The 140277-nt window shown below is 35.1% G+C and overlaps 4 protein-coding genes and 1 pseudogene across 26 annotated transcripts; 4 read left to right on the forward strand and 1 right to left on the reverse strand.

Annotated features, from left to right (window-relative positions):
- Nucleotides 1–19096: 19096 nt before the first annotated feature.
- Nucleotides 19097–53409, forward strand: LOC18439340 (C18orf8). Of its 2 annotated transcripts, none has more exons than XM_088864383.1 (11): nt 19097–19133; nt 19558–19653; nt 44704–44857; nt 45954–46063; nt 46202–46289; nt 48457–48804; nt 49205–49279; nt 50838–51490; nt 52099–52207; nt 52541–52720; nt 53059–53409. In XM_088864383.1, the coding sequence occupies exons 3-11, from the start codon at nt 44714–44716 to the stop codon at nt 53251–53253; spliced, it is 1902 nt and encodes a 633-aa protein (XP_088720509.1). In that variant the 5' UTR covers nt 19097–19133; nt 19558–19653; nt 44704–44713; the 3' UTR covers nt 53254–53409. The 2 variants fall into 2 exon arrangements, with proteins under 2 accessions (XP_088720509.1, XP_011625281.1); XM_011626979.3 differs by lacking the exons at nt 19097–19133; nt 19558–19653 and adding exons at nt 26693–26874; nt 27184–27437.
- A 3307-nt stretch (nt 53410–56716) lies between these two features.
- On the reverse strand, nt 56717–67414 carry LOC18439339 (uncharacterized). Of its 4 annotated transcripts, XM_020670500.2 has the most exons (8): nt 67190–67414; nt 65414–65617; nt 63398–63534; nt 62807–62857; nt 62604–62655; nt 62038–62096; nt 61419–61464; nt 56717–57001 (listed from the first exon to the last, which is right to left on the reverse strand). In XM_020670500.2, the coding sequence occupies exons 3-8, from the start codon at nt 63521–63523 to the stop codon at nt 56886–56888; spliced, it is 450 nt and encodes a 149-aa protein (XP_020526159.1). In that variant the 5' UTR covers nt 63524–63534; nt 65414–65617; nt 67190–67414; the 3' UTR covers nt 56717–56885. The 4 variants fall into 4 exon arrangements, 3 of the variants coding, with proteins under 3 accessions (XP_020526159.1, XP_006849569.1, XP_088720510.1); XR_016053822.1 differs by lacking the exon at nt 65414–65617 and having other exon boundaries at nt 61419–61534; XM_006849506.4 differs by lacking the exon at nt 65414–65617.
- Nucleotides 67415–69833: 2419 nt separating this feature from the next.
- On the forward strand, nt 69834–95157 carry LOC18439337 (Pentatricopeptide repeat (PPR) superfamily protein). 19 transcript variants are annotated; one of them, XM_088864404.1, is made up of 6 exons: nt 69834–69943; nt 70035–71997; nt 73905–74027; nt 81373–81432; nt 93670–94595; nt 94880–95157. In XM_088864404.1, exon 2 carries the CDS (start codon nt 70212–70214, stop codon nt 71904–71906), a length of 1695 nt encoding a protein of 564 aa, XP_088720530.1. In that variant the 5' UTR covers nt 69834–69943; nt 70035–70211; the 3' UTR covers nt 71907–71997; nt 73905–74027; nt 81373–81432; nt 93670–94595; nt 94880–95157. The 19 variants fall into 19 exon arrangements, with proteins under 19 accessions (XP_088720530.1, XP_088720513.1, XP_088720511.1 ...); XM_088864398.1 differs by adding an exon at nt 91885–91973 and having other exon boundaries at nt 69891–72009; nt 94471–94595; XM_088864391.1 differs by adding an exon at nt 73660–73747 and having other exon boundaries at nt 69891–71997.
- Nucleotides 95158–101357: 6200 nt separating this feature from the next.
- LOC18439336 (uncharacterized) lies at nt 101358–102254 on the forward strand (annotated as a pseudogene).
- Nucleotides 102255–119403: 17149 nt separating this feature from the next.
- Nucleotides 119404–121238, forward strand: LOC18439335 (uncharacterized). Its single transcript, XM_006849502.3, has one exon. The coding sequence runs from the start codon at nt 119914–119916 to the stop codon at nt 120823–120825; it is 912 nt and encodes a 303-aa protein (XP_006849565.1). The 5' UTR covers nt 119404–119913; the 3' UTR covers nt 120826–121238.
- Nucleotides 121239–140277: the final 19039 nt, after the last annotated feature.

The raw sequence follows: 140277 nt of genomic DNA on the forward strand, positions 1-140277 counted from the left end.
CCCTATTAATATATCAAAAAAGAAATAAAAATTAACAAGTGGTTTCACGGGATTACATAAATGAAGTAACCAACAGAAAGGGAGTATGTACTCTTCCTTTGATAAGAACATCAGTATCTTCATTTGCCTCTCTATAACAATGTTGAACTGTTGCCATAGAGGTTAACAAAATATCCCAAATTTAATGAAAAATAGTCATTAATCTCCAAAAATTATGGGAGTTTATCTTATTCCAGGCCATGGCATTTACCGAGTCTCTTTTGATAATCCTGCCCCCTTCTAAAGTGCATAGAAATTTCAAACCTTCTAATAAACCGCATGCTTCCACCTCATTTGCTATTGTGATACCACAAGGACCCGAATAATAAAATATAATGTGACCCAAATTATTTTTGATGAGTCCATCATAGCCAGCTGGCTCTGGATTGCCAAGTAAACTTCCATCAAAATTAAGTTTGACGGAATTCATTGGTGGTGATATCCAAACAACCTCACTACGAGTGTTAACACCCATAGTCGCTACTGCCAACGGATTAGTAATGATAAGACTTTTGGGAATAGAGCCACTATCCTTATGTGCAAGGAACCAATCAGTTGCAAATTGTCAAAATATTTGATTTTAATGTAAACAAATATGTACTTATACTATCAAAGACTCTTCTATTTCTTTCCTTTCACACACTCCAAAGAAGGCTAACCCAAATAGATCTCCACAGAATCATTTTCATCTTTAAAATATCGGGTGTGATCCATTGGTCAATAAGAGCTCTGATATTTTGAGGCAAATGAAATGATAAATTGAGGCACTATCGAGCTCAATTCTAAAGATATATAACAAAAGGGCATGAGAGAAAAGATACTGCGAAGTTTCATCACTGCCTTTGCATAGGATACATACATTGTTGATAATAAATCCCCTCTTTCTCAAGTTATCAACAATTAATTTATCTTGGCATAGGATTTATAAGAATAGCTACAGTTTAAGAGGCACATACAATTTTTTAATCTTGAATAAACCAGCATCCAATTCTCTCCAACGATCAGAAAATAATAGATTATATGTTGACTTAACCGAAAACTCTCCCAAATGGGTAAGATCCCAAATAAAGCTATCATCTATATTTGGAGTCAAATATGTATCATTCAATAATTCCAACAATATCAGATACTCCTCAATGAATCTGTTTGTACCTCTCCTGTACTTGTAAGGAATGAACCAAACAATATTAGTATAAACACCCCCACTAGCCTTCTTGACAAATGCTAGCGAGTTTAAAGCTTTTGAAAAAACCTCAGGGAAAAGGTATCTCAACGGGTCATCTCTAATCTATTTGTCGAACCAAAAGAGAGTGGATTCTCCATTCTGCACTAATTTTCGAATTTGTCGTAGATACACAGATCTCACATAGTCAATACCTCTCCAAACATGGGACAAACTTGTCTTATTTTTTGGATTTTTAATGATACCAAAGTTCAAATCCATTTCATATTTATCTCTCAGAATAAACACCTAGAAAGACTCAGGTTGTGTATGGATCCTCCACCACCATTTTATTAAAAGTAATGAATTCATATGTTTCAATCTCTTAACACCTAATCCTCCCTCCTTTATTGTTCTACAAACTTTTTCCTAACTCACCAGATGAAATCTTTTCCATCTTATGTCATCTCCCCATAAGAAATTTTTCATGATTCTCCCTAGTTGCTTTTCAACTTTTTTTGGCATCTTAAATAAGGGCATAAAATTTACTGGGAAGTTGGATAAAGTGGATTTAATCAACATATATCTTCCCCCCATATAAAGAGTTTTAGCTTTTTAAGTGTCAAGTTTCTTGTCAAATATCTCTACTAATAGATCCCAAATTAATCTTGAAGGCTTCGAATCCACTAAAGGAATTATCGAATAAGTACAAGGTAAGGACTCAACCCCAAGACCTAATAAATATATCATTATTGATACTGCCATTTGCGGACAACCAATACCAATGAGCTTAGTTTTACTCAAATTAATTTTAAGTCCAATTGAAGTTTCCACACTTTTCAAGAAAATCCATAGGCAAGTGATTTCCTTAATCGTAGGATCACATAATATAATGGTAATATCAGCATATTGTAAATGTGATATTATATGACCATTACCAATATTAACACATGATATGATCCTTTGCATTGTCAATCCATTAAGTATGACATTAAAGCTTTCAGCTACCAACGTATATACAAATGGTGAAAGACAGTCCCCTTGTCTCAATCATCTTGATCTTTTGAAAAAATCGATTACTTTGCCATTAACAAGAACTGAAAAATGGGTAGAAGATAGACAACCATCAAACCACAATCTCCACCTTGAATGAAAACCCACTTTAGCCATGATACCCCCAATCAACTTTATCATATGCCTTATCAAAGTCTAGCTTACAAATAAGGTCTAGTTCGTCATCCTTGATTTTTGAGTATATATATTCTTGTGCAACCAAAATACTATTCATAATTTATCTATTCTTCAATAATGTTGATTGTGGTCCTTTAATAACCACGTGAATCACCAGGCACATTCTATTGGCTAAAATCTTTGCTATGATTTTATAGAGTAATGATCCTATGAGACCCTCCCACACTCTAAAGGATCACCATTAAATTTGACACGAATCTCTAGAAAAGTTATCACATGGGTGTAGGACTTGACTTTTTTAGAGATATGTGCCAAATTTAACGGTGATCATTTAGAGTCCTACACACATGGTTGTGGGAGGGTCTCATAGGATCATTACTCGATGTTATATAGACTACCAAAAAGACTAATAGACCGAATATCTTTGATCTCCGCAATTATATTTTTCTTTGGAATTAAAGCAATAAAATTGGAATTCATGGCAATATTAATTTTAACCCTCCAATAAAATTCTTCTATAATTAACCAATATCATCTTTCAAAATATCCCAAAAAGATTGAAAAAAAGTCATTGGGTATCCATCTATGCTAGGAGTCTTGTCTCTGCCTAAGCCAAAGATTGCATTTCTAATTTTTGTTCTTCAAATTTTCTCTCCAACCATTCAGCTTGTTCTAACAGCAACCTAATAAAAGGTAGATCTTGAATGGATAGTTGAATCCCACTATCAGTCTCATAAGAATTATTGAAATCATCAATCAGGGCCCTTTCAACCTCTGACATGTTGTCACAATCTATTCCTTCAATACGAAGGCTCTGAATTGAGTTACTCTTTTTCGTTGCATTAGAAATAGCATGAAAAAATCTCGTTTTTTTATCTTCCTCCTTGAGCAATTTCACACGAGATCTTTGTCTCCAATGAATTTCTTCCAAATTAAGTGACTGTTTATACATAGCCACCCAAAGTTTCTGTCTCTGAATTGATCATGTATTAGAGCACCTTCCATAAATTGAACATTATATAACTTCACTATATGAGACTTTGCTGCCCTAATTTTGGATTGTAAATCTCCCCAAACATTCATCTTTCATGGAATAATCTTTTGTTTCAATATATTCAAATCTAAATAGGGATGGTCCAGACAAGAAACCATCAGACTTAAGGAGAAGAGGGACATGATCAAAAGAAATTTTGGTAGGGCTTTCACACTTAATTTTGGGAAACGAGTAACAAACTCAGAAGAGACAAAAAACATGTCTAACATTATCAAAATAAGATCGTGTAAATTATGATTGAACCAACTATAGTTTGCCCTAATAGAAGGAAGATCAATCAATTTATGGTGTTGTATAAAACCTTCAAACAATCTTATACAAGAAGACATAGAAGGAAAAGATGTAGATTCACTTGGCCATCTAATAATATTAAAGTCACCACAAACCAACCAATGCACATTCAAATTCAATTGAATATTTACTAATTACTCAAAAAATCAGCAGCTCTGTTAGGTCCATATACCACAGATAAACACCAAAAAAAATTACCTAAAGGCCCCTAGAAAACTATGAAAATATGTCTACTTTAAAAAATGTTTTGTGAAGCACTCAAAACCAAAAAGTCCCAAAGGACCCAAATACCACCAGAAGAACCACAAGCATCTACTTCCAAAAAAAATCTAGGGAGCTATTTCTCCAAATTAATCTGGCAGTATGAAGAGTCTGGGCCTCCAATTTAGTTTCCTGGAGAAACAAGAGATCAGGCTTTTCCTTTCTGCAAAAAGAAAGAACAACTCTCTTCCATTAAGCACTATTGAGGCCCCTGATATTCCAACATAACACTTTCATACAAATCGGTAACCATCTTTATGTTTGGTGACCCTTGAAAGACCAGCAAACATAAGCAGCAAATGTTCAGAATGTGCGTGAGGTCAAGCACTTACTTCACCGTGATTATAGTAAATATGGCATACCAAATTGTCAAGTTCTCTTTGAAGCCTTCATTTCTTTTTAGATTTTTGAATTTTGCTCCAAACAAGCCTTTCATCTAGTTCCTTTCTATGCTCCTCCTTCAGGGTATCTGTAATGGCATCAAGAGAGTCACCATAATGCAATTAATTGCATCCAAAACTATACCAACTTTTAAAGGTCGGATCATTAAGGACATGCCATCATCGACATTGTTATAATCATCTTATCCCTCAAAATTATCTATTATAGGTACTTCATCATCACCCGGTGATCTCATAGCAATCGTAAGAATTATAAGAGGTTCTTCCAGCTCGTGTTCTTTGAGGCTTCGACAAATGTTATCACGAACAACACTTTCAAGATTTTCCAAAGCATATCACTATATGTAGATAGAACAGACCTTCCTTCTTTATCTTGTTCCTCACTCTTGATATTACAAACTATCATTGATTTTTCAACAAACTTCCCCTTCTTTTGCGTCTTTAACCACTTGGAAGCAACTCTCCCAAATATACTCATCTGCTACATCTTTTCTTCTTCAGATTGCATCTCTTTACTTGCATCAGAGAAAGAGCAAGATTGAAGCTTAACAATAGTGTTCTTTTGGGTTACCTGTTGGATGAGAGCTTCTTTTGGAAGCTGCAGAATATTCTCATCCTTGATGGAAGTTTGTGGGAAGGAATTAATTGGCCACTCGGCCAAACTTCCAAATAGAAACTTTCCAAAAGTTCAAACCGGTTATGGCAAGGAATAACATTGCTTTCCAAAACTGATTTTTGGCAAGGAATTTCCATAGCAGATTTTTTTGGAATGTTTCCATCAAATTTAACAACTCATTTTTAATGATACGTTTCCCTTTAAGGGATGGCGTGGCAGTGTAAGAATGACCTAAATTTGCCCTCCCATGAAATATCCGACGATAATATCGGTTGTCAATTTTTGAAACTCCATTGTTGCAACTTGAGACCGACGATAGCTTATGGGAACCATCATCCTTATTAACATTCTGCTCACCATTCAAGCTATGTTTTACATCTTCAGAAGAGACTTCAATGAAACCTCCCTTTTCAATTCAAATCCCTTTAAATACAAGTTTAAAATCAAAACCTCTTATCTTTAGGGTACCCTCCTTAGGATGATTTATACTTTTAGTTTCTACTAAGAAACAAGGGCATGATAGCTAGTTAAATTCCAATCAATCTTGATTAGCTGACCACATAGATTTGTTAAATCTTTAAAGACTTTAGATTACTAAGCAATGATTGGAATACCAGAAACAACAAGCCATGATGATTTTGGTTTGATCATGGAGGCTTCTAAGTCACTCATCTTTCTGCAACCAAATTAGCCCTCGGGAAGCGCCAAAATCTCTGATCAATTGCTTTAATAACTTCCTTACAAGAACCCAAAAAACAGATAAATTTACCAGTTGGGATCGAGCGACACATGCTCGGGTCTTAGTCCAACTCTTATCAACCCATTCCTGAAACATCTGTACTTCAAAAAATCTCTTCTTGAAAGTCACGATCATTGTTGATTAAATTCTCTTTTCTCGTTCTTTAGTGATGTCATCTTGAACCAAAATAGTGGGGTTCCTATGGATTTGAGAATTCGCAGGAGAATGTAAAGCCACAACATAACAAACACTGCCTTTCTCTGTCTTTTTCTCATAATGTACCTTTCTCAACTCTTCATCATTCTACCACCCAATTGCCACCATCACCACGCCACTACTTCCTAGCCACTATTACTGTATCACCCGCTTGTCCTCTCTAAAGAACTTAAGCTAAAAACTTTTTGTAACACTTTTTAGTTCCACATTTCATCCTTAAATTAAAACTTTAGAAGTTTAAGAACCCAAAAAATTATAGCATAATCCATCAATGCGACAAAGATCCATCTTAAAAAAGGTATAACAGAGCACTGAATTCAGTGACAAGGATCACAAAGCAAAACAAAACCCATAGTGATCCAGCAAATTCTAGCAGACAACCATTATAAGACCATAAATATTCCAAAACCAAGAAAAAAAACCACAAAATTCCTCAGAAAAAACACATATCCACCATGAAACAAGCAAATTTAAAAATCAAATTCATCAACCAACTGGAACTGAGCCAAAGCACCAAACTAACTAATCCAGATTCAAATAGAAATTGAATCAAGCTAGGGCTTCAGAGCTAAAAAAATGAAGTTTCAAAGCGAAAAAGCACACTAACCTGTAAGAAGGAGGAGGCCAGAAGCTCGACTTACAATCAACACCCCTTCTTCTTTGTATTTCTCACCGCTCTATCTCTCCCATTCCATGTTTTTCTAATGGCACTTCTCTGATGCCTTTGAAGACCCCTTCACGTCTCTCTACCCTTTAATGCCCAAGACTAACCCATTCATCAAAACCCTTGCAAAAGCTTTCCCTTTCTATCTGAGTAATTTTTTAGTCTCACTACCGTATTCCACATACCAGAATCATCTATCAAAAAAAATCTCTCTCTAAATTTCAACAGGGGAACTCTCTTTGTGAAAACCTTCTTCCCCTTGCATCCTAAAGCAAATCTCTACAGTATCAAATCCTTACACAAGCAAATCTCTACAACATCAAACCCTTGAATGCTAAAACCTTGTACAAGTAACAAACCCTTGCAGAGGCGTGAAACCCTGAGGGCCTTTTCCACCATCAAACGCTTGCATCAAACCCTTGCACAAACCCTTGTAGAAAGATTTGTAAGCATCTCTTACTGAATAGAGCATTCATCCATCGTATTTTACTCCTGTAAGCAACCCTTGCTACCTTGCTGAACCCACTGCCCGAGAGAGAAACCTTCTTCAATGAATCGTTCTCTTTCTCAATCAATGAGGCCTCTTCATGAGAGAGAGCATTGCACCACAGTGCATGAGAGAATTTTCTTTTAATAAAAAGAAAGCTTTTTATGTTCCTCATACAATATAGAAGTTCTATCCTCCCCCTTATCCAACCGTCCATTTTTTTAATGGAGGGCTAAGATTGCTCCAATCACAATGTCATGTTTCTCTACTCTTTTATTTTTAATTTTTTTCTATAAACTATTTTGACACCAAATTTTGGATATCCACTCCTCTATTAAACTTGCACTAACGAAAAATATAAAAAAAAATATTTTCAATAAAATAAAATGATCAAAATACCCCTAAAAGTTTCAAGGGTCATTTTGATCATTATTTTTTATCGAAAAATTATTGTTAAGATTTTTTATAGGTGCGCCCCAATGTGAAGATGGCACGTACCAAATTTCATATTCAGAAATTTTGTATTAAAAAAATTAAAATAAAATACTTTGAGACGTTGGATCTAAGATCAAACGGTGAGTGGCTCTCTTGATAAAAAATGAACGGCTAGATGGTAGGGGGAGGATAGAACTTCTATGTTACAAGGGGGACATAAAAAGCTTTCCCTTAATAAAAATATTTATCTAGAATAAAAAACTTCCCAATATTCAAAGCATTAATAACCATGGTTTTCAAAATCGGACTAGAGTGGACTGACCAATGTGACTATCAAACTATCAACCAGTGCCTTGGTTGGTTTCATCTGAAGCAAAAATTGAGTCTGGTAAAAAATCAATCAAAATCAAAGTTGGTCGGTTATAACCAGTTGGACGTTCTGGTTGTGACCAGTTAACAAGTTAAACAAATTTGGGTGAACTTTTTAGAGCATGTTGTATTTTTTTAAAATTATTATTTATTTATTTATTAAAAATCCAATAAATTAGACTGATTTTGACTAGACCAAACCCATCACTCTTATCCTTTAGGCGGGAGAGTCTCCTCTCTTTTTTTCAGATATGTTAACTGTGTGAATGGAGGGTGGGATATTATATTGAGGCATATGTCCCTTGACCCCCAATTCCTCAAGCCCATTTATTGTTGGAGACTCTCCTCCTTTCATTGCTAGAAAACCCGAGCGATCTAACCGTTAACACCCGGTTCGATCGGAACTGGCCAGTAGCCGGTTCCGGTTTTGGGCGGTTTTGGTGATCGACCGGTATTTAAATTTTTTTTAAAAGATGTATATAAATTCTTAAAAATGAAGAATTTTATCTATAATATATTTTTTAATATTCTTTACATTATGGTAAAGATTAAAATTTGTTTTTGCCAGTAGTACTCACTTTAATTCAAAAATCAATTTTTTTCATTATCTTTCAACTTCATTTGAATGTGTTTTGTTTTAATTATTCTTTATATGCTTTCTATATTTTAGGAGCTTTTTTTTTTTTTGCATCTTTTTTATTTTTTCAACACTTTTTTTTACCGCCCAAGACTTACCCGGTTAGAATAGTTGAATCCGTCGGTTTACCGGTTAGGTCGGTTAAACCTCTTTTGGGCCGATGTCCAGTTAACCATTCTGGTCCAATTTTACGAACATTGCCCTTTTTTACTATCCAAAGCATGGGTAGGGACTAGTTTCCTTTATTGGGTAATGATAAAACCATATTGAAATAATATTGAAGTGTTAGGTTTTATGTAAGGACGCGCACATGTAGAAATGCGGCCTTTTAATAAATCTATTTTTGAGATGGACTTTTTGTTTCATTTTTAAGGATATGTAGACTCTAATATGGAGATCGTTAATATAAATAAATTTTAAAAACTAAACATAATAATTCTATTAAGAAAACATTTGAACCGTTAGTATCAATTGTTTTTAGATGGACTACATATTGGCATGCATCTTTACAATTGATGCTTTATACTTCTAAACCGCATAAGTAAAAATGCGGTCCAGCCCGCATGAAACAATTTTCCTTTATTGTAATAATTGCAACCATCTCACATTAACAACATAGTGAGGAATATTTAGAAGTTTTAATGGAAAAACAGTAGAACTTTGAAGCACAGTTCTTTGGGAGAGACTAATAAATACTTTATGAAAAGTTTATCTTTTGGAGTAAGGGAAAATTTACAAGGGAAAACTATGGGTAAAATTATGCATCTTTACATTCTGTTTTTTTGCTTACCATTACTCAGATAGCTTTGACCTAGACTGGCCTGGCAATGGGCCTAGCTGGCCTTGGCCGAGGGCTTGTCTGAGTCCCTATGGGGCCGGCCCTAGCCTGGCCGGGCCAAAGGGGGATCTAATTAAAATAAAATAATTTAAACAATAAAAAATACTACAGGTAGAACTTGGGAGCCACGTGCTTCCAGAGAGATGTAGGAATGCTTTTTTGAAAGTATTTTTTTTAAGTGACTTAGACAAATTTTCCCTCTCCTTGCTGAAAGGAAAACCATGCGTATAGTTTTGCTCCTTACAATGCTATCTTCTTCTCATTATTTTTTTGAATGTCTCCTTGACCTAGGGCTGAGAATTTATCCAGTTTGGATCCGAAATGCGAATTTCAAACCCTATCCGGGTCAGGGTATGATCCAAATTTGGATTTTACGGGGTGGGTCCGAATCTAAAATTTGGTTCCAAATACAATTTAGATCAGATCTAGGTACAGTTGGATCCGATCTAGATCCGACCTAGTTAATAAAATATTATATATTATTTTATAAATTTATTTATATGTTGTATAATATTTTTCTATTACATGTTATTTTATAGAGATAAAATAATATATAAAATAATTTTTTGGATCCGATCCAATCTAGATCTAGATCTAAATCCCATGTATACTTTTCAGATCCAGATCTAAATCCAAATATTCTAGATTTAATTGGATCCAAATCCAGATCCAGATCTTGATGGATCCAAACCCGATCCGACCCATTCTCAGCCCTACCTTGACCTAGCCCTCAGGGCATCAACACATGCCTTTGTGGTTTGGGACTTCCAAATTCTGTGCTTTAATTTAGGTAAATGAAGTTGAACAAATTGGGGCTCTGATGAGGCTATATTTATGCTTACAAATACATACATTACTGGGGGAAGTAGCATCAAAATCATTAAAAGGTCACAATTTGGAGATTTGGAGAATCAATAACAAATACCAGATGAAAGAGACCTTATGTAATATAGATCCTTCCAGAATTATGATTTGGCTACTGATTAACTTATTTATGTATATGTATACTGGGTACTAGCAAATACTTTGTTATTTGGAACAAGAAAACCTCTAAGTCTCAGTACATTAATTTATACAAGACCAGATTGAAGAAAATAAAAAAAGATTTAAATCAACATAAATATCTTGTTTGTTGCTTGATAAAAGTTTCTTTCTTCAAATTCTCTTGTATGCTCTTAATTCAGTAGCCTATGCTCTTAATTCATTAGCCCATGTACAATAAGGATACCCCTCTTCCCCTCTCATACAATGCCCAGCTTCGGTATGGGTTACCCTTTTATTTGAAGTTTATAATGTTAAGATAAATTAAGTTCAATTTCTCTTACAAAGGAATTAATTGCATTTGTATAACTCAAAATTAGAGTCCCCCATATATCTCCGAAAGGATAGATGCTTGGTCAATTACGATTCAACTAAACATTATTAGACATGAGATAATGCACAGATATTTTAATTAGATGGCCACACTTGACATATCAAATATACGTGAAACTTAGAAAGTGCAAACTTTACTTGATATAGCATAAGATAATAGGATGTAATTTACAATATTAACTATTTATTATTTTATCTATATTTTTTTAATTCAATTTCAAAATACCCATAGAATAAGATATGATTTTGAGTTGAAATATTTTCAAAAGGTTAAATTGTTGAATAGTTCATCTCTTATGGGTATTGTGATAAATTCCCAACAATAGAGATAATGACCTTGGCAACCAAATCCTATTAGCCTCTTTTCTTTGATATCAAGGACACTACTATACAACTTAAGTGTAATTTCCTTGTAAAATACTTATTTTGTCAATTCCAAAAAAAAAAAAACTAAATATGTGCCTAAAAGAAAAAGAAAAACAAAATCATCTTTGATGTCCTCTGTAATTCTAATACCAATTTTGAAAGGACTCGTGTGATCTAGCCGGTAGTGTATAATAACTTTTTTTTTTCAATTTTTTTTCTTTTCTTCACAGCCTAGATCACTCACAAGTAGTCTTTTTTCAACATAATAACTTCAAATAAAATAAAATAAAATAAAATAATACAATAAGATATCAAGAACTTGAAGCCATTCAAAAATATTTCTTTCAATAACAAAGAAAATACACAATCTATGATAGAGAATAAAGAACACAATAAGCAAATAAGCAAGAAACAAAAGAGGGTGTCGGAGATTACCTCAATCAAGCTTCTTACACCCCACACCGAGTCACTACCTTCCGATGGCACGAGATCTAATGCTCAACCTTTAATATCAACCAGGAAAGCAAGTTTGGACAAGTCACACCAATGGAACATGAAACCCTTTGATCACTAAACTCAAGCACTAGGTCCCCTTAGCAACCTAGTTTGAGAGAAATGCTTCTCTTTTGCTACACCTTAAAACCTTTAGCTATAAATCTAAAGTTAAGATATGGGAGAGAGAAGAAGTCAAGAGGCTACGAGAGGTGTGTGCCCCCCTTTGGGCTTTCATGGGAGATAGGAAGTTTTCCAAATAAGAGAGACAATTCCTTAAGTGGGGCGTGCTCCTTTAATTGGACAAGAGAGAGATAGAAATATAAGGTGCAGAGATTTGGGTAGGGATCAACCCATTTTTATAATGCTTGAACAAAATTAGGATTTTATTTGGATTGCTACTCATGTGAGATTGACTATGCATCATTGATCTTGGGTGACTTGTGAGGTGAGAGATATGAGCTCTCCATTTCACAGATGGACCATCAACATCCTATGGAAGGTGCTAACCATTATCCCCCACTTTTTAAGTTATTTTCCCATAAATAATTCAAACAATAAATTAATATATTATAATATTATCATTTCTTATTTTATGCACAAGCCTTCTCATACATTCCAAAATTTCATTCAAATTTTTCTCAATGCTTAAACTTTGTAAAATACCACAAACTTATCACTCAAGCTTTTAGAGCTTGATCTTTTAAAATAGAAACTCCATAGGTGGGGCATGCCACCCATTGGGGCACATAAAGGGCCCCACCCAATATGGCCCAAAAGATTTATTGGGCGTTCCATTCAATTATATTATTTTTATAATTTAAAAAAAAACATAAAACCATTATTTGAATAATTAAATCATTATAAAATCAATATATATGTTTTCATAAATCTAAATTTGTTAAATAAAATATCCAGAGATTCAAAAAACATTCAAATAATAATTTTAAAAATAATATATTATTAAATAAACAAATATTAAATACTTTGATAGGACAATGATCCATATGATCTAGGAATAAATATCCACTGGGGCACTCCATGTCCAACGTGAACTACAAACCACACATGTTTTCTGAAACCGACCCAACGTTGCCTATAACCCACAGTCTATGCAGAGGATCATTAGTGGGTCACCAAAGTCTAGCCAATGGATAAGGGGTCATAGTCCCGGCATATGGATATCATGACCCCTAGAGACAAAACCAAGGTCATCCTGACCTAATGCAATCCATAGCTTGATGGGGCACATGGGGCATCTCTCTCACATGCACATGCACATGATTTACCCTGAAAAGTGGTACGCTTTCTTAAAAATGGCTATCGATGTGCATGTTGTTTGATGGTATAAATGATGAAGTTTTGGCCCGTCTCTGAAAGCCTCCATTACATACAAGGGTCACAGAGTCTCTCGACTCACTCATCTGGACATACGCCAACCTCATCAAGGGATAACCCATGTAACCCTTATCAGTTTGATTCTCTGAGCTCAGGTAACATGGGTTTTTCTCAACCATACCGGTTTAACAAGTCAAGTATAGTCTAATATTAGGAAACATTGTTTGCTTAGAATGATCCACAATGGACTACACATTGAGTTCATGTTCCACTATATCATTTCATTTTATAAACACTTATAAGTCCTTTAATGGCCACACACACCCAATAAATTTCCCCAAAATATTGGCTCAATCATCCCAAAACATGATTTGTCCAAGAATCACTAGAAAAAGATTCAATCAACAAAAAGCTTTGATTAAGAGACCGGTAGAGAAATAGAAAAAAACTCAAAAATTCCAAATCCCAAGATGGCCTTAGCAAGTTTTGACATGCAAATTTTGTCAGATTTCAGCTAATATTTAACCAAAAGTTTCCAAAATTTGGCATCGATTTATTCTTCAATCTTCGACATCTTTCTCTACCACTTTGTCCCTCAAAAAGACTTAAAAAGAAAATTAATTTCATCCCCCTCACCCCTTCCCTCTCACTCTCAAGTGGCTTCTCTATCTTTACCTTTGCTATAAGTTTCTCGATTCTAAAACACACACACACTCTCTCTCTCTCTCTTTCAAAAACAAGTCAACCATTTGTAAATATGAGTGTTTTTACTTCTTGCAAACCTCTCCCATGGTGAGGCAAAGGGCCTTTTCCATAGAAAAAGATCCATAATAGAAATTTGTGCTTTTCCAAATGCAATCTATTGGAATGACCTTTCACATATCTAGACATGCCACTGTTTCAAGGGAGACTCACTCTCAAAGTTTGAGGAAACCATATCTAAACTTAAGGTTATGATCTTGAAGCTCCAGGAAATTTGCTTATCACCACATATCTCAACCCAATTTCAAATCTTTTTTTTTTTTGAACAAGAACCCAATTTCAAATCATCGATGCTCAGTTTTTAAACTACTTTCAACCACAATACATACCCTACAGAAACCCTAAAGGAACTTCCTTTGATGCAATCATTAAAACCAAATATAGCCAAACCTTGTCAAATAGAGCATCATATACAAACAAAATCTTTCTTTTTGTTAATTCTTACATTATATTTGGCACCGGCAGGGGCATATTATACACTTGCTCTCTCGGGCATTTTTTTTTTTTTTTTTGAAATTTTGATAGATTTTTAAATGATCATTTTCATAGAGTAAAAATTGAAATTTTAAATTAAAATAAATATTTTATTTGATGGACTAAGTTTAAAATGTGTTCCAATAAAAGTGCACTTTACTCCCTCTTTTTGAAGGGGTTTGGTAGTGAGGACCTAGTCTTCTGCTAAACAACTCACTAAGTGAGTTGGTTTGGAATTTGAAGTTTGATTACTCAATGGTCAAAACTGAAAATACAAGTAATCTAGTACGAAACTTCATGTTTTGAACCCATATATTACAAAAAAAAAAAAAAAATGCGAGTAGTCAGGTTGGCAACTTATTATCTTTTATAGAGAATAAAAACCATGGTTCATAACTTAAAGTTTTAAACTAAGTGTATTTGGAAAAAAAATATAAAAACAATCTAAAAATATATATAAGCAAAAAATGAAAAAAACAATATGACTTTTTAAAAACATCATAAATTAAAGGGTGCGGTTTGTATAGAGCCTAGGCTCTAAACTATCAAATTAGAGCCTACCTTCAAATAGTATCAAAAAATGTGGTTTAAATACTAGAAATATTTTTTTATAGTTTTAAAATATATTTTCATCGTTATTTATAAAGGTTAAAGTTACAAAAATAGTGTAGATCGAGATATCTATGAAAACTTGAAATCTTGAAAATTAACGTTCTAAAAATGCGTTACAGAATACACTATTTCCAAACCTTAAAATCTATTTTTTTTTCATGTCCATGCATCTTGATGCTGAGATGATCAATTTGAGGATATTTAGGCATCAAAACAATCTATTCTAGTGAAATTTCTAAGGTAGTTTAGAGCCCTCGGCTTTATATAAACTTTTCCCTAAATTAAAAGGGTCGTTTATGAAAATCTCCTATATATAAATTGACAATGAGCTTTTCCTCAGGTTGGTAATGAAAAAGGGGCTAAGTGGCCTTTGATAGGGAGGAGCGCATGTGGTCATTTTCCTAATGGTTAAAAAATTGAGGTTCATAATTTTTGGCACAAAGAAGTTTCAATTATCTTTAGCAGTCAGATGTCAAATCTAATAATTTGAGATTAAGGCTAACAACATATGAGATTTGAGCCAAGGCAACTTAGAATTGAGCTAAAATCATAAATGAGAGGCCTGTGATTGAAAATATAATTTGGCTCTAGCGAAATCTAGTGTTTTGAGTCTTAATCTGAGTCTACCCTAAAATATTTTGTGCCAGGCTAGATTGGGGCTATGTATCTAAAATATAATTTAATATATTAAAGAAAAAATACATATTATAGGACTAGCCTGAGGGCCTTACAATGTACCCAAATGTGGCTAAAAATGGCCTCAGCCAGAAAGCCCATAGGTTGGCCCAATGCCTCAATTGGGGTATCTCACAAAATTTGAAAAAAACATTTTAAACTTTGTGTATGATCAATGATAGAACTCAAACTACTTGATTTTAAATCCTACCATCAAGAGTAATTATGAGTTTTTTGTACCAAAATAAATATATACTATCAATATTTTAAAATTTAGAAAATTTATTAAATGTACCTAAAAGATGAACTATTTAAAATTTTACTCATTTAATAAAAAATCTCATCAAAATAGATGCGATCATGAATTGGAACAATAAAAAGAGATAAAAGGTTAAATGGTTGATAAATCAAGTATATTTTGATCAATTTTCCTAAATGGTTGATAAGCTTGAGAGAGTGATGTGGACAAAAATCTATGATTCCATCCTATGATTTACAATTCGCTGATCTAGATTAGAAATCACCAATTTGGACTCGACCTACCAATCAAGTGCCTTGTGAGAACTATGATCGGTCCAACTCGAAGATTTGCTTGGTTTTATCAGGATTCGGTCCTACTCGAAGATTTGCTTGGTTTTATCAGGATTCGGTCCAACTCGAAGATTTGCTTGGTTTTTCTATTTTTATTCCTATGATTTACAATTCGTTGATCTATATTTGGAATCACCTATTTGGACTCGACCTACCAATCAAGTTCCTTGTGAGAACTATAATCGGTCCAACTCGAAGATTTGCTTGGTTTTATCAGGATTCGGTCCAACTCGAAGATTTGCTTGGTTTTTCTATTTTTATTTTTAAAATTTGAAAATTTTTATAAACCGTTCCATCCACATATGCAGGCAGTCTAGAAAGTGTTCTTGAAACTTCCAACCAATGTTTTAAAAAATGGTGAGTCAAACCGGACTCGCCCGGTTCGACTTGGAAACACGTGTGCTCGTGCCCGTTCCAACAAAAAACCGGGAACCGCCCGGTTCTAGAGTGGAACCGCCGGTTCCCATCTGGTTTTATCCGGTTCAGCCTAGTTCACACACATAACGCATGACACGCACATGCGAGCGTGCCCCACGCACACTCACACGTGCACACGTGTGTGTCCAAGCACATGTGCGATCGTGCCCCCCCATACACTCACGCGTGTACATGTGCACACTCACGCATGTACACGTGTGTCAAGCGCACGTGCGAGCGTGCCCCACGCACACTCACCCATGCACACGTGTATCCAAACACACGTGTGAAGTTGCCCTAATATTTTTACACACATTTTATAATTCATATTGCATCGGTATTTATATACCAAAGTTGAATACCCATCTTTTGATGTGGGATAATTCCCAAACATCATTAAATGAAAACGAAATTTAAATATAATCTATTAATCAGTAATTTATAATCACATGTAGTTAGATGGCTTGATGGTTATATCTTTGATTTTTTTACTTGAGGTCCCAAGGTCGAATCCCCTTGGGCATGTGTTGCATTTTTGTTGTGTATATAGTGGTTGGTACAAATATAAATATTTTTGTTGTATTCGAATCCCCTTGAGCATGTGTTGCATTTTTGTTGTATATATAGTGGTTGGTTAAATATAAATATTTTTGTTATGTATGTAGTGGTTGGTATAAATATAAATATTTTTGTAAATAATATAAAAGACATAAAAATATGAAAAATAAAAAATTTAATTTTTTATATAACAGTTAATTTTTGTTGTATATAATGGTATAATTATTTTTGTAAATAATATGAAAGGTATAAAAAAAATAAAAATAAAAAGTTTATTCTATTTGAAATCTCCATCTTTCTACTAACGATCTCTTTTACTAAATTTATTATAAAAACCTAAAAAAATAAATTTTTGAAAAATTGAAGTGTTATTTCCAAAATTTGTATGCATTTTATTAATTTTTACATTGATAACCAAATCTTTTATTTTATTTATGAATTTTTACATTATAAATCATGTAATGTACTATTTTTCTTACAGTTGTCAATAATACATTTTAAATTAGATAATATTATAAAATATTTTTAATTTATTATTATTTGTCCAATAAAATAATTATAAAATGTAAGCTAATAATTATAAAATGTAAAATAATAATTATAATTTCAGTATATAATATTATAATTAGTGATGTTGTAATAATTTTGTATTATAGTTAGTTAGGCTGTAATAGTTTGGGTTTTTTTAGCGGGTTACGGTTTTTCGCCATAACGAGATTTTAATGGCCATTCTTTTATTGATTAGTCTACTCTTTATAATAGTCCATATATAATTATATATTTTATCCGTGATAATTCTATGATTTTTCTTTTATGTGATGCAAATTTAATAGTTAAAATAAGTTTATGCAGGGAAAGAACATCTCAATATTCACAAATTGATAAAAAAAATGAAAGTTAATAATGTAGTACCCTCATTTTTTATTGGATTCCTAAAAAACAACATTTAGAATGAATTTTAATAAATTTTTCGGATTTTTTTGAAGCTTTAATCCAACCGATTCAGCTGATTTCCGATCCGGATCGCCGATTCACCGATCAATATCGATTTTTGAAGTGCCCGATCCGGGTCACCAATCCGCTTTTTAAACCATTGTTTGCAACCCTTCTCGTCCCTTGATCCAAGCGGATACGTACGCCCAGCGTCTACGGCAAGCAAAAGCTTTTATGCTCCCAAGGGAGTATACTGACCATTTACTCCCCCCTACACAACCCAATCGAGAAAAGTTTATATAGAGCTGAGGCTCTAAACAATCAAATTAGATCCTACCTCAAAATTTTTACTAAAAGAGATTGTTTTGATGCCCAAATATCTTCAAATTGATCATCTCGATATCAAGATGCATGAACATGAAAAAAAAATGGATTTCAAGTCTTGAAAGTAGTGTATTTTAATCGTCAATTTTCATGATTTTCAAGTTTTCATAAATATCTCGATCTACACTATTTTTGAAGCTTTAAACTTTATAAATAAAGGCGAAAATATATTTTAAACCTATTAAAAAGATTTTCAATATTGAAACCACATTTCTTGATACTATTTGATGATAAGCTTTAATTTTATTGTTTAGAGCCTAGGCTCTATAAAAACTGCAGCCATCTATAAATGTTTTCGACATGGTAAATACTGATTTAAGATTGAATAGAAACTGTTCAATTTTTCAAAGGTAACATTTAAATCAAAATTCAAAATTTTAAATATGTTTCAAAAAGTTAAATCAATAAATTCTTTTTAAGTTAGTTTTCTTTCCAAACGAGCAAACTAACAGTATACTCCCGTGGGAGCAAGTTTCCAAAATTTTAAATTAAATGATTTTTTTGAAGCTAGTTTTCTGCCCAAGATAGGAATCTCACAGCTACTCCCGAGAGAGCATGGTATATGCGCTCACCATAAAGGCTTTGTCTGTTCATTTGCTCCATTTAAAACGAGACTGGTTGTTGAAGACACACCAGTAATGGTAGCCACGCTTACCAGTCAATATGGAAAGCAGAGTGCTCTTTCATTTATAAATTATTCCTTCTTCTCTTCTTCTGAAAGTTTTTAGGGTTTCCATTGAAGGCGATCTGATAAGAGGTAGGTTTCTTTCCTTGAACTAGCGCTAGGGATTGTTGATCGTTTGTCGTAAAAAATCTTTCATAAGTGAGATGCAAAAGTCTGAAACTTTCTAAGAAACGAAAATTTTGGGATTAGGTTTATTTCATTTGAGTTTTATTTTGAGTGTTAGGATCTACAATCCTAAAGCTCTGTACTAGTGAGGGCCATTGCTCTGTGTTCTGTAGATTCCTGCTTCAGAAACTCTCTCTCTCTCCTCTCTTTCTCTCTCTCTCTCTCTCTCTCTCTATATATATATATATATATATATATATATATATATATATATATATATATATATATATATATATACCTATGTTTGTGAAAATTGGCCAATTGTTTATTTTTGGATTGCAGGCTTGATTTTTTTTTTTTAATTTGTGATCACGGTTTCTCTATTTTTCAGTGGATTGATACTTGAAATACAATTGTAATTTAGATGAAAGGCCGGGAAGCTGCTCCGTCTCCAATTAAGAGAATTTTGGTGAATTGTTCAGTCCAGGTTAGTGATAGAGTAATTGTTGTTTGCTACTTCTAAGTTATTAGTGATTATTGCGTCCCAAGTTTGAATGCTTCGGCTGAATTGGCCCAATATATATATATATATATATATATATATATATATATATATATATATATATATATAAGAGTAATGATATTACGAGACCCTCACACCTTGTGTATAGGACCTAAAGGATCACTATTAAATTTAACACAGATCTCTAAAAAAAGTCAAGTCTCGCACCCATTCGATAACTTTTCTAAAGATCTCTACCAAATTTAATGGTGATCCTTTGGGTCCTATACACATGGAGGGTCTCATAGGATCCTTTCTCTCTCTCTATATATATATATAGAGAGAGAGTGTATGTAATTATTGTTGTGGACTTGTGGTCTATGGTGGGATCACACTTTAAAAGATTACAGCATGCATGTGGATTTCTCTTGCTGCAGTGGTTGCACTCTTCTTGGTGGCGTTGGTAAAAACTCTCTTTCTTTGTCATAAGCAAACAGTCAAGTTTATTTCGTGTAAATTTTTTTGATAAGTAACATGTTCAATAACTAGTCCCGCGCCGCCCCCACCCCCCCGCCCCCCCCCCCCCCCCTCCCGTCCCTCCCTCCCTCCCTTCCTTCCTTCCTTCCTCCCTCCAAAAACAAAAACAAAAAAGCAAAAAGAAAAAGGGATCAGTGACATGTTCACTAAATGGAATAGAAATGAAATTATAGAGAATGAACGGAATCGGCTGTCTACAATTTGATTGTGCTTTCTATATATATGGTATTGCTATGGGCCTTAATTGTTTAAAATTACATTGACACTTGGTTTTGGAACTCATGAGAAACCTATATAGATCACCAAGATTGGATATCTGGCTCCCTTGGCCAGTTAATTGGATTTGAGATTTTGCTTTTTTGAAGAGCAAAGAGGCCTGGACTGGAATGGGCTAACCAGGGAAAAAGCCGCTGCCCCTCAAGAGTTTTGCCTCACCTAAATGCATTAATTAACACTTAATAAGAATGAATCACTTGCAGGCTTTGAGATTAGAATAGAGAAGAATGAACTGCAGTATTATAGGAGAACACATCATGACTTTATGTAATCTACTATGAAGGAAAGAAATCTTTAAGATGCCTCTCATGAAGACTATAGAAATGCACTTTATAAATTCCCACAAATCACAAGCTACATACTCAGAGCAGAGAAGTACGTATTGCGTTAGTGGAGAACAACACAATGACACATCCTGGCTTTAGATTACAATGAATGAAAGAAAGTGAGATGCTCCTCATGATGATCTTAAGTAGGGAAACCTCTTTCTCCGTTTCTTTTAATTCCCAAAGCTTAAGCCTTCTAGGAGACTGTTTGATGTAGGATCAAGGGGCATGGCTCCTACGCAAGTGTGACATGGATGAGCTTTAAAAGAACATGAGGGAGCAGTGGAGATATCGACATCTCCTAGTTCAAGTAGGATTGGAAAATGTAAGGTCTACATAGGGTAGGATTTAATGTAAGGAGTTAGGGAAGGGTTTAGATATGATCAGGTCCATAATTTGGTTTTTAAAGGGTTTTAGGGTAGTAATACCTTGCTGTAAATTAAGAGTCCAGCGAGCTACAATTTTCTCTCTCATCTAAAGGTCGCCTCTCTCCGCAATTGATATCTAAAATTTTATTTTTCAAGAATTATTATTATTATTATTATTTTAACCATAGTCCTGCATTGAAATTATAGGGTTCCCATTTCTATTTTTCCCATGCTTGGACTCTTGAAAGCATAGGAAACAAACTTCTTCCAAGTTCTATTTTTCCCATGCTTGGACTTTTGAAAGCATAGGAAACAAACTTCTAAGGACCAGGAAAATATCTGACTCAAAGGTTTCTAATCCTATTAGGATTGGAACCTAATAACTTAAGAAAACTAAAATTAAAACTCAATTAGAATTAGGATTCAAAGGTTTCTAATCCTAGTAGGATTGGAACCTAATAAATTAAGAAAACTAAAATTAAAACTCAATTGGAATTAGGACTCAATAATGAAAAGGAGGAAACCTAACACACTATGCAAAATAAAATTCAGCGCTAATTTGTCCAGCAAAGTTTCAACCACGATTTGTAGCTTGAAACATTTAAATTATAAAAAATCCGGAGGGGTAACGTTATAGATCTTGAAAAAATCTTCGATTTAAGCTTTGGAGCACCCAAATGGACATTCGGTGGAGAATTGTGCCACCAGGAGGGGGTTTGCATCATTTTCCCGTGGTTGGAGAAAACTCGTCCTCGAGTTTGAAATGAGCTTGAATGGGTCCGTCATTTTATCCGTTGTCTTCTCCAATTATTTACTTTAGTGCTCCTAAAAGGTTGGATGGTGTCAAATCCAAATCTTTGAATGGTACCTCATTTGACAAACATATTATCTCTTATGAGGACTCAAGACAAAAAATCAATGTATGTCGATTGAGGAATCAAGACAAACACATCCACTTGATTATGTTTTCCATCATTAATGTTTATGCGCTCACGTCACATATTGTCTTTATTGGGCTGGAGGAGGGCATGTACTACACATCTACATGTGCTCAACGAATGAACCCTTTGGCCATTAGCTCTTCAATGTGCCAACAAAAGCTTGCATCCTTTGTAGGAATCATATGGTGTGCACGCAGGTTGAGAAGAGTAGCTCCAAGAACATGATCTATGGCATGTTGAATATGTCATGGGTGGCAACTCGTTAGGGATCTCATCTAGGACAAAATTTTAGAAGTTTGAGAGAATCTTTTGGACCTCTGAGCCTGAGGGATATTTGGCCTGCTGCTGGTCAAGCTTGACATCTGTTTCAACAAGCGCTTTAAATACCACGTTGTCTTGACTTTCTTCCAAAAAAGTATCTAAGAGTCAAAGAATTGGCTAGCATGGTTATCTTTGTCTCCTAAGGAGTCTCTGTCCCTCTCAAAGGTTCAATGATAATGCTTTTATTATTGACCTTGAAATAGTAGGTATTGGCCTCGCCATCATGCTTGACCTTGTTATTCAACAACCATGGCTGTCCTAATGTGATATGGCTAATGGTCATGGGAGTAAAATGCACCAAACCTGATCTTGAGTGTGAATGGTTCATCCAAAATGCTTTAAGACACCATGTGTTAACATGAGTGATATCATTTACCAAGGCAACCTTATGTGGTTGTGGGTGTCTCTTTATTTACTTGTTAACTGGCTCTTGAGGAGGCAATTTTGTTTAGGCTTCCTCCAAAAATAATGAGGTTGTATATCTTTCCTTCATATTTGCCTTGTGTCAAAAGATGTTAGTCCTTTTGTAATCCTCAGGCTCATCTTTCTGAAGAAACACTAAGGTTGGAGTACAAGGGCTTCATGGGCCCAATGATTCATTATCTCTTATGTGATTATCTTTGTCCTTGCATGCATGATCCACCAAGTTTAAAGCCTTGATTGGACAATGAAAGGCAATATGACCCAGCTCTCAAGCACTTTATGGGGTTGCTTCCCATTTTAGTGTGGTCACTGACAGGGCCTCTTCCTTTCGTGTCATGTCCCTCGAAAGTGATATGAGCTTTTTACTTGGACCGGTTAAGGATTCAGCTACATTTAAAGAGCTCTCTATGTCGTGAAGTGGCTGGTGTGGGTGTAGAGCACTCCTATTGCCGCATACTTGAATATGTCCATCTCTCGGACTGATTGTATTTGTCACACTGGAAGTTGAGTTAGTAGACTCTATAGGACTGAATTAGTCCACTCATACGTTGGAGAGGAGGAGAAACAAGAATATGCTCTTTATGCAACCCCATTCTCGGCGTTTTTTCCAGTTCCATGAAGATAGGTTGTTGATGGTCGAATGCTGGTTATCTTCCCAATTAAGGTAGTTAGGAATCAATGCCTGCCATTCATTTTGTCTCCCAATTACAACATAAGCTCATCTCCTTGTGTTTTGGAGAGATGAGAGCCATAAGTTCGACCAATTTTGCTTGATATGCTTGAACCCGAAGTAAGCTCCCAAGCAACAACTTTCTATAATACCAAAACTGATGTAGGACCAAGCAGCCTGGCTCCTACACAATTGTGACATATGATGTGGGCTTAAAGAAATTGGGACAACAGAGTTTTAGGGTACCGAGGTCTCCTAGTTCAAATAGGATTTGCAAAATGTAAGGTCTAGATGCAGAAGGGATATGATTGAGGTTATGGTGATAGGGAAGGGTTAGATATGATCAGGTCAACAATTAGAGTTTGATTTAGGGTCTTAGGTAGGAATAATTTGGTATAAAATCATAAATTAACTGTCCAGCAAGATGTAATGATGGTTGAAAAGGAAATCTAGGTTTTAAACTTAAGTTTGGATGCTTCAGAGAGTAGGTATATGGTTAGGGTAACTTTTAATCTATTATACCAAGGGTTTGGAGAGGTTGTCTTCGTTTATAGAATGGTTTCTATGGTTTACGAATTTGGTTTTGGGGAACTCTGATGGTGTTGTGCCACACAAGATAGGAAAGAATACGTAGGGAGTGTCTTCAATCCACAAATTAGAGTTTTGAGGAATATCTCCACCAAAATATGAAGTGGCGCTCTAAATATTGGGGAGACTTCTAAATATGGGATAGGTTTGTGGCATCACTCTTGCTATAGAAAAAGTTAAGAGGTCTCTCTCTCATCTTAAGGTGGCCTCCCACCGCCATTGAAAAACTCAACTTCATTTCTCAAGAACTCATCTTTTGAGCCATAGGCCTGCATGGGTATCTACAGAGAGTTCTGTGTTCTATTTGTCAGTATTCAGAATTTTGAAAGCGTAGAAAAAAAAAACTCCAAGCAATATTTGTAACGGAATATTTGTAATATTTTTGAAAGCATAGAAAAAAAAACTCCAAGAAAAAACTCTAACTAAAATATTTGTAATCCAACTACCTAATAACTTAAGAAAACTAAAATTAAAACGGAATTACAATAGGCATTCCAAGCAAATAATTGGGGCTTCATTTATTCTTGGGGGACCGAATAAAAGATTGTGCAATGCAATGATGGAAAAGTGTCGAATGGAATCTTGCCTTTGTGGATGAGTTCTTATGATCGTTCTTATGATCTTATGTTTTATTGGGAAGAATTCCCTAGTTATGGGTGGCTTGGTGGGAGAGAGGCATAGATATCCCCATTTCATTGAAACCCAATAGATGGGAATCAATGTTGTTCTGTGTGCTTTTGAGTTTATTACAATAGTTTTTTATCCTAATTTGGGTTTGGACCGTTTTTTATCAAATCTTTTTCAAGAGATCAATTTTCATATGGAGGGTAGTCACTGGCGAGATTAGTTTGGGTTGCAGTTACCCTGCCAAAGGTTGTATGTTTTTGTCTTCTAGGTTTCATTTCATAAAGCTCTCGTTGGGGATCCCCCACCACATCGAGGCATCTCCAATGATAAACTTAGTTGTTTCCAAGAAAATGTGGGAAAAGTTTATCTGATGGGTTTCCATTTCAATTTGCTGGGAATTGAACCATTACATTTGCGGGAAACACTGATATATTGGGTTTGGCTGAATTGGTATGTTGGCAAGTTAAATATGTTCTTTTTTTAATCAATAGCTTTGTATTAATGAAAGGCATACATTAAGTTGCACTTAAAGTGCATACAAACAGAGAAATGCCTCAGAAGGAGAAGGAGATGGGGGGGATGGTTGGGTTGGAGGGGGACAAAATCAACAGATGTGTGCAGTAAGTGTACAGGTGGTAATAATCTACATGTCCAATCCTTCTTTGGCTACCCAGTCTGTTGAATCATTAGCTTTTCTGTAGGTTTAGCATAGGAGCATCCAATTTAATCACTTAACAATACTACCTCGTCCATGATGTTATTGGGCTCCAGGGGATTGGACTTTCTGGATGCCCGTCGAATGACATTGAGAAAGTCAGCTGCAACGAGGTGTTGGTCAGAGCTGTCCAAAGATATGGGCACTAGCACTAGCCTTAATTATAGTAGAATCCTTGATCGTAATGGGACCTAAAAAGGATCACAAAACTCTGTCCATACAATCTGTGAGAAGTCCCCCAAACATCAAGCAGGCCTTGTTGCCCAGCAAGCTCAAATAAAAATTGGGCTTTGTAGCTAAGTTAAAGATTATGGTAACTTACCGAGACATTGAAGAAAGAGGAAGTAAGAAGAAAACCTTTTATCTTTTTTTTTTTATTCTGACATAGCTGATAACCTCCTTTAAGTATCGATGAACTCTAGATAACTGGTATTAGCCAACTTGCCTTTCCTTTTTCTTTTCTTTTTTTTGTTTTTTGTTTTTTTTCCATATAAACGAAGTGTCAGATAGCATTCATATGCTCGAGAGATCACCATGTATAACATATATTCTCTTCTCCAATACCTTCCTTTTGATTCTCTCCCTCTGTCATTACACCTTGAGAAGTAGAAAGAATTACAATCCCCATTCCACCAGATGAATAGACTGTCGACCTATGATTAAGTAAAAAATATCGGAATACATACCTGTGATAATTAGTATAAAAAGGTCATTTTTGTGATTTGACAAAAGGGGAAAAGCTAAAGCACAGGCAAAGATCTGTATTTGACATACATGTGGATTTGTGTGTTGGTGTGGGAAGAACCTGGAATTGAATATTTGATGGATAAAAATTGGTTTTCACCAAACCAGTGATTTTCTGCATGGATTTTCTCATGAATATGATTTTAAATGAACATCGTTGTTGTAGGCAAGAGCATATGGCCAATGCATTGCTGAAAAGGTTCCTCAGATTGAGCGTGATATGTGTGCAAAGGAGTTTCTTGCACTGAAGGCTTGCATGCAGAATACGGTATGTTTGAGTTATGGCTAGCCTTATACTTCTTAATTACTTTATTCAAGTAAACACGGTTATGATCTTTATTGCTTCCTTTTATGCAGCTCAAGTATAAGGTTTAAAGTCGGTTGCAATATAAAGGAAATATTTAAAGATTATCAAATTCCTTCGCTCTTGTAGTTCGTTTGGAATTGGAGCCCACACTTGTAGTTTTATTTGTTTGTTTCGTCTCATGTGGAGGGTCATAATATGTTTGGAAAACCATCAAGTTCTCAGCCAAGGATTGGCCTGGGTGGATCAGGTGCTCTATCCCATGTTTATATTCAATACCCACCTTTAAGATGCAGCATTCCTGGAGCTAGAGGTTTTTTTTATGATGATGGGAATAAGTTACTCATCTCCCCAACAACTGATCAGGTAAGACGTAATCTATCTACACATGAACACTAAACATGTTTATGGGACATATGTTATTACATTTTTATTCAATGGGCTACAAAGAAAACCATAATTCATTGGGTAATCACCAATGTGGACCTTGAGATCCTTGGGTTCATGTCATATTTTGGTGGTCCCACTCACTCTCCATCACCATCCATGATTTAAAGCATGATGATGAACCACTGATCTTTGTGTTTTACATGGTCTATTGGATTATGGTTTGCTTTACCAGTGTCTTGTTTCCCAAGCAATGAGATCAATGGTTCCAATTGATCTTGCTTGCAGGTATTTTCATGGCAAGTTAGTCGTTACGCATCTTGCGATGCTCCATCTTCAGATTCTGTCAGTGAAGGACCTGTTTTGTCCATCCGGTACTCCCTTGATGGGAATATTATTGCAATCCAAAGATCAAATAACGAGATTGAGTTCAGAAATCAAGGAACAGGTTCAACATTTAATCACAGATGTAGATCAGATCACATATTAGGATTCTTCTGGACAGACTGCCCAACCTGTGACATTGTGATTATAAAGTCGAGGTGGGTACCTTAGCTATTACTTGTAAAGAACATAAGAAACCTGGGCAGGTGGATAGTTTAGAGATGATACTTTGAAATACATTGCATATAGATGTACATTCACCCATGCGTTAGCATGCTTACCTTATTCCATCCAAAGTAAATATTTATGGTGATCTACTCCTTTTATATTGTTTGCTTTGCTGTGAAAACTTTAAATTGTAAGGCATTCTTTTTTAGGATTAAAAGAAGAACTGTCTAATGTCTATCAAAAGAAAAAAAGAAGAAGGCCTTCTCGTTTGCTTGTTTGTGCTTGGCTTAAAATTACCTTTTACTGGTGTCTTATTGATAGTTTTTGTTCTATTTATAAACTGCATTATTTAACTTCATACCTTTAGGGGGGTGTACAATGCATTCCTTTTGCATATAACTCCTGTTCTTTGTTTAATTATAGGTGAGATCTGGAGAAGTTTTGACTTGATTAAATAGCATTATTCATTCCTTTATTTGATGAATTTTTCCTCGATTACAGTTTTTATCCTGATGTATTTATTCTTTTTGAGATGGTTAAACAGGTTTTGTACCCTATAGGTCTTATTATGTTGCATCTTCATTATTACATGCATATATATGATACTAAATATGTGCATAGCATACACATACACGCACATGCACATGCACACACACATATCACACGCACTTCAGCGGTATGATTTGGACTTGGGACACATTGTTGTACTCAACTCCTCACCAATCAAGTCCAAGCTTGAATCTTTTATATTTAATAGTCTATGTATTGAAGTTTACAAATAGCCTCTAATTTTCACCCCAAAAAAAAAAAGGCCTATAATTTTCAGTCCTTTGCCTCGGCAACCTTGGGCATTGTAACCCTATCTCACTTGGTTTACTAAAAGCTTTTAATTGCTATGGTTAGTTTGATTGTCACAATAGATCAAGCATAATAGTGGCTGACCACATGATACTAGTCATGCACATACTTTTGGCAACTTCATCTGATTTCTGATTATCATTTAAACTCTTCAATCATCTGCAAAGCATTTTTTTTCGAAACAGCGCAATGGCCTATATGTGCAACTTCATCTGACTTCTGATTGTCATTTGAAACTTTTCAATCATCTGCAAAGCATACTTTTTTTGAAACAGCGCAATGGCCTTATAACTTTTCTAAACTTCAGTATCAATGAAGTATCTCAACCTTCCCAAGGTCTTTCATATTGAAACTCATTTTTTGTTGCTGATTAAAAAGGACTAGTCACTTACATGACAAGTCTCTTTACAAAGGAGTGTTATGCATCTCTTCTTTTGTATGCTTGAGCATAAAAATGTGCTTCCCTGGCTCAGTCAGGACCCCTATCGAGCTTCAGGTATAACTAAGTTCTCCTTGAGATCGCCCACTATTTTAAAAAGCAGACCGCCCAGCGCCTGGGCGCCCTCCTAGGCAGATATCCATAGTCGCCTGTCTGAACCTGCTAGGCGGCCACCTAGTGCTTGCGCCCTACCCAGGGACAGAAACCCTCCTTGAGGGTATTTTTGGGTCATTTATTTAATACTAAAAGGGCAAAATTGTGGGTTTTAGGTTCATTTGAAACCTAAAATCCATTAGAGGCTACTTTAGAGAGAGAAAATCCAAAAAAAAAAAAAATTCTACTGGGCCGTCCAAGTTCTGGGCGCCCGCCTAGGCGTTGGGCGGCTTGGACCCCCCGACTGCCTAGGTGGCACCTAGCGCTTTTTGAAACACTGAGATTGCTATTTGTGAAGGAATTTTCAACAATGAGTTTGTAGATTTTCCAATGTCTTGTGGCAAGTATTATCCTATTGTTTATCACATGAGAGTTGTCTGTGTGGCATTAGTAAATAAAGAAATATGGGTATCTATGCAAAAGATATGGCCACAGAGTGGCAGGTGGTGGCACGAAGTTGGATGCCTATCAGTAAAGCCCGTGCATCATGGAGGGGCCTCCCTGAAGGGTCCCTAGAGCCCAACTTAGATGAATGCTCTTTTGTTAATCTGGGGACAGTTCAGGTGCTACCGAGGTTGCATTTGTAGGTTGAGCAGGTTAGGGCATGGTGACGTCAGTGCTGCTGAGGCAACTGCCCTACTTGGCTCAAGTTCTTCTTCCAATTTTTCTGGCTGCCCCTTGTAGTCGAAGGTGACTTTCTAAATGTTTTTTGATGGGCCTGGGGTGGAGGCACACCCCATTCAAGCTTGCCAATGTGTTGAAGGAGCTCCTACTTCACCTTTCACACCCATTTAGACCATGGTTATCAGATGTGACTGCAAAATGCATCATCCAGTTGCATCAAAGCAGTGCACATTAATACAATTCAAATCTGCACCTGAATCTACTAAAGCTAATGTTTGAAAATTATATTCTTCTTCGATGACAATTTTTACTAATATAAATCATTTTTGGAAAATAATTTTATTTACTAAGTTTACCGATATATTTTCTTCAACTTCTTTGGTTCTGAAGGATTCTGGTTCTTTATCACTAGGATCTGCTAGTTGGTCGAATTCGATCTCGTCTGTATCAGTTACAGTTCCTGATATGTCATTCTGTAATTCTAATATTTTGATTCTAGTTTTTAATTGTCCTATTTCTGTTTTTATTTCATTTATTTCTTTTTTTAATTCAGATATTGTGGGTTCTCTTTGAAGTATATCTTTTTTATTAATTCGTTTGAGTATCTCAGCAAAATTGTAATCATCTGGTGGTTTGAGTAATGGAATTGGTTTATTTTTTGCTTTTGTTAATGTGATAAATTGGGTAATAATTTCTCTCTTTTCCTCTGGATCGTTTATTTTTTCTATGAGGTCTAATATTAATGTATCTTCTTTGGATAGCATATTACAGGAACATTCTTCTATATTCTGTTCAGATTCAGATTGTTCTGTTGAGGACATGAAATAATCTTCATCTTCTATTTGTCCTATCATTGTAGTATCAGTGGAAGATTCAGAAGAATCATCATCATATATTTGTATTATATCATATAGTTTATTTCTAATGGATTCTTCTAAGATTATAGTAGCTATTTTCTTTTTTATTTTACATTGGCTTTTATAATGGCCAACTTTTCTGCATTTATAACATACAGGTAATTTTCTTTTACCCTTATGGTACTTGTATTTTGGAGAGAATCTTTTTATGAATTTTTCTTTGTTATGTTTTTTATAAGATTTCTTTTCTTTTCTTTCTGTCTTATATCTTTTCTTTTTATGAAATTTATCTCTAGATTTTTCTATATGATATCCAAATTGTTCACAGAAGTCTCCTAATTCTTTTTTACCAGTCATTTTTTGCTTATCTAATTGTTTCTTTAATTTCATGTCGGTACATAGGGCTAATCCTTCTGCACATATTTCTGCAGATAATTCTCCTAATGTATAAATAGAATATGGTATTATTCCTCCATTTTTATTTTTTAATCTAGTTTTTACCTTTTCTGCAAATAAATACGGTAATCCAGCAATAAATTTTTCTTTCGAATGATCCTGCTGGCTATTTTCTCTGCTTAATAGTCTGAAAAAGAAAACATCTTTGTACCATTTATAATGGGATAGGGTTGGACATCTTAAATATTAGAATTACAGAATGACATATCAGGAACTATAACTGATACAGACGAGATCAAATTCGACCAACTAGCAGATCCTAGTGATAAAGAACCAGAATCCTTCAGAACCAAAGAAGTTGAAGAAAATATATCGGTAAACTTTGTAAATAAAATTATTTCCCAAAAATGGTTTATATTAGTAAAAATTGTCATCGAAGAAGAATATAATTTTCAAACATTAGCTTTAGTAGATTCAGGTGCAGATTTCAATTGTATTAATGAAGGTTTAGTGCCATCAAAATATTTTGATAAAACTACTCAAATACTTAATACTGCTGATGGTAGTAGATTATTTATTAAATACAAATTATCAAATGCCATGGTATGTAATAATGGACACTGTTTTCCAACACCTTTTATTATGGTAAAAAACTTAAGTCAGGCAGTCATACTTGGAATTCCATTCCTAACCTTACTGTATCCCATAAAAATTAATAATACAGGATTAGAAACATTTAAAGTAGGACAGACAATTAAGTTTGAATTCTTAGAAAAACCAAAACTTAAAGAAATCAATAGAGTTAAAGACAAAATGGATAATAAAGAAAAGTTTCTATGTTCCCTTAAAATAGAAATAAAATATAAACAAATCGAAGAAGACTTAGAAAACCCTGAGATAATAAAAAAAATTAATAATCTTCGAACTCAAATAGAAACAGAAATTTGTAGTAACCTTCCTAATGCCTTTTGGACAAGAAAGAAACATATAGTAGGATTACCTTACGAAAAGGGGTTTTGATGAATCAAAAATTCTTACCAAGGCTAGACCAGTACAAATGAATACAACCTTATTAGAATTTGTAAAAAAGAAATTGATGAATTACAAAGCAAAAATCTAATAAGAATAAGTGCATATCCTTGGAGCTGTGCTGCTTTTTATGTCAATAAAAATGCGGAAAAAGAAAGAGGCGTACCAAGATTAGTAATAAATTATAAACCTTTAAATAAAGTTTTACAATGGATTAGGTATCCAATACCAAATAAAAAAGACTTACTAGATAGACTTGCTACTGCTACAATCTTTTCTAAATTTGATTTAAAATCTGGTTATTGGCAAATACAAATAAAAGAAGAAGATAAATATAAAACTGCATTCAATGTTCCATTTGGACAATATGAATGGAATGTAATGCCATTCGGATTAAAAAATGCTCCATCAGAATTTCAAAAAATAATGAATGAAGTATTTAACCCATATTATAAATTTATGATAGTATATATTGATGATGTTTTAGTCTTCTCAGATACTATAGAACAACATTTTAAACATATTCATACATTCGTACAAGCAATCAAACATGCAGGTTTAGTAGTATCTATTAAAAAGATAAATCTTTTCCAAACAAAAATAAGATTTTTAGGCCATCATATTCATTATGGTACAATTATACCAATCGAAAGATCTATTCAATTTGCTGATAAATTTCTTGATATTATTTTAGACAAAACCGAATTACAAAGATTTTTAGGATATTTAAATTATATAGTAGACTTTTATGAAAATTTGGCTATAGATGCTAAACCATTATATGAACGGCTTAAAAAGAATCCTCCTAAATGGACAGAGGAACATACTCAAGCTATAAAGAAAATAAAAATTAAAGCTAAAGAATTACCTTGTTTAAATCTAGCTAATCCTAATGCTTTCAAAATAATAGAATGTGATGCTTCTGAATTAGGATTAGGAGGTATTTTAAAACAACGAATAAACTCTAATGAACAATTAGTCCGCTATACTTCGAAAGCTTGGAACTCTACTCAACAAAATTATTCTACCGTGAAAAAAGAAATACTTTCCATCGTTCATTGTGTTATTAAATTTCAAAGTGATATACTTAATACACATTTTCTTATTAGAACAGATTGCAAAGCCGCCACTGATATTCTTACTAAGGATGTGCAAAACTTTGTCTCTAAGCAAATCTTTGCTCGATGGCAGGCAATATTATCATCCTTTGATTTTTCTATCGAACACTTAAAGGTACTACTAACCATTTTCCTGATTTTCTTACTCGTGAATTTTTGCAAGGAGGGCAACACTGATTATTTTGATCCACCAGCTTTATCTTTTCCACTAACTTTGTTTTATGCAAATATGAATAAAAATAATAATACTTCCACTCCTGAGCAAAGGGGCAAAGCCCCTATGGAAACCTCACTGGATATCATTCCAGTAAATATTACTCGGTCACCAATAAGAATAGAACCTGCTTTATCACCCAGTAGTAGTGCTATTTCCTATTCCCCAAATATCAATTATCCAGCTTATTCAAGCCAACCTTCAGCTTCTCCTCCAGCTCCAGTTTTTCAAACCTCTACACCAAAGAAACCAACTTTACCTAGCACAACTCCATATCTCGAAACCTATTTTGTTGCTGATGCAATCATAGAATCCAGACATGTGAATGACAACCCAAATAGTGTTGCTAAGTATTACTTATGCAATAATCTTTGTCCATCTGTAGGTACTAAAACAAGAGAATGGTACGAAATGATTCTGCTAGAAACAGAGTCTATTTCCTTGGTACATTATAATCAAAAGAATTTAAAAATAGTAGCATATTCAAAATTACAAATAAGGAAAGTATTATCTTTTGAAGATTGGGGATCAGACCTTTCCAAAGCCAAGAGAATATATTCCCCAGATTTTCCAAATAAATACTACAGACATGCTGATTACATAGATGCTTGGCATAGGATACTGACACTTCAAAACCCATATAATTCTCACACTTGGTTCTTACAGTTTAAAATGCCTATAAACACTCCATTTCCAAACTGGCTTCGTAACTGGTTTGCAACATGGGGGTCTTTAACCCAAATACTTCCTGAGCCTTTGCAACTCTTTCAAAACCGTTTTATTGAATTCAATGGGAGTGATCCCAATATAGATTACCACTTATATTTTATTGCTATGTATCAAATACCATGGATCGTTAAATGGAATTTTGTGATATCCTCAAATAATACAAATAATTTTGAATATATGTCATGCTTAGGCAAACAAATTGCCATAAAACGGTGGGACGTCTTTGTCTACCATAATATTGAACCAGACAATATACAACTCAAACGAATCCCATTAGCATATGGCTCTCATTCATACTCCAACCCAAATAGTCTAGCAGAATATATTACCATAATGAAAAAGCAAAATCCCAGAGCCACCAAAGAAGAGCTAGAAAAACAACTACTGAAAATATTTGAAGAAGAGGCAGAAACTGCCAGCACACCAAGCACTCCCGAAATAGAAATACCACTTGATACACCAAACCCATCAGGACATGGAATGTCCCAAAAACATACCTTGTATTAACCCAATATGGATACCATAATATTTATGATATGACATAAATATTTATGATATGACCCAAAGCAAAGATGTGACCCAAAGCAAAGCTGATGTGACCCAAAGCAAAGCTGATGTGACCCAAAGCAAAACTGATGTGACCCAAAGCAAAGCTGATGTGACCTAAAGCAAAGCTGATGTGACCTAAAGCAAAGCTGATGTGACCTAAAGCAAAAGCAAAATAGATGTGACCCAGATATGACCCAAATAAAGATGCTCGAGCCACCGACAAAGCCACCTGTCATCAGAAATTCCACCTGTCTCCACAAAAGATGCTCCAACCATCTCATCAACCGGTCTTTTACAACTAAAGCAAGATTCCCGAAGATAAGGATGAATGATCTTCTACAACCATGACCAACCACGTGGCACCCACATACATCTCTTACTTCTCTATAAATAGGGGAGGAAGAGAAACATTCAGTACAACTTCTCCTCTCAGAGAACAGCCTCGCTTCTCATCTCTTTCCATTTCTCTTCTCTTTTAAACCATCTATGTGTGACTGTAACGTAAAAGCCTTACCAGAATATTACCCAGACGAGTGAAAATTATTATGCAGTTACTGTATCTGCACTCTGTAAGTTTTATGAGTCGCTTTGATTTTTAGCTGTTAAGTTTGAGTCTGTAACAGTTTGTTATTACTGTATCTGCACTCTGTAAGTTTTATGAGTCGCTTTGATTTTTAGTTGTTAAGTTTGAGTCTGTAACAGTTTGTTATTTTCAAGTTTACTTCAGTCTGTAACAAGTTTGCTTCAATTTGCTTCACGTTTGTAATAGTTTACAGTTGTTATGATAATACGTGTTGTTTGTAGCATAAAGATATATCAAACTACTTATAATACATGGGTTACTATTGATATTACTCCTGTATCTCTCAACATTATTATAGTATTAAGTCTCTATTTCGGTTATCTAAGACTGATAGTATAGAATCTTTATTAAATATGTTAGAATTGTTTTATGGTTAGAATTGGGTAGATTATTTGTAGATTGGTAGATCTTGGTTAGAATTGGTATCAGAGCCACACCATAGTCTCCAAATATCCTTAAGGTATTAACCCTAAACCTGAAAACCCAAGGGTTCGATATGATCCCAGGATCTCAGAATTTAGCCATAGTATATAGAATATATTACAAAGTTATGACCACATTATGCCCTAATGTTTTACAACATGATACAAGAGGAAAAACAATACTTTTCCAAACCAATATTGAAAAATCTAATACTATTATACCAAAAACCATAGAATGGTCAGAAATTACTCTACCAGAATCATGGTCAATCTACAATGAAAATCATCAGTACCAAGCCCCAAGAATAAATAATATTCCAGAAAGAATATTAGAAAATCCTAATGGTAAAATAGAAATCCAATTCACCAACAATAGAAGAAATAACAGTAAAGATGATTCTGAAATAAAATCATCTACAAAACCTATAATAGAATTACCAAGAAGTTCTACTTCGTCTATAAATCCAAACTTAGAAAGTCTATATAGAACAAGAGAAAATATTATCATCTCACAATAAAGGTCCATACAAAAATCTGAACCAGAAATAACTGACTCAGAAATGGATTTTCAAGTCTTAACTCTAATAGAAGAAAAAAGACTTAACAAAATAGTTTCCACTCGTCTGGGTAATAATCTGGTATTGCTTTTACGTTACAGTCACACATAGATGGTTTAAAAGAGAAGAGAAATGGGAAGAGATGAGAAGCGAGGCTGTTCTCTGAGATGTATGTGGGTGGCTTTGTCGGTGGCTCGAGCATCTTTATTTGGGTCATATCTGGGTCACATCTATTTTGCTTTTGCTTTAGATCACATCAGCTTTGTTTTAGATCACATCAGCTTTGCTTTAGGTCACATCAGCTGTGCTTTAGGTCACATCAGCTTTGCTTTGGGTCACATCAGTTTTGCTTTGGGTCACATCAGCTTTGCTTTGGGTCACATCAACTTTGCTTTGGGTCACATCTTTGCTTTGGGTCATATCATAAATATTTATGTCATATCATAAATATTATGGTATCCATATTGGGTTAATACAAGGTATGTTTTTGGGACATTCCATGTCCTGATGGGTCTGGTGTATCAAGTGGTATTTCTATTTCGAGAGTGCTTGGTGTGCTCGAAGTTTTTGCCTCTTCTTCAAATATTTTCAGTAGTTGTTTTTCTAGCTCTTCTTTGGTGGCTCTGGGATTTTGCTTTTTCATTATGGTAATATATTATGCTTAGACTATTTGGGTTGGAGTATGAATGAGAGCCATATGCTAATGGGATTCGTTTGAGCTCTATATTGTCTGGTTCAATATTATGGTAGACAAAGACGTCCCACCATTTTATGGCAATGTGTTTGCCTAAGCATGGCATATATTCAAAATTATTTGTATTATTTGGGGATATCACAAAATTCCATTTAACGATCCATGGTACTTGATACATAGCAATAAAATATAAGTGGTAATCTATATAATAACACCCTAATGGATCAATTAATATCTAAATTAGAAATTAAAGAGAAAACTTTAAACATTCAAGACAAAGGAAAAGAGAAAATTTTTACAGAAATCCCTGAATCATCTACATTAACCTTACAAGAAGAGACACCCATAATTGCTAACACAATAGAAAATATGGAAGAAGCCTTTACGGAAAATAGTCATGAACAAGATAATAATAATATTCAAAGAATAGTATATGGAAAATCATGGAAACCTTTAACAGCTAGGCCCTATCATCATAGACCTACCCCTGTTGATATACAATTCGAAGAAGATTTGGTAGCCCAGAATATTTCCTATTCAGGAAGATCAATAGTAAATTGGAAGATAGATGGATTATCTGAACAACAAATATTAGACACTATGAAACATATGACCATGTATGCCTCTGCGTGCAAAATGGTAGGCAACCATGATCAAGAGGTCGCCAAAGCCATTGTTTGTGGTTTCACATGATGGCTTCGAGGTTGGTGGGATTTTCACTTACCTGAAAATACAAAACAACAAATTTTGAATAATACTTGCCAATAGACTGTTAAAAATGAAAATAATCAAGACGTCCTATATTCCGAAAGTGATGCTGTTAATACTCTCATTTACACCATCACACTTCATTTTGTGGGGAGTACAGCCTTACTTGAAGCCAGATCTGAAGATTTGTTATCTAATTTAAGATGTCCAACCCTATCCCATTATAAATGGTACAAAGATGTTTTCTTTTCCAGACTATTAAGCAGAGAAGATAGCCAGCAGGATCATTGGAAAGAAAAATTTATTGCTGAATTACCATATTTATTTGCAGAAAAGGTAAAAACTAGATTAAAAAATAAAAATGGAGGAATAATACCATATTCTGTTTATACATTAGGAGAATTATCTGCAGAAATATGTGCAAAAGGATTAGCCCTATGTACCGACATGAAATTAAAGAAACAATTAGATAAACAAAAAATGACTGGTAAAAAAGAATTAGGAGACTTCTGTGAACAATTTGGATATCATATAGAAAAATCTAGAGATAAATTTCATAAAAAGAAAAGATATAAGACAGAAAGAAAAGAAAAGAAATCTTATAAAAAACATAACAAAGAAAAATTCATAAAAAGATTCTCTCCAAAATACAAGTACCTTAAGGGTAAAAGAAAATTACCTGTATGTTATAAATGCGGAAAAATTGGCCATTATAAAAGCCAATGTAAAATAAAAAAGAAAATAGATACTATAATCTTAGAAGAATCCATTAGAAATAAACTATATGATATAATACAAATATATGATGATGATTCTTCTGAATCTTCCACTGATACTACAATGATAGGACAAATAGAAGATGAAGATTATTTCATGTCCTCAACAGAACAATTTGAATCTGAACAGAATATAGAAGAATGTTTCTGTAATATGCTATCCAAAGAAGATACATTAATATTAGACCTCATAGAAAAAATAAATGATCCAGAGGAAAAGAGAGAAATTATTACCCAATTTATCACATTAACAAAAGCAAAAAATAAACCAATTCCATTACTCAAACCACTAGAGGATTACAATTTTGCTGAGATACTCAAACGAATTAATAAAAAAGATATACTTCAAAGAGAACCCACAATATCTGAATTAAAAAAAAGAAGTAAATGAAATAAAAACAGAAATAAGACAATTAAAAACTAGAATCAAAATATTAGAATTACAGAATGACATATCAGGAACTGTAACTGATACAGACGAGATCGAATTCGACCAACTAGCAGATCCTAGTGATAAAGAACCAGAATCCTTCAGAACCAAAGAAGTTGAAGAAAATATATCGGTAAACTTAGTAAATAAAATTATTTCCCAAAAATGGTTTATATTAGTAAAAATTGTCATCGAAGAAGAATATAATTTTCAAACATTAGCTTTGGTAGATTCAGGTGCAGATTTGAATTGTATTAATGAAGGTTTAGTGCCATCAAAATATTTTGATAAAACTACTCAAATACTTAATACTGCTGATGGTAGGAGATTATTTATTAAATACAAATTATCAAATGCCATGGTATGTAATAATGGACACTGTTTTTCAACACCTTTTATTATGGTAAAAAACTTAAGTCAGGTAGTCATACTTGGAATTCCATTCCTAACCTTACTGTATCCCATAACAATTAATAATACAGGATTAGAAACATCTAGAGTAAGACAGACAATTAAGTTTGAATTCTTAGAAAAACCAAAACTTAAAGAAATCAATAGAGTTAAAGACAAAATGGATAATAAAGAAAAGTTTCTATGTTCCCTTAAGTATTTAGGGTTAATACCTTAAGTATTACATATAGCTGCCTAGGCAGCGCATAGCCCACATATGCAGGCACATCACACCATTTAAGTTCCTACATATGTGGATCCTGATCATGGGCAGGAGTAATACTCACAAGCAGGTAGGGCTTCCAATAGGCCAGGCCGACCTGTGGGCTCTTGGGCCTGGCCTTGTAATGGATGCTTGATAAGGGTCGCGTGCCCAGGTTGGGCCTAGTAGGCCTGAAATGTTTTGGGGTAGGGCCTGGGCCAGCTGGCCAGGCTCGAGTCTGCATGAAGAATTTTAAATATATATTTCAGATGTTAAATGAGTTTACATATGATATTTTATATGATTTTATACTCATGTGTCATGTCTTTTTTAGGCCAACCTTGCTCGGGCCACAATGCCATGAATCCAGTTAGGTCCAAGGCTACCCTATTTTCTTTTGGGACGGCCTTAGGCCAGGTCCATTGGCAGCCCTACAAGCAAGCATAAGAAAGTCCTCCCTTACTATATATGCAAGGATTGATTGTTTCTTTCAATATCAAAGCTTGCAACAAAATTTGTGGATTTTCTTGGCATATCGAATTGATTGTATGTTATCATTTGAAGGACAAGGGGCAAGGCCATAAACCAAGAAATCGAGATTTCTTTAGACTCCTTAGTATTTGGCTAAATGCTACATTGTACTTGGCTGCTAAATGCTAATGGTTTTCGAGTGGTATGATACTTACCCTCTGTGTTTTCTTAAATTCATTGAATACATTGGATAATTCTGTCTTACGTACCAGGTATATTCAATATTAGAGACAGTTTGTTACTCTTGGTATGGTGATGATGAAAGTTTGTTAATTTTGGTACGGTGTATATCATCATCATCATCATCATCATCGAATCCTTTTCCCAACTAATTGAGGTCGGCTACACAAATCCTGACTCGCCTTTCTACTATATTAAGGGTCATACCTTTAATGTGGCCATAAGTCTCCCGTATCTTTTCTCACTACTTCCAACTATGTTCTTTTGGGTCTACCCTTTGCCCTTTTTTAGAGTTGTACTGAAACTAATTCACACCTCCTAATCGGTGTTGTATTGGGTTTGTGCCACACATGGGGGGGAGAGAGAGAAGAGCGTGCTCCTCGCCACACATGGCCAGCCACTTATGTCTACTTTCACCCATCTTATTACTTATTGGTGCCACATCTAAGTTCACCTGAATGTATGTATTTCAATTTCTATCCTTTCTTGTCTTTCCACCCATCCATCTCAATATCCTCATTTGAGCTATACTCATTCTATGAATATGTTGTTCTTTGACCGCCCAACATTCTGCCCCATAAAGTAATGTTGGTCTCACAACTATCCTATAGAACTTGCCCTTCAGCTTCATTAGTATGTGACGATTACATAAAACTTTGGTTGCACATCTCCACTTCGTCCACCCAGCTCTAATTCTATGTAAGACATATTCCTCAATCTCTCATTTTTCTGATTTATCGACCCAAGTTATCGAAAATGCGTTCTTTTAGGTATCTCTTGACCATCAATCTTAACTACTTCCTTGTCTCTACTGTTATTATTATTAAATTTGCATTCCATATACTCTGTCTTAGTCCGGCTAAGTTTAAAACTTTTGGATTCTAGAGCATCCCTCCAAAGTTCTTTGTGTGGATTCCAATTCGAGTCTCATCGATCAAAACTATGTCATCTGCGAACAACATGCACCATGGTAACTCATCTTGTAGGTGTCTAGTCTAGTCGTCCGTAATTAAAACAAAGAGGTATGTGCTCAATGTTGACCCTGATATAGACATATTGTCAATGAAAACTCGCTTATCTCTCCATTAGTTGTTTATACACTAGTTTTTGCTCCCTCATACATATCTCTCGCCAAGTCGATATAGTGTAAGACTCCTTTCTTTTCTAACACCCACCAAATCAGATCTTTAGGTACTTTATTGTAAGCTTTCTCTAGATCAATAAAGATCATGTGGAGGTCTTTTTCCTTCGCCCTAAACTTCTCAATCAGTTGCTTAAGTAGGAAAATTGCCTCGGTTGTTGACCTTCCTGGCATAAAACCGAATTGGTTTTTTGATGCACTCGTTTCATGCCTTAGTCATTGCTTTGTTACTTTCTCCCACAGCTTCATAGTGTAGCTCATAAGTTTGATCCCTCGATAGTTCGCACAATTCTGTATGTCTCATTTATTTTTGTAAATAGGTACCACAATGCTTTTCCTCAATTCGTAAGGCATTTTCTTTATGCTGAACACATAGTTGAGCAACTTGGTCAGCGAGTCAATGTCAATGTCCCTATGCACTTCCAAACCTCTATCGGAATACCATCTGGTCCTAAAGCCTTTTCTATCTTCATCCTCTTTAAATCTTCTTTTACAAATGTATTTATGACCCCCACCCTCATTTATGTCAATGCTTTCTTCTATCGCCATGTTCCCATTGTGTTCAACATTTAATAATTTGTAAAATAAAACTCTCCACCTTTTGATGACCTCTTCATCCTTCACCATGACTCTTTGATCCTCACTCTTAATGCATTTAATATGATTTAAATCCCTACACTTTTTTCTCTCATTTTTGCTAAATTGAAGACATCTTTTTCACCTTTTCTTGTACCCAGTTTACTGTATAGATTATGAGATGCCTTAAGTTTAGCCTTACTAATTGTTTAACATTTTTCTTAGCCTTTCTATATTCTTCTAAGTTTTAATCATTTCGCTTATGTTGCTAAGTTTGATAACATGATCGTTTTTCGCTAATGGCACTCTAAACCTCATCACTCCACCATAAAGTTTCCTTATCGAAATTTCTCTTCCTTCTACATTTCCTAAACCTTCTTTTGCCACTTTCTTAATACAGTCAGCCATTTCATTCCACATAACATTGATCTCATGTTCAGAGTTTCATTTTCCTTCTTTTCTAATGTCCCTAAATAAGTTTATTTTCTCATTTTTTAAATTCTACTACCTAGTTCTTGGACACCTATTAATTTCACCCCTTCTATTCCATGTATTTATATAAACGTCCATAACCATGAGCTTATGTTGGGTAGTCAAACTCTCTCCTGGGATAACCTTACAGTTTTTACGTGAGAGTCGATCTATCTTCTTAGCTAGGAAGAAGTCTATCTGTCTTTTATTTGATCACTATCATGTAAATCATTTATTAATGATATTCTCTGTATTCTTATAAATCTAATAACTTTTTATGTTTATTGTCCACTTTTGAAGTGAGATGCTGCATCGAGGCACATAGTGTATCAAAACCCCCAGCCTCTAGTCCGCATTCTCATTTGATAACCTTGATCTAGATCCAGGATTTTTTTTTCTTTTGGCTGGTGAGTATTGGTTTCCTGTAGAGCTTTTATTTCGTCCACCACTGCTGCAGTCCATTTAAATTTGCCATTAAACAATCATAGGATCTCGGACCAAGTTTCTTATATTTCATTAAGATACACATGCTCAAGAGAGATTAATGGGTATCAAATGAAGCAGTGTATGGCATGACATGAACTGTAGTGCTTCATTTGTGAGCCATTCAGGCTACAACATAGCTAGTAATATCATTGTTAGTATTGGCCTTTTGCCAACATATTTGAGTAATGCTTATTTGAAAGGAAGATGTAGCTGTGGGAGAGCAGTGTGGATAGCTGAGCTGAAAATCCTAAGGATCAGGAATGATAAAGTGGGATTCCTATGCTTGCGAGCGCTATATATACCTCACGATGGGACCCAAGCAAGAAACAAAGGTTTTCCAATGTGTCCTTGAAGAAGAAGCTTTCATCAAAGAATATGATCAGATGACCATGAGTGATTTGTTGAGCTTTCTCTCACATATCCAAGAAACTGTAACTGACTGATTTTGGGCATGCTTATGGCATAAAAATGTAATATTATCAACATAATACATGGTCAAGTAAAAATCTTAAATCCTGAGGGTGAGTACAAATAAAGGTTCAAATATGGAGAACAACCATGAGTTTTGGGTGTAGATAGTTGATCAATAATTACAGATTTTTATCTTCATCCCATAAACAAAAAAAAGAAAAAAGAACAAAGAAATGACATTCAAACAAGGGGGCACCTACGAGGATTGTTATCAAGTGAAAATTTGATGGAGTAGCCTAAGGAAATCCTGGTCCTTGTAGGTTATGGTAGAGCCATTAGAAACACAGCTGGAATCATACAAATTGTTGTTCAGACCCATTAGGAGTCAGAGATTCAAATCAGGCTGAGGCTTACATGCACCTAGATTGCGTGCACATCATGGCTAATAAGTTTAAAAGACAAGTTGTTATAGAATGATGGTCCCAAGATATTATCAGGTTAGCTTGAAGGAATTTGTCAGGGGCCATGGAATTCCTTTTTAGGGACTAATGGTATAGTGGCAAGTACAGCATTGTAGATATCACTCGTATTCTTAGGAAAGCAAACACTGGCAGTTATTAGGTAAATATAAAGGACATTAATCATAATATGGGTTTTTATTGGATTTCTATCACCATGGATTTTGTGCCTTCAATTTTTGTATAAGGTTGGCAACAGGCCGGACCAACCCTGGCCCTACTCCCTATAGAACCGGCGGGCCAGGCAGAATATAATAGAAGTAAAAAAGGGGGGAAAAAGGGGCAGCTCCAGCCCTGTTGCGGCCCCAGACTACGCCTGAGCTGGCCCTCGGGCTATAAAATGTGCCCAGGCCCTAGTTTTTTAGGGCCAAGCTGACCGGGCTGGCCGAGCCAACCGGACCATTACCAGCCGTATTCTTGTGCTTATTTTTTGTTTAGTTCAATGAATTTTATTAATAATGATAAAATACAAATTAAACAATTGGCTAGGAAGTTACTTTTTATTCATTGATTTCCATCATCATGGAATTTTCATTCTCAAATCTTCCATATTCCAAAAGGTTTTTGCACTATACAGTGGCATATTCTGCTGTTATTAATGCTGTCCTGAATCACAGTACAAATGTAATTTCTAGCATCATTTGATAAAAATTTGCACTTTTCGTAGATTTTATATTGGAAAACTTTCCTATAATAATGTGGCCCTAAGCAATCAAATTAAGGTGCACCTCAAAAAATCACTAGAATAGGTGGTTTTAATACCCAAAAATCCTCATACCGATCATCTCGGCCTCAAGATGTATGGACATGAGAAAAAATAAATTTCTAGTCTTAGAAATAGTGCATCTTGTAATGCATTTTCTGTCCTGTCAATTTTCAAGATTTTCAAGTGTTGGTAGATCTGCTCGATGTACACTATTTTTAAGACTTTAAATTTTATAATTAGAGATGAAAAAAAAAATTTAGGCCATTACAAAGATTTCCAGTATTGAAACAAATCTTTCGACACTATATGAAGGTGTGCCACACTTTAATTATTTAGGGCCTCAGCTTTATGCAAACCACACCTTTTTAAATATTGAGGTCCTTCCTTGCTGCTGATTGATTGAGATTGCTGCTATTCTAAGTTTGTTTGCATTTATATTTAATGCCAGTGGAGTAGACATGTGTTCCTATGAACCTCAGCTAAATGCATTACGATTGGTGGATAGCAAACGACTCAACGTGAGTTGGTATGTCCATACACATGAAAGTCGGCTGGTTCTTCTTGCATCTGGAATGCAATGCAAGAGTTTGACTGGATTTCAGGTATGCACAGCCTTGTTCTTTATTAATGAGCAGATATATGCTCACACACACATGCATGCACGTACGCATGAGAACATTCACCATTATTTCATAGGTTGCATTTTAAACACCCTGATGTCCATACAAAGCATTCTTTAAGCTTCGGGCAAATATTTAAATTGCCATGGGGATTTTGAAATCGAATTCTAGAATATTCTTTCACATAGTTGTATCAACATGACTTGTGGAGTAATATTGTTTGAAGGAGAAATATTATAGCCTAATTACAGGAAAGAATATTTAAGTTCATTTTCAAAATTTCAGTGCCAATTTGCATATTAGGTTCTTGATTCTATGCCTTCTCAAGTAAAGGACCCATTTGGCAGGATTTTCTCGATAATCCACTTTAAAATTACTAGATGAGTCATTTCAAAAGAAAAAAAAAAAAAAAACATTGGAGTTTGAGTTCTTATACACCTACGTCTGAGCTTCATAAATTGGGCAGTCTTTTTCCAATCCTAGGATGTATTTTCCCCTTTTCTTTTTTTCTTTTTGAGGGGATTTGCTAGGTTGAGTGGGTGGCATCCCCAATATTTGGGGTCCTAAAGTCTCCTAGCTAGGGTTTTTCCCAAGGGAACGATTGTATATTTTGATCCAGCGGGAGAATTTAATATTTTCAGGTAGTTCTTGAAATAGATGTTAAAGAATACATAATGCTATTTTGTGTGTTCTGGGTGTGTGCCTTTCATATGGAGGACGCTCAAAGCATTTTTTTCCTTTTGAGTTTACCTCTTTTGAAAATTTATTACAAGATAATATGGAAAATCTAGCAGTATAGATCAAAAGAGAACTCGAGTTCACAAAAACATGAGGTCATTGAGAAAAATAATTATATCTGCACAACTTAACAATAATTGCGATTTGCAAATATCTGCGACTTCTAGGGAAGCTGCAGTTGGGAATTAAAATTTTGATCCAAATAGTTTGGCTTTGGAGCTTCATTCCTTTTTTTCCCTAAAAAAAATTGTTTGCTAAAGTATTGGCATAATTGAGTCATTTTCTTTTTTCTTTCGTATTATTGTTTTTCTCAGACAAATATATATATATATAATTTCAGTTCTCATCTGGAGGAATTATCCGCTTACCAAGGTTTGACATCACGATGGCTAGAGCTGAAGCAAACCAAAAACCTGTTCTACTTGCAGAAGATGTACATATAGCTACGATGTATGATTTGCTGACCAAGTTTCACAGTAACTTATTTCCTTTACTTTGTATTTTCTAGCTTTGTACTTTTGTTTTTTCTTTTTTTTTAATGGCTTATTTAAGATAATCTTTACAAATAAACTTTCTCGCTATGGATAGCTATGGAAGGATCTATTGTATTCAAGTTGATCAAGTTGGAATGCTGCTCCACTTCTATAGGTTTTATCGGGATGCAGTTGTCCACCAGGTATATTTTTGTGCGTCTGATCTCAATTGCCTGATTTCCCATTCAACTTCAGCGCAATCTTTTGCCAAATCTACACTTGCTAATGGTACTAAACTGCCAAATTGTAAAAGACAAAATTATGCCACATATGTATGATATTTTAAGTCCAAAAGCAAATGGCACATCTGTTAGTTTAAAAATGGGTATCATAAAGGGGTAACTTTCTATATGTTGGAGCATATAGATAATTTATATATGCCCCGACGCTCCCAGCGTTCCCATCGAAACAGATGGCAGGGAGCTGTCCTTTGCTGTTGTAACAAAATAAAATATAAAAATGAAAATAAAACAATAAAGAGTCCATTTCTGTTTCTCTCACTAAAACAATAAGAAGTCAGCTACGGGCTACCCACATCTTTTCTCTCTCTTGCAATGCACCACTCTCTCTCTGAGCCCGTTTCTGTCTCAAAGTCTCTCTCTCTCAATAACTAATCTAACACCACTCTCCATATCTTTCTCCCTCTAGCAATTTCGGTACTTTTCAGGCCACAGAAATTTTATCAAATATTCAACAAGCGGTTTCCAGACCCCATTTTATGTAATCAAATTAAGCTTACTTGTGCTATAGCTAATATAATCATTGGCCCATTTGCCACAGTCTCTTCTTTCCAACTTAGAACAAAGTCGATAGTAAAGCCGCCATGGTTTTGTGATGAGGAAGACTTCCATAATCATCTCTAATAATTTTTCCAAACAATTGAAACGCTTCCTCTGGTTTATTGATCTGTGCATAACTCATGACCGTAGTGTTCTAAGAAATTATCTTTGTTATTACAAAGGTCAAACAATTTCCAAGAACTACCCAAATCACCATTAAGGCACTAACAGAGTACATATTCATCAGAGAATTATGGACAAAAGTGTCAAATGTTGCCGAGTTTTTGTAATAGAGGCATTTATTTGGACCTCCACTTTGAGAAGACAAAGTACGGAGCATGATTTGAATTGAAATTGGAAGGTGAAATTGTTGGTTTGAGGTTCCTTGATAGCATGGTGTTTTGTGGGTTGTCACTGTTGGTGTAAGCTCTAAGATGGTGTTGCAGTTGAGGACCATGTCTTACCAGGAGGTCAGGAAGTTCCGGCCTGCAGATATTGGGAACTATCCGGCCAGCAGATATTTGGAACTAAGTGATTTCCTCTATGTATCGGAGCATGGGCCTGCAGAAAAATAAGATGATCCGGCCAAAAGGCATCCCCATTTCTTTCAGAGGTTGATTTCCAGAAAGATTATGGGCTTTTGATGAGTTTGATGGCCACGATTTCTGATTTCCTGGTAAAGATAAGAGAAGGGGAGGGTTTTTGGGGCTAAGGGAAGAAGGGGGAAAGAGGGTGGGGGGGGGGGGGGAAGGGGGGGGGGTGTTCAATTTCAGGCAAGATTTTGTCTTTTTACCTGACGAGTTGGATGGCCAGAATTTGGAATATACTGGTGAGGATAAGAGAGGGGGAGGCATTTCAGGGGCACAAGAATTAGGGAGAGAGATGGACAAAGGGTTGGATTTCGAGTTCTTATAGAATGTTTGACATCTTTGACCATTGGGGCATTTATAACTCACCTGTAAGCCCCGATATGCAATAACTTTCTCTATCATAAAGAAGTATTGATTATATTTGAACTTTTGTGATATTGATGGACTATCAGATATTAAGATGATAGGTTGACTAAGCTGTTTTCATCGATGGACTAGCAGATATTTAGGATGATAGGTTGACTAAGCTGTTTTCATCTGAGATTTAGTTGTGGATATTTGTAAGTTCTCTAGGTGGTGCTTATTATGTTGACATGTACATACCACATTGTTTTCATGTTTTACTTTCTTGGCTTTTGGGTTTCTTTGCATTTTTGGTCTGCACAAACAGTGAACATGTAAAGATCATGTAACATATAAATCTTCATGTTCGGCAGTTCATAGGATGTAACCCTTGCTTCCTTCATTCAGGTTTATACTTCTGAAATTCACATTCGAAATTATCCGTTTATGCTGCATTTGTTTGAATGTGTGTGCGTGAGTAAAAAAACGGTGCATATGCTATTGTGGTACCAATATATCAATATTGCTTTTCTTATGGACTTTCTATAATGGGTCTCCTTCCATTCTGGTTTTCTTACTTTTTCTGTTAGACATTGTAGGGTTCTTTGCCTATTTATTCTATCAAGGTGGCGGTTAGTGTTGTTGATAATGTGCTTCTTGTTCATCAAGTGGATGCCAAAGTTGTTTTGCTATATGACATATTTACGGATTCCAGAGCACCGATATCTGCACCACTTCCTCTTCTGGTTAGGGGCTCTCCTGGAGTATGCAGTTCTCCTACTCGAGCTATTACTGGGCAAACGACAAATGTGCTGCAATCAACTAAGACAGATAAACTAAATGAAGATGATGTTGTAGTTTATGGAGATGGGTGGGTCTTTCTCGCTCCTGACCTTATATGTGATGCTTCACATGGAACCTTGTGGAGGATTTGTTTGGATTTGGAGGTGAGTTTCACTGGTTTCTCAAATTCTTCAAGAAGTTAACTGGAATGTTTTTTGTTTTTTGTTTCTTGTTTTTTTTGTGGTTAAAGGGAACTTGCGTACTCTAGGAAAATCTCAAAACAATGCCTCTTAATGACTATTTTACAATTGGTGCATTCAACTCATCTCACAGTGATGCTTGCATTTGTCATTGCCTAAGTATTGGACTCGGATAAATAATTTTAGAAAATATATGGTTCAGTTACTGTTTTGAGATTCCATATTTCTGGAGCACTTGCTGGATTTATGTTTGTATTCTAGGCCCAGTTTTTTGTATTCCTGTTTTCTGAAGTAAGACTATGGTTTTTTTTTCATGATAACGATGACAAACTGGATACATAAACACATCCTACTTGGTTCTCAGGCTATTGCTGCTAGCAGCTCAGACACACCTTCTCTTCTTGAATTTTTACAGCAGCGAAGGTTGGATTCTTTGAAGGTATTATCATTATACTTGCGTTAGCTAGAGTCTTATTTATTATCTGATGCAGTGTTTGCAAAACCGGCCGATCTAACTGCTAACCGCCCGGTTAGATCGGAACCGGCCAGTGGCCGGTTCCGGTTTTGGGCAGTTTTGGTGATCAACCGATATCTTAAAGTTTAAATAGAATGCTACTTCACATTTATAGCAAATATTTTAGAATGGCATATTGGTTAGCGCTGGGAATTATACTTTATACGAACCCCAGTTCGAATCCCACCATCAGCAGTTTTCTTTTACATTGGTGTGGTTCATTTTAACAAGGGTGCAGTTTCCCTCCGTAGGTGTAGAGGTACGGTGCACTTCAAATTTTATCATGGTATATAATTTTGATGTAAAATGTTATTAGGATTATCTCAAAATCTATTTTTATATCTAATTATAAAATTTTAAATTTCAAATTTCAAAAATGGTTAAAATCAAGTAGATCTATAAACATATGAAAATCTTGAAAATGGACGGTGTAGATAATATGTTGAAAAATGCACTATTTCTGAGACTTAAAATCTTTTTATTTTTCATAATCATACATCTCGATGTCGAGATGATCAATCAAAGGGTTTTTCAACATTAAAACTACCTTTTCCAATGGATTTTTGAGGGCATCCGTAGTTCTACATTATAAGGTAGCATCTTTATATAAACTTTTTCCTTTTAACAGTTCTAAGAATTCATTACATTGGTAAGAAGTTCAAAAAATTTACTTGCTCACATAAATGGAACTTGAAAGTTCTTGTAAAGAAATAATTTGTTATTAAACCCACTAACCAATGCACCATATACTATTTAGTTGCCTATTAGATCTACAAACGAACTTGAAAGTTTTTGTAAAGAAATAATTTGTTATTAAACCCACTAACCAATGCACCATATACGATTTAGTTGCCTGTTAGATCTATTAACCATTATGTCATTTACTATGTATTTACAAAAAGAATGGTCTATATTTTATATAACTTAATTTTTTTTTATTTCTTTTAAAAAAAGAGTTGGTCAAGTTGATTTTTTAACGCTATTTTAATATTATTTACATTATGGTAAAGATTAAAAAAAATTGTGGTCATTGATACTCACTTTTATATTTTTCCATCTTTTTCAAAAAAATTAAAAATAGCCCTAGACACAATCGATTCGTTAAAATCCATTTTTTTCAATAATTTTGAACTTCATTTGAGTGTGTTTTGTTTTAATCACATTCTTTATATGCTTTTCATATTTTAGTAGATTTTTTTTTGTCTCTTTTTTATTTTTTTCAACACTTTTTGATCGTTCGGGACTTGCCCGGTTCGAGCGGTTGAATCGGCCGGTTTGCCGGTTAGACCGGTTAAATCGCTTTCGGGCCCATGTCATGTTAACCGTTCCGGTTCAATTTTGCGAACACTGATCTGATGTACGCTCTTATTGATTTCGCATTCTATTTTGTTAGCTAATTACTTAGTGGCAGTTATTGGAGCACTTATGCATTGTCTTCTCCTATTTGATTTGGATGCAAATCGCATTTGATTAATCCTTTCAGGCAAAGCGGTTATGTTTAGTAATTATGCGCACGGCAATCCTTGAGAGGAGATCCCTACCTATGATTGCCAAGGCAATGGGTGTGTTATCTTCTTCATACTCGCACTCTTTGAAATTAGGAAGCTCTTTACAGAGGGGATCCAGATTTACTTCTCAACGAAGTGCTTTTTATACTGGGGCAACTAGTTCTAGTCTGCAACATATTTCTAGCACTGAGGTAACAAGTTCGGGTATCAAGCAAGAAGCTACAACTAGAGAAGTGGAACGCCATCCTATGCATCTCAATAGAACCTCATCAGTTTCTGACTCTGAGGACAGTGTAAACTTAGAACATGTTAGTTCCAACTTGGAAGAACCTCATGCTATTTCTAATCCTCGTGATCCTTCAGTTTCTAAATTAAAAGGGCCGAGGAAGAACTACTCAGAGGCTGAAACTTCGAATCCAGACAATGAGAAGGCATCCATAAAGTCTGACAGTGGTGAAACCAATGGTGATTCTTTGGATTCTGGTGTTTCTGACCCACAAAGTTTTGAAGCTCCTAGTGTGACAGTATCACCAAATGAGATGTACATTTCTGTCTTCGCGCTTGTTGAGGAAGAGATGGCTGGGGACCCTGCCTATTTGGTTGCAGTTATTGTAGAATACTTTCGGAGGTAAAGCATATGGAAAATGTGTTATTTTATGTTGAAGTCAAAGTATAGTATGGTCTAGTGGACTCTGGAAATATGTAGTCTGTTGGAGGCATTTCAGAGGCAGCGTGACCCACTAGAGTAGAATATCATCATTATTATCATCAGCATCATCATCATCATCAGCATCATCTGTGCTTTATCCCAACTAAAATAGAATATACAAAGAAAAAACAAGACCACTAGAATAGGTCATGACACAGGTCAGGTGGTGGGACATACTCTCTTTACATTACTGTGCAAGTCACTGAATGGTGGTGACCCCAATGAACCATGGTTTCTGTAGTCCATTTCTGGAACTAGGCAAGCCTTGATGATCAAGTGGAATGCATATAATAGGAAATATTTCTGCAGAGGCATTTTGAAATTGCAGTTTCCAAACTTTCCTTCGTATGGCTGAGATTTATTGCATGTGGATTCATTGCATGTGGGAGGATGCATTCAGTTCACTTCAGCTCATAAAAATGATATTTTACCCAAGAAAAAAGAAACTAATCACTACATTATAAGCAGGATAATCTCCTCTGATCAAAACAATCATCTTATTTCTCCTTTGTTCTTCTGTTTTGCAGTGCAGCTCTGGAAAAGCTCAAAGTTCACCCAAGTCTTAACATATTGATTATACAACTTCTGGCCCGCAATGACCGTTATGCTGAAATCCAACTGTTTGTTGTTAACAAGGTGAAGTGACCCATATGTCATCCTGCTGGGAATTGCATTCCTTTTTATTTTAAATTTATCTGTAGGCTTGGTAAGTTTTCCAGTTGTTGTATCTACTAGTATTGGAAAATGTATCTCTGATAGCAAATGCATCAATGGCTCTGTTTGTGAAAAGTTGGTGTTATATGTGCTTAAAATTATTGTAACCCCATCAACTCGAGTGCCTCACATGCGCTTGGGGTTTCTAATTTCTTCTTTAATTGGCCTTCCATTGGGGAAGAAAACTATGTCACCATAATTTAAGGCAAGAGTCAGTCAGAGCAGATATTATGTTGCGGTTTGGTTTTCATACAGATCCTAGAGCCTTCAAAGGAAGTTGCTTTGCAACTCTTGGAGTCAGGTCGCCATAATTTACCTACAAGGAAGTTGGGTATGGATATGCTGAGGCAGCTCTTGCTCCATAACGACTATGTACTGATGCTACTCCAAGATGGATATTATCTGGAAGCCATACGCTATGTGCGGAGAAATAAGGTGTGGATTCAGATTCCTTTCCTTTCTTCTCATGCTTCATTTATTTATTTATTTTTTACTTTTTTGTCTTTTGATGGATCACAAAATTTAAAGAATTGGGTCAAAATTAATTCTTCGATCTCTCTCATGTCTTTGGTTATTTATTATCTTGGGGGCCTTCTCTCTAGTATAATTTAGTTCTCAAATCCCAATTAACCACATGGGAATCTAGTAATGTGCTTGCATCTCTGTTACAATGTCAAAACTAACTATAAAAATGATAAAAGGTTTTATGACATTTGTCCCTTCATATCATCAGAGAATTTAGCCAAGATTAAGAGAACCTTTACATTGTGCAGGTTAATACCATCCGGCCTTCATTGTTTCTTGAGGCAGCAATGGCTTCCAATGACCCACAACACTTGGCATCAGTTCTCCGCTTTTTCTCAGAGTTTCTGCCTGATTTTAGGAACACCTCTGATCATAGTACATTTCGCAGCATATTGAATGAGATGAGTCGAAATTCAGCAGCTTGTGTGCAATCTGAAGGTTAGGATCAGTTTCATCAAGTTGTTAAGGCCTGCATTTATTTTTTTGGCTAAGCTTATTTAAACCTTTATTTCGTTATGTGGTGTATGTATTATAGCACATGAGAAGGCAACTTCTATTATTCTTTAATTTAGAGAACATACAAGTTCCTTATCCTTTCATTTACTGCCATTTCTCTCTCCCTTTGAAGTTTGAAATTGATCTGTGGGTACATCTCAGCTGTGTTACGTGGATACTACAAGTGATGTTGTTTAGTAGTTTAATTTAAAAATTGATATGGCTAGACATATTTGTATAATTATTATTTAATAATAAAATTATATATATATATATATATATATATATATATATATATGTTATATTATATATTTTGTCACATGACCTGGATGGAGAGGTAGTAGAATATAGAATTCTATGTTGAGGAATATTCAAAAAAAAAAAAAAAAAAAAGCCAAAAGGGGTGAAGTTTACATCCCACAATGGATATTTGCATAATATTGTATTATTTGATATGCTAAATATGTTCTTGAGGGTACATTTCGTTTGTCGGAAATCTCTATCTAGGAAAGATTTGTTTTTAACCAAGATGATTTTCCGTGTTTGGTTCATGTCTTTTTACGAAATTACGGTTATTCATGTTGCTATGCAAAATGTGGGAAATATCTATTATTTCATGAAAGGCGGCTTTATTCTTGAGGTATGAAGCCAACTTTTTGGAATTCTCACTTGTGCAGAGATTTCTAATGAACTAAATGTATATAAGTGTGACATACAATAGCAGCTCACTATCATTTATCTCAATCTCTTTTTTTCTCCTATGGGTTATCTCTCAATACATAAAAAGTCCAATAGGCCTGGGGAGTTTAACATACTGTAGCAGATTTCTGTGATGAACGACAAAAAAAATCCATGAGGTGTTATAGGCAAAACAAGCTTGCGTCCTTGATATCTTGAGGATATACTTATTCATTTTTCTTACCATTTTAGTGAAAGATGAGATTGAGGTTCAAAATAACAATACTTAATGTGAATTTGACAAGCGTTATTGCTAGTAATTGTTGTTTTTAAAAGGAAAAGTATACGATAAAAGACCATTTGTTTTTAGTACAAAGAAAGTCATAACCATCCTTAGTCCCTTGGTGCGAGTTTGAGCTGCTTAGGGTGTGCTTCTGACTTTTCAAGACGTATTTGTATTAAATATGAAAGGGCTTATAAATATTGGGAAAATATCTCCATATCTTTCATTTTTAGGTTTTATTTTTTGATAAGTCCAGGGTTTCAAAAAATATCTTCTAATACCTTGACTACTTTAAACTTATTTTTTAACTTAAACAAATGTGAGAAATATATGGTTTTTTTAAATTCAATCTTTTTTCTTTTTATTTATATACCTTAAACTTCTCTCTCTTCTTGCGTCTCTCACTCTCTCTCCTTTCGTATTTTTTCAAATGTCTCTCTCTCGTCTCGGTAATCTCTTACCTCCATGAAGCTCTTATCTCTCTCTAAAAGTTTGGGAGATAGTTTTTAGAAATGGCATGAGTTTTTAGAAATGGCATGTCTTTTAAAATCTACAAATTTACAAAATCTACAAATTTTATGTCTTAAAATGTCTTTTAAAACTTTAAGTCTACTGTGAAATGAAACTTAAAAATAAAAAGTATGGAGATATTTTTTCTATAATTAATATACAATCCTTTTTAAAAAAAGATGAGGTTTCGATGCTTGTATGGTCATTGCTTTACGAGATTTCATAAAACCACTCAAAAACCCAAGGGAAAAACTGCTTTATGAGATTTCTAAAGCCACTCAAAAACCCAATGGAAAAACTTGATATGGCAGTTGCATACTTTGTGATGGCCCGCAAATCTATTTCCCATGTCATGGTGGAATCTGAAGCTCTAAAGTTAGTGACATATCTTTGAACACACTTGAAACGGATGGCCCAAAAATATTGTTCCAACATGCAAGATAGAGCTTTTTGGGGCTTGAAATCCCTTCTTGTTCTTTTTCTATGGTATCAATGCATATGATCTGTCTAGGTTTTTTGAGATCAGAACAACATTTTCCCAATTAGATTTCAAATGCAGATATTTCGTGATGCTTACACAATAGTTTTCCTTTCCAACGAGTTCTCTCTCTCTCTTCCTTCTTTATTCTCTTAAGCAATGCATAGCATGGGATTGGAGTATCGAGTAACAGTGCATTGCCTTATGGACAGCAAACCAACTGTTATCTTGCATTTAGAGAGCATTGCCATGTTCATCCATATGGAAAGCAATTAAAACACAAATTGCAATGACATGAAAAAGCAAAATGATCCTCTGTATGTAAATATACAGTATTAACTTGCACGTTCATCCATATGCCTTAAAGCAATTAAAAAACAAATTGCAATGAAATGAAAAAGCAAAATGATCCTCTATATGTAAATATGCAGTATTAACTTACACAATTATATATATATATATATATAGTGCATATGAGTCCTTTTACCCTTTCTTGTTGGAAATCTCTTTCATTTAACGGATTTGTTTTCAGAGCTCACTCTCTCTAGTCTACTGCAAGACCTCCCACTCTCTCCCTTCACAAGCCCCTGTCCCTCTCTGTAAATTCTAGGGTTTGTGCCATAATTCGCCACGCCTCTTGTTCCTTGAAACCCTAATTTCTGCAATTCCTCGTTCTAAGCAATATTGATAATATTGAGAATCTTTGGCCAAAGAGAGCAGAATCTAGGACAGGATAGGAAGCTCCATATACTTTCCCCATGGCATCTCCTCCATTCAAGTGGATTATCAAATGGATGAGGATTTCACTCCCCCCAAAAAAATCTTCATAGAGAAAGATGAAGATGATACTAATATTCAAGAGCTTGAGGATGCATATGGAGGGGCTTCTGCAACTACTCCCTCTTCAATGCATGAGGGACCAGGGTCATTTAGGAGTTTTTAGTGGCGAAAATGATGATGGGGAAAGTGGTGGAAGCCTTTCAACACGACGTCAAGTGGCTAGACTCCAATTTGCTGCTCAGCTTGGTGAGTTTTGAAACTTCAAGATCTTCATGATAGACAGACAAAACCAGAGACTCAGCTCAAAAAGATCAATCAATTGTTGGATGGGACACCCTAATTGGAAAGATGGGTAATGAAGCTGTTGGGTCAGGACATTCCAAGTAGAGTCCCCAATAAATGGTCTGGGGCTTCAATTTCTTAGCCATGTCTTTGGATTCTTGTCAAAGGCAGCACACAAAAGAGGTGCAATGTGAAGGAGGTACAATGGGGTAGATTCTAAGCTGGAGGGGTGAAAATGGTGGAGATAAAGAGGGAGGGTTTTATCCATTGATGGGCTAATCAAGTTAATCAGTTTTGATCTTTAAAATGGACAATCCAAAAGTCTTATACACTACAACAAGGTGTATTTAACATACACCTCATCATTCGTCGATAACAAAACATGGATAAGCACTGAATCTTAATTAAAAACCTTTCCATATATGAAAAAATATCGCATACAGCTCGTTCTCATTAAATTACAAAAAAAAGAAAAAAAAAGAAACATCAAAGGAAAAAGTACATCATAATCATTTGGATAATAATTTTAACTTTGTGAATCCTCAAGCCCTGTTTTCATGTTGGTTTCGTTACGAATCTACTCGCTCTATCCGCCTCGTAATCTGAGATATTGCATAATGCGAAGCCCCCGATGCTGCATAATATGAAGTCACATACAGCTGTGCAAATTTTGGTGTAGCAAACCCTGCAAATAATGGTGAAAAGTTACAAAGCAACTAGAAATAATATGAAAATCGAGATAAAATAAAACATAAATTCCATGTGATTGTTTATATGCAAAAAGACAAGCACACTAGCTACCACTAAAATGGGCAGACCTTAATTGGGAGAAGGCTACAATGATGATGATCAATAAAATGGGCAGACCACCTCAAAAAATCAATGAGGTGGCTGAATAAACTAATATACCAACAAAGTGGTTAATTTCCAAGTATCATTTCATTTACATTTTCTAAACGGCGTTTTCGAGTCCACTGACTCATATGTAGATGTGTCCTTCATAATCCATTTTTTAGATGGATTTTAGACCTAGTTTTTTTAGGAAAATATAATTTTAACATGGAGATTATTGATATGTAAAAAAAAAATGCTCAAGACTAAACATGATATTTTTTAAATAATATTTTCAGGCCCTTGGTTTTGTTTTTTTTGGAGGGACCACCACTACATCCATCTTTGAGATGGATGTTTGATGCATCAAGCAATGCAATGATAGGATTGTGGCCCCCAATGCATAATACACTTTTCCTTCAGATTTAGGTACCTCCTCAACATTATGTTGAAAAATTTCCCCTATCTGGCTTTAAAAACCTAAACAAGTAAGGGTATTTATATCCTTTTGTCTCAAGACACTTTAAGGACAAATTACTAAAATGCCCCTACTTGTTTTAGACCACAACTATTTAATGAAAAAGGCACTTTTCAAGTTTGGAACTTAGAACAAGCAGCAGGATTTAGACCATTTAGCTCTAGTAACTTAAGTAGGTCAAATTATGAAAAATGCCTTCACTTTATTTAGCATTAAAAACCTGAATAAGCAAGGATATTTACAAATATGAACAAGAAAGGGTATTTACATCTTTGTTTCAAGACATTTAATTCAGGCTAAAATACCAAAATGCCCCCACATGTTCCGGAATAGAACTTTGTAATGAAAAACATGTTTCAAGTTTGAAACCTAGAACAAGCAGCCATATTGATAACATTTAGCTCTAGTGACTTAAGAGAGTCAAATTACCAAAATGCCCTAATTTTATTGAGCATTAAAAATCATGAACAACGAGAATTTGGGCGTTTATAACCAAATTCTTGTAGAGGTGCCTAAATGAATGGATTGTGAAAAAATAATCAATTTGTTAGTAAATTTGTTTATGTAACTCCCTAATTGATTTTTTTAGGTGGTTTGACCATATTAATGATATTTTCCCAAAACTTATTCAATAAAACAAGATGATACTTTGCATTTAGGTTGAAGTGGTAAAGTGATCAAATCTTTTGATAAAGTACCTCACCAATAAACACCCAAGAATGATATTTGTCTCTATCTTGAATAAGAGCAATTGTTTATTTTCATTTTAATTTGAAAATTAGAAAATCCTTGATATTTCTTTCTGAGGCTATACTAAACACAAAGAAACATTCCACTTTCTGCGTATCCCCAGAGAAAGGGGAAAGACAATTACACAAGGCAAAGCAAACTAAGATCCATATGACCACACAAAATCTTTGGCATGAATGTCATTGACATCCAATCAATGGATGAACAATGATGACGAGATAGCAGGGCCCACCAGAAAATGACATGACCTAAGTGGAAGTAAGTCTCTCCACCTAAGTCAATTATTTAAGGGAGCATCATATAGGTCGAGCCAATGGTTCCAAATCTCTCCCTTCTCATAAATACACCGCCTAAAACCAGACTTTCGAAGAGTTGGAGCCCAGACATGACCAATAAAAAGGCTCATCCTAGGAAACTCTCTTAATAGAAAGCCAATCAATTCAAACTTGAATCACTAAACCATGGCATGAAATTAATCATGCACTTGTGCAGGCAATCCCATAATTCACTAACTGATGCTGAATAAAAAAGAAAGAAACAAAAACATAGAAACCCTTAATACTGAAGCTTTCGGAGTTCTCAATCAAGAAAACCATCTTCCATTTTTCACTAAGCAAGCAAGAGTGGTTATTAGTAGTAAACAAAAGAACTTCCATTAAACTAAAAGTATATACCTCTGAGCCTTTCTACTTATTCTCTGTGCAACTTTTCCAAAAACTTCAACACCATTGATGGCAATTGGAAAATGGAAAGTTGGGCAAGGAACCTCAACTAGGGTGATTATTGACCCAATCATAGCAGCATATTACAATTTATAATCCCAGGTTAGTTGATTAGGATGGCCTTGTACTTACTCATATCTGTAAAAAAATAATGATGTGAATCGTCCTTAACTATTCCTTCAGTCAAGTCATATTTCTCCTTTATCTGACTGCAATTATTACTCATATTTTCTTGAAATATATAATTACCATCCACAGCAAGTAAACCCAAATAAATTTAGTTGTATAGCTGCCACACATTTCAAGACACTGATGATTGTAGACGTAAAACACACCAAACTTCCAACAACCAACGACCATTAGAAAATTGAGAAGATTACATTTAACAAAACTTATGATCTAGGATGTCACTCGAGTATATGCCAACCCATATATCTCATAAAAACATTGCACTTCTATTTTAACAGAAAATATGCTGTCCAAGAAAAAGACAATGAATTGCAATTCATGGCTTAGATGTTCAAGTACGATCTTAAGAATAGTCCGAGTGTGCAAACATATATATATATATATAGGGAAAAGATGGGATTAGCCCACTAGCTCATATGAACATATGAGCCCAACGTCCAAGAATGAATCTGGGCCGATCTGACGATCATGGATGTCCGGTAGTGTTTGAATTTTAGTTTTTTTTTCTACAAATCCAAATCACTTGAAATTTTAGGCGTGTGTTTATCAAAAATAGGTGAATCTTCGAAAAATATCAAAAAAATATTTTACATGAAATAAATTGACCAAAATACCCTCGAAATGTTTCGGGGGGTATTTTGGTCATTTTTTTCACGAATAATTTTTTTTATATTTTTATTAGGTGCGCCTTGAGGAGAAGAGCACACACCTAAAACTTCAAGTGATTTGGATCTGTAGAAAAAAAAGTTAAAGTTCAAACACTACAGGACATCCGTGATCGTCAAATCGGCCCAGATTCAATTTGGGGCCGTTGGGCTCATATGTTCATATGAGCTAGTGGGCTAATCCCATCTTTTCCTATATATATATATATATATATATATATATATATATATATATATATATATATTATATGTATAGGAAAAAAATTTCCTAACTTACTAGCTATAATGAATTGTATAAGCTACTAGCTCCCAGCTGTCAGATCTTCATCAGGTGATTCAAAATTCATATCACTATTTGAATTTTAATCAATGTTTTAAAAAACAGTACGCCAGGCACCTAGGTGGCTTGGACCAAAATACCGCACGCCAGACCCAGGCGGCCCTACACGGGAAGATGTTCCTGGGAGGGCGCCGAGGCGGGCTAGGTATCGCGGGCGCCTAGGGACGTGGCTTTTTGTTTTTTTTTTTTTAATACCCAAAAGGGAAAATGGGGTAATTTTGAGGTTTAAATAGGTTAGGGGGGCTATTTTTAACCCCCAAAGTTAAAAGAAAAATTCCATAAACCCTCAATCTCTATCTCTTATCTATACTTGTTTCTGAGAATCAAAAGTATTGTTTGTGGTTTGAAGAACCTTCCTAAACCTTTTCACTTATTATGAAATATGGCGAGTTGGAGACTATTACTAATACATATCCTATTAGACTTTTAAATTTTATATGGTTTGAATTTTGAAATTTTAAACAAATTTATTCTCAACATGCAATATGTCATATTTTTGTGCATAAAAAAATATATGTTACAATATTTTCAAATGTAATAAATTCTAAAATTGACACAAATATATGTATATATACGACATATCTATATAACTTGTATAACAAGGTGCCTAAGGTTCTGGGTGTCAGCCTAAGTAAGTGTCAGGCCGGCCACCTACTTTTTGAAACCTTGATTTTAATCTTTTTTCTAGAAATCAAATCGAAATGATATTTTGGACATGTGTACTAAAACATAGGGCGCACAATAAAAAAAAATATAAAAATATTTTCTGAAATATAAAATGACTATAATACCCCTGAAAAATGACGGGGGTAGTTTGGTTATTTAAAATTATTGAAAGTAATTGTAGTATATTTTTATATGGTGCACAATAGTGTTAGGTATACACAACCAAAATTTCATCTCAATCTGATTTATAGAAAAAATATTAAAATTAAAATAGTGATATAAATTTTGAACTACCCGATGAAGATCTGACGGCTGCAAGCTAGTAACTTATACAATTTATTATAACTGGTAGCTTAGGATATATATATATATATATATATATATATATATATATATATATATATAACCACAAGGAAAGGGCATTTCACTATATCATCCTCATTATATGAACCGAATATTACCTCCTAATGCAGCACCAGCAGCAGACCAACAAAGGATAGGAGGGAGCTGCATACCATGACGACATACATTAAACAAAATCAGTATACGAATTGGGTAAACAAAGGATAGGAGGGAGCTGCATACCATGACGACATACATTAAACAAAATCAGTATACGAATTGGGTACTAAAAGCTTCCCTTTTCATGAGGACAAATAAATAAATAAAGCTTCCCTTTCATGAGCAAAATATAGAAACTTCCAAACACAAAGGATACTAAATCTTTAACATGTTCAAAACAATCTCAACATACATATAGGTACTAAAAGCTTCCCTTTCATGAGCAATATATATAAACTTTAATTTTCCCAAAAAATATATATAAACTTTTTTTTTTTTGATAACTAAAAATATATATAAACTTTCATACACAAAGCAACTAAATCTTCAATTTACTCTCAAAGAAATAATGAATGAAAAGGAAAACAATAAACTAACTGAAAGTGAAACGAAATATCAAGCGGTTTCCAAAATTAAAAATAAGTGGCAACCATTGATTTAAAGAGAAACACCAAGAAGCTGTACTCTATATTGTAATTCAAGAAATTAAAGTCCCAACACAGGTGCAGAATTATATACCCCAATGAGTAAATGTAGCCACATGGGTCCCTTAACATGATTCCGTATAAATCTCAAACCTACAAATGGGTATATAAGTTGTGTTAGTGCATAATAAATATATTTGATTAATCAAAGTATTTGATGACTTGTATCAAGGATTGGAAAATCAATTGTAGCAATGGGAAAAAATTGATCATTCACCATGTTGACAGCTGCCAGTATAACTCAATACTCTAAATTCTGCCTACAAAGGCACCATGAGCAAAGATAAAGTATTGGTACATTCTGAAGAACTATGGAAAACCATACCATTGGGGTTTTCTCCATCCAATAAATAACCAATGATAACGGATAGAGAAAATAGAACCCGCCAAAACCAAACATCTTCCCAACAGCCAGTTCCACTCTCCATCGCTATCCGCCATTTCATTGATGACACAAATGGACCACAGTTTTCCATAATCCTAAATTCCAATATACTTCCCCCTGCAACACCCTCCCCCCAACCCCCCACCCCACCAAAACAAAAAAAGAAAGAAAAAATAAAGTACTAATATTTCTTGAATTGGAAAGGCAAAGCAAACCTGTATTGAAACCGTGAACAGCACTTAGCAGTCCTCCAGCTCCTGAACCAGCCTGCTTAAATAAATAAATAAATAAATGGTATTCTTTTTTGGGGGGGAGGGGGTGATGGAAGTTCTAAATATAAGATGGAGAAGAAAAGAAGGTTGGTTTTGAGCTAACACAGCCTCATCTCAGCTATGAAAATTGTAATCACTAGACATACCACTGCTGCTACATCATCCAAAACAGTTGTTATGGCCCATTCAGCATTTGCCTGCCAGATTTAAGCATTAAAAAAAACTCACCACACAAAAGAAAAAGACAAATTCCACATATGAATTTTGAAGCACGTCAACTATTTAATGGTGCAAAGGTTGAATTGTCTAATGTTCCAACTACAAAAATGTAACCTTTATGCTGGAGAAAAGGTGAATAAACCTCACAACATAAAATATGATTTTTTTTACATAAAAATAAAATTAGAAAACATGTAAGAAGGGGAGTGATTAGAGAATTAGCGCTGATGATGAACATTTGTTGATATTTATGGCAAGCACTAAGCACTACATTAAGTACACAAGTTCGATAAGTTCAGGGAACACAAAGTTTAGAGTTTATGAGTGCGAAACAGATCACAGCCTAAGAATATACAGAAACAGAGCATACAGAGAGAGTGAGAAGAAGAAGAAGAAATGTTGGAGAATTTCACAGAGAGTGAGAAGAAGAAGAAGAAGAAATATTGGAGAATTTCACAGAGTAAATTACAGTGAGAGAGCAGAAATAGGGTGAAATAGGGTTTAAGAGAGAGAATTACAGAATTAGGGTTTATGAGAGACAAACAGCGGGGGCAACGAGCAGAGCCAAGGCCTGGATTAATGGTAGGCTGATGATACAAATTCCCCGATCGAAGCTTCTCCTCGTAAACCTCTCTCGTCCCCATTGATCAAAACCCTAACAAATTTTAGAGGTGTAGTGCATACGAATGAGTAAAAACTAAAGGAAATAAACTCAAACAAAAATTGAGAATTTATATCAACTAGAAAATTTCAATGCATTTTCTATGAGGCCTCATCTTGAATCCAAGTTAGAAAGCACTTCGATCCTTGAAAATCTCTACAATGCTCTAAAATCAATTTCTAACATGGACAATGAAATTTGAAGCTAAAAAATTTGTAGAAATCTTTAGACATGGGAATACTTATTTTTTGGAAAATTATCACAAATATCTTTAATTTTTGTCTATTTCGAAAAAATCGTTGGGAAAATATCTCCTTATCTCCTATTTTTAACTTCTATTTATCATGAGATCCAATAATTGAAAACAATGGTTTAAAAAGGGGATCGGTGACCCGGATTGAGCACCTCAAAAACCGATTCGGATCGACGAATCGACGATCCGGATCGGGAATCGGCTCGAATTAAAGCCTTAAAAAAATCCGAAAAAATTATTAAAATTCATTATAAATGTTGTTTTTTAGGAATCCAATAAAAAATGAGGGTACTACATTATTAACTTTCATTTTTTTCATCAATTTGTGAATATTGAGATGCTCTTTCCTTGTATAAACTTAAGTATTAAATGTGCAAAAAAAAATCATAGCATTATCATGGATAAAATATATAATTATACATGGACTATAATAAAGAGTAGACTAAATCAATGAAAGAATGGCCATTAAAATCTCGTTTTGGTGAAAAACCCTAATCCGCTAAAAAAACCCAAATTATTACAACCTAACTAACTATAATCCAAAATTATTACAACCTAACTAAGTATAATATTATATACTGAAATTATAATTATTAATTTACATTTTATAATTATTTTATTAAATAAATAATAACAAATTAAAAATATTTTATAATATTATTTAATTTAAAATGTATTATTGACAACTATAAGAAAAATAATACATTACATGATTTATAATGTAAAAATTAATAAATGAAATAAAAGATTTGGTTATCAATGTAAAAATTAATAAAATGCGTACAAATTTTGGAAAAAACACTTTAATTTATTATATGCCTAAGGGGGTACAAAAACACTGTAATTTATTATATGCCTAAGGGGAAACAAAAACACTTTAATTTATTATATGCCCAAGGGGGATCAAAAATTAACTCAAGAAGGGATAACTATTATATGGCCCAAGAGGGGATAACTATTATATGGCCCAAGAGGGGATTCGAACTTGAGATGTCAAAACAAATAACATTAGTGATAACCATCATGCCTCCTTAGCATATATGTTTAAAATTGCCTATTAATAGAATATATTTACAATAAAAAGTGTAAAGCATTCTATCTTAAAGATGGATGGAAGTAGGTGTTCCATCTAAAAACAATAAAAACCAGTGGTCCAAATGTTTTTGAATTAGAATGGTTGCTTCTAGTTTTTTAAATTTATTTATCTTTTCTTATTCATGATATCCATGTTAGAGATTACGTGTACTTAAAAATTAGCTTGGCCGCATAAAACCCTGATCTTAAAAATATATCCTAAAATTTTAGAGAGATAAAGAACCTCTAATTACTCCCGTGGGAGTAAAAAATATATAACGCCAATCATACTAAAGGTAGAAATATCTTTTAGATCCAATATTTAGATATGTGATATCTAGAACTAACCAACCAACCTCACCTAAAAATAGCATCCTAAGATGGCAATCCAATTTTTGCAGGAAATGATCTAGATATTCAAAACTCAAAATCTACTAGTTTCCTTGAAAATAATCATCTAATGATAATTAAATGGATCCCAAAATTTCAAATAAAAAAAGATTCTATCAAGTAAGTATTTTGCTCCCGAAGGAGCATATAGCATACACGCTCAAAACATTTCCTTCTTGTTATGGGGGCTCATTGATTGTATTCAATCCCACGAGGAATTATTAGACAGAATAGCCAGTTCCCAATTTATCATGGGGCATCTGCCTTTCTTCTCAAACAATGGACGGTGGAGATTCGTCAGTCTTTCTCCAACAATATGAGCCACTTCCTCACCTCTTTTGTTATTTTCAAAAGAACGGCCTGGATACAATATCAAGAGAAAAGTTAGTCCAAGCCATCGGCTATCATTTAAAAGGTGAAGTAAACCCTAATTCTTTGCTCACTACTTGCTCTTATCTGAGCAGCTACGCTTGCCGGTCTCTCTGTCAGAGCTGCCTGAGATGCTGCCCTTCCAGAAATGAACGGCTTAGATTCATTGATGGGGTTGGTGGCGTCCAACATGGCTGCCCGAGATGCTGCCCTTCCATAAATGAACGGCTTAGATTCATTGATGGGGTTGGTGGCGTCCGCCATGGCTGCCCGAGAGAAGGTCTGGGCAGGGGATCCTGTTGCTATGAAGACTGCCCGAGGTTTGAGCCGTCATGACGATGATACTTGCCTGGGCTAAACCCCCGAAACCCTAGAATCTCTCTCTCTTCTTTTCAAAGAAATATGTTGTTTTTGCTCTCTCTCTAAAAAAAAATTGGCTAGAACCGGCTGGGAACCGCTAGAACTGCGTGGGAACCGGCGGTTCTGTTCTAGAACAGGGCGGTTCCCGATTTTGTGCTGGAACCGGCACAGCCTGTGCCGATTCCCGAGTCGAACCGGGCAAGTACGGTTCGACTCGCCGATTTTTTAAACACTGATTGAAAATATTACTTGTAGCATAGGGTCTTCATCTTTTCTATCTTACAACGTGAACCCCTTCAACCATGAATTTTTTATCCAAACAAAGATTGACACCTATCTGTCAAAGCACCATCTCTCTCAAATCATCGTCTCTCTCTCAACACTCGAGGGAGAAAAGGGAAAAAGAAACAAAATAAAAACACTGAAAAATAGTTGAGGTTGTGATAAGGGCAAAAGAAAAAAAAGAAAAACACTGAAAAATATAGAAAAGTGATTGCAACTTTAGCTGCAATATGGAAGTTTTCTCAAAGAAAAAACGCAAATATAATATTTCCGTTGATGATTTGGGGAGGTATCTGATCGTCTTCGCATAGAGATGGCACTTTTGTCGAGAATATGAGGCGCTAATAAGGGGGAAAGAGAGTAAAGCAGTTTTATAAGAGAATTGCAGATGATAGAAGTTAGTAAAGAAATGTGCAGAGAGAGAGAGAGAGATTAGGTGAGAGAGAACTGGGTAGAGAAAAAGAACGAGAAATAATTGCTCGCTACAAATTGGGAGAGAAAAAAAAAAAAACCAAAATCCTAATAATATCACCACGAATGCATCTCTGTATAAAAATTCTCAAGATATCTTTTTACAAAACCCACGAGTACCAGCATAAAGCCACTATAAAACATTAAAGTAATCCATTCTCCATCTAAAATCTCAAAACTTCATATAAATAAACATTTGAATACATTCATCAGGTCATCCATTTGCCTTGAAATATATCAAAATTCATCCCCAGAAATTCCAAATAATTCCCAAACAAAATTAAGCATAATTTCGAAACACTACACAGTCAAGTGCTATCACAGATATATCTTTGATAACCCATCAAAATTTCAAATTTATATCGCCGCATTGATATTAGAGATGCTTTATTCTCTTCAAAATTCCTTAAAAACGATACTAAGCTATCACCAAGTTTCGAATTAACTCACCGTCACTGTAGGAAAGCTCAGACCTAAGAAAATTCCAATTCTCCCAGACTCACCAGCAAAAGTAGTAAAGGAGAAAAACCTGAATTTCAGGGAAGGTCTTAAAACCCTGAATAATGGAGAAGAGGGGAGATTTCGAAAAATTCATGGGCTTTTACTCCAACACTCTGAGCTTGAGAAATGCTGCAGAGAACCGAATACAAGAGAGAATGCTACTCGAACATGCGAAAGAGAGAGATGGAGACCTTATGAGAGCCGAATTCACGAGAGAGGTGTCCTTTTAGTATTTGTTTGGGCAAAAAAATCATAATCAAACGTCTGTAGAGTTCTGTAAGAAAGACAAAAATTGAGGTTAATAAGAAATAAAAGATGGAGACTTACGCTACAATCAATATTTTCAAGTTTTCAACACTTCGGTGGTCAAACATAGGGGATAAAGAGATATTTTTTTAAAAAAAATTAATTTTTATAAACTTCATCTATATTTTTTTTTTTTCAATTTGTAAAGATCTTTTAAAAAAAATTATCACAAATATCTTTAATTTTCATCTATTTAAAAAAAAAAATTTAACTTTTATAAACCTTGTCCACTGTTTTTTTCAATTCCCTTCAATTACAAGCAACTGTTTTTTTCAATTCTCTTCAATTACAAGCAAGTGAATGATAAAAACTAACCACACCCTCTTTTTTCAATTTTTTTCAATTTTGGAAATGTAAAGGTTAAAAACTAACTGATGTTATACACGATTTTATATATCGTGTAAAGTTAAAGTATTATTACAGCACTTGAAGTAGCGTAAACCTTTTTCTCCTAGTTGCGTCTATATTTATCTATTTTATCTCTCTAATTCTTTTTATGACCATCTCTTTTTTTTTTTCTAATTCTTTTTAATATTTATCTTTTATTTTTTTTCTAATTTTTTTATCTCTTTTTTCTCTCTCTAGTTCTTTCTAATATTTATTTCTTCTTTCTCTCTCTAATTATTATTTTTATCTTTTTTTTTCTGTCTCTAATTCTCTTTCCCTCTCTACTTACTTCATCAATTCTCTAATTCTTTTTAACATTTATCTCTTCTTGTTCTCTCTTTTTTTTTTTTTATCTCTTATTTATCTTTAACTCTCCTTTTCTCTCTACTTACTTCATCAACTCAACAAACGTGATTCTAATCCGATACAAATCTGACTCCGTCTAATTTTCATAAGGGATGGGGTTTAAGAAAGTTTTTATAGATGAGGGTAAGGTATGCATAGGTTATTATACAAAAATCATGGAGAGAGAAAGAAGATATAAACATAAAAAGAATTAGAGAATGAGAAAAGGATTTGGGGTATTTTAAATGCGGTAATAATACTTTAATTATAAAATGTGGTATAATATGGGTCAGTTTTTACTGTACTTCACAATATAATTTTCATATTTTTTAGGTGCAATTGACCATTTAAATAATATATTTCATAATATATACTATTTTTAAGGTTGAGGGTTTTTTTTTTAATTGAAGGTTTTCAAAAATATAATTTTTGGTGAGTTTTTAAGGGAGGCTTTACTTATTTTAATAGGATCGTAACCTTATATAAAAAAAGCTAAATGGCCACGAGTATGAAAATTCAAAAAAGGTGCCCTTACCTTATCAATGAGTAATGGGTCTAAAGTTTCTAAATTATATACAAAGGTTTTATTTTGAATACTCAATATCAATTTGGTACAACTTCAAAAAAGTTAAAATTTTCTAAATTATCCTTATTTGAAATTGGGAAACCCAAACAAGTAAAAGTACTTTAAAAAGAAACAATCAATATTTCAAAAAAATATAATTTATAATATTTCTACCTCCTTGTCAAAAAAAATAAAAAAATTTTCTATCCTTTCGTGACATTGTTAAAAGGTTTCAACTCCATTTTATAATTTTCCTAAAAAATAAAAAATAAAGGGAAATGGACAAGAACTGCCTTCTCCCTAATTAAGCGGCGAAAACCGCCTCATCATTGGGTGATTCAATGGAGTAGACAAATCCCTATCCCGTTTTCTCAAATAGATTAGGAGTTAGTTTTTTGAAAGGTATTAGTAAAGAGGTTTTAGTAAGGGGAATGAAACCATTCTTACACATAATTACATGAATGAATTTATCAAGTGAGAATTATTTTCACACGAACCAAATATGCCTTATGTAAGAGTCGTCAAAAAAGAAAAAGAGGAATCAATTATCCCAACTCTTCTCTCCCAATAGGAAGGGCTTGGGGTCGTAGCTATAGTACCTCACACCTTAATCACCATGTTTCGGTTTCTATCCCTACCATTAACACCACTCCACCAACACTTTAAAAAAGTTAACTCCTAATTTACTGGAAAAATAGTACCTGACACCTTAATCACCATGTTTCGGTTTCTATTCCTTACCATTAACACCACTCCACCAACACTTTAAAAAAGCTAACTCCTAATTTATTGGAAAAAAAAAAAATAGTAAGCGCTTATCTTCCTCGCTTAATTATGTTAAAACAAAAAACTCTTCTCTCTCCAGCACAAGTAAACCAAATTTTGTTCAGTTTATCATATTGGGCACTCCGGATCTTCCTGTTAGCTAGTTTATTCAATCTCCGCCGTCGATCATGTCCCCTTCAGTTTCCCTCTCATCTCCACCGTTCAAGCATACATACCGAAGGTAGATGAAGGGTATTCGTTCTAATATTCACCTACATGGGTTCCCATCTCTTTAAAGAGTTATTCAGTACTGTGCAGTTCGTCCAGAAATACAGGTTACATTCAAAACCCTAAAAAAGCCCATGCCCCTTAAACCCTTGGCTGTCTAAAACGACTATGAAAATCCTAAAAACCTTTTATTTTCAGGAACTCAAGTCTTGCAGAATCATCGATCTCTTATTCAACGGCGGATCTCCAGGGTGTTTAGGTGAGTCGCGCTTTCTCTCTACTTCGAATTTAGAAATTGCACAAAATGTATCTGGAACCTTGGAGAAAGCCATTTTGAAATCTCAATGGACTTCACTTGAGCGTATATCTCGAGTGATGACTATGGACCTGATCGCTGATACAATGGTTAAGCTTCGTTCTAGACCTCATAAAATTCTAGGGTTTGTCAAGCACTTAGAATCGGATTTAGTGTTTCATCTCGATCTCAGATGCTTATGCATCGCAATTCACATCATTGCTGGTCTTGAAAATCCCCAACCAGCTTTGCAACTCCTTCAAAGAATCGTTAATGGTGGCTTTGGCCCTAATACTTTGATTTTTGATGCTTTAATGAAAGCCAAAGAAGTTTGTGAAACCAAGAATACACTGGTTTTCAATTTGTTAATTAAGGCCTGTTGTCATTTGCAAAAGAGTGATGAAGCTGTGCAAATTTTCTATTTGATGAAAGGGCATAAATTAAGTCCTAGCATTGAGTCCTGTAATTTCCTTTTAAGCACTCTTTCGAAGCAAAACAAGACCGAGACTGCTTGGGTTATCTATGCTGAGATTTTTAGGCTAAAAATCCCTTCAAGTATTGTTACCTTCAATATAATGATCAATATTTTGTGTAAAGAAGGGAAATTAAATAAGGCAAAAGAGTTCCTCAGTTACATGGAGGGGCTTGGATTTAAGCCCACTGTTGTGACATATAACACAGTTTTAAATGGATACTGTAATAAAGGCAAGGTTCAAATTGCCCTAGAAATCTTTGACACTATGAAGAATAGGGGGGTGTCTCCTGATTCTTTCACATATGCATCTTTGATAAGTGGGCTTTGTAAAGAAGGAAGACTTGAGGAATCAGCTCAATTTTTGGCAAAAATGGAGGAGAGCGGCCTGGTTCCCACTGTCGTGGCTTATAACGCAATGATAGATGGGTTTTGTAACAATGGGCGATTGGAAATGGCCTTTAAATATAGAAATGAGATGATTAAGAGAGGAATAGAACCCACTATTTGCACTTATAATCCTCTTATTCATGGGCTTTTTATGGCTGGGAAAAATAAGGAAGTGGATGATATGATCAAGGAAATGGTATCAAGAAATGTGGGTCCTGATGTTTTTACATATAATATATTGATTAATGGGTATTGTAAAGAGGGCAATGCTTCTAAGGCATTTGAACTCCATGCTGAGATGCTTCACAAAGGGATTGAGCCCACTAAGGTTACTTATACCTCGCTTATATATGGTCTATGTAAGCAAAATAAGATGGAAGAGGCTGATCGCTTATTTAAAGAGGTTATGACTAAGGGCATTAGCCCAGATGTGGTATTGTATAATGCCTTAATTGATGGACATTGTGCAATTGGGAATGTAGACGATGCTTTTATGCTCCTTAAAGAGATGGATGATAAGAAGCTTTTTCCAGATGAAATTACATATAATACATTGATGCGCGGATTGTGTATAGTTGGGAAAGCCGATGAGGCTCGGGGGCTCATTGACAAGATGAAGGAAAGAGGAATCAAGCCTGATTATATTAGTTATAATACTCTTATCAGTGGGTATAGCCGGAAGGGTGAAATGAATAATGCTTTTAAGATCCGCGATGAGATGTTAAGTACAGGTTTCAATCCCACTATTCTCACTTACAATGCCCTTATTAAAGGGCTTTGCAAGGCGAGAGAAGGGGGTCAAGCTGAGGAGCTCCTCAAAGAGATGGTGAGCAGGGGCCTAATGCCTGATGATGGCACGTATATCTCGATGATCGAGGGGCTTTCTGAGAAGGTGGAAAAGAGCAAGCTTTGAAATAGCAAGGGCGTGTGTTATGATTGAAGTGATTCTTTTTGTCTTAAAAATACACCAAGGGAATCACTTGGCTGGTCTTATCTCTTGAGTGGTACGGACAAGGGTATATTAGTTGCTTTTCTATTGCAACAACTGGAATTGACTTGATTAACTATTTGTCGAATGTATGTAATATAAAGGAAAATGTCTATATAAGGTTGCAACTTCAAATTGTAGAATTAAGGTGCACCTCAAAAATCCATCGGAAAAGGTTGTTTTGATGTTGGAAAAGCCTATAATTTATCATCTCGACATCAAGATGTATAGAAAAAAACATAAAAACAAATCTTGAGCCCCAAAAATAGTGCATCTTACAACACATTATGGGGACCATCCATTTTCATGATTTTCATGTGTTTATAGATCTACTTGATTTGAGCCATTTTTGGGGTTTAAAATTTTATAATTAGAGATGCAAATAGATTAGGCCACTTAAGAATTTTTGACACCAAAATTACATCTTATAATAAAATTTAGAGGCGCACCTTACTTTAATTGTTTAAGGTTGCAACCTTATGCAAACCAACCAAATATAAAAGGGCACACTTACCATACTTCCTCACCCATTTATATTTTTCCTACATCCCCTATCTCTCAACCATTCGATCTGAATGGATGGCTAGGATGCCTTCAGCCATAATGTCACAATGAGGCACTGAACGTAAGATATGGATATGATGTCTCAGACTATTTTATTTTTATTTTTTTTCTACTAATCATATGAAGATGAAATTTGGTACGTGTCATCATCTTAATGGCGCACACTAAAAGAAAATATTAGAAAAATATTTTTTAAAAATAAAATAACCAATATAACCCTGAAACTTTTAGGGGTATTTTGGTCATTTATTTTATTGGGAATATTGTCTTTTTATTTTTGCAGTTGTGAGTTTAAGAGATGAGTGGACGCCCCCAAATTTGGTGGCCAAATCTTTTATAGAAAAAAATTATTAATAAAACATTTTATGGGTGTGACAATGTGATCAAGGCCATCTTAGCCATCCATTCAGGTCGGACGGTTGGGAGATGGGGGAACTAGGAAAAATATATATGGGTGGGGAAGTGTAGTAGTTTTTCCCAATATAAAATGAGGTCTCTATGCTATGAGTTGGGTTTTTAAATTTTAATATTAATATAAGGCAAGCTTTCTATGCTTCCCCTATTGCATAAAACTTATATACTTCCCCAATCTAATTGTCCATTCTGAATGGACGTTTGAGATGGCCCCAATCACAATGTCACGTCTTTGTACTATTTTATTTTTAATTTTTTTATGAACTATTTTGACACCAAATTTTAGGCGTCTACTCGTCATTGAAATTTGCGCCTGTACAAAATATATAAAGAATATTCTCAATAAAATAAAATGATCAAAATACCCTTGAAAGTTTTAAGGGGTATTTTGGTCATTATATTTTATCATAAAATTGTTTTGAATATTTTTTTTAGGTGCGCGTCATTGAGATGATGGCACATACCCAATTTCATATTCATATAATGTGTAAATAAAAACTAAAAATAAAATACTTTGAGGTGTCAGATCTAGATCAAACGGTTAATGGCTTACTGGATCTTAATTGGACGGCTGGATGGGGGAAGAATATATCTTCTATGCAGTAGGGGAAGTATAAACTTTCCCATGACATAAATGATGTTGAGGCTAGGATTCTAACCATTTCAAGAATTTAAATTAGCTTGCAAATTCTCCTGCTAGGAAGTGAAGTTAACATTTCCATGTTGATGAGGGCACAATTTTTGCCAAAATGCAAGGACCTGCTCACCAATGGGTGATCAAATGATAGGTGCTATTTTACAGTGGCATTTGTACTTCCAAATTTGGATGGATTGCTTTTTAGAACTTGCATGATTAGGGCTATTCTATAGTGAGATTCTGTTGATGCAAATATGGGGGTGGCTTCATGTAACTTTCTCTTCCTTCCTTGTTGAGATTCCATGAAGGCTGCCATTCTATGTCGTGCACCTACAAAGTCAAGGGTTGCAGATATGATTTGATCACGGCTGACACAATCTTGATGATTAAAGTTGGAAAAGCATAAGATGCAGGGGATTGGTGCTTGCAAGGTATTTATGGGCCATCTTCCCTTGTGGAGTTTTTGTTTTCTACAAATATTTTTGATGAGTATAGTAGTAGTTTTTGTCGTTGTACTTTTTATTCGTTGAGAATCTCCTGCATGTGGCGAAATTTGGAACTCGTGATAGGACTATAAAGCTTCGGTTTATTTGTTTATGTCATGCATTTCATTTCTACTATCTGATTTATTTAAAATTCCATAATTTTAATCCATCTTTTGTTACGAGTGATGCCAAACTCATTTATTTATGTTATCCACTACATTTGAGGTGTAGTTGCTTTCTTCCCTCTTATACTCTTCCATAAGACCATGATCAGCACTCCATGTCCTCAAACTGCAGATAACCTATGTTCGAAAAAGTGACCTGGGGGCGAAACTCGACCCCTGACTGGTGCGAGCTACTTAGACAAGTCGAGTTAGCGTGCCCTGTGTGGCCCAACATTCCTAAAAGATATGAAAAATCATAAAAATTATTAAACTCATTATAAGTACATGTAACATAGATAATGATATAAATTTGAATTGAATTTGTAAAAAATAAGTCAATTATATAGTTTTAAATAAAAATTAAAATTTACCCAAATTTGGAGTTTGATCCTCCAATCTTCGCTCGTGGTCTGAAATTATTAAAATATTATAAGTACATAGAATAGGGCGGATCTTTCAGTTTCACCCATAGACACTGCTATTATCTTGCATTGAGTTCTTCACGTTGAAGAAGGTGGAAAACAATGCCAAGTTATGGCAAAGTATCGTCATTGAGAACATTTACCCTAATTGTTTCATATTCTGCATTAACTCCCCCCAAACGATCAAAAATCTTTGTTCCAGTCTCTCTCTCTTAGTTCTTTGGTACAACAAGAACATTGTATGGACTGATGCTGGCTTAATTCAATCCCAAAGACTACGTAGACGAGCATAATAGTTTCTCAAGGACAAGTCACGCTGTTTAAAATCTTTGATTTGCTTCCCCAATTCATAAACCCGTGCAATATTTTTCTTTTGGGAATAGGACTCATAGATTGCCTCCCATAATTCTTTAGAGTTATTGTCGTTCATAAAAGATCAACTCATATTAGGCTGCATAGGAAATAATATCCAATTCATAATATCCATAACTTCAGCCTCCCAATATGCATATTTAGCATCCTTCAGGTCAGGTTTTTCCACACGACGGTCAATGTATCCTAGTTTTGCCTTTCTAACCAAAAATTATCTAACCGACCTGGCCCATTCTAAATAGTTGGTTCCATCAAACCTGATTGTGGTGATTTGGGGTCCAGATGACTCCATATGTGATGCCTGTAGAGATGTTCTTTACTGTAGTTATGGTCCGATTACACCCTCAGATCTTAATCAACTATTGAGATCAAGTTAAACCCTTTGATCTCTTCAAATAAAAGGTTTTACGGATCTGGTTACACCCGCAAATTTGACCAGATTCTTTTTTTTCAAGAAAAACATCAAAAAGCAGCATTAACAATTTTGAGTGGTGAGTCTAACAAGGTTTGGTGGTTTTGGATGGATGTAAATAATGGGTTTCAGATGGGTAATAGTGACCCGTTGGAGCTTATTGGGTTTGGTGTACTTAAGTGGGCTCAGAAATGAGTTAAGCCTAGGTTTGATGGGTTGAACCTGGGTTCACTGGGTCGATGGGCTCAAAGTTAGAGTTTAGGGGGTCTAAGTGCGGCTAGTGGGCTCAAGGTTGGGCTTAGAGGGTTACCCACTAAGGGTTAGTGTGTGCTAGAGGGTTCAAAAGGTGGAAGCCCTTTATACCCCTTGCGAGGGAGGTGAGAGTGTGTGTGTTGAGCTCACAGCTAAGCAGGGGGCTTGTGTGAGTGGTGAGAGATGAGAGAAAGAGAGGGTGCCGGGTGAGAGAGAATGTGATTGGGGCATACAAACCAATCTTGTCAGATTTGCTACGGTCGCTACGGGGTCTTCTTCGGTTTGGTGATGAAAATGAAGCAATTCGGTGCTTCGGCCGATTTGGGGGAAGACTTTGGATTTTTTTAATTTAATATAAATAAATTAGATATTTATATATAAAAATAATGAAAAAATTTAAAATAAAATTTCAAAAAATAAAAAAATAATTTTTTTATAAATATTTCTTTGCTTGGGCCAAAGAGGCCGAAACTTCAGCCCCAAAGCAGACTTGAATTTGACCAAAGCGGCCCGAAACAGACTGTAGCAGCAACATCAATATATAGAAATAATAAAAAAATTTAAAATAAAATTTCAAAAAAAGAAAAGTACTTTTATATAGATATTTCTTTGCTTGGGCCGAAGAGGCCGAAGCTTCAGCGAATCTGCCCAAAGAAGAGCCGAATCTACAAGTGGCTTGAATCTGCCCGAAGCGGCAACACCAAGCTTCGTTTCGGTCTAGGCCTAAAATTCGAAGGCTTCGGTCTCTTTGACCGAAGCGAAGCGAAAGCGAATTTGACAAAACTGACACAAACCCTAATCCATCCAAAAACTACGTTTTCAGAATAAATACTTAATCGGCATCCAGAATCATTAAAAAAAAAAAAAGGACCTCCAATGGCACCAAAAAAAAAATCAAGTGTTGGGCAGGAAAAATATAGAGATTAAGGATTGATTGTGGGTCTTATGAAAAGATATTTTGGGATGGACTCCCTTGAGACCAAGAGAGATGGCATATACTCTCTGACCCTTTGTTTAATTTTATTTTTTTGATTTGCAATTTATTTTCTTTCCCCCTCTCTCTACATTAATTGGTATCAGAGATTCATAAGATCCATCCATCACAGTATTGTCAGAACCCGCTCTTTGTCTCTTACAATTGGGGATATTATGACAGTTGTTAATGAGAGCATAACTAAAGCCATGAAGATATTCAAGTCGAGATTCACGAAAATCAAGGAGAGATTGACGAAATAAATCAGTGGTTGCAACAATCAGAAAATACGATTTTCGAGAAAAGAACACTCATAATCCAGTATATCTTATGCGAAATCTCAACTTCGAGATGATTGAGCTCTACTATTGACTCAAGTAGCTGATCCCATACGTAATGAGTAAATTTTGGAGACAAGAACCACGATTTACAGAGTGTCCATGACATTTCAATATCTCCTCGATTTTCATGGTACACTCCACAAAGTGTTTATTACTTGGTTGAGTGTGGTAGAAATTCTTTTGAATGAAATGAATTGTTAGAAGAACGTATAGTTAAACTTGTTGCAACCACGCTCCATGGGTTTGCTATGGCTTGGTGGGAACAAGTTCGATAATATTGACTCTGGATACATAGCAATTTTTTTTGGGCAAAAGATGAAAAAGAAGTTGAATTTTTTTTCCTTTCTACGTATAATGAGCAAAGTTTCTTTCAAGACCTCCAAAATCTTCTACTGTATGAGAAAAAGTGGAGGACTATGCAGGGAAATTTTATAAACTTGCGGTTCGAAACAACCTCCCAGAGATGGAAGGACAAAAGGTTGCTTCTATGTTAATGGGCTTCAACAAACCGTGTGTTTCTATATGGGCCATTGACCTTAAGTGAAGTTTTTCAAATTACTTTACCAGTGGGGACCAAATTACAATTAACCATTGGTAAGAAATTCCTTACATAAAAAGAGGCTCCCGACACCCAAAATTTAATGAAGAAAAGAAGGAACGGGATCAAGTAGGTTCCTCCAACATTATTTTTTATCAGTGTAATGAACGTGGACATTATGCAAATGAATTCCCAAAAAGGAAGAAGGAGAAACACTTGGCTAAAGAAACCAATTAAATCATGACAAAGATGACCATCTAGGTGTACACCTAGATGGTGACGAAGGAGATAGTCTTTGATTCAACTTTTAAGTCTTCAAGCTTGAAATCGACCATCTCCTAACCCCGAGAGAATGATGTAGCTTGGGCTTTTATTTTTTTATTTATTATTCTTTAAGACATTGAACTTTGCTTTAGGTCATATTGTGTTTTATTTATTTGAGGTATTTGTGTCTTTTTTCATTGTAGATAATTAAGGGATATAATTGAAGTTTTGTGAATAATGAAGGGTTAGGATTCATTGTAGCTAGAGTTTCTTAAGAAGCAAGTTAGGCTTTAGAGTTTTTATTTCTATACATATGTAAGTGTTGAACAAGAAAATAAAGAAAAGGAGAATTGATTTTGGGTCTTGGCGAAAAGATCTTTTTGGGTGGACTTTGTTACAGAACTAGAGAGGGTCAAATCTCTCGACCTTTTGAGGCAAACTCTTGTGTGGATCTAAAGAGAGGGCATATTGTCTCACCCCTTTTATTTTTTATTTATTTGTTTATTTTGTTTCTCTTCCCTCCTCCATGCATCAATTTTTGTCTCTTTATATTTCTTGTTCAACACTTAACATATTTAGGAATAAAAACCCTAAGACCTAAGCTTGAGCTTAGTGGTAGCCATATCAATTTGGGTGAGGAAAATTAGGGTTCAAATCCTTGAAGTTTGTCTAAGGACAAAAAAAACTAAACAAAGTTGAGTGACCCCTTTTTAAGAATAGGCTCATGGCGGCTAGTGGTCAAGGTGGAGGGGCGCCACAATGTGATGTCTTGAGTTCCATTCCTACCATGGGTAGGGACACCATTCCTGCATAACTACCTAAAAAATGGGGTTAAGCGGGAAAGGGTCCCTTGCCCATGGTAGGAATGGAACTCAAGACGTCATATTGTGGCGCCCCTCTATCCTGACCACGTAGCCTTGAGCCCAGAAGAAAGTTTTCTTTCTACTTCTTTCTCATCTTTGTCAATGAGAAATTTTGCCCTTCTATTGTGCAATCAAGATTGTTGAACTTGTTCACTCCAGACTGCGACATACCCATAGAGCTTGGTTGAATATGTTTTACTTTATACTCTTATGACAATTCATTCTATTTAAAAAACTTCTCTATTGTACTCAACCAATCAATCTAACCCAATGTGTGGAGCTTACCACGAAACTCAGGGAGTTGACCTTAATACCAAGATTTCATGGATGCTCGGTTCTTACCTCCAAATTTGCTCATTACATTGGGGATCAACCATTGGAGTCAGTAGTGGTGCTCAATTTATCACGGAGTTGAGATTTGGCCCTTGATCTTTTGGATCATGAGAACCCTTTTCTTGATGATTGGTATTTCCTAATTGTTCGACTCGAATCTCGTCCATGGATTTATTTGTGCTTTGAGTAACAACCTTCATGATATCCTCAAGCCTAAGAGTAGGTTTTTGTAGCATTATGAGAACTCAAAGGAAATAGGCTTTGATTCAACTTTTGAGTATTCAAACTTGAGCTTGAGGTTCTCTTGACCCCTAGAGAATGATGCAACTCGGGTTGCCACTTTCTTAAGAGACTGCAATTGTGTTTAGGTTTTGTGGTCTTTTATTATTTTAGGGCATTGTGTCTTTTTTAGTTGTAGAGAATTGAGGGGAATAGTTGGAAATTTGATTTCAAATAGACCAAGGGCTAGGATTTAATTGTAGTTAGGGTTCTTAAGGAGCAAGTTAAGGGTATGTTTGGATGTACTCATTATCCTTAATAATTTGTTGTTTTAATCAAACTAATCCTAATAACGAGTTGTTTGGTTCTGTCCAAGATAAGGTTATCTGAGATAACCTCATAGACAATTTCACATATATGTTTATCTTTTTGAAAATTTGTTTTTACTTTATTCAAAGTGATTTGCTGAACATCGTATGTTCTTGGCTAGAAATAACTAAGAATAGTTGGAATTCATTGAAAAGTTAAATATTCAAACAATATTATTCATAATACAAGATACGTACTAAACAACCTATGAAACAATATTATCAGAGTATTTTAATATAAGATTAGATCATATGTTCCAGATAAAATTTATTGTCCATCCAAACAGGGCCTAGGCTTTAGGGTTATTATTTTTATGAATATTTAGTGTTGATCAAGATATATAAAAAAGCGAATTCGTTTTGGGTCTTGTGAAAAGATCTTTTGGGGTGGACTCCTCTCTCACCCTTTTCAATTTTATTTTTCTGGTTTACAACATAGTTGTTGGGATTGAGAGCGGAAGCATGAGTGGGGGACTGTGATAGGCTAGAAGATCCCTATGGTTGGGAGTATCATTTGTACGCTGCAAATGTTAGGGATCTCGACCCCAACATTTGGGGTCTTGCTCCCAACCTAAACGAGTATATATACTCTTTAAAATAAGGACCTTTAAATTTATAACCAGCAAGCGATGCAAATATATTGAAAGTATGGTTGCATTGTTTGTTGGCTATAAATCAGGAAAATCACCAGTTTGATTGTTATCTGTTTTACGCTGGGGATTGAGATTGCTAACAGTGGGGTTGGAACTCCCAAAATTTAAGCTTGTGGGTTGCTTATACTTTTTTAATTTGTCTTATGCCTTAATATAATAGTTAAAAAAAAAGGATTTTGGAGTGGGATCGTCACCTAGGTTGGTTGGGAGATCCCGACAACTCTGGTTTGCAATTCTCTCTTCCTCCATTAGCATTTCAGACTAGGAGATTGGCAAACATCACCTTCTGGTGTCAATTGAACTGAGTAATGTCCTGTGGCGCATTTATATTTCAACTTTAGGATTGCCAAACATCATCATCATTGAAGCCTTTTCCCAACTAATTGGGTTTGCCTACACAAATCCCAGTATGCCATTATGCTCTATTAAGGGCATACCCTCAATGATGCCATAAGTCTCCATATCGTTTCTTACTTCTTCCAACCATATCCTTTTGGGCCTTCCCCTTGCCTTTTTTTTGCCTTCCACTTGGACTAACTTGCACCTCGTAACGGGTGCTATATTGGGTATGTGCCACACATGGTCAGCCCACCTAAGTCTACTTTCTCTCATCTTATCACATATTGGTGCCACACGTAAATTCCCCCGAATGTATTCATTTTGGATTCTATTCCTTCTTGTCTTGCCACTCATCCATCTCAACATCGTCATCTCAACTACACACATTCTATGAATATATTGTTTCTTGCCTGCCCGACATTCCACCCCATAAAGTAAAGTTGCTCTGACAGCTGTCCTATAGAACTTGCCCTTTAGCTTCATTGGTATGTGGCGATCACATAAAACTCCGGTTGCACATCTCCACTTCCTCCGCCCAACTTTAATTCGATGTGTGACATCTTCTTCAATCTCTCATTTTTCTGGATTATTGACCTAAGATAACAAAAGTGTGCTCTTTTGGTATTTTTTGGCCGTCAATCTTAAATACTTCCTCATCTCTACTCCTATTATTACTAAATTTGCATTGTAAATACATAGCTTTAGTCCGGCTAATTTTAAAACTTTAGATTCTAGAGCATCCCCCCAAAGTTCTAACTTTATGTTGACGTTGTTTCAGGTTTCATCGATTAAAACTATGTCATCTGCGAACAATAACTTCAGGAATGCCGATGCTTTGGTAAATGTCTTTACAATGATTATAATCACAAAACTATGACTGTGTGTTCCATTTGCATTGCTCTATGAGTAGGTTGTGATAACAAGAAAAATATTTAACAAATAGCATGACGTATAGACAAAGGTTTTCTACGACCAAAATCAACACACTTTGTGGATTCCAAAGCAATTCACTTAGAGAGTCAGCCACAGCAGCTCCCTTACCAATACATGATAAGTGAGATTGATGGCTAACTTATTATTTAAGGAAAAAGTTTATATAAGGTTGCAACCTCATACTATATAAGTAAGGTGCACCTAAAAAATCCAATAGAAAAGATTGTTCCAAAGTTTGAAAACCTTCAATTGATCATCTCGACCTTGAGATGTATGGATATAAAGAAAAAAAAATTTCAAGTCTTAAAAATAGTGCATCTTGTAATAAGTTATGTAGACCATCTATTTCAAGATTTTCAAGTGTTTTATATAGATCTGCTTGATTTGCACAGTTTTTGGAATTTTAAATTTTAGAAATAGGGTTGCACATGGATTTTCAAACCATTGTAAGGTTTCCGACACCCAAACTGCATCTTTTGGCAAAATTTTGAGGTGCACGTTGTATAGTAAAAAGTGGGCACCTTACACAACCTCGCCCTTTGTTTATCCAAAACTGACCTTAAACTTGACTGCTTGAGGTCTAAAGAAGCAAGAAATTTGTAAGGAGATATGTTATAATACAATAATAGTTTAGACATGAGACATTTTTCCATAAGGAAGAAACATTTGTTCTAACTAAAGGATGATCCCATCAGCTTACAAATATTAAACTAACTAAATAATAATGAATGTGAAAATCATGGTATTCAGAGAAAATTTGCATCCTGCAAAAGGCAAGATACCATTCAAAGTACATCAGCCTAATCAAATAATAGGATCCGAAGAAACAATGATGAAAGCAAGAGAGGAATACTCATAAACTCACAAAATCCATGCAAATAAAATTAGCAATTATCATTCCAAGTACACCAGTGGTGTCCAGGCAGCGAAGTAGACAGAAATTAATATGGTCAGTCAAAACTGGGAAAAGTTTAATCTTCTCCCTACCCTTAATAAACTCACATGGATTGTTCCTCAAATAATGTAGCCCACCCGCCCAATTAAATAAAAATAAAAAGAGATGGGAGTCTTCCATCATCAATGCTCCTCAAAGTATCCCAACTATGAGAAATCTGAAGTTATAAGTAGTGGACCACTTGTGCCTCAGGTTAGGGAGCTGGTCCAGTCCACACCAATCTGAGAAGTGTTTCAAATATTTATTTTGACCCAAATTTATAATAAACAAAATCCAAAAAAGAAAAGAGCAAAACTGAACATTAAACTCCAAAAGGAAAAAGGACATTGCAATCAACCATTGAGTCAAACTTATCTGACTGGCACAATAGCAACTCTACTGGATTTACAATTTTTTTTGGTTTTGATTGAGATTGGGCCTGGTTAAAGCCTGGTTCCCTGTCCTGTCAATTGGACCAGCCAACCTAGAACCTTTTTTATAGCAACAAGACCAATTTGGCATCAACACTCCCAAGCTCTTCATAATGTCAAACTGCCGGGAAATTTTCGCTCCTAGAAGGAGGTGCTGCTGTGGTCAATTCAACATTGGGACTCCATCGAAGAACAAAGGCCCCTCTCCCCCTCTGAACTGGAGGCTCTCTCCAAGGACAAATTCGACTTTCATGCCCTCCTAAACAAAGAAGAAATTATTGGTCTTAGAGGGCCAAAGTCAAGTGGTTAAAGCTCCGTGACCAAAATACTTCATATTTCCACAAAATAGCAAACTGCTGAAGGAAAGAAAACTCTGTAACACATCTGAAGATGGGGGAACGAATCCTAGACCAGCCACATCTCATTGAGCAGGCTGCTGTCCATTACTTCTCACAACTCTTCTCCTCCTACACGGCCCAGACTTGTAATGGCAGACCTCTCTTGAACACTCCTTTCTTGATGACGAGGTCCTCCAGGCCATTAGGGACCTTAGTGGCGACCAAGCCCCTGGTCCTGATGGATTTCCTATCGCATTCTTCAAGTTCTTTTGGGACACCCTGAAACCTGATATCATGGCTTTCCTTGATGAATTCCACTCTAGGGCCACCATCCACAACAAGGCTATGAATGCTAGCTTCATAGCCTTAACTCCCAAAATTGAGGGTGCCGAAGAACTTAAAGACTTCAGGCCTATTAGCTTGATAAACACTCTCACAAGATTCCTTTTAATGTTCTTGCCTTCCGACTGAAGTCAGTTCTCAGTGGGTCGTCTCCCCTTCCCAAGGGGCTTTTGTGAAGGACTATCAAACTCTCGATGGAGCACTCGATCAAGCTCCAAAACTCTTGGTCTGATTGTCAAATTAGGCTGTGAGAAAACTATGACCATGTTGATTGGAGGGTCGTCGACGAAACTCCCAATAAAATGGGATTTGGGGACGTGTGGCGCAAGTGGATTCAAGGGTCTATTTCCAAACATTAGTTCTCGATTCTCATTAATGGCACCCCCAAGGGTTATTTCCAAGCATCACGTGGGCTCCTCCAACGAGACCCTTTATCACCTTTCCTCTATCGATAGTGGCAGAGGTCTTCAGCGCCTCCATCTCCCAAATGTATAGGGCGGGTCTCGTCTTGGGTTTTCAAATTGGAAGGTCAGGGCCCGCGATCTCTCACCTCCTATACGCCGATGACACCCTAATTTTTTGCAATGCCTCCCAACAAGAAGTTGACTTCTTCCTACATTTTCTCCAATGCTTCGAACTTGCAACGGGCTTTATAATTAACCTAGAAAAAACGAAGATGATGGACATTTGCCTAGTCCAAGCCTTTGTCAACTCCTTTGCTGACCGATGGGGGTGTGCTATAGATACACTGCCCTCCACTTACCTCGGTCTCCGTCTTTGCCTTGGCCTTGGCCTACCCAGAATCCAGCATTAGAGCCCTGTGATAAAAAGTCGAAAGGAGATTGGCTACTTGGAAGGGGAGATTCTTATCTCCAGTTGGTAGAGTGACGCTCATAAAGGCCACTCTCTTTAACATCCCCCTCTTCTTTATGTCTCTTTTCTATATGCCAGCAATGGTTATCGCTAGGTTGGAAAAGCTCATGAGAGATTTCCTTTGGTTGGGCGAAGGAAACCACGAGTTCCACCTCATTTCCTGGTCCAAGATTTGCCGATCCAAAACTCAAGGGGGTCTTGAATACGGGACCTCAAATCCAACAATAACGCCTTGATGGGAAATGGTGGTGGCGCTATGCCACCCAATCCAACCATCTCTGGAGAGAGGTAACTTGACGCAAGTATTGTCATGAGGACCATGCGTGGCTTCCCTCTTGCAGAATGGGGGGCAACATCTCTGGCTTTTGGAGGTCCCTCCTTCACTGTTGCCAACCCTTCCTCAACCAGGTGCGCTACTCACCCAGAAGTGGTCCACAGGGTCAGATTCTGGTACGGCACTTGACTTGGGTCCACCCCCCTCAGAGACCAGTTCTCGTCCCATTTCCTCCTAGCCCGTGACCCCCGCTCAACTGTGGCTGAGCACTTTGCAAGCTCACTCTCCCCCAGATCTTGGAATTTAGACTTTTGCAGACCCTTCGAAGACCGTGAGTTCGACTAACTTTTGGAACTCTCAGCCCTCCACTTGGTCTTCCTCCCACCCTCAGGGGAGGACAAGATTATATGGTCCCCCTCTCCCTCGGAAACTTTCTCAGTCGCCTCCTTCCACCGCTGCTTCTCCTTGCCGCCTACCCTCACCTTGATATCTCCATCCATTGCAGCAAAGGCATGGTGCTCCTTCTTGCCTCCCAAGATCCAATTCTTTAACCGGATCACTCTCTATGAGGGGGCTCTTACCTTGGATCAACTGCAGCGCAGAGGCTTACCCTTGCTGAAGAGATGCATCATGTGTCTGATAGCCGAAGAGACAAATCAACATCTTTTCCTACATTGTGAGGTTGTAACGTCCCAATGGACAAACCTGCTCCTCCTCTTCAATTGGTAATAGGTGACTCCCCAATCTGTTCCTCATTTTTTCTCTTGCCTTCACACCCCTTGGGAAAATCCAGGAAACTCCTTTGGAAGGCCTCCATCTCAGCCACTTAGTGGACTATATGGTTAGAGAGAAACAATAGGACTTTTAGAGGGGAGAAAGCCACCATCCTTGTTATCATCAAAAGAGACGGTCCCTTGTTACATTCTGGGCCCTCAATCAAAAACTTTTCGCCAACTACTTCTTCACTGATCTTCACTATCACTGGGAGACCTTGCTGGATCTTAGAGCTCAAAGGATTCGTGCTTCTTTGTGGAGACCGACTGAATTTGGGGGTTACCAAGCTAAATTTCAACGGTTGGTCGCTTGGCAACCTGGGCCCCTCAGGCATTGGAGGCATATTTAGAGACTCCGAAGCCTCAACATCCTATCCTTCTCCTTGTCAATTGGTTTTGCAGACTCCACCACTGCGGAGGCCGTCGCCCTTCGTTAAGGGCTTTGTAGATTTGATATGAACTAGAGTACTCAGTTAATGGTCGAGGGTGACTCTAGAAACACCATCCCCTGGGCCTTTGGAGTTGCCCCATGCCTGTGGAGAGGAGACCACTTTTTTATGATAGCTCCCATTTGCAGCAGTATATCAGGGTCTCTGGGAGACACATCCATAGGGAAGGCAATGATGCTGCCGACTCGTTAACTAGGGCAGGAGCTATCCTCAACTCCTCCTAGGGAACCACATAATTTTTTAAGCTTGCCTCCCCCTCCCACTTATTCTATTGTCACTGGTGTAGAGTATTTTTTTGGCCCCGTGGGGTTTTTGTACATGGTCATCCACTCTCTAGGTTTGGCTATATTTTGTAGCTACTCTTTGCTTGTACCTCTTTATACATATTAATACAAAGTCAACTTATTCAAAAAAAAAAAAATGTTGACACTTATGGACACCCAATTCACTATATCCAGTTCAGTCGCAAACAACATTGAACAAATGATGTGACAATTTTTGTGGGGTAGATCATCGAACAAAAGAAGGATGCACATTTTCAGGGAATTTGGAGACCCTAGGAAACAAATAAGGCACTATTGTCCAAATGGTGGTGGAAAGATGGGTACCCAAACAAACGACCTATTGGTACAACTTGTGGAGAATAAGGGTGTGTGAAAATGCAATCTAATAGGAACATTTTATCAGGTGGATGAAATGGAATTAATTCTCGCTACCAGGGGCTTATGCAGAACATGAAAATTCAGGCAGGGAATGGGAGGACTGCGAGCTCATGGTTTGACTTGGACAGCAAACTATTAAGAGTTCACAGCCTCTCAGTGGTTGTCTCTATCCAAACAGAAAAGGTTTTGGGTATTAGACTGCATGGACTCCATAATGCATTGCTTGGTCTGCTTTCAAAGTTGCAGCAGTTCTTCGTTAATTCCAAGAAAGACGTTTATATTCTGTGGATGAGGGCTCACTATGAGATCGATTTACAGAATACTCTTCGAGTTTGGAAGCATATGCTGTGGCCAGCAAGATGTCACATATTTGTTCCCCTCTGAAAATACTGTTGCTCGCTTAGCTAGCCAGAATCAACAAGGTATTAACTGTTAATAACCTGAGAAGCAGAGGTATAGTTATTCCTAATGTTTTTGCAATGTGCAAATAGGGGCTTGAAAAAGTAAAACCCCCTATTCCTACAGTGTTTGTCAATGACCATATATGATCTTATGTTCCAGACTCATATTTGGCCTGAATGGGTCAGTCTGGTCTCCTGTTAAAGCATTCTTGCAGGGGTGCTGTACACCACCATTTCCAGAGCCACGTGTTATCCCATGGAGGCTGACTCTACTGGCGGTATTATGGAAACAGAATAGAAGTAAGGCCATGGTCATAGGATGGCCTAAACCGCAATTTCAGGAGTTTGGGTTAATAAAGAACAATTTTGAGAACAAATTGGTGGAAATTGCGAATGGCAAATAAGGAAACTCTAGTACCACCACCCAGTGGAGTTGGTTAAGCTAAATTTTGATGGAAATTTGAAAGTTAACCCAGAGATGCTGTGTTAGAGGGGCTCTAAGAGATGATTACGGCAGAAGATTTAGAACATATTTTGGCTCATTGCATCGGTGTAATTCAATAGAGGCATTGGTATCGAATCTTCTACGGCCCTGGAGCAATGCCTTGGCCTCACAAGGGCATTCTGCCTTTGTGATTGCTTGGGTGAATTGAAAGAACAAATGCCCCTCAGAGACTAATTACAAAAAGTTACTGATCTTTCAAGTAGTAGAGATATAGAGTTCCGACATACTTGGAGGCAGTGTAATATGAGTTGGTGGACTTATTGGCCATAGCAGGAGTTTCAAGATCCTCTATCATAGTTACCAATTTTGTTAATGGTGACAATTTTGTTGATAGACACAAAGGATACAGAATTACAGATTATATATTGAGACGAAGGTACACTTAAGTTGATTCAGAGTGATGTCGATATCGTGCATAAATAGCTTGCCGGTCGGAATATTTGTGAAGAGATGTTTAAGTGTATAGGGCATGTACAATGTCTTTCTTTTTTTCTGAGTCAATGAGACTTCGTTAACATCCAAAAAATAGGAGATATTTAAAGGGGTTTATGTTCTACTAATAAATGATGGTTTAGAAGATATACATAATACCAACTGCTATTTGAATTGGTTCTTACCTATGAATATCACCAAACTGACTTTAACATCATTTTCTTTTCCTTGTTTTGGATGGGAACATGTGAGATGTAGTGGAGTTGGCATTATGCATCTCTCTCTATTGGTTTTTTTTTTGATAAATTGTATTGATAAATAGAAGAAATACAAGTGTGAGAACAAAAGAAAATTAGGCATTTCCCATTACTAGGTGCCCTTTAAAAAACCCTAAGGGTATCAAGTGTTCTACATCAGATTTGAAGTTATAAGAATAATGTGGGCTTAAGAATAGTCTACGGGCCCCTGTAGAGAGTTGAGGCTGGCTTCCTCCCTTGCTAGAGCATCAGCCTCAGCATTTGCTTCCCTATGGGTATGTCTCTAGGAAACATGGATGCTGTTACAAAAGTGAGCAAGCTCTGCAAAGATACTGTCTAGTCTCCACGGGCAAAGGACAGAATCAGAGGCCCAAGCGATATTGTTTCTAGAGTCCCCCTCTACTAGCACCTGAGTGTACCAGTTGGGGACGAATCTTCTACGGCCCTCGAGCAATGCCTTGGCCTCAACACAAGTTGAGTTTGCAATTCCAATGGGAACAACATAAGAAAAAAGAATCCAGCCATTTGAGTTCCTATACATGCTCCATCACTAGAGGGTCTCGGGTTCCCAAGAGAGCACCCATCAAAATTTAATTTGATCACCCCAGGTACCGGCGGTTTGCAAAGGGAAGCTCGAGAGATCCTTGGGGTCCTAAGGTAGAGTAGTGCCTGCCAATGTTGGTGAAGATCCATGAATGAAAAGAGAAAGAAGCTGTTGTGGTTAAGGGCTCAAAAGGTGACAAGGGACCTTCTCTTCTTGATGAGTGTAGAGGTGGAGGCTCTCTCCCTCTAAAGATCCTATTATTCCTTTCAATCTGAATGACCCAGAGAGGGGCAGAGATGGAAGCTCTCCAAAGAAGGTTCCCAGAGTTGTTCCAAGGGGTGCGAAAACACGTTGAGAAGAGGTGAGGAACTGACTGGGGAGTTACCCACAGCCAGCTAAAGAGGAGGAGAAGGTCGTTCCAAAGGGCCGAGGCCACTGCACAGTGAATGAATAGATGATGATTGGTTTCTTCTGTTTTACAACACATAATGCATCAATTTGTCAACGGTACGCCTCCTACGTTGTAGTTGATGAAGGGTAAGGGCCCTTTCATGGAGCTCTATCCAAGTAACAAACTGGATTTCGGGGGCAAAAAAGAGCACCTGGCCTTGGCAACAGTGGGTGAGTTGGCTACATGGGGAGAGGGAGGTGAGGACAGACTTTGGTAGCAGGAGGCAGCAGTGAATGAACCAGAGGGGGAAGGGGACCAAACAATCTTGTCTTCCCATATAGGTGAGAGGAATGTGGTTGAGGAAAAGCGGACGACAATGCAACAATGACCTCCAAAAGCCAAAAATATTACCTCCTGTCTTGCATGAAGGGAGCGGCTCATGGTCATCACGACAATATTTGCGCTTGACTACTCTCCAAGGATGGTTGGGTTGGGTAGCGAAGTGCCACCACTACTTCCCCATCAAGGCTAGATTGGTGGTTCTAAGGTTTCGAATGCTGAGACCTTGTAAGGCTTTAGGTTGACAAACCTTAGCCCAGTTAATAAGGTGAAATTTGTGGGCTCCTTTACCGAACCACATAAATATTCTCATAAGCTTTTCCAATTTGGCAAACACTGCCCATGGCATAAAGAATATGGACATAAAGAAGAGGGGGATACTTGAGATTGTAGCCTTAATAAAGGTCACTCTACCAGCCGGGGAGAGAAACCTCCCTTTCTACAACGCCAGCCGCCTCTCTACTTTGTCAAGGGCTGGGCTCCAAAGCTGAATTCGTGGAAGGCCATTGCAAAATGGGAGTCCTAGGTATGAAGGGGGTAATGCCTCTATATTGCCTTCCCACAAATCGGCAAAACTCTGGACCGCGGCCTGGTCAAGGCAAATCCCAGTCATCTTAGTCTTGTCTAGGGTCACCCGAAATTCTATAGCCATCTCGAAGCACTGAAGAAAAATCATTAAAACATTAACATCATGGTGGGAGACATTGCAGAATTGGAGTGTGACATCGGCCTATTGGAGATGGGTAATCAAAGGACCCAAGGAGGTCACTTGGAAGCCTGAAAGGTGACCTGCATTATATACCTGAGAGATTGAGGCATTAAAGACGTTGGCCACAGTAGCAAATAGAAAGGGAAAGTGGGGGTCCCCTTGTCGAAGACCTTGCGAAGCTTGGAAATAGCCATGGGGTGAACCATTAATGAGATACTGGGGATTGGAAATACACTCTAGCATCCATCTCTGCCAACAATGCCCAAATCCCATTCTAAACAAGGTTTCATCTAGGAGTCCCTAGTCTACATGGTCATATACGTTTTTTTCCAGTCTAATTTGATGACCAGGCCAGGGGATTTGGAAATAGACCGGAATGAATACATTCATGGGCTACTAAGGCTCCATTAAGGATCTGACGGTCCTTCACAAAAGCCCCTTGAGATGGGGATATCACCTTGCTAAGGACGGGCTTGAGATGGGAGGCCAAAACCGTAGAGAGGATTTTGTAGGAGGTATTTATTAGGCTAATAGGCCTGAAGTCCTTGAGCTCCTCAAGTCCTCAGTTCTATTGTTTACTGATGTCTTGGGTAATCTTTGCCAATAGTGGTCAGATTCTTTCTAGGTATGTTGTCGCTTCAATGCTATTTGAAGGAGATGCATTTTTCTTGAATGAAAAAGTATACAAACTCCTAGCTACCTGAAATGAGCCTCCCCTAGAGACAAAATCCAGCTGATAGGGGCTTAGTTAGTGTGTATAGAACATCATATTAATATATTTGTACTATTTCAGCTTTACAAATAAGAGAGTTCCATTGGGGGACTCCCAGCCCTGTTGTGGTGGGAGATGCCTTGGCCAATGTTGGATCGGTGGGTGGAGTGATCTGGACTGTTGGATGTGTGGAGCTATTCATTATAGATCTACTTGTTTGGACAGTGTGGATCACCTTGGCCACTGTTCCAACAATGTGCAGGGTGTCCCCTTCCACAACACAATGAAACGAGCCTCCACTTGATCAGCATCCTAAAATAGAATATTATTCTCAAATCTGATCAGAACAAACTGATTGGGCTGAGTTAGCTAGTTTTGTACCTATTCAGTCCAATAAAGTTGGCTCTGGAAGTAAATAACTAACTAGTAGATATCTCTCTTTCTCTATGTCTCTCCCCATAAGTTTGTGTTTGAGAGAGAAAATTAAAAGGCTGTAAGAAGTGGTATGATTTTATCTTATTCGATATAGAAAGTTCCTTGATCTTTGCTTTTGGGCCAAAAATATTCCAACTTTTGCAAACATCCCTATCTCCCACTTTTTGACTAATTGAGGCTCTTTATTTAACCTTTCAACCCCCTCTAATAGACCTCAGCCTCTCTGTCTCTGGTCACCAACACCCCTTGGCTTCCTGATACTGAACGTCAATGGCACTTCCATAGGAAACCCAGGGCCCTTTGGTATTGGAGGGTTACTCTCAAACTCATAGTCAACCCTTTGGACTTTCTCGAACTACATTGGAATTAAAGATTCCACAGTAGCAGAGGCCCTTTCCTTACTGGAAGGGCTCAAGAAGGTGGCGTTTATGGAGGATATTTTAACCGGCATTATAGTAGAATCAGACTCCAAAAATGTTGTCCTTTGGACCTCTGAGCGGAAGGAGCTCCCCTGGAGACTTAGCTCCATTTTTGAGCAAATTTGTTTTATCTGCAGCAACCTCCCTCGAGTTCAATTCACACTCATCTATCGAGAGGCCAATGCAGAGGCTGAGCATCTGGCTAAGGGAGCTACCCAGGGTGCAGGTATGCAGCCCTCCACTTAAAACCCATTTTCTCTCCCCCCTCTTTCTCCCCCCCTAATCTTCTCTCTGTCTCCCCTCTTTCACCTCCTCCTTTACCCCGTTTTCAGGGGAAAAAAAAAAAAGGACAAAAAAAGCAAAAAAAAAAAAAAGATATAAAGGAATTAGAAATTTTAAAATTTTGGATTTCTCCCTTTTCTCTCCTTCTATTGCTTCCCTCTTTCCGGTCTTTCGAAGTCTCTCCCTCTCTGCTGTCAATTTTAAGTTTTTCTCCCCCTCTTAATCTCGTCCCCCTCCTTCTGGGTCTTCTTTCTTCACCTCTCTGCTTCTATACCAACCCTGCTCTCGTCTTATTCCTCCCACGCAGGTACCCCTAACTTCCTTCTCAACCTAGCTCTCACCCTCCCTTATTTTTCTCTCTTCTACTCCATCCTTAGTTGCAATTTATTATGTTCTCCCTCTCATCGCTATGCACCTCCATGACCATATCTATTATGGTGGTGAGGAATTCGATATTGATATATTGTCCACACTTGCCAACTAAATAAAACATTTTCTCCCTGGAAATAGCCGTTTTCCCATAGTTGTCTATTGGGAAAAGGCAAATGCTGTAGCAAATTGGGAAAGGATTTTTCCCAACTTTGCGTGGAAAATGGCACTCCACCTCAGGAATTGGATTGCTATTTTCTCACATATGTTCTCCACATGTGGGGCTTTGGTTTCCATTCATGAACTCGGGGCTGGGCGAGGGGGAGCATAGGCAACCCCCCACCCCTTCCCATTTTTTCTTTCCCACATGTCCGAACCTTCTCTCTCTCAAAAGAAGCTCTCGATAAATCCTAGATCTCTCAGCAGAAGCTCTCTTTCAATCCATTCTCTTTTTCCAAAACCCTAATATTTCTTTTGAAAATCGTTTTATTTCCAAAATCCTAATAAGCACTCATGAAGGTGTTGCTTGCACACCAACGGAGCACCTTAGGCACCAGAAATTGACCATAAAGAGTCAAAGATATGTGCGATTGACCTCTGCTGCTTTGGTCTTTTATTTGACTCATGTTTAAGGGTCTCATTGCGAAGCTTGAGCAGCTAAGCCAGATGGTGGAGAAGCTCAAGAATCAGGGTTGATTTTGGAGAATAAGTTCGTGATCGTCTCCTCTCTGGTTTAATGTTGCTTTTTCAAGGTTTTTTGTATTTTTGGGGTTTGTTTTATCTTTCCTTAATTGGAGTGAGAATCCTCTCTCTCCCCCTCTCCTGTCTTGAATTTACATGTGGTGATTAGCTTTGAATTTTATCCTCTCTTTCTCTAATTTCTTGAAGACTTAATGTTAATGGTTAAAAACGGGAAATGATTGATGGGTATGTGGCTTTTAGTTTTTGCATCTGGTTTTATTTCTTGCTTTTATCTGTTAGAATTTTTGGTTTGATTCTCCCAAATTTAATCCTGGATTATCAATTATGGACGGTTTGCTTATTAACTTTAGGGTTTGATTCTCTGATATTTTGCTGGGTTTTCATTGTATCTTCAAACTATCGGGCTTCTCTTGGGCTCATCTTGAAAAGGATCAGTGTACTGTGGTAATGTCTGTTGATGATCCAATCAAGTGAAAAACTGTTTTATTTTTTGTAGAGTCTCTTATCAATATGCTGCTTGCTCTTACTGAATTTTGTCAACCTGTTATCTTGTCCCTCTGGCATTGGAGGCCTTTTTTGCGACCAATGAGACAATTCAACCTTCTCAGAAGCCTTTGCCCTCCTTGCTGGTCTGAGGCAATTCAACCCCATCTGGGGTAACGACCTGGTTGTTGAAGGGATTCCAAACACACCATATCCCGGGATTCCAACTCCTTCCCCTGCCATTCGTATTGGGCCCATATTTTCAATGAAATCCACCACATATCTGATTCTATCACCATCTCCTGGAGGCACGTTTGGAGGGAAGCAAATGCTGAAGCGGATCTCTTGGCCAAGGAAGGGGCCTCCATCAATCCTCAGTGGGGATGCTCCAGCTACTTTTTCACCTACTGACCCCTTTCTGTCTTCACCCCTTTTTGTGATTAATTGTGAAGATCCTTTGGGTTACTTGGGCCTCTACTGGGCTTTGTATGGGCCCCCCACTGTATGGGAGGCCTATTTGTTGGTTTTCAGATGCTTCTTGTAACTCTTGCGCCCTTACTCAATACAAACAGTGAACAGATTAAAAAAAAAAACCCTGTTATCTTACCTAATTTTGTGAGCCTAGGAAACTTTTGAAAATGGACTGCCTTTCTCGGTGCTTACATAAACTCTCTATGTTGAACGCATTTGTGGTATTTTGGATTCCTGGATACCATGGTGACACCATTTGTCAACCGAGTATCACTTCGTGCAGATTTCGTCAGTTTGACTGCACTATGTTGGGAGTGGATTTTTTGTTGTAGGTTTCATCAATGGACTGCATTGTTTAGTGTATTGCATGCTAAAATGCGAAGCAGAAGCTCGTCTTTCTACTTTTCATGTTGCAGCAATTAGGTGGCATGTTTTTCTCTGAGATCGTTGTGCTGGCTTCTTTCGATGCAAGGTGGATTTGGGAAAGATTGTGGTTAAGTGGATAGAGGAACCCAACAATGCTGGAAGGTGATCTTTTTATGTGAGTTAAGAGTGCTTCCTTGCTAAAAAGTAACCAATCTCGTTGGTGGTCTTTGTTTTCGTGTGAATGGAGACTACTAGTACTTTTGTTGTGTCATTCTTGGGCTCTTTCTTTTCCTTCAGGCTATTCTTTTATTGTGAAACTCTTTTGTCATGGTTGAGTGCGTATTTCCCATATTGTTTAGAAGAGAGGAAAGAGATTTCTTTGTTATATATTGATGCTTCTTGATTATTGTCATCCTCTTTAGTTCTCATCTTCTCTTTTCTCGACTTTGAGATGAGCAGCTCGGCGATAAAGAGGGTGTGCGGCGAAGATAATCAGCATGTGCTCTCAAATGCTTGAGGCCTTAAAAATTTTGTGATAATTATGTTCACTTCAATACCACTGGCTAACATTGGAAATTGGAAATTTGCTTGAAATAAAAAGCTGTAACATGATTTGTATTGTACACCAAAATTCATGTGGGTGGAGTCCATGGGAGACTTCATGATTTTTCAAATGAAAATCATATATACGGACGTGCGCCATTTGAGGGGAATACATACTTTGACGGATTAGTATCTGAATTTTGATCTTTTGTTTATTGATTTTGACCATTGTGCTCTTTTCTTCCCCCCCCTCATATTGGAGCGACTTTTGCAACCTTGGTGCATGCATATTTTATTTTATCTGGTTGTTACAATTCTTTGCCCTTTAATGGGATTGGTAATCAGTAATCCATCATTTTATCAGCTCCACTGGTAACATTTGAGCATTATTTGCCAACCGGGAATTCAGACACTCATCTTTTGAGCTCAGATTTTGCTCTAAGCCTCCTAAAAGGTGCACTCAGCAATGTGCTTAAAATTACAAAAGGGAAAGTATATGATGAAAATTACAAAAGGGAAAGTATATGATGAGACTATTTACCTTTGGTACAAGATGGTCAAAATAATTCATGTGAAATTGGGTGGCTGCATTTATTTCATTGACCAAGCACAAAATTTAAAAGAATTTTTTCTCGACACATCAGATGATTGTAAATAATCGTGACCTCCCCATTTTAAAGGTAAATGCTTTGATTGTATACAATCCCATTACAAAATTATGGACATTTTTGCTATAAGCAAGTGCTTGATATCGTATGATAATTTGCATTCAAGTTTTAGACTTCATGGAACCATTGGATGATATTACTGAGTGCTTTGTATTTATTAGTGTCAAAGTTGAAGATTTGATCAACTCTTCCCATATCAAAGACCTTTTTGAATCGTCTGATCAATGTTTTAGAAGGTGGAAGGCACCACTTGGTAGCGAAGGTTCTTGGGCTGCCTGGGAGATAATCTTAAGAACATTTTACATCAAAATTATACACCATGATAAAATTCGAACGTGAACCTTGCCCCTCTCTCTCTCTCTCTCTCTCACTCTCTCTCTCTCTCTCTCTCTATATATATATATATATATATATATATATATATATATAGGCAATGATTTCATGCAATCGTTGTATAGTAATATGATGCAACAACATTAAAAAATCATTTTATGGCCATTTGTTTGATCCAAATTTTAAAATACACACTCTTTCATTCGAACGAACGAGCACAAAAAAAAAAAAAATGAAAAAATTGAAAACACAATTTAGAAAGTATTTTTTTGGCCCAAATAGCTTAGGCCGTTCATTTTGGTGAGATTTTAGATCTAGGCTTTAGAAAGATTTTTTCATTTCCAATTTTTTTGAATGTCTTTATTATCACTAGATGAACAATGTTAAAGAAGAAAAAAATGGTTTTGAGCTTATAAAGGCTAAGATCTTGAAATTCACAAAATGAATGGTCTAGATTCGCTTTTGGAGGGGAGTCATTTTGACCATATCTAGGGTTCAAATTGAACTTTGTTTTTGGGGGGATTGATTATTAAGATGAAGAGAGAGTGTGCAAAATTTGAGGTCATATAAATACCACAAACATAGTTTTCTAGAAATGTCGTTGCATTATACTACGATACAACTGTTGCATTAGATCATTGCTAGATATATATATATATATATATGGTATGGTTTGTATAAGATTGAGGCTCTATACAATCAACGCAAGGCATATTTTCAAATAGTGTTGAAAGATGTTTCAATACTGAAAATATTTATAATGGCTTGAGAATTTATTTCATATCTAATTATAAAATTTAAGGTAACTTATACCTTAAAAAAATATAAAAAAAAATTTATGATAAATAAAATATCCAAAATACCCCTAAAGTTTTAGGATATTTTGGTCATTTCATTTTATCGTAAATGTTTTTTTATTATTTTTTTAGGAGCACCCCATTGAGATAATGACACATAAATTCCATATTCATATGATTTGTAGAAAAAAATTAAATATAAAATGCTCTGAGGCGCCAGATCTTGATCAAACGGTCATTGTCCTACTCAGTGTTTTTGCCTAAGTGAGCATCTAATATTTTGATTATTATTCCTTTTAAACAAGGAAAACGTCTAGGTTAGTTCTTGATCAAATGGGTCTCCTTTCAAATCTATATTAGACAAGTTGATAATACCAACCACTTCGATCATGAATATGCATAAAAGACTTTAATTTGAAGGAAGAAATATCTATAAGGCCTGGTTTTTATGAAAACAAAATAAAGCCTCACGTTACATCTTTGTCCAAAACCCCCTTTCGGCAAAGAAAATCTCCATAATGGCTCCAAAATCAAGTTCTAACACTGAATAAAATTTGTAACTCAAAAAATGGTATAGATGTTGCGGATCTTTGAACACTTATTTTTAGCGTGAAATAGACGGTCTAAATAATTTATTACAATATACACCATTGTTAAAGCTTGAAATCCTAATTTCTTCCGATGCTTGAATTATATTTTTCAATGAGTTATGAGGTGAGGCATTACTTATTTTTATAGGACTGCTACCCTATCAAACCATTTTCCAAATTTAAAGTAAAAAAAGTACTTTTAAAAAAATGGTATGGTTTCTATAAGGTTGCAGCCTTAAACAATCTAATTAAGGCACACCTCCAAATTTTATCATAACATGTAATTTTAGTGTAAAACATTCTTAGGATTATCTCAAGATCTATTTTCATACCTAATTATAAAATTGTAAACGTCAAAAATGGTTAAAATCAAGTAGATCTATAAAAATATGAAAATCTTGAAAATGGATGGTCTAGATAATATGTTGCAAGATGCAATATTTCTTGGACTCTGTTTTTTTCTCTTTTTTTTCATATTCATATATCTCGATGTCAAGACAATCAATTAGAGGAATTTTCAACATTAAAACAACCTTTTCCGATGGATTTTTGAGGAGCATCTTCAATTCTACATTTTAAGTTTACAACCTTATATAAACTTTTTCCTTAAAAAAATTAAAATAAACAATAAAAATAATCCAAAAATAAGATTTGAACATCTTTTATTTTTAAAATTTTATATTTTTCTGCAGATTATCAACTTGTTAAATTCCAAATCCGGAATCAATATCTAAATTGATTTCCAAAAGATACCATGCTTCCCTCAATCCCCTTCCTTTGCTTAGAAAATACAGAACATATCATTGAGATGTTTTGGATCGAAGCCAACTCATTATTGAAGCTCATCTATGAATAGAGTTTGGGAAATATTTATAGAGAACAAGCCCGCACCAGTTACTATGGGGGCTTGGAGATCTACACCATCCACCAAAGAAAGTCTAGATCTATATCATAAATAATAGTCTTCCAAAGAAAAAGTAAAATCAATGGTTCAAACATTTTCTCCAATATCATTTCTAGTTTTTAAAATTTATTTATTTTTATAGATTAATAATATACAGGTTGAATATTATATATTCCTTATTTCAAAAATAAATTATTAAGGAGCCTGCAGTTCTACCTGTGAGTCCATGGACTCATAGAAACCGTGTCCATATTTATATATGGTTGCAACTTTTTAATAATTAATCTTGCCTTGATCGAGTTGTTTTTGTGCTCTTTGCTGGACTCTTGGAGCGAAGAGCAATTTTATAATCCCCAAAGCCAAGCCGAGTTTGCAAATGGATCTGAGCCGAGTCATGGTCAAATTAAATTTGCATGAAAGGATTAGGACGAGGTGGAGTATGAAACCGCCATGCTACCTTTTACAATGGAGAAAATCCTATTCGAGTCTTTAACAAATGAGTCTCTCCTTTTGTAGGGTTCTAAGAGACTCAATGCCTGGGTCTTCTTCCTTCATCTTTCTCTCGCTTATCTTCTTTTGGATCATTGTTTAAATGTTGAAAAAAGTTTATCTAAGGCCTATTTGTCAAAAAAAAAAGTTTATCTAAGGCCTAAAATGTAGAATTACACATGTACTTGATTTTAACCGTTTTTAGAGTCGGAAAAAGTTTATATAGTGCTTAGGCTCTAAACAATCAAATTAGAGCCCACCTCAAAAATTTCACTAGAAGAGGTTTCTTTGATATCCAAATATGCTCAAATAGATCATCTCGATCAAGATGCATGGACATGAGAAAAAAAATAGATTTCAAATTTTAGAAATAGTGCATCTTGTGACGCATTTTTAGATGGTCAATTTTCAAGATTTTTAAGTTTTCATAGATCTGCTCGATCTACACTATTTCTTAAACTTTAAATTCTAGAATTAAAGATGAAAATATATTTTAAGGCTATCACCAAGATTTTCAGTATTGAAACCACATTTTTCGACACTATTTGAAGGTGCACTTTACTTTGATTGTTTAGAGCCTTGACTCTATACAAACCGCACCTTTTAGAGTTTAAAATTATAATAATTAGATATGTATTTTCAGATAATCTTAAGAATTTTAACACCAAAATTACATATTATGATAAAACTTGGAGGTGCGCCTTAATTGGATTGTTTAAGGTTGCAACCTTATAGAAACTACACCATTAAATGTTTCTATGTTCTCAATATTTTGTGCGTATTTATAAGTTTCTTTTAAAGTTTCGTATCTTGTTTCATATGTTCTATTCCATGCCTTTTGATAGACAAAATCTTCCTAAGCTAAAAAAAAGAACAATATTAAGTTGTTAAGTGCTACTTGTCTGAGCCTCTCATGGACTCAAGTCTAAAGCTTGTCGAGTTGAGCATCAATCTCCCAACATTCGTATTGACGAATTCGAAACATGTTACAAATACAAGGATATGCATGTCAAATACATATACTAGTGTCATAAATGTCTCTTTTAAAATTGATCATTTAGACATGATACATCGGTGCATAAAAAAAGTTTATATAGAGCCTAGGCTCTAAATAATCAAATTAGAGGCTACCTCAAAAATTCCACGTCAAGAGGTTGTTTTGATGCCTAAATATTCTCAAATTTATCATCTCAGCATAAAGATACATGGACTTGAGAAAAAATTAGATTTCAAGGTTTGGAAATAGTGCATCTTGTAACACATTTTTTGACCGTCAATTTTTAAGTTATTCAAGTTTTCATAGATCAGCTCGATCTACGCTATTTTTGAAGCTTTAAATTTTATAATTCAAAGTTGAAAATATATTTTAAGGCTAGTCAAAGATTTCGAGTATTAAAACATATTTCTTGACACCATTTGAAGGTGGGCTCTAATTTGATTGTTTAGAACCTTGGTTCTATACAAACCGCACCCTTTAAATACTTTATTTTTTTGGGTGTTGTGGTGCCCATCACCCTGATCACCTAAGCCTTGAGTCTATTTTATGTTTATATAAATACTTTCATGCTAGATTTCAGTAATAAAAGGTCAACAAAATGTGCTAAATTTTTTAGCCATCAAATATGAGTATCTTATCTTTAACACATCAACATGCCCTAAAAACCAACAAATCACAAACACCATGTTACACAAGTGGGAAATTATACAATGAGACCATGTACCTTTGGTACAAGGTGGTCACAATTAATCTTGACCATTAGATGTGAAATTGGGGTTTGCGTTTATTTCATTTACCGAGCTCAAAGTTCAAAAGACACTTTCTCAAACTTTGTGGCACACCCAAGTTATCATATTCCATATTAGATGATTATAAGTAAATGTGACCTCCTTGTACCAAAAGTAAATGGCCTCATTGTATACCATCTTATTACATAAATACCAGTCTAATCAACAACCCGAATCCCTATTCCTTAGAAGAAATCAAACAAAGTTTTTATATCAATCGACCAAATATGCGACATGCAATGCCTCAGGATGCAAAATACAAATTATTGTACTGTGGTTCCATGTTATTAGGGTTTTCATACTACAAGGGCAATTTAGTCACTTCTACTGGTTAGTTATAATACAAAGTGGCCCTTTCTGAAAAATGCAACTCCCACCACGTTTTGAAACCTCATTGAATCCAAGTTTAAGTCAATGGTAAAAGCAACTTATAGCTCAAGCCAAATCCTCCACAATATTCATATGGCTTCCAAATCCTTGAAAATTCCCTTGTGGCTTGCCATAGGGAACTAACTCTATTAGAATATAGGATTCTCCCCTCTACCTCCATCTCAATAAGCTTCATTGAGCTCTTTGCAGCACAACTCTTTCAAATCTTCCCCAACCCTTCATGTTAACAGGCTCTCCTGAGCTCCCCATCAAATTCTGGACTGGGGTATCCTTGTTATCAAACACGCCCTTTAAAACTTGTCAAAAATAAGTTTGTAGTTTGTACCCATTGAGGTAGTCATCTTTTTTCAAGAAATCAAGTCTTTTAAGTAGTTTTTTTGCTAGTCATCCAGGCCCTTGCAAAAGCTCTAGCTCGAAAATTTTGAGAGTTTGACAAGTATGGGTGCTCTGGGTAGTCTGGTGGGCCATGTTGTTTCAGGATCCGTATACTTTCTCCTAGGTCTATGGCACCTCTTCGACCACATCAAGCTCCACGCGTCGAACCCAAGCTCTTACCACTCTTGGCCTTGGTTCCCCTTCCCCTTGGTCAGGCACGCCGAGCTCTACCTGTTGATGTCCATGTCAATGATGTTTATGTCCACGGCGATTTTCTTGCACCAGGGGCGTACCCAACTCTAGAACCGGACTGGTCGATACCATCTCCAGAACTTCTAGCATGCATCCATGGCCTTCTTCCTGTTTCTCTACTCTTTTGTGGCCTAAGATCCAGGTTCACAAGGGGTTCATAGAGCTGTTATTGCTCTAGCCTTTGCCCAAGAATTGCTCTTATTGCACTTCCACTCATCTGATCGCATGGAAGTACCACTGGCTCTTGCAGCTGGTCCTTTTTGTGACAGTAGTGACTACTTTGTTGTCTATCCCTTACCCTGAGAGCTTCTTGGTGACCTTTGTCAGGTCATTTAGCCTTGTTTTCAAAGGTGTGTGGTCCATAGACATAGGGTTTACGCTGTGGATCCCTAGCTTGAACTCAAAGGGCTGTAGCGTAAGGCTTGAAGAAGGGTGGGCTCTTGTTAGGTGTAGGGGCCATGAAGAACTAAGTAGGGATAAATCCTTAGTAAACCTGCAATTTAGTTTTTTTTGGCTTGGGTGACTGTTTTTGCAGTGTTATTTTATGTGGGTTTGTTGAAGAAGTATGGGGAGAAGGTAGGATGTGTTGGCTTGGAGCAAGAGGAAGAGGAAGAGGTGCCAAAAAAAGCTCGAGTAAAACTGGAGTTTTGTGCAAACTGGGAAAGGGCTGCCAAAAAACTGTGTTGGAAAGATAAGAAGGGATGGTAGATTTGTGTATGATTCCAAGGAGGTTCACCTAAAAGTGCACCAAATGTAGCCTGTGCAAATTGAATATGCCTGTAATTCTTGCTGTTTCAATTTTAGCTCCATAATTTAAGGGTGAGGTTTTTCCAAGGCGCCCTCCTTATACTGTAGAAATAAGATGCACACCCTTAAATTTTGATTGGACTATAATATGTATTCCAAAATAAAAGGGAGAGGTTCTATATATTTGGAAATTTCAATAAATTATGGGATTAAAAATTGTTGGGAACCAAAACTTTTCCGATTACCCATTGTTGCGTTGAACCCCACAATATAACAAATCCAATACCTCGAAACATGTTCATTTATTACTGGTAAATTGATTTTAAGAAATCCAAATACCCAAGAATGGTATATGGTGTAATAAATTTGGGAAAAAGAAAAAGATGAAATCAATAGAAGAAAAAATAAAAAATAAAGCGCACAGCCATACACTACAAACTGTAATTCGATCGCCATCAGGCACAAATATATGTGGTTCACCCAAACCGAGCTATATCTATAGGCAATTGGCAAAAATGAATTCACCATCAATGGGCAAAAATTACAAGTTTTTGGTTTGGTAGGGATTACATCATATCCTTTCTTTGTCATTGTCGACCAACTCCTTTGTTGTAAAGAAATGCTAATGAAATCCAGCTCAATATAAAGGCACGCCAATTATACGGTTTGTACAAAACCCCCAATCTCCAAAACTTCTCTTCACTCTCTTATATTTTCGCTCTACAATGCACTTTTATGGACATCTATAAAAGCTCATTTTCATATGACAAAAATACCCCTAATAAAATGGAGAATATGAAATGGGGGTAATTTGCATCACCTTCCCAATAATCTCTACATTTGATGTAAATTCACACCCTTGCCTTGTCAAACCACATTTGGTTATTTTTTTTATTATTGAACTTAAAAAACTTAGCCAACGCTGCAAGCACCCTAGCCAAATAACCTCTATGAACATACCTTGCTTATATTCCTTCATGCTTGTTCTTCTTATGCAAATTCTACCTTCTTTAACCCTCATCATTGAATTCTTAAGGTATGCCACCTCCTAACATGCTTTAGGTGAAATATATCCTGCACACCTACAAGCACAACTAGTGTTTAGTCTCTTACTCTAGTGACCCTTTGCATAAGTTGTTCCCATAAAACCTTCTTTATATTTATAGTCTTGGCAATAGTTGCTCTTATTTCTCAAATTTTGAAATACCTATTTCACTCTATTCAAATATTTTTGTCTTAGGCTAAACACAAGCCAATCAAGAAGCCAACAAACAAGTGCAATAACAAATTTTGCACAAACTATGGCCATGATGAAAATTAACATTAGAGTTGTATATAATGCTCTAATCACATTGGCCCTTCAATCACCAAATTTTGAGCATTGGTTTGAAATAAATTCATGAGGCATTTCCAGAATCATATCCTCTTATGAAAGTCCCAAAGCCTCATTTTCTGCACCTTTTTTAACATTACCAAGTACTTGCTTTGTACCATCAATAATTTCTACTGCCAAACTTTATACCCCTTGTCGAGCATCTTATTCTTTTACAACCAAATTTAGCTTTTCTCTTATAATTGTACTCCTCAGCAATTTATACAAGTTTCTTTCGTAGACACCCTTTATCAGAATTAGAGAACCTTTTGAAACTTCGAGCACTTCACCTTGTGTAGTAAATTTATAGCCTTTCCTATCTAAAGAAGAAAGTGAAAGCAAACTCTTATTCAAATCCAACACCTCTCACATTTTCAAGTGTCTGAACCATCCCATCATACATTTTTATGCGAAACAAGCCCATTGCAATCACTCTACTCATTGGGTTGTTTACCATTGCTAATCCACCCTCACATAGGTTATATACATCAAATCATGATATATACGGGCATATACATGATGTGTGGCTCCACTATCAAGGACCTAACGTTGATAGTATATGAGATTATATTCCATTATCGACACCTCATCTTCAATATAATTGAATGTTGATTTTTCAAATTCCTGAGTTTCATTTTAGCCTCGTTTTGCTCTTGCATTTCCCAAACAGAACCCTTTGAGGAATTTGACCTTTTCCTTTGCCAACAATTTTTTTTTTAATGGTGGGGCTTACTATAAAACCAATAACTAGTTTTGTTATATTACCCTCTTGTTGGGTTTCTATGACCATTAAAGGCCTTATAAAAGCTTGTAATCAATATTTGGATATTGTGGAACATAAACTCAGTAGGAGTATAGTCGTATTGGACCGAGATAAGTAAATGCTATTTGTCAATACTCATACTAGACTTTACGTGCTCGGTCAGTCGAGGGTTAGCCGGGTCATCCTTTGATGAAGTCGGAGTTGCCCTGGGTAGAGAGCCAAGAGACTGTGTGACATTTGTGTGTGATGATAGGTCTATAGAGATGAGGGCCAAAGCTTCATCTTTGTACTATCACACGACATGTACATATGGCAGCCTTAGATAATGCTTTCATCAATAAACAAATCATCATATGCTCAAAACTTATTTTAATATTGCAAATGATATTTTATCTTCAAGAAAGCTTAATCGAGTGGGAATTGCTCATAAATTTTCAAATTTCTTTCCTATCGCTCAGCAAATAACCATGGCTTAGGCAAGTTATTTTGTAGTATTAGTTTCAAATATGCTCTTTCTTTTTTTTATCTTTTTCTGTTGCAAACAAGTCTTAAAAATGGTGCTATAAAGATTTGTTTCCTTTGCAACATATTTGTAAAGAGATATTTGCATAATAGAATTCAAATTCAACCAGTGGTTATGCAAGGTTAATTGCAACATGAAAACATATCCCGGCATAAGTTTAGCAATGGTATTAATAATTTATGATCTGAAAATCTACTTCATTTTTGCTATTATAAATGGGAAAAGTTTATATAAAGCCTAGGCTCTAATCAATCAAATTTGAGCCTACCTCAAAAAGTTCACTAGAGGAGGTTGTTTTGTTATTCAAATATCTTCGAATTGTTCATCAAGATGCATGGACATGAGAAAAAAAATACATTTCAAGTTTTGAAAATAGTGTATTTTGTAACGCATTTTTAGACCTTCAATTTTCAAGATTTTTAAGTTTTCATACATATCCCGATCTACACTATTTTTGAAACTTTGAACTTGATAAATAAATACGAAAATATATTTTACGACTATCACAAAGATTTCCAATAGTGAAACCACATTTCTCGACACTATTTAAAGGTAGGCTCTAATTTGATTGTTAGCCTAGGCTCTACACAAACCGCAGCCATTATAAATGGATGGGTTATTTTTAAAAAATCTTATTCTTTGAATAAATATCAATATTCGATAGAATAATTATTTGAAGGTGTAGTTTGTAGGGCTGGCAATGGGCCGGCCGGCCCAGCCCTGTAGTCCAAGGGCTGGGCTAAGGCCAATGCCAACCCGGCCTGGCCCTTTTCTTCTTTTTTTTTCCTTTTTCCTTTTTATTTTCCTTCATTTGTTTTTGGCTCAGATGGGCCAGCCCTATGGGATAGTTAATCCAATAAATGGATTTAAAAAATTCCAGATAAGATAGGAAACAAATATACCCAAAAAGGAGTGCCATAGGCCAAGGGCCCAAGAGTATATATCGTACCACTTTTTTAAGAATTGAGAACGGATTCACTAGAAATCATGCCTACGTTAACTATGTATGGATAAAAGAAATCTATGTAAGGAAGTTCGTATGCACATTCCAAGGTCTAGAAATTGGAAGTTCTTTTTTTTTGTTGGGAAGTAAGATCTTATAAGGAAGTTCTGAGTGTCTGCGTTTGATAACATGCTAGAATATTAAAGAAGTTCTAGGTATCTGTGTTTGACAACCTGTTGGAATATCACACACACACATACACACACACACACATATATATATATATATATATATATATATATATATATATATATATATATATATATATATACTAATACAAATATATATTAATAATTTAAATATAAATATAATATATAATATAGTTTATAATATATTTAAGTTGTATTATATATAATATTGTAAATATCTATTTATGTAATTGATATTTACAAATTTATGTAATAGAAATTTACAATATTATATATAATAGAAAGATATGTTAATAAAATAAATATAAAATACACTATATTATATATTACATTATATATTTATATAATATATATATTTTATTATATAATATATAATATCTTTTATTATATGATATATTTTTTATATAATATATTTTATTTATGCAATAGATATTTACAATATATATATAATACAAATATAGATTAACAAAATAAATATATTATATAATAAAATATATATTATATTATGTTAGGAAAAAGTTTATATGTGTGACACCCGAAACAATCACATTAGGGCACACCTCAAAAATTCACTAGAAGAGGTTGTTTCAAGATTTGAAAGTTTTTATAGATCTATTCTTTTTGGGTAAGTATGTTCATAGATCTGTTTGATCTATGCTTTTTCTAAAACTTTCAATTTTATTATTAGCGATGAAAATAATTTTTCAAGTCATCCCAATGATTTTCATTATTAAGATAACATTTTTTTATACTATTTGAAGGTGCGCTTTATTTTGATTGTTTAGGGCCTAAGCCTTGTACAAGCTATACCCATTATATTATATATATTATATAATATATTTAATATATATTTATATTATATAATATATTTAATATATATTTGTATCAAATATACTATATAATATAATATAAATATTATATAAATATTATATAAATAATATAATATAATGTAAATATAAATATAAATATAAAGAGGAAGGCATAATAGGGTTTGAGGAAGAAAAGGACAAAGTTTCTATTTTAGATGAACCTTTTTTTCTCAAAAAAAAATGAGTAAAGAAATTCTAGGGGAACTACTTTGCGGTATAAGTTCCATGCATCAAACGCAGGAGTCGTGTAGTAATGGGGAAGTTCCTTCTTCCTCCCCCTAACTTTGTGTTATCAAACATGCTCTAAAAGTAAGACTGTAACAATCCTAAACTTTCAAATATATATATATATATATATAATAATAATAATAATATTAATGGTGTTAACATAAATAAATACAAAAAATAAAAATAAATAAATAAAATAATAAGTATATATTAGTAATGATAATAATAATAATAATAATACTAATATACCATTAGGATATTGTTGCTTTTATATTAACAATAAATAAAAAATATTATTGTTAATATATTTGAGGGTTCAATTTTACTTGGGTGGACTTTAAGTCCACCACCTTAAAGTTTTACAACAACACTCCTTTAATCAACACCTTGAGGTGTTTTCTTTTTATTCGTCTTTCTCTCTCTCTAAACATTTAAAACCCTAGCCCCTATTATGGTTTTTGCAACTTCTTTCCCGGTACAAGGAAACCAAATTTTTTTCAAATAACCTTTGCTTTCTCCATTAAAGGGGTATATGTGCACAATACAATACTTTTCTTGTGTACTGGTCTAAGGCCTCTTATCTCTCTCTCTCTAGCCGAATTATTATCGGAAGCTCCTGCTCAAATATTTTAGGTAAGTGACATCGTCTTCCTAAAAAATAGTCTGCTTTTAATAAATAGTGATATTTCCTTCCAGGATCTTTATTTTATAAGTTTTGTGTGTAAGTGATTTCATTATCTCGAAAATAATCAATTCTTTTTAAAAATGAAATAAAATAATTATTTCTGTTTATTATCATGAATTTTAGGCAAGATAAATTTTATGCGCACGCGACTCATCATTTTGAAACATAACCTTTTTAATAAAAATTGTGATATTTTATCTATGTTGGAAATTTTGAATGCTGTAAATTATTAGAAATAAATTTTTTTTTTTTTTTCTATTGTTAGAAAATTTTAGATACTGTAAAATTATTAGAAATAAATGTGATATTTCTGCTTTTAGTAAAATTGTGATATTTCTTTCTACTGTTTTTTAATATTTAGATATTGTAAAATTCATGTGCAAATGACTGCCTTATTATTTAAAAAATTGATATTTTTGCAATTGATTATAGCATTGTTGGGAAATGTTTATTTGTGAATTGATATCCCATAAATTGTGATAATTCTATATTCTTGAAATTCTATAAGAGTTTTTCTATACATATTAAATTGGCAATTATGCTAGAATGTCTTTACAAACTGCTACCTTTCTAAATTTGAGCCCAAAATATTTGATTGGTTATTTTTGAAATGTTATTAAAAGTGACTATTGTTAATGGTTTCAGTGAAATTCATGTTAATGATTTCAGTGATATGTTGAGTACATGATATTGCTGCTTTCGAATGTTTAAAGAGATTTAGAAATACTTTAAGTATGCAAGTGGACTCATCCGGTTCGCCGGTGAGGTAAAAGTGGACCTATCTGGGACGTCGGTAGGGATTAAGTGGACTCATCCGATACACCGGTGAGGTATAAGTGGACCTGCAGGGATTAAGTGGACCTATCTGGGACGCCAATAGGGATTAAGTAGACCCATCAGGACGCTGATGGGGTATATAGGTGACTTACTTGGGACGCCAGTCAGGTATTTTGTGAAATCCTTTGAATTATGCAATGCCGTTAAAGTGTTATATGCATTTCAATTATTCGGATTATACTTAATTATGCATTTATTGAAAGTGAAACCGTTGATGTATTTCTGTTAATAGATCTCATTTTTTAAAATATTGATATCTTTCAACCATGATTATTTTTAGGATTATGATACTCACTTACTGAGTAACCAAACTCATCAAACTATGGTAAACATTTTTTCAAGATAATTGCAGATTCATTTTGAGTGCTAGTCAAGATCAACCTTGGAAGATATTGTTGTTGTGCTAGCTTTCTTTTGTAACTTTGTAAGACCTCGCCACTGTAAATTTGTCCTATCAAGAGGTGTATATATGTTTTGGACTGTCACATCTCAAGAATATCTGTATTGTAATTTCTTGGGGTGTGACAAAGACAGACCTCAAAAACCCATCCGAAAAGCTTGTTTGGAGGGTCCTCCCATTTAATCATCATGAACTCAAGATATATGAATATAAAAAATAAAAAATAAAAAATTTGAGATATTTAAATCCTAAAATAGCGTATTTTATAACATATTATGTGGATTATTCAGTTTTAAGATTCTCAAAGTGTTTGATCTGCACCATTTTTTAAGCTTTAAATTTCATTAGAAATTAATTTTGAGGCCATCATAAAATTTATGGCCCCAAAACCACATCTTCTAGTAGGGTTTAGAGGTGCGCCTTACTTTGCTTTGTACAAATTGTAACACACTATGCTATGCTCCCTCGAGAGTATAATGTAATTTTTTTTTTGAATTGAAATTTTAGGAACTACATAAGAATCACTAGATACAATTATTCGAATTGAAATTTTAGGAACTACATAAGAATCACTAGATACAATTAGGAACCCCTTCTTCTTCTTCGAACTACATAAGAATCACTAGATCACTAGAGGAACTACACTACATAAGAATCACTAGGAACCCCTTCTTCTTCTTCGAACTACATAAGATTCTTCTTCAAGAATCCCTAGATCACTAGAGGAACTACACTACATAAGAATCACTAGGAACCCCTTCTTCTTCTTCGAACTACATAAGATTCTACTACACTACATAAGAATCACTAGGAACCCCTTCTTCTTCTTCGAACTACATAAGATTCTACTACACTACATAAGAATCGCTAGGAACCCCTTCTTCTTCTTCGAACTACATAAGATTCTTCTTCTTCTTCTTGGTAAGTGTACTTGTACAATAAAAATTCTAAATAAAAATTCTATGGTCCTTCTTCTTCTTTTGTTAACATAGTGCACTTGGTAAGTGTACTTGTACAATAAAAATTCTATGGTCCTCAGTGTCATCGATGTCCAATCTGTAAATGGAGGCTGAGTTGAAGTGGTGGATCCCACACTTCCCATGGCCGCCCATTGGACGATCAGAGATTTGGAAACAATATTTTTTAAGCATAAATACTATGCTCCTGCGAGCATATTGTGCATCTCTTCCCTCCCACAAAATACCTATTTAAAAGAAATTTTTTAATCTAAAATTTTGGGATACTAGGTGATTATTTTTAAAAGAAAAACCTTGAATTTCAAGTTCTGTGACACTTAGGTCTAGCCCTTCGAAAATTAGCCAGTCTTTATTCAATCTTGATACATAAGTTTTTCCACTATATAAAGAGTTTACTTCAGATTTGCTTTTGCCGAGATTATTCGAAGAGTTATAAAAATTAAATCCCTGAAATTTGAGATCCAATAAGTATGTATTTTACCCGAGTTAGGAAATGGATAGAATCCTCCCGAGGAAATCTTTTGCATATATTTATGATGACGTGGATAATAGTGCACTTTCGCATTTAAAAAACATGACAATTTTTAATTAATAGTCAATTTTGTCATTAGGAATGTCTCCATGTCACCATTCAAATAAAAGAAAAAAAAGGTTTTGGCCTTTAATCTTTCTCCAGCTCTGTGTTAGAATTTGTAATTAAAATTTGGAATACGTATTGAGCACTGCGCACGACATGAACTATTTAATATTTTACTTATTTAATTTATTTAATTTTAAAAACTTGGCAAAAGGGAAACAATCGTGAGTTAAAATAGTTGATAGTTTAAATATATCTTACTAAATAAATAAAATATTAAATAATTGATATATTAGATATATTTTGATGACAGAAATGTTTTAATAAGGATGCACCCCTATTATAATAAGCAAAGCCCAACCACAAACTCATCCAAAATGCAGTTTTGGAATAAAAAAGTCTTCAAATTGATCATCTCGGCCTTGACTATTGTAGTTGTGATAAAAATTAGGATTTAAAGCTCAAAAGTTACCCATCTATTTCGCCCTAAAAATAAGTATTCACGGATCTACAAGATCTATACCATTTTTTTAGCTTCAAATTTTATAGTTATTGTTGGAAATTTATTTTAGAGCAATTATAAAGATTTTTGCTATCCAAAGTGATTTATGAACAACGATTTGAGGGGAGTATTTATTTTATTTTTACAAAGCCTAGAAACTGCATTGATAAGTTCTCCTTAAAAATAAAACAGTATTCCCTTAAAAAACTCATATATGAATTAGGAAAAAAATAATTCTTAGTTTTAAAAAATAGGAAAATAATGGGTAACTTTTGGAATTTAACAAATAATTCATCAATAGCTATATGATGGATTTGCTTTTTCTTCTATATAAAATGTTCGTTATTTTTAGAAATAGTGGATTTACAATGGAGTGATTATTTGCAAAATGTTGTCAATACCTATATGATGGGTGTGCTTTTTCTTCTGTATAAAATATTCACATGTTTAGAAATAACGGATGGATTGATTATTTATATAAGGAAAATGGTTTGATAAGGCTGCAGCCCTATCAAAATAAGTAAAGCCTCACTTAATAACTCATCGAAAATTGTAATTCAAGCATTGGAAAACCTTTACATGAATCATCTGGACTTGAACATTATGGTTGTCAAAAAAACTTAAGATTTCAAATTTAAAAAATAGTTTATATTTTAACAAATTAACCATACCGTCCATTTCTCCCTAAAAATAAGTATTCAAATATCTGCAAGATCTATATAATTTTTTAAGTTTCAAATTTTATTGTTGGTGCTGGAAATTGATTTTAGAACATCATAGAGATTTTTGTTGCCAAAAGTGCTTTCCAGACATGGATTTAAGATGAGGCTTTATTCGATTTTCGTAAAGCCTAGGCCTTATAGAAACTTCATCGTTCACAAAATGTCAATAATACAGGTCAACAGTAAAACGGGTTTTTCTTTAAATTTTGAAGCATGACGCATGACATTTACGTTATCACATGACAAACGATTTATTTATAAGGGGGACGCTCCCCAGAGATGAATTATTTAATATTTTATTAATTTATTAATTTCAAAAAGCCCATGAGTTCGAATAATGGAAAATAAGCAATATTAATAGTTAATAGATTAAGTGTATTTTGATAAATTTTCCTATTTTCTAAATATCATAATTATTTAATATTTTATTAATTTCAAAAAGTTCATCAAGATAATGAGTTTAAATAGTTAAAAATAGATAAAATACCAATAGTTAGTAGATTAAGTATATTTTGATAGATTTCTCTATTTTTTAAATGTCATGTTGTCATGACCTTGTACATGAAATCACGACTTTATCGTGACGGCATGGTCCAGAGCTAATTTATTTTATTGGACCAATGGTTTTTAAACTTTGCTTTCACTTGTAGGGAAAATCATTTTCTGAAAATTTTGGATGTCGACTTTGGCAAAATATGTGCATTGGAAAATAACAACAAGAAATTGATCTTTTCTCATGTCCATACATCTTGAAGTTTATAAAATGCATTACAGGATGCACTATTTGTAATACTTGAAATCTATCTTTTCTCATGTTCATACATCTTGAGGTCGAGATTATCGATTTGAGGATTTTTAAGCATTAAAATAATCTCTTCAAGTGAATTTTTGATGTGCGCCTTGATTTGATCCTTTTGGGCCTCGCCCTTATATAAACTTTTTCCTACACTAAAATGATACCTTAGAATCCTTACAAAGTTTTTTTCTTCTTCAAAAAAGAAAAAAGGAAAGGTATTTTTATTTTGGGTAAGTAGAAGAAAAGGTATTGCCTATTTCTTTGGTGCAAAGAGGACACAATCATATCCGTTAGATGTGAATTCTGATAGCTTGGGGTATGCCACAAAGTTTGTGCCTTGTTGATTACACACCTTCAGCCGCTCAATTTCACATTCAATAGCCAATATTGATTTGTGACCTGCTTGTACCAAAAGCAAAAGGTCTTACTACATATTTTTTCAAAAGACAATGGTGAAATTATAAAAAATATACTTTTTTTAAAAAAAATTATTAGAAATAAACTCTAAATTGTTTAAACTTCACTCATACCTATTTTCACCACTATTTGTATTTTTTAACAAAAATACCCTTCACCATAGTCTTAGATCCGTAAAGGCATCACGGTCGACCAAGAGCTGTGATGGTCACAATGGGTTTAAGTTTTGAAGCATCACATTACTTAAAGAACTTGTTGGGTTATGTGGCCTTTAAAGGCCTTATGAGTGTGTAATAAAAACATTTGATATAGTGGAACATGCACTCAATGGAAGTGTGATCCCTCGTGGACCATACTAAACAAACGATGGTTTATTGATACCGAACTGTACTTGACAATCTACGCTAGTCGATTGGAAAAAACTCATGTCACCTAGGCTTAGAGAATACATCAAGCAAGGTTCTGATGGGTTATTACTTGATGAGGTCAGAGCTTATGCCTGGATGAGTGAGCCGAGGAACTGTGTGAGCCTTGTATGTGATGATGGCCTACAGAGACGGGGGCTAAAGTCTCATCCATGATCTATCACATGGCATGCATATCAATAGATCGTTCGAGAAAGCAAGAAAGCCACATTTTAAAGTGAAGTGTATGCATGTGCGAGAGATACTCCTATGCACCATAGAATTGTGGTCACATCAAGTCTTGTGACATTGACTCGTATCTAGGGGAGAACCTGTAATCTACAGACTGGGATTACGACTCCTTGAGTCATCGACCAAACTTTGGTGACCCGCTAATGAGCCCCTGTTTGGACTGTGGGTCATGGGAAATATTGAGTCGGTTTGATAAAGCAAGTGTGGTTTGTAGTCCACAGTTAAAGGTAGAGTACCCTATGATTGTTGATTAAATTCCTAAGCCATATGGATCCATTTCCCATCAAATTAATTTAATTATGTTTTGTTATTATATAAATTATTTTAAAATTTTTATTTGAATTTTTATGAATCATTTAATATTTATTTATAATTTTTGGATTTATAAAATTAAATATATTGATTTTACAAAAGTATAATATTCAAATAATATTTTAGAAATTATTTTATTGATTTTAAAAATATAAAAAAAATATTATGGAGTTCCATTGTGCACATGGACCCCCCATGCATCTAGAAGGTGGGGCCCATATGTGCCCCCCATAGGTGGCACACCCCACCCTTTGGATTCTTTTATTTATATCAAGTTTTGGTAATATTGTATTGTGGCATGTGGTCAAGTATGATATGGGAATATATTGACCATATATTGACTAAATATTGAAAGTATATATTAACTTGATATATCTTTAGAAGATTTTGTGAAAGTATGAGAAGAATTATGCTATTTTATGGAATGCATAATATTTTAATTATGTTTAATTTATTTAATTTCTATTAATGGAAAAATGGTTAAGGAAATAAGGATAATGGTCAATGCACCTTCTATAATATTGATTATCCATTTATGTAATGGATGATTCAGATCTCTCACCTCACAACCCTGATCAACGGTTCATATTCAATATCATTAAAGAGGCAAACTATAAAAAACCCTAAGAAACCCTAAACCTAATTTTGTACCATAAATAGGGGTGTACCCCCTATTCTCTACACCTTTTCTCTCTCTCCCACAACTCTATCTCTCTTCTCTCTTCTCTCTCATAGGGGCACACCTCACTCTCTCTCCTCTCCCCTCTCTCTCTAGCGCTCTATCTCTCTCTCTCCTAACCCATAGATGGACATGCCTGAACCCTAGGGCTCTAATCTTTCTCTCTCATCCTAAAAAATTCTAAGGGTTGGGTAATGTGGGGATATGCCAAAATACTTTAGGGCTAGGTTTTGAGTTGGTAGAGACTTAGGGTGCATAAACAGTTTGGCCGAAATTTGCTTTCCTGATTCGAGATTGCAGCTAGACCGTTGATCCCGCATCATTGGATGGTGGTGACTCAGTGTGTAATGTAATAAGTCTGGTTGAGGTAATCTCCGAGCTTACTATACCTTTTCTCTTTCGCTCTCCTACAACTCTCTCTCTAGGGCATGCCTCACTCTCTCTCCTCTCCCTTCTCTCTCTAACTCTCTCTCTAATAACCCATAGAAGGACACGCTCAAACCCTAGGGCTCTAATGTTTCTCTCTCATCCTAAAAAATTCTAAAGGTTGGGTAATGTGGGGATATGCCAAAATACTTTGGGGTTAGGTTCTGAGTTGGTAGAGATTTAAAGGTGCATAAACAGTTTGGCCAAAGTTTGCTTTCTCAATTCGAGATTAAAACTAAATCGTTGATCCTTCGCCATCGGATGGTGGTGACTCGGTGTGGGATGTAGTAAGTCTGGTTGAGGTAATCTCCGACATCCTCTACTTTATTTCTTGCAATTTTATTTTTATATTCTCAAGCATGATACATAATTGTTTCAATGGCATCAAGTTGTTAAGATCTTGTTTTATATTGTTATGATTTTATTTTTTGATATATTTGATATTGTAATAAGACCACCTGTAAATGATGTTTTGCAAAAACAAAAGAGGTGAAAAAATATATATATATATATATATGGGAAAAGATGGGATTAGCTTATTAGTTCATATGAACATATGAGCCCAACGTCTCAAATTGATTTTAGGCCGATCTGACGATCACGAATATCCAGTAGTATTTGAATTTTAATTTTTTTCTATAAATCCAAATTACTTGAAATTTTAGGTGTATGTTCATAAACAATAAGTGAATCTTCGAAAAATATCAAAAAAATATTTTACAAGAAATAAATTGACCAAAATACCCCCAAAAATTTTTGGGGGGCATTTTGATCATTTTTTTTGTGAATAAATTTTTTTTATATTTTTATTAGGTGCGCCTTGATGAGAAAAACACACACTTAAAATTTCAAATGATTTGGATTTATAAAAAAGTAAATAAAATTCAAGTACTACTAGACATTCGTGATCGTCAGATCGGCCCAGATTCAAACTGGATCGTTGGGCTCATATGTTCACATGAGCTAGTGGGCTAATCCAATCTTTTCCCTATATATATATATATATATATATATATATATATTTCTGAGTAAAAGGACACAGGTCTTTCTTTCATAACCTTGATGGGTTCTAAGCCAATTTAAATTAAGTTTAAGTTTTTGAAGAATCATGGCACTTAAAGAATTGTGATAGTCAAGGTGATCATTACGGTTTAAGTACCGTGATGACATAAGCCCCACACCAACAATATTTGAACCCTCAATGAGACCATCATAGCTCTGGGTTAACTGGGATGACCTAATACTTTTGTGAAGGGTATTTTGGTTAAAAAATTGCAAAAAGTAGTGAAAAGGGGTATGAATGAGGTTTTGAATAATTTAGAGTTTATTTCTAATAATCTTAAAATATATATATTTTTTACAATTTTTCTGAAAAAAATGATGTCTTTGTTTTATATGGGGGGTTGCGACATCTTAGGCCCTAAGCCTGTGTGAATTTAAGTAAAAAAGGGAAGTACACTTGTTATATGATATCCCAAGCATGGATCACATGTTGTGCATTTCCAAGCATGGATCACAAGTTGTGCATTTACTTCCTTTGATGAAAGTCAAATTTAGAAGAATTTGCTTTATGTGATACTTCCATTATGATATCCCAATCATGGATAACATGTTCTCGCACAACATGTACATTTTCTTTACATGAAATTTTGGGATCTAGTTTAGAATCATTATTTAGAATCACAAATGAGTATCTTAAGACACGAGATGGATTATGAGTTTCTAAATACTAAGATATGACTGTCTATAAATTAGATGGTTTTCATTCATTTACGGATTTATTTTCAAGCGCATGTAGTATGCCTATGGTTCTCTCTTTTTCTTTTTGTCTCTATGTCATTTGAAGTTGGTCATTATGCTGAGAAGGTCACAACCCTAAATTTGGGGCCCTAAAAATAGTCCTACTTAGTGGTTTTACTCTAAGTGAAACATTTAATCTTTTGATTATTATGCCCTTTTGTACAAGGAAAATATTTAGGTTTGTTCTTGATCAAATGGGTCTCCTTTCAAACCTCATATTTTAAAAAAAGGTTGATAATCCCAACTACTGCAATCACGAACATATGGAAAAAGTAAAACTTAAACCGTAAAAGTAATTATAATAAAAATATCAAAAATAAAATTCAAACATCTATTTAAAAATTTTATTTTTTGTTCGAATGATCAACTTGTAAATTTAAAATCCAAAATCCATCTCAAAAATAAATTTTTTAGAAGATTTCATACAAGTGAATCCACCAAGGTCCGTCCTCTAAAAAGAGAATACATAACAATTTTTTTTTTTTTTTTTTAGGTAATTCAGTAGGGAAGACATGCCCCTGTCCGTTTTTTCAGGTAAATTAGAGAGTTAGTGTTTTTGAAGGTACAAGTGGGTGGCGTCAGCCGGATTGAAAATGATAATGTGGTAACTAAGTACGTGGGTGCTACCATCGCAACCCAACTGTTTTCCTCATAACAACTTATTTTTACTTTTAAAAAATTAAGATGTCATAGATTAAAGCAAAAATTCATCATTCAAAGTCGTCTAGGAATAAAATTTGAAAAGGTTGAAACTTTTCCATTAACTAAGCTTTTAAGTTCGGATAAAGTTTATGTAAGGTTGCAACTTTAAAATGTAGAATTACATATGCACCTAAAAAATCTAGTGGAGAATGTTGTTTGAATGTTGAAAATTCCTCTAATAGATCATCTCGACATCGAGATGCAAGAATATAAAAAGAAAAAACAAAAAAATAAGAAAAAAGAAAAGAATATGAGTCCCAAAAATAGTGCATCTTACAATACATTATCTACGACGTCTATTTTCAAGATTTCTATATTTTTATAGATTTATTTGATTTTAACAATTTGTTTAGTTTAAAATTTTATAATTAAATATAAAAATAGATTTTCAGATAATTCTAAAATTTTTTTACAATATAATAAAAATTTGAGGTGCCCTTAATTGGATTGTTTAAGGTCGCAACCTTATAAAAACCACACCGTTCTTATTAAAATACTTTTAATCTTTCTCTGGTCTAGCTGTCTTGAAGTCCTCGCTGGACTCGTGCATCACCTGATTTGCTGACTCGTTCGAATCAAATCCAAGCCAAACCGAGTTTTCAAATTGAGCCGAGCCGATTCATTTTGGGTCATGAGCCGATTCGATAGTGAGCCGAGCCGAGGCGTTGAATGATACGTCATTGTACACGTCGACACTTTGCAATTCTTGTGCTGGTCGAATTCCAACGTGGATGAATTGGATTAGGACAAGGTGGAGTTTGAAAGTACCATACTACCCTTTACAATTGACAAAACTCCCATTTGAGTCCGTGAACAAAATGAATGACTCCTTATTTTTAGCATATTCAAGGCCTGTTTCTTTCTCATTTTATCTCTCTTGCTACTCTTCTTTTTGTTCATCATTTTTATTTTTAATTTATTGTTTAAAAATATTTCTATTTTCTCAATATTTTTTAATCATTTTTAGGTTTCCTTTAAAGTTTTGTATCGTGTTTCATATGTTCTACACTTTCTGTCTCCTATCACCAAAATCTTCCTCAGATATAAAAAGAATAACCTTAAGTTGGTAAAGTGCTACGTGTTTGAGCTTCTCGTGGACTCAAATCTAAGCTTGTCATTCGAAACTAGTGTCATTAATATTGAGAACAAAATCGGTTGTTTAGATATCATACATCTATACATCATTTGTATAAATGTTTTTACACCGAGATTTCAATAAAATACTTTGTGAGTGTATAAATATATTTTATAAAATGATCCAAATAGTTGAACTAAAGCTCAAATGATGATGATGGTTGAGATTTCAATAATTAAATGTGCATTTAATTTTTTAAGCATCAAATATAAGTGTCTTATCTTTAGCTTATTAAGAGGCGGAAGGGGCTAGAGTCGTGGTGGTAGCACTCCACATCCTAGTAACCACATTGTGGTTTCCATTTCCACCACAAACACCGTCCACTAATACATACCTTCAAAAAACGCTAACTCCTAGTCTACTTGAAACAACCGGTGGGGGCTGTTTTCCCCACTGAATTAAGAGGCCCTGAAAACCAATACAACACACATAACCTTTTACATAAATACTAGCCTAATCAACAATCTGTATCCCTATTTCTTTGAAGAATCAGATTTAGTTTTAAACTTTTAATATCAAATGCAAAATATAGATGAAGGTTCATGGTTCCATATATTAATTAGGGTTTTCACGCTACAAGGAAAATTTAGTCATTTTCATTGATTAGGTATACAAATTTGGCCTTTCTAGAAAATGAAACTCCCACGTCACCCCATTTTCAAACCATTGTACCCGGTTTTAAGTCAATGGCAAAACCAACTTGTGGCTCAAGCAAAAGGGCTTCCAAACCCTTGGAAATTCCCTTATGAATTGCCAAATGGAACTCTCTTAAGTCAAAGACTTAATCCTTCAAATAGTCCTCATCCCCCCCCTCTCTGTGAGCATTTCCACCACAAACTCCTTCAACTAATCCCCAAACCTTTTGTCTTAACAAGCTCTCTTTAGCTCCCCATCAAATTCATCCAAAATACGCCCTTTATCAAATTTATCCTGTTATCAAACACGCCTTTTATAAATCATCGAAAATAAGTATATACTTACTGAGGTGTTAATCTTTTTCGAGAAATTAAATCTTTTGAAGATTTTTTTTTGCTAGTCATCCAAGCACTTGCGAGAGGTCGAGCCCGGAATTTTTGAGAACTTGACAAGCATGGGTACTCTTATAGGGCATGTTGCTCCGGGATCGGGATTCTTGCTCATAGGTCTGTGGCATCTCTTCAACCACATCAAGCTCCATGCCTCGAACCCGAGCTCTTACCACTCTTGGCCTTGGTTCCCTTCCACCTTGGTGAGGTACCTTGAGCTCTACTTGATAATGGCCGGGTCGTGGCTATCAATATCCATGGAGCTCTTTATCGGGCCGGAGAGGCATCAACCTCTAGACCCAGACTGGTCCATACCATCATACCATCTCCACAACTTTGAGCACGCGTCCATCTCCTTCTTCTTGTTTCTCTACTCTTTTGTAGCCTATTGCTTCGATCGTTTCGCTATCAAGGTTCATAAGGGGCTTGTAGAGCTGCTCGCTGCACTAGCCTTTGCCCAACAATTGCTATTGTTTCACCTCCACTCAGCTGATCACATGGGAGTTGAGGGCCAATACCACTGGCTCTTGCAACTGGTCATTTTTGTGACACTTGTGACTACTTTGTTGTCTATCCCTTACCCTAAGAGCTTCTTGGTGGGCTTTGTCAGGTCATTTAGCCTTGTTTTCCAAGGGGTCTGGTTCATAGTCATGGGGTTTATGCTTTGGACCCCTAGATTGATCCCAAAGGGCTGTGGCATGAGGCTTGAAGAAGGGCACATGGTTGTTAGGTGTAGGGGCCATGAAGAATTAATTAGGGCTAAATCCTTGGTAAACCTGCAATTCAGTTGGTTTTTGGCTGGGGTGACAGTTTTTGCAGTGGTATTTTATGTGGGTTTGTTGAAAAAGTACGGGGAGAAGATAGAATATGTTGGCTTGGAGCAAGAGGAAGAGGAGGAAGTGCCAAAAAAGCTCGAGCAAAACAGGAGCTTTGTGCATATGGGAGAAGGGATGCCAAAAATTGTGTTGGAAAGATAAAAATGGATGATAATTTTGTGTTTGCTTCAAAGGAAGTTCACCTAAAAGTGCAAAAAAAGTAGCCTATGTACATAGAATAGACCTGTTGTGTGTCACCTGTTTCACAATTTAGTCCCCACAATTTAATCAAATTTAATGAATTAGTGAGGGACCACCATGTGAAGAGTGAAAGGTGGTTGCGTGAGTGGTGAATGGGCTTTTTGAGAGAGAGAGAGAGAGAGTGGGACATTTGTAACATGGAAAGGCCCCATATATTTGCTTCTCATGTTTTAAGGAAGTGCATGTAGCATGGGGTGTAACATTTTTCATTTCTTTGTGTACTGTGGTGATATTGTTGTTTGCATCTTTAATGTGATGAGCAAACCTTTGTGGCCCATTGTATGTTTTTGGTTGTTTTTATAATGGGATATCAATTGATTAAAATCATCCTTAATTGCTATTTTAGCCCTTTTGTGTGGTCAGGTTCTAGAGGATGGACAAAGAAGCTTGCTACTAAATCTTGCTTGCCTAAGCAATGACTTAAATAAGAAATAAACTATGCCAAAATCATTCATCATTGATTAATTGACTAATCTTGGATGATTATGTGTCTTTAAGGCAAGATGCCCTAAAACCCGAAAAGACATTATCTTGCCCATAGATTAATTACTCTTGCATTGTGACTCTCCTCCCTCGTGACCAAAAAAAATCAGATATGGCTCCTAAATTGCCAAGGGCGGGATTCCAATTCAGCCGGTTCTATTTACGTAATTCTCAATAGGGCTGAGATTGGGTCGGATTAGGGGTCCAGATCCACTTGGATCATGATTCGTATCCAAAAAATATACATGAGATCTTGATCAAGATCCACTTAGATCGTGATTCATATCCGAAACGTATACAATATGGATCCAGATCCGTTCAGATCCAAATTTAAAAAGTATACATAAGATTTGGATCTGGATCCGATCAATCCAAACATATATTTTATATATTATTTTAAGTTTATAAAATAATATGTAACAAAAAAACTATATAATATATATGTACATATGTAAAATAATACAATATATTGATAGCTAGGTCTGCCAACTTGGACCACCATGATTTTGAAACCACAAATAGAAGAATTGGGGCAACTTCTGTTGTTCAAATCCAAATTGCCCACTTCTTAATCCTTGATTGAGGCGGTTCCAAGTCGAATTGGGATGACTTCCGGTTTCGAGTCCAAATTTTCCACTTTTTAATCATTGATTGAAGCGGTTCTCTTCAAGCGGTTCCAAGTCAGATCGACAATTATGGAACCTCTGAACCCATAGATTAATTAATCCTGCTGCGTGACTCTCTCACACTATTTGTTGAAAAGAAAATTGGGCTCCACTCAAGTTTGGCCATTGGGCTAAAATCATTATAATCACTTTATAAAACTCTTTAGTGTGGTTCCACACAATAAAACCACATTGTCCCCCATCTGTCTGGAGTAACAACTTTCATCATCCAAAATTATTAATTACTCTATTATATACCATAAATATCAGATCTATCCCTATCCCCATCCCTATCTTCAATGTTGCACCTACCTATGAATCTTCAAGGTGCATCAACTTTGCCCCCCTTGAGAGGGACCGCTTATTTTTTAAAATGACAACAATACGCTCACTCTTGGGTCCCCAAAAGGTCCAAAGCTAGCACAAGAGAAGGTGTCCCTGTCACTTCCACCGTCAAATGAGGGCTGTGCGCCTGTCAAAATAAGTCTCACTTAATAACTCATCGAAAATTGTAACTTAATAACTCATCAAAAATATTAATTCAAGTGGTGGAAAACCTTTACGTCGATCATCTTGACTTAAACATTATAGTTGTAAAAAAAAAAAGATTTCAAGCAATAAAGATAGTGTATATTGTAACAAACGATCTATACTTTTTATTTTGCCCAAAAGTTAAATACTTATGAACCCACAAGATATGTACACTTTTTTAATTTCAAATTTATGTTGGAATTTGATTTTAGAACCATCTTGAAGATTTTCGTTACTGAGACTGCTTTCTGGATGAGGATTTGAGATGAGGCTTTATTTTGTTTTCATAAAACTAAGCTTTATAGAAACTTCATCTATGTAGAATATAGTGAAGATCAAAAGATTGCTTATTGGGTTCAGTTTACATAAGGTGTTAGCATTAAATAATCAAAGTAAAAACACACATGATAGATAAGGGTGGTAATGGGACGGGTGGCCGGGCCCGGCTCAGTCAACCTAGCCCTAAAAAACAAAGGCTTAAGTCACAAAATGTAGCTTGAGGGCTACACCAGACTATGCAACCATGGTCTGAGGGTAGGCTTGGGCCGCCCTAGGGGGCTAGGGCCAAGGCTGGCCCGCCCAGGCATGACCTATTGCCAGATTGATAGATTTAATTTAGGTGCTAGAAACTTTTGGACGGACTGAAATTTTATTTTTGTTGTTATTTATAAAATTTAAAAGTTCAAAAAATAATTTAAATCGAGCTGATCCTAAACAATTGAAAAATATTGAAAAGAGACAGTCCAAATAATGTATTGAAACTAGACATCTTTAGGTCAAGATTATTAGGTTTGGTGATAGTCAAAATCACCGTACTTATGTTTTATTAGAAAATTAAGGGTATTATGAAAAAAGAAAAGGGATTTATTAGGGACTAAGAAAGAAGCTCAAATAATCTCTATAAGAGGGGATTAAAGATAACATAATACTCATCCTTTTGAGGATCATCCAATTGGGAAGTTATGGAAAGAAATCTCCAAGATGGAGATGAGTTTCTAAAAGAAAGAGACGTGGCTTTTGAGATAGAGGCGGTATTCTCATGGGTTTTGGGTTAGTAAGACTTCCACTTCTAGAGAAAAAATCGCTCGATAACTCTCGATGTTATATTTCTGGTAGCAGTGTTGCGGTAGGAAAGATGATATTGATCAATGGTGTTGTTTAAGAGGGAGAACGAGTTTAGAAAGAAAAATCGGGAAGGTTTTTTACTGATGTTTAGAGAGAGGTATATATTTGGTAACTCAAAACTGTAATCTTCATTGTGATAGTGGGGTTCTAGCTGTCAAGGTTGTGAATATAGCCCTACGAGGTGAAACACGTAAATCGTATGTTGTTATGGTGTGTTATTTATATTTGTTTTATTTCTCACACTCGATTTATAATGGTATTCATCTACTTCACATTTAGCCAATCATGTTCACGATATTGGGTGGGATCCCGGTATTTAGAATTCCCAATTCCGCAAGCTAGGAGCTCCCGAGAACCCTACAAAGATTATCAATTTGAGGGTTTTCGGTACAAAAATAACTTTTATTGGTGGCTTTTTTAGGTGTACCATTTTTCTAAAATTAATGCTTTATATATAATTTCTTTCCAAAAGAAAAACAAACTCCTTGTTTTGAGAAGTAAAAGAAAAACAAAAAATAACTTTTCACCCCAGCTGTAATGGGCAGCTGCAACACGTTTGATGATCTCCTTTGTGAGAGTTTAGGGCTTTGGGGTTCAATGATTTCTTCTTAAAAGTAGCTAATGGTGAGTTTCGTGTAGCTAAGCAATCCTCCCTTAATAATCTTACTTGGGTGCAGTTTGCATACGGACGCATCCGTAGGTGTCGAGGTAAGGTGCACCTTCAAATTTTATCATGGTATATAAATTTTGATGTAAAATGTTTTTAAGATTATCTCAAAATCTATTTTTATATCTAATTATAAAATTTTAAATTTAAAAAATAGTTAAAATCAAGTAGATTATAAACATATGAATATCTGGAAAATGGATGGTGTGGATAATATGTTGTAAAATGCACTATTTCTGAGATTTAATATTTTCTTTTTTTTTTCATATTCGTACATCCTGATATCAAGATGATCAATCAAAGGGTTTTTCAACATTAAAACTACCTTTTCCAATGGATTTTTGAGGGGCATCCATAGTTCTACATTATAAGGTAGCATCTTTATATAAACTTTTTCCATCTTACTTTAAGCATACAATTTTTTTTCTTTTGGAAGTTTGCATTTTTTATATTTTTAACTTTTTTTTTTCTGCTAAAATACTCAACACTACTCCAGTTGAGTTACTCAGACTGAGCCCAAGAACTCAGCTTGAGCTTGGCCTGAGTACTCGGCTCGAGTCGACGTTTCCAACATTGGACTAACTGGTTTGATCTTGAAAACACTGGTTCTAGAGTTGGGTTAAGTGGCTTTGAAGATTTTAGAAGTTTAGATTTGCTTGGCTGCTGGAGGTGCTTGTGTCAATTTCTATTAAAAAAAAAAAAAAACAAAGGGTTGGTATTGGATCCACATGCTGTGGAAGCTTCAAAGGTTCATAAGCACCTTTTAGTGGTTTGGATTGAGCCAAAAATAATTTTTTTTTATTTCTATTTTCTTATTTAAAAATTATATTAATTTGAAATTTGGGATCTAGCTTCATTTTCATAATTAGGATTGAATTAAAATAATAATAAAAAAATTGATTAAAAAATGTTGGTCATAATAAATTTAATGGTATTTTAGTTAGTTTATTATTTAAAATATTTTTAATTATTTTAATTAGTTATCTCTATAAACTAACCCTACATTCTCAAATTTAGCTAAATATATTATTTAAATAAAAAATAAAATATGAAAGATGGAAGGACCATGTGGACGAGATACTTTTCCAAAATAAAAAAACCTTTTGTCAATTTAAGGTCAATATTGGTATTTTTCTAATTTTCATATACAAAATGGCGACTTTAAACAAATTAGTTATACATATATATTTCTAATAATCGGACATAGTTGGAAGTAGTGAAAAAAGACATAAACACTTGTGGTGTCAATGAGGAAATAGTTCTTAATAGAACAAACTATTGGACTAAAGTTCGTGTAGCGACCCCAATTGAGAAGGGGCTCTCATGATGATGTATTTTGACAATTTTGTTGTGAATTTAGAACGTGTTCGAAAGAGTACGCAATTAAGACAAATATTTGATGTGACTTGAAAAATAAATTAGTGCCCAAAATTGTTACAATGGCCCGCTTGCTTACATAGACAAACTTAAATTGTTTTAGAGACGAGTGCAAGAATAGGGAACATTGAAGTCATTAAAGTTAAAAAAACAAGGAACATATTGATGTGAGGGCTGGGATGAGTGTACGTTTGCCACTAAAAAAAAGCAAGAATTTAGCGTTGATTGCACATTTTCTATTTTTGAATGGGCTTGTAGATTACCAGGGCTTGTTTGTATACGTACATTATCAATGAGAATTCACACTTTCAATAAAAATAATCTTGATAATGAATTACACATTATTTGACAGTCTCCATCATAAAGTTCTTCAAGATGAACTTATATTTAGTTTCACATATAAGTTGTCTTTTTGAAAAGTTGTTTTTACTTAAAAGTAATTTGTTGAAAGGCCCATGGTTTTAGCCAAAAACAGTAAATAATATTTGAAAATTTGAGAAAAAATAACTAATTAAAGATTATGCATAATATAAAGTAAGTACGAAATAACTAACAAAATAACATAATGCTGAAAACATTAGTTTTAAATAAGATAGTACGTTCTAGATAAATGTAATTATCATCCAAATAAGCCATTGACAATTTACTTATAGTACAAGAAGGTCATAGTCTCTCCTAGGCATCATATTGAAATCAGATGGCTAGGATTATGTCACAAAATTCGAGAAATTTTTTATTAGGTTATGAGCTTCGTGATTAACAAATCCTTAGCTGCCAAATTCCAAGTCTAATGGCTAAGAATGAATGTGATTTCACACAAATAGTAAATGATCTTATTATATACTTCTTCTTTTTGAAATGATGAAACTTGAAAGTTAATAATTAAACCAAATCTAGTGTACTGCATCATAATTTCCTTATATGGCATGGTTTGCATAAGGTTACCTAAACAATCCAATTAAGGCGCACCTCTAAATTTCATCATAAATATAAATTTGATATAAAAAATTCTTAGGATGGTTTGATAATCTATTTTCATTTCTAATTATAAAATTTGAAATTCTAAAAATAGTTCAAATCAAGTAAATCTATAAATACATAAAAATATTAAAAATGAACAGTCCACATAATGTGTTGCAAGATATACTACTTCGTGGACTCGAAATCTTTTTTTTCTTTTCATATTCATATATCTTAATGACGAGATGTTCAACTAGAGTGTTTTCCAACATCCAAACAACCTAATATTTTTCTACTTTTTATATTCCATTCAGATCTTAGCCATCCAATAGAAATATGGACAGAGAGAGGGACCCACTAAAATACTCTAATGGTAACTACACAGTACACAAGCACTTATCACTATCCATTGTATGGTATTCCATCGTCAATGAACAATATATTGCTTGCTTATAATGTATGATCTCTCCAAAAAAAATCAATATTTTACTTGTACGGCACATTTTCCTTCCATCATAATCCAATCTTGGATAGCTATAATTTACATGATTCTAATTGTTATCAAGACCATATAGATCGTATTGTTGTTTTCTTCACATTTTATAAAGGGGGCGGTTAGTACAGAGTTGAGGCTCTAAACAATCAAAATAAAGCACATCTTCAAATAGCGTTAAGAAATGTGGTTTTAATATTGAAAATTTTTGTGATAGCCTTTAAAGCTTCAAAAAACAGTGAAGATCGGGCAGATCTATGAAATCTTGAAAATTGATAATCCAAAATTGCGTTACAAAAAGCACTATATCGAAAACTTGAAATCTATTTTTTGCTCTAGTCCATGCATCTTGATGTCGAGATGATCGGTTTGAGGATATTTGGGTATCAAAACAATCTCTTTTAGTGAATTTTTTTAAATAAGTTTTAATTTGATTGTTTAAAGCATCGGCTCCGTATAAACTTTTCCGATTATAAAAGCTTGATTTATTTACAAGGCCAAGGAAATAGGACGATGCCTATTCAAAAAGGATTGGCGAACAATTTTTTTTTTAAGAGAGAGAAAGAGAACCATTTTCTATTGTAGAAATATGTCAAGTGAGTCGCACTTTTTTTTTTTAGAGAGAGAAAGAGAACCATTTTCTATTGTAGAAATATGTCAAGTGAGTCGCTGATAGAGAGAGAGAGAACAATTTTCTATTGTAGAAATATGTCAAGTGAGTCGCTGATAGAGAGAAAAAGAGAACCATTTTCTATTGTAGAAATATGTCAAGTGAGTCGCTGATAGAGAAAGAAAGAGAACCATTTTCTATTGTAGAAATATGTCAAGTGAGTCGCTGATAGAGAGAGCAAGAGAACCATTATCTATTTTAGCGTAGCATGTGCCCGCGATAGCATACTGTATAATAACTACATTGGATAAAAGAGTTATTTGGGAGGATTTTTTGTAGGGTTAGGTTTGCATAAGGTGCCCATCTTATATTGTACAAGGCACACCTCTAAATTTTACCAAAAAGTGTAGTTATGTTGTCAGAAACCTTACAATGGCTTGAAAATACATGTTTAGCCATAATTATGAATTTTCAAAACCGGTATTGATCTAACACATCTATAAATATGTGAAAATTTCGAAAATAGACCGTCCAAATAACTTGTTACAAGATATACTATTTTAGGACTTAAAATTCTTCTTTTATATATATATATATATATATATATATATATATATATATATATATATATAGAAAAAGCTAATAATAGTTGGGGCAGCTATAATGAATAGTAATATAAATGGAATCCCAGCCGTCATATCTTCATCATGTGGTTCAGAATGCATATCACTATATGAATTTTAATATATATTTTTTTAGAAATCGGATCATAATGAAATTTTAGCCGTGTGTACTAAAAAATAATGCTCACAATTTAAAATATATAAAAAAAAAATCTCAAAATATAAAATAATTTGATCATTTTAAATTATTGAAAATAATTTTTTTATATTTTTATATGGTGCGCAATAGTGTTAGGTATATACACCCAAAATTTCATCTTAATCATATTTATAGAAAAAATTAAAATTAAAATAATGATAGTATTTTGAACCACTCGATGAAGATCTGACGGCTGGGATTCCACCTTTATTACTATTTATTATAGCTGCCCAGCTATTATAATGTTTACTATATTTATATATATCGAGGTCTGAAGATTTTCCAACTTGAGAATACTCTTCTTTATTGGATTTTTGAAGTGTACCTAACTTTTATAGTATAAGGTCGCAAAAACTTTTTCTTCTTAAATTTATTTGAAACTTTGGAATCCAGTGAAGAACTACAAGGACACTTAAATCTTGCCCTCCAAAAAGTGGAGGGCCATGTTCAACTCCGGAGTGTCATTTTTTAGGGACACAGAAAATTTTCTTTTTCTTGAGATTGGTCGCTAGATTCAAGAGATAAAGTTCGCGAAGTATGAAATTCAAGAGACACTCTTAGGTTGGCTTTGACCCAATGAAGGAGTAAATAGATAATATGCTCCAGAAAGTCATTTCAAAGCAATTTTTTTTTATAAAGGTAGAATAAAATTTTTTACAAAAACGTGTGTTGAGTGTTGATAATTATCGAAACCAAATATTGGTTTCCTATCTTGTATATTGCAAGATATTAAATTTTTTATATTGAATTTCCTATTATGTGAGATTATGATTACCGTGAGATTGTTTCTTAAAAGACAAGAAATGTAATTCTATAAATCTCTAGTAAATCAAAGAAACCCCTACGAATGAAATGCTGTTCAACTTTCTTTGGATGTAGGCATCATTGTCGAATCGCATATATGTTGTGACGAAATACTTCTTTTCTCTATTTTTTTTTTATTGCAACCTTTACATGATTTCAAAGCATGCTGATCCATCTCTATCAATCTCAACTCGATAAGAGCAATCTCCGACTGCTTTGCAGCTTTTCGTTTCGAAAACCCGCATAAGAACTCTGCTCTCGATTCTATCTCCAGAGAAGTTAGTTTCTCAACTTTCCTATTCATCCAACTCTCGAATTGTTCCTCGCACTTTTGTGCGCGGGTGAAAAGGCCACGAGTTGTTGTCGATATTTTTTCTTGCACGAGCTTTGTGCACCCTTGGTATTACTGCACCCATGAAAACGCCTTGCCGATCTTGTTTCTTGTACAAGCTTTGTGCACTCCGTTGATTGCTTCATCTCTTAAGCTTATTGATCAAAATTTACTTTTCTCACCAAAAGGTGAAGATAGGAGTAAAATTCCTTAGGAGAGTTTTGTGTGAGGTCAACGTATACTTGTTGTGATGAAGACAACAATGTTGTTTGCAGTATTGAACATGATGCTTGCTATTTAAGGGAGGCATACCCATCCCCAATTTCTATTTTATGTGCAAGGACTCTGGAAAATTCCAGAAATTGCTTCAAGTCTCCTCTCTTTTGACAGCTTAATAGGCTGTCATTGTAACATGTGATTCATGCACGCATATGTTATTGTTTCTGATTGAGGCGTCTTCTACTCTTTAATTCAGTTTTACTGATTAGGTTAGTTTCCTGGCTCTCTTTATCTCTTAGTAATGGTAGATTCAGAACCTACCTCAATATAAGAAAATTTATTATCTTGTAATTTACAAGATAGGAAATCCAAGTGAATAAAGAGCTATGACATCAACTGCCAGTAAATTGATGTGGCTAAAATACCTACTTCGAGATATGGGGTTCCCAACGGTTAATCCAATAGAGATGTTATGTGATAATCAAGCAGATATGCATATTGCCTCCAATCCAGTTTTTCATGAAGAACCAATCACATAGAAGTCAATGAAAAATCATTAGTACTCAACTTGTAGACATGTTTACAAAAGCTATTGCAAAGGCAAAGAGCAATCAGATACTGTCTAAGTTGGGCTCCATTGATATCTACACACCAATTTGAGGGGGACTATTGACAATTATAAAAACCAAATATTAGGTTTCCTATCTTGTATATTACAAGATATTAAATTTCTTATATTGAGTTTCCTATTATGTGGGATTACTATTGTAGTGAGATTGTTTCATAAAAAGCAAAAATTATAACTCTATAAATCTCTGGTAGACCAGAGTAATCCCTATGAATGAAATATTGGTTTACGTTCCGTGGACATAGGCACTATTGCCGAACTACGTATATGTTGTATCGATCTATTTCTCTTCTCTATTTTTTTTATTGCAACTTCCATACTGATAGAGAAAAAGAAAGATCACAAATGCAAGCAATTGTTAACCTCACCGGTGGAAAAACGTCAAAATGGTGCTCTCCTAACACCCCTTTGAAGCTTCCAAAATTTATGTACATAATATCTCGAGTCTTCACAATATTGAGTTCAAAGCATCACTTCTTGTATTGCATCTCTTCCCTTCAAGGTAAGGCCTTTTAACAAAATTTATCCCATAGTTATCAAAACTGGACCAAATTGGTGGTTTGATTGTCCATATGGTAGATCGGTGTCTTAGCTGGTCAGATCTAAGGTAAAATTTTGATTTTGTGTAAAATCATCAAACCTATCATTTGACAGGTTTTGGCTGCTCGAACTAATTGATTTTAAATGGTTCAGCTAGCTAAATGGAGTTGGGCAAATCTTTTTAATACTTTTTATATTTTAAAATTATTATTTTTATTTTTCTTTCTTTTATTTAAAATCCAGTCCAGCTGGTTCAACCAAACGTTAGACCAGTCTTGACTAGATCAAACCCCTTTGCTAATTTAATAATTGATTTCATCTTGATACTTTAATTTATCTCCATTGATTGGACGGCAAAACCATTACTTTCTATCTATAATTGTCCCTTTGTTTTTAACTTTTAACATAGGATAATTACAAGACTTAATTATTTAGTATGCGTTAGCCTTAGGTAACAACGCTGGACAAATGAGGACAGATGCAAGAGTGTCTCTTGTGAATTGTCTAGAATGTATATGGTGATTCTCTATAGGTAACATGTTAGGGGAAATGTCAAAATGAAGAACTTGTGGCTCTTTCTGAGGTGTTATGAGGTGGTCTCCGGGCTTAAATTCATTATGGACATGACCATGGAATGGGGCTGTGGAGCTGATAACTTGCCCATACTATTTGGGAGCCTTTGTAGGAGAGATTCCGCAAAAAATTAGACTTATGGAAGGCTAAATACTTCCTCTTATAGGGCAGATCGCGCTTATTAAGTTTACCATGTCAACCTGTATACATACGATATTGTCTTTGTTCCGTATAAAGCCTGTAGAAGCAATGTTTAGGGCGCATGTGTAGGGCACACCAAGGCATCAAGAAATTTCATCTGGTAAGTTGGGTTAGGTGAAATTGGCACTGGAAAGCTCAAACCCATGAAATTGGCCTTGCTACGAAGTGGTCGTGGCATTATGCCATCAAGCCTAATCATCTATGGAAACAGACCATCATCCGTAAATATTGGGCTGGGTGAGGTGGGCATCAGGTCAAGAGCCTCACTGCCGGGTCCAGGAGCCACATGATTCTTGTTAAGAAGATCATTAAAATATTTAAAAATATTTTATTTTTTAAGGAGAGAGAAAATGTTGTGAAAATGGGTCATCCATTTTAGGATATAAAGAATTTGTGTTAGATCTAGGCTCTAGAGGCACTTGTTCAATCTTAAATTTTGTAGATTATGTTATTATCACCATATGAATAATTTGGAGAAAAAGAAAGTGATTTTGAATTCTCAAAGAGCTAGATCTAACCATCCATGGAATAGACATGTACTTATTGAATCCCCCCATAAAAAAAAGTATGAGAAAAAGATCATATGTAAGATCTTCCTTCTTTGGAGCTTATAGGGGTATTTTAGTTATTTCATTTTATTAAATTAATTTTTTTAATATTTTTATAAGAGTATAAAGGTCAGAAGAATGGATGGTAGCGTTTGAGTGTAATTTGAGACACTAAAAAATAAAATTAAAATAAATATAATTTATTAAAAAGTGGGACTTGAGTATATAGAGGGATATTTTAAAATTCTAATAATAAAATGGGGGCTTTTTGTAAATTTCCTCAAGAAATGGACGTGCATTTTATAATGGTGTGGTTTATATAAGGATGAGGCCCTAAACAATAAAAGTAAGGCATACCTTCAAATAGTACCAAAATAATCTATTGTAGCGACAAAAATCTTTATGATGCCCTAAAAATTTATTTTCATATCTAATTATAAAACTTAAAGATTCGAGTATAGTATAGATCGAGCAAATCTATGAGCACTCAAAAATCTTGAAAATTGATGGTCTAGATAATACACTACAAGGTGCACTATTTCCAAGACTTGAAATCTATTTTTTCTCATGTCCATACATCTTGAGTCGGGATGATAGAAATGAGAATTTTTGACATCGAAACAACCTCTTCTAGTGAATTTTTAAGGTGCGCCTTAATTTGAGTTTTTTAAAAAAAAAAATTAAGGTGCGCCGAAATTTGATTGTTTAGGCCTCACCCTTGTATAAACTTTTCCCAATAAAAAGAAGCCTAAAATATTGCTTATTTTAATCTACGAGGAAGCAAGAACAACCCATCTGATTTTAGGGTCTCAATAATCGTATGGCAGTTTTTGCATCTCCAAGCTAATGTTTTATTTGAGGAGAAATTTTTGGAGTTGCTTTTGTAAATAAAATTTAATTTGAGACTCCAAAAATGTCCAAATCCCTTAATTCCATTGCCGATAATTGATGGCTTAGATTTTTGTAATAGCAATGGATTTGGAGAATTTCGGAGCTCCAAGTAATTCCCTTTTTTAGGTGATATAGGCGGTTTTGTAGGGGTGGTAACGGGTCGGGTCCAAAAATGGCATCCATACCCGCACCCATCGGATCCCGGGTCTATCCGTTGGGTCTCAGGTTTGATCAGGTCCATTGCTATCTTATGACTATGAGCTTTTTTCTTTTTCTTTTTTTCTCTTCTATTTTTTACAATCATATACCCATATTATTGACAACAAGGTCACAACCATTCGCTATTAGATTTCAAGCCGTTTGAATTGGCGTTCAATATCTAAAGATGACTGTAAGTTCTTATTGTATACAATTCTTCATACACCCAAACGAATAGGGCTTAAAGTAAAATATTTTGTCACTAACAGTTTACTGATACAGGTCGGATCCAATTGGACCTAGACTCGGATAGTGTTCAGGTCCAAGTTTTGGAACCGGACTTGACCCGTCGGGTCCAAAAGTTAGACCCATACCCGGACCCGAGGTCGGGTCTAACCATCGAGTCTTGGGTCTATTAAGGTCCATTGCCACCCCTATGGTCTTGTAAGCAATTGGCCTATATTAGAGAATAATTTTTTGCTTGATGCATAGAATATAGCGTATTGATACTCTACATAAAGTTCTTTCAGATTTTTATGATAGATGCATTTATTTCATTGACCATGTTCAAACTTCAAAAGAAATTTTTTCGAACTATATTGTAACAAATTATCTAGACCATCCATTTCACCTTAAATTAAGTATTCATAAATCCGCAAGATTTGTACATTTTTTTTAGTTTCCATTTTTATTGTAGGTGTTGGAAATTGATTTTAGAGCCATCATAGAGATTTCGTTGCAAAAAGAGCTTTCCGGTCAAAAATTTGAGGTGAGGCTTTATTTTGTTATCATAAAGCCTAGGCCTTATAAAATTTTATCAAGTAAAATATAAGTTTTACTTATCTGCAAAAGCATAAGTTTTACTTATCTGCATAGAAAAATGGCTTAGATTCAATTAATTTTGTTTGATTTATACCAGTGATAAAAACTCGATTTCAACTCAAAAGACCTCACTGAATGAACACGCTTGCCCACTTACCTTGTTGAATAAATTAAAAAAAAATAGATTTGCATGAGTTTTCTAGTGTGTGTGTATGTTGTTTTATCACACTAGCATTTTATCAACAAATATTTCTAGCTTTTTGAAAATTTTAAGTTAGCCGACTTTTTCCATATCAACAATGTTGTTTTGTCAATACACGAGTCAGCCATCAAATTCAAAGTTCTTGAACACGGATTTATACACAAGTACTATGTTTTGCCTAGATTTATGAGATTTGATCAATTATTTTGACTTTTTCATTGTTTTTTATTTATTTATGGGATTGTCTATAAATAGACCATTTACCTTTTGTGCATCGAGGTCACATTCATTCTTATATCTTAAGTTTCAAAATGGGCCTTTAAGTTTCAAAATGGATGGTTGTAAGAGTGTCAAACACAAAGTTCCAAAAAAAAAAATTGCTCAAACTTTGTGACTCACCCCAATCCATCAACTCCAAATTACCTCATCTTGAATCTAAATCCATTTTGGTTTAATCAAGGTGAGAACCCATTGGTAGATGGAAGACTTTCCAATAAGAGCTCAATCGAGCGATGTCAAATTGTTGGGATAAGGCTCCGATAATAATGATGATGAAGTCCTATCGAATGTCAAATGTAAATTTCTTTGTTCGTTCTTTAGACTTCAGCTCAACGGTAGGCATGTTGGAGTTTGAGTAATAGAAGTCAACGGTCCGAACGCTCTGAAGTTATCTCATGAACATACCTGCCCTTTTAATATAAACTCCTCACTCAAGCTCTATCCACTAAAAGTTCCTCCATTGCTTTCCAGTAAGGCTCAGTAGTGCTCTATCAACCCTTAATTCCTTCTTGGGTTGAGTTTTCCCATCTAAAAACTAAAGCTTTTTCTAAGACAAGATCAAGACTCTGTAGCTTTGTTATAGAGTCTGCAATATTACTGAGTTCGAGGTCGAAGTTTGAAACAGTATGGGTCTCAAGTTCAAGGTCGTCCCAGGCGTCGTAGAACTGCTTATGGCGCTGGCCTATGCCCAACAATTCTTCGTATTTCATCTACATTCCATCGACCATGCAGGACTCGAAGGGCAATACCATTTGCTCCTGCAGATAGCCATCCTCATGGACATCCTCATGATACCTGTGACTACCCTGTTGTCCATTCCTCACCCTAAGAGTTTCTTGGTTGGTTTGGTTAGGCCCTTTGGCCTTCTTCTCCAAGGGTTGTGGTTTATGGGGATAGGGTACATGCTTTGGACCCCAATCTTGATCCCAAAGGGTTGTGAGATGAGCCTAGAGGAGGAACACATGGTTGTTAGGTGTAATGGCCATGAGGAGCAGAGTAGGGTCAAGTCCCTAGTGAACCTACAATTTAGTTTTCTTGTAGCAGGGTTGGCAATTTTCACAGTGTTATTTTATGTGGGTATGTTGGAAAAGTATGTGAAAAACGAGTACGTTGGCCCGGGACAAGAAGAAGAACTCCCTGATTTTCCATGCAAGTCTACAAAATATGCATTTCCATGACATAGGAGGTTTGTGATCCTTTTCTTTCTTTTGAGGAGGCTTGAGTTAAAGATGGGTTGTAAACATTAGAGGTTGTGCTGCAGCTACCTTCATAAGGGATGGTACCCAACAAGAATATTGAACTTTTGTATAAAAATATCATTATTAGGGCCGCCAATACCAAACTGCCTAACCCGACCCTGTCAGCCTGCCCAAAAAAACTGTGGTCTGGGCCACAATATATGGCCAAGGGCAGGGCTGAGTGAGTCGTGGACGAGGGCCACACTAGGCCAAGGCCCAGGTCAGCCATGTGTTTTCCATTGTTTTTTTCTTTTTATATTTTGTGAATCCATTAGGCCTATCCTGGTCTGACCCAAGCCAGCCCTATAGGGATAGAGGTCGAGCTCGGGCTAGGGTTGGACCAGCCATTGCCAATCAGATGTGAAATCTAGTGGCGAGGGGCATGTCATTGTCTGCATTCAAAGTTTTGAGAAAAATTGTCTTAGGCTTTCTATTGAGAAATGACATACCTTCAACTACTCAATTTCGCATTTGACATTTAGGGTTCTACATAATGGTAAACTAGTAATATGCACATGCGTTGTACGTGATATTTAATATTAATCACTGAAACATATTTATCATTAAAAAATATTTTGAATAAAATATGGTATCTAATAGGGTATCTAATAGATAAGTTTGGGCAGGTAGCCGAGGTTTATGGTAATTATTTTTTACTGTCCCATGAGACATAAGTTATGGGAGTTATCCCATTCTTTAAGAAGGCCCACCTAAGGGATCTAGGTTATATTTAATGTAAAAATTAGGGTTTCAAGCTTTTCGATATGCTTCTTCATTTTACAAATTTTTTCATCCCTTCCAATCTTCTTCTTCTCTTCTTCATCAACTTTCATATGAATTGCAGCTTTCATTTTTTCCATTAGTGATATAGCAAATTTTGATATTTCCCTCTATTTTTTCTTATATTCGTTGCATTTTGATCTCGGTATTAACTTTTTTTACCAAAATAGTTATTTTTTAATCTATCGATGTCAGTCAATCGGTTCCCCCTTTTGAAATTGTCTCTCTAAACTTTTAAAAAAATCATTTAAAATCATACAATATGAGGTACGATGATGTATTCTGTTGGCAGACAATATAGTTTTGATCGATGAGACCCGACATGGCGTCAACCAATGTTCAAAAAGTCCCCGCCCGACCACCTAGGCAAAGAAAATGAAAAAACGACTAGGTGGTGGCTAGACGGGACTCAACCTTGCCGTTTTTGGCATGCAATTGTGGCGGCTTCTGCACAATTGTACGCCCTACTATTTGCCCCACGTTCTCCCAAACACGTGCGCAAGAAGTTCCACCCAATTGCCCTCCGTACGAAGTTTAGTGCACATGCGCACCACACGCGCTCAACTCAACGCGTGCGATTCGCACGAAAACTACGGACACCATTGGAGGGCCCTTATTACCATGTGGTGATATTGCTGCCCAATATTATGAGCACACCCCCTTGCCCCCTCCTTCCTACCGTTTTTTTTTCCCCCTAGTTGCCTTCCTATCCAACAATGACAACACCGGAAATGAGGCATGTTTTTTCAAAATTTTGTGGTTCACAAGAAAAAAAAGGAAACATTACATTATTCATATTATTCTGAAAGAGATATTACTTTTCTTGGACCTGTCTTTGATTTTGAAGGAGATCGTACTTACCTTGGAGATGTCTCTGATTTTGAAGGACTTGGGCTTGGACTATAGCCTTTGGTGTGGTTTAGTTGGGTCCTTAGGCAGTTTGTTTTGGATTAGTCGAGGTTAGGGTTATGGTTTGTCTTACAGTTGAGACGGTTTGTCCCTGAAAGTAGGGACTATTGTTTGTATTCTTCTATTTTTTTCCACTATAATTTCTATTGTTTTGGAGCTCTGCTCCTTTATCTAATGAAAGTTTAGGTTGATGATAAAAAATACAAATAATAAGGTTCTTCGAATTTATACTGATCGAAACCATCAGATTCCACAACAAAACGGTGTTAAGTGATTTTTTAAGTTAAACAGTCTCATTACATAGGAGTACCATGAGACGAGAGAAAGCAAATGCAAGGAAAAGGTCAAAATAAAGCCATTGCTTTATAAAATGAAGTATGGCCTCACATCAAAACTCATCAAAAGTTATAGATTCCAATCGATCATCTCGATCTTGAATATTATGTTTGTGAAAAAATTAAAGATTTCAAGCCCAAAAAATAGTTTACAAAATACTTATTATTTAAACCAACTATTTTTAAGTGTTCATGGATCCACAAGATCTGTACCATTTTTTGAACTACAAATTTCATAATTGGTAGTGGAGATAGATTTTAGAGCCATCTTAGGGATTTATCATGCCCAATGTATTTTCGAACAAGATGGAGATAGATTTTAGAGCCATCTTAAGGATTTCTCATGCCTACTGTATTTTCGAACAAGATTTCAAAGTGAGGCTTCACTTCTTCTTTTTTTCATAAGAGGCTAGCCTTAAAGAAATTACATCTTGTATTACATATAATTGAAGATGTATATGAAGAAACAATTCACTTTTTATAAAAAGAGGTCACAACTACTCTTTTCATCATATTACAAATTAGGTGATTGTGAGTGTGTCACTAATTAGACTCAAAGTTCAAAAAAAACATTCTCAAACTTTATGACACGCCCCACGCCATCGAATTTGACATGTAATGACTAGTAACATACTTCACTTCCTTGTTATAAAGATAAATGACCTCCTTTGAATATACAAACACAAAATCCCTCAAATAAGAAATCGAATGGTGATAGGCTTCAAAGTTCACTAATATTTAAAAAGCACCCCTGAATCTGACAGATACTGAAATAAGAGAGGGATTTTTGTGGAAATTCTCTTTGAAATTTGTGCATACATTTCACATCCAACATCTAGGTGATTGCAAGTTCAATGGTAAAAAGTTTCACCGCTTTGTGCTAGGGGTGGCAATGAATCGGTTCGGGTTGGGGTCGACTTGGATAAAGATCTAGACCTGGACCCAACTCGGGTTCAACGTTTTGGACCCAAGCATGACATATCATGTCTAAAACTTGGAGCAACCGAGATCGTGCCAAGATCCGACTTGGGTCATGATTTTGAACTCGGACCCGACCACCAGGACTTGGACCCTTACTTTGCAGTCAATGCCACCAGAGAGAGAGAGAGGAGCAAGCGTCTCTAAGGGTATGTTTGGTTCATACATAAATAGTTACACAGATAAAATATTTGTATATGTAAACATTTTCTAGTAAAAATATATGCATATGCATATTTTTACAATGATTGGTAGTACATTTAAACAACATTGAGCAATGAATTTCATATGTTTGATAGCACTTGGTTGGTGTGAAAATATATGGACAGAACCTTGAATATATATATATATATATATAATATTTATGGAGGGTGTGATTTGCATAAGGTTGCAATCTTAAACAATCCAATTAAGGTGCACCTCTAAATTTTAACATAAATGTAAGGGTGGCTTGAGAATCTATTTTCATCTCTAATTATAAATTTTTAAATTTTAAAAATGATTCAAATCAGGTAGATCTACAATACATGAAAATTTTGAAAATGGCTTGTCCAGATAATGTATTGCAAGATATATTATTTCACGGACTCGAAATCTTTTTTCTTTTCATATTCATGCATCTCAAAGTCAAGATGATAAATTAGGGGGTTTTTTGACATCCAAAAAACTTTTTATGATGGATTGTTTAGGTGCATCTTTGACTCTACATTTTAAGATTGCAACCTTATATATTATATTTACATATATGTAAACATTTTGTAGTAAAAATATATGCATATGCAACTTTTTACAATGTTTGGTAGTACAATTAAACAACACTGAGTAATGAATTTCATATGTTTGGTAGCACTTGGTTGGTGTGAAAATATTTGGACAGAACCTTGAATATATATATACATATATATATATATATATAATATTTATGTAGGGTGTGATTTGCATAAGGTTGCAACCTTAAACAATCCAATTAAGGTGCACCTCTAAATTTTAACATAAATGTAATTTTCATGTAAAAAATTCTTAGGGTAGCTGGAGAATCTATTTTCATTTCTAATTATAAATTTTAAATTATAAAAATGATTCAAATCAAGTAGATCTACAAATACATGAAAATCTTGAAAATGGCCCGTCCAGATAATGTATT

This window comes from Amborella trichopoda, chromosome 4 (genome assembly GCF_054954075.1).
Source record: "Amborella trichopoda isolate Santa Cruz 75 chromosome 4, AtrichopodaSantaCruz75HAP2 v2.0, whole genome shotgun sequence".
Classification (NCBI taxonomy): Eukaryota; Viridiplantae; Streptophyta; class Magnoliopsida; order Amborellales; family Amborellaceae; genus Amborella; species Amborella trichopoda.

Excerpts from the sequence above, each read along its gene's own strand:
- LOC18439337 (XM_088864387.1), top strand. The coding sequence starts at position 70,005 with ATGAAAATCCTAAAAACCTTTTATTTTCAGGAACTCAAGTCTTGCAGA.
- LOC18439335 (XM_006849502.3), top strand. The coding sequence starts at position 119,914 with ATGGGTACTCTTATAGGGCATGTTGCTCCGGGATCGGGATTCTTGCTC.
- LOC18439339 (XM_006849506.4), bottom strand. The coding sequence starts at position 63,523 with ATGGGGACGAGAGAGGTTTACGAGGAGAAGCTTCGATCGGGGAATTTG. Across the intron at positions 61,465-62,037 it reads GGCTACATTTACTCATTGGG|CTCCCTCCTATCCTTTGTTG; the intron begins GTATATAATTCT and ends CATGGTATGCAG. Across the intron at positions 57,002-61,418 it reads TGCTGGTGCTGCATTAGGAG|GGTTTGCTACACCAAAATTT; the intron begins GTAATATTCGGT and ends CATTATTTGCAG.
- LOC18439340 (XM_011626979.3), top strand. The coding sequence starts at position 26,707 with ATGTTTGGAAAACCATCAAGTTCTCAGCCAAGGATTGGCCTGGGTGGA. Across the intron at positions 44,858-45,953 it reads AGAGTTTGACTGGATTTCAG|TTCTCATCTGGAGGAATTAT; the intron begins GTATGCACAGCC and ends ATATAATTTCAG. Across the intron at positions 52,721-53,058 it reads GCTATGTGCGGAGAAATAAG|GTTAATACCATCCGGCCTTC; the intron begins GTGTGGATTCAG and ends TACATTGTGCAG.